Source organism: Delphinapterus leucas, chromosome 11 (assembly GCF_059928025.1).
Source record: "Delphinapterus leucas isolate spDelLeu-1000000601 "Yukka" chromosome 11, BTC_Dleu_Yukka2, whole genome shotgun sequence".
Taxonomy (NCBI): Eukaryota; Metazoa; Chordata; class Mammalia; order Artiodactyla; family Monodontidae; genus Delphinapterus; species Delphinapterus leucas.
Genome location: NC_143139.1, coordinates 102353897 through 102464379, shown reverse-complemented (window position 1 = coordinate 102464379; position 110483 = coordinate 102353897). Strand labels below are relative to the sequence as shown.

The 110483-nt window shown below is 52.0% G+C and overlaps 10 protein-coding genes and 1 non-coding gene across 22 annotated transcripts; 6 read left to right on the top strand and 5 right to left on the bottom strand.

Moving 5' to 3' along the window:
• Positions 1–10518: 10518 nt before the first annotated feature.
• CHKB (choline kinase beta) lies at positions 10519–13921 on the top strand. 3 transcript variants are annotated; one of them, XM_022596769.3, is made up of 11 exons: positions 10519–10777; positions 10973–11081; positions 11388–11501; positions 11696–11829; positions 12102–12197; positions 12386–12444; positions 12532–12613; positions 12743–12851; positions 12994–13097; positions 13392–13473; positions 13619–13921. In XM_022596769.3, the coding sequence occupies exons 1-11, from the start codon at positions 10554–10556 to the stop codon at positions 13691–13693; spliced, it is 1188 nt and encodes a 395-aa protein (XP_022452477.2). In that variant the 5' UTR covers positions 10519–10553; the 3' UTR covers positions 13694–13921. The 3 variants fall into 3 exon arrangements, with proteins under 3 accessions (XP_022452477.2, XP_022452476.2, XP_022452478.2); XM_022596768.3 differs by having other exon boundaries at positions 11388–11591; XM_022596770.3 differs by lacking the exon at positions 13392–13473 and having other exon boundaries at positions 11388–11591; positions 13619–13781.
• Positions 13922–14925: 1004 nt separating this feature from the next.
• CPT1B (carnitine palmitoyltransferase 1B) lies at positions 14926–22927 on the top strand. 4 transcript variants are annotated; one of them, XM_022596766.3, is made up of 18 exons: positions 14929–15164; positions 15517–15656; positions 15970–16147; positions 16361–16462; positions 16653–16790; positions 16867–16968; positions 17891–17998; positions 18074–18158; positions 18812–19007; positions 19288–19473; positions 19596–19701; positions 19799–19915; positions 20329–20493; positions 20572–20706; positions 20802–20954; positions 21509–21622; positions 22156–22248; positions 22387–22927. In XM_022596766.3, exons 1-18 carry the CDS (start codon positions 15024–15026, stop codon positions 22468–22470), a joined length of 2343 nt encoding a protein of 780 aa, XP_022452474.1. In that variant the 5' UTR covers positions 14929–15023; the 3' UTR covers positions 22471–22927. The 4 variants fall into 4 exon arrangements, with proteins under 4 accessions (XP_089777681.1, XP_022452474.1, XP_022452475.1 ...); XM_022596767.3 differs by having other exon boundaries at positions 14930–15164; positions 16891–16968; XM_089921554.1 differs by having other exon boundaries at positions 15051–15388.
• A 9933-nt stretch (positions 22928–32860) lies between these two features.
• SYCE3 (synaptonemal complex central element protein 3) lies at positions 32861–54692 on the top strand. Its single transcript, XM_089921556.1, has 2 exons — positions 32861–33515; positions 54401–54692. Exons 1-2 carry the CDS (start codon positions 33407–33409, stop codon positions 54598–54600), a joined length of 309 nt encoding a protein of 102 aa, XP_089777682.1. The 5' UTR covers positions 32861–33406; the 3' UTR covers positions 54601–54692.
• On the bottom strand, positions 38109–38215 carry LOC115802416 (U6 spliceosomal RNA). The gene has a single exon (XR_004022882.1). It is a non-coding gene; the product is annotated as a U6 spliceosomal RNA (small nuclear RNA).
• A 1268-nt stretch (positions 54693–55960) lies between the features above and the next one.
• On the bottom strand, positions 55961–60359 carry KLHDC7B (kelch domain containing 7B). Its single transcript, XM_089920060.1, has 2 exons — positions 58021–60359; positions 55961–57894 (listed from the first exon to the last, which is right to left on the bottom strand). Exons 1-2 carry the CDS (start codon positions 59744–59746, stop codon positions 55961–55963), a joined length of 3660 nt encoding a protein of 1219 aa, XP_089776186.1. The 5' UTR covers positions 59747–60359.
• An 11012-nt stretch (positions 60360–71371) lies between these two features.
• CIMAP1B (ciliary microtubule associated protein 1B) lies at positions 71372–72937 on the top strand. 3 transcript variants are annotated; one of them, XM_022596761.3, is made up of 6 exons: positions 71372–71562; positions 71650–71853; positions 72120–72224; positions 72310–72431; positions 72523–72663; positions 72806–72937. In XM_022596761.3, the coding sequence occupies exons 1-6, from the start codon at positions 71454–71456 to the stop codon at positions 72884–72886; spliced, it is 762 nt and encodes a 253-aa protein (XP_022452469.1). In that variant the 5' UTR covers positions 71372–71453; the 3' UTR covers positions 72887–72937. The 3 variants fall into 3 exon arrangements, with proteins under 3 accessions (XP_022452469.1, XP_089777678.1, XP_089777679.1); XM_089921552.1 differs by having other exon boundaries at positions 72523–72687; XM_089921553.1 differs by lacking the exon at positions 71650–71853.
• A 3423-nt stretch (positions 72938–76360) lies between these two features.
• On the top strand, positions 76361–78392 carry SCO2 (synthesis of cytochrome C oxidase 2). 2 transcript variants are annotated; one of them, XM_022596762.3, is made up of 2 exons: positions 76361–76743; positions 77553–78392. In XM_022596762.3, the coding sequence occupies exon 2, from the start codon at positions 77565–77567 to the stop codon at positions 78363–78365; it is 801 nt and encodes a 266-aa protein (XP_022452470.1). In that variant the 5' UTR covers positions 76361–76743; positions 77553–77564; the 3' UTR covers positions 78366–78392. The 2 variants fall into 2 exon arrangements, with proteins under 2 accessions (XP_022452470.1, XP_089777676.1); XM_089921550.1 differs by lacking the exon at positions 76361–76743 and adding an exon at positions 76775–77423.
• Positions 78393–78537: 145 nt separating this feature from the next.
• NCAPH2 (non-SMC condensin II complex subunit H2) lies at positions 78538–89025 on the bottom strand. Its single transcript, XM_022596759.3, is given in 21 exon segments — positions 78538–78672; positions 78675–78803; positions 78869–79018; positions 79113–79214; positions 79293–79348; positions 79446–79514; positions 79604–79697; positions 79778–79848; positions 79999–80052; positions 80144–80251; positions 80394–80460; positions 80662–80733; positions 81473–81603; positions 82065–82151; positions 82243–82376; positions 82458–82537; positions 82638–82706; positions 82782–82866; positions 82949–83004; positions 85359–85460; positions 88781–89025. Coding segments are annotated over 21 exon segments (1848 nt in total). The 5' UTR covers positions 88889–89025; the 3' UTR covers positions 78538–78648.
• Positions 89026–89185: 160 nt separating this feature from the next.
• LMF2 (lipase maturation factor 2) lies at positions 89186–94114 on the top strand. Of its 2 annotated transcripts, none has more exons than XM_022596926.2 (14): positions 89186–89338; positions 89894–90147; positions 90299–90327; positions 90470–90684; positions 90759–90937; positions 91419–91560; positions 91725–91850; positions 91979–92084; positions 92158–92254; positions 92337–92519; positions 92656–92824; positions 92984–93095; positions 93169–93265; positions 93346–94114. In XM_022596926.2, the coding sequence occupies exons 1-14, from the start codon at positions 89245–89247 to the stop codon at positions 93634–93636; spliced, it is 2094 nt and encodes a 697-aa protein (XP_022452634.1). In that variant the 5' UTR covers positions 89186–89244; the 3' UTR covers positions 93637–94114. The 2 variants fall into 2 exon arrangements, with proteins under 2 accessions (XP_022452634.1, XP_089777675.1); XM_089921549.1 differs by having other exon boundaries at positions 92653–92824.
• Positions 94115–102923: 8809 nt separating this feature from the next.
• Positions 102924–105660, bottom strand: MIOX (myo-inositol oxygenase). Its single transcript, XM_022596797.3, has 10 exons — positions 105595–105660; positions 104846–104926; positions 104557–104637; positions 104317–104479; positions 104096–104163; positions 103858–103967; positions 103713–103780; positions 103576–103625; positions 103279–103391; positions 102924–103197 (listed from the first exon to the last, which is right to left on the bottom strand). Exons 2-10 carry the CDS (start codon positions 104891–104893, stop codon positions 103089–103091), a joined length of 810 nt encoding a protein of 269 aa, XP_022452505.3. The 5' UTR covers positions 104894–104926; positions 105595–105660; the 3' UTR covers positions 102924–103088.
• A 94-nt stretch (positions 105661–105754) lies between these two features.
• On the bottom strand, positions 105755–109832 carry ADM2 (adrenomedullin 2). 3 transcript variants are annotated; one of them, XR_016395097.1, is made up of 3 exons: positions 109456–109808; positions 108277–108884; positions 105755–106799 (listed from the first exon to the last, which is right to left on the bottom strand). XR_016395097.1 is itself a non-coding variant. In XM_089921548.1 (3 exons), the coding sequence occupies exons 1-3, from the start codon at positions 109563–109565 to the stop codon at positions 106719–106721; spliced, it is 411 nt and encodes a 136-aa protein (XP_089777674.1). In that variant the 5' UTR covers positions 109566–109832; the 3' UTR covers positions 105755–106718. The 3 variants fall into 3 exon arrangements, 2 of the variants coding, with proteins under 2 accessions (XP_089777674.1, XP_022452726.1); XM_089921548.1 differs by having other exon boundaries at positions 108665–108884; positions 109456–109832; XM_022597018.3 differs by lacking the exon at positions 105755–106799 and having other exon boundaries at positions 107419–108884.
• Positions 109833–110483: the final 651 nt, after the last annotated feature.

The window sequence follows — 110483 nt, the reverse complement described above, 5'->3', positions numbered from 1 at the left end:
ACAGACATAGAGAGCAGGCATGTGGACACAGTGAGGGAAGGGGAGGGTGGGACGAACTGGGAGATTAGGATTGACATATATACACTACCGTGCATCCCTATACACTAACAATGAAAGATCAGAAAGAGAAATTAAGGAAATAATCCCATTTACCATTGCAACAAAAAGAATAAAATACCTAGGAATGAACCTACCTGAGCAGGCAAAAGACCTGTACTCAGAAAACTATAAAACACTGATGAAAGAAATCAAAGATGACACAGACAGATGGAGAGATATACCATGTTCTTGAATTGGAAGAATCAATATTATGAAAATGACTATACTACCTATAGATTTTGATATGTTGTATTCTTATTTTCATTTGTCTTCAGGTATTGTTTTATGTCTGCTTTGATTTTTTTCGTTGACCCAATGTTGTTCAGTAGCATGTTGGTCAGTCTCCACATATTTGTGATCTTCCCAGCTTTCTTCTTGTAGTTGATTTCTAGTTTCATACCGTTGGATTGGAAAATTGCTTGATATGATTCCCATCTTCTTAAATTTATTGACACTTGTTTTGTGTCTCAACATACGGTCTATTCTTGAGAAAGTTCCATGTGCACTTGAGAAGAATGTGTTTTCTGCTGCATTTGGATGGAATGTTCTGTACAAATCTATCAAATCCATCTGGTCCAGTGTTTCATTTAAGGCCACTGTGTCCTTGTTGACTTTCTGTATGGGTGAACTATCCGTTGATGTAAGTGGGTGTTAAAATCTCCTATCATCATTGTGTTACTGTCAATCTCTCCCTTTAGGTCTGCTAATGCTTGTTTTAAACATTTTGGTGCTCCCATATTAGGTGCATATATATTAATAATGTTATGTCTTCTTGATGAGTAGCCTTCTTCATCATCATATACTATCCATTTTTGTGTCTTGTTACCTTTTTTGGCTTGAAGTCTATTTTGTCTGATATGAATATGGCTGCACCCCCTTTCTTCTGGCTGCCATTTGTTTGGAGCATCACTTTTCATTCCTTCACTGTGAGCCTACGTGTGTCTTCAGAGCTGAGGTGAGCCTCCTGGAGGAAGCTTTAGTTGGGTCTTGTTTTTTAATCCACTCTGTGTATTTTGATTGGTGACATCAACCCATTTATATTTAGGGTGATTATTGATAGCTGAGAACTTAGTATTGCCATGTTATTTCTTGTTTTCTGGTTGCTCTACAACTCCATTTTTTCTTTTTTCTTGTGTTTCTGTCTGCCATTTTGGTTTGGTGGTTTTCTCTTATGTTTTTCTCAGTTTCCTCTTTTTTGTTTCATGTCTCTGCTCTAGATTTATGTTTTGTCGTTATCATGAGGTTTGTATAAAATGTTTCTGAGATAAAATGGTCTTTTTTCTGCTGATAGCATCTTATCTTCATTTACCTACATGGGTTCTGTCGTTTTCCTCTTCCCCTTTTGTGTTTTTGTTGTCTCAAATTATCTCTTTTTATGTTGTGAGTTTGTTACCAAATTGAAGTAGCCATAGTTTTTTTTCTTCTTTCCCCCCTTTTAGCATTTATGCTATAATAAAGTGTTTAAAAACCTATTCTGATAAAGAGTTGCAATTTTCTGATTATGTCTATTTATCACCTTACTTGAAGTTTTGTGTACTTTAGCCTTTTTGTTTCTGGTAAAAGAGCTCCTTTCAACATTTCTTGTAAGGCAGATCTAGTGGGTTGTTTGTTTGGGTTTTTTTTAATTGAAGTATAGTCGAATACAATGTTGTGTTAATTTCTGCTGTACAGCAAAGTGACTCAGTTATACATATATATCAGTACACTCTTTTTCATATTCTTTTCCACTATGGTTTATTACAGGATATTGAATATAGTTCCCTGAGCTATACAGTGGAAACTTGCTGCTTAACCATTAGGTCTAGTATTAATGAACTTCCTCAGCTCTTGTGCATCTCAGAAAGTCTTTATTTCCCTTCATACTGAATGATAACTTTGCTGGATAAAGTATTCTCGGGTGACAGTTTATATCTTTCAGTACTTTGAGAATATCATTCCACTCCCTCCTGGCCTGTAGAGTTTCTTCTGAGAAATCTGCTGATAAATTAATGGGGGTTCCTATGTAGGTTAACATCCTTTTTTCCCCAGCTACCTTCAAAATTCTTTGTTATTGACTTTTGACAATTTTAATATAATGTGTCTTGGAGAAGGTCTTTTTGCATTGAGGTAATTAGGTGTCCTCTTAACTTCATGGACTTGTATATCCATAACAGGGAAGAGCCAATTTTCACTCCATGTTGGATCTGTTTCTTTGACTTTAGCCTTTGCTTTTCATTGCTTTTGTTACTATAATCATACATAATGGCCTGCCTCAGGGAACCCTACCCACCTGTGAATGGCTGCAAGAAAGAAGAAATTAACCCGTCCAAGGCTGCCCATTCCAGATGTTTGCCCTTGTTACTTTACTTCCCTCTCTGATTCTATCAAAGAAACTGGTGTCCAGACCCCAATAAGATGGTTATTTTGAGACACTAGTCTGCCATCTTCTCAGTCTGCTGGCTTTCCGAATAAAGTTGTATTCCTTGCCTCAAAAAAAAGAATTTTATCATTTTAAAAATATTTTATTTCTCTTGCCTCTTATATTTGTATCATTTCTAGATTTCTGTTTTTGCTCTTTCTCTCTTCCATATGGTCTGCTCTATTTCCAATTCTTTCTAATGCATCCTTCATCTCATCTATTGAGTTCTTCAGCTCCAGAATTTCTGTTTGGTGTCTTTTTAGAGTTTCAATCTCTTTGGTAAAGTATTCCTTCGGTTCATTAATTTTCTTTCTGAGCCCATTTAACTACCTTTACGAGTTTTCTTGCAGCTCACTGATTTTCTTCATGACAGCTATTTTGAATTCTCTATCAGTTAGATCACAATATTCCATGATTTTAAGTTTGGTTTCTGGAGAACTGTCATTTCCTTTTTGTGGTACAGTGTTATCGTGGTTCTTCGTGGTGCTTGACAAGCTGTTACTCTGCCAGTGCATGTGAAGTAGCAAACAGCGTTCTGCTTGAGTCTGCGCTGCCTCTTGTTATATTTGAGAGTCAGCACTTTCCACCCTCCACTGCCTCTGCCAGGGGTGTCGCCCTGTGCCCTCATGATCACTTCTTGTACCTCTGGAGTCACTGGTATCTTGCTGCTGCCAGCGTGGCTATTACTGCTTCCTGGGGCACCAGGAGAGTGGGCTCTTCCATTTTGCCTGGGATCCCGTGGGCCGCAGGCTCTGCCACTGCCGGGGGAGGGTTTGGGTGGGGGGAGCCAATGTTGCACAGGTACCCCTGTCATGTCCACTGTAAGGTGCACAGCCTCTGTCACTGCAGGGTCGGGGGAGTCATGGGCCCCTCTGCAGCTGAAGGGATGGGATCCCAGGCCTCATGGCCAACACTGCCAGTTGCCTATGGCTGCCACGGTGGCTGGGGCGATGGAGTCACGTGCGTCACCTCCCCTGCTACTGCCAAGTTCTCTGGGGCTGCAGGCTCAGCTGCTGCAGGTGGGAATCCAGGACTGCAGGCACCACCCCACTGTTCCCCCAGTTCCACCCCCTCTATGGGCTCCAGTCCACCCACCTTCAGATGTACAGAAGTGTGGAATTCTCCAGCACCCTAGTGTATGGGGCAGAGGCACCCTTTTAGCATTGTGAATGTTTTACTGGTTGTAGATTGAAGGGGAGAGACAAAGGGAAGGTCTCAATTTGCCATGTTGCAGACATCCCTCCACGAAACACTATTTTTACTTGAAAGAAAATTGACAAACTATGGTTATTCTGACTTGGGTGTTTGGCAAACACTTTCTCAAAAATGAATAAAGTGAGTGTGTCACTTCATGGAAAACAACTGATAGTATTTGTTGCCAATGATAAAATTTGTGCTTTTAAGCAAAACTTAGATTTTTGGAAAACATGTGTCTATCATCATGAGCTTAAAGTTTCTCAATATTTAAATATTTTTCTGATGAGATTGGTGGTGACATTAACAAGTGTGATTTTTAAAATATTATATAATAAAATCTGTCAAAATTTGGAAGATCTGTATAACTCAAGGAACCAGTATTTTCCAAATGACAAATGAATGCATGATGTTTTAAAATTATGCATAAATAAAAGACCCATTCTGCATGCAAGACAGAGCAATAGATTTTGATGTAGCAGAAGATGAAAAATGGGACATCCCTGGTCGTGCAGTGGTTAAGAATCCACCTGCCAATGCAGGGGACACGGGTTCGAGCCCTGGTCCAGGAAGATCCCACATGCCACGGAGCAGGTAAGCCCGTGAGCCACAACTACTGAGCCTGCGCTCTAGAGCCCGTGCACCACAACTACGGAAGCCCGTGTGCCTAGAGCCCGTACTCCACAACAAGAGAAGCCACCGCAATGAGAAGCCCGTGCACTGCAACGAAGAGTAGCACCCACTTGCTGCAACTAGAGAAAGCCCGTGTGCAGCAATGAAGACCCAATGCAGCCAAAAATAAAAAGATAAATAAATAAATGTATTAAAAACTTTTTCTAAAAAAAAAAAGACAAAAAAGTTCATTGATATGGTTTCAAATTCCAAATTGCAACTAACCTCTAAGAAACTTACCTCTTGTCAACTCTTGGTGTAGTATCAACGAAGATCCACAATTATCTGAAAAAGTTATTGTCTGCTTCCAACTACAAATCTAAGTCAGGCTGGGTTTTCTTCACGTTTCAACCAAAACAACACATGGAAGAGACTGACTGCAGAAGCAGGTACAAGAACCAGCCATCTCCAGTTAAGCAGACACTAAAGAAACTTGCAAAAATGTAAAAAACAATGCCACTATTCTCATCAAAGTTTTGTTTTATAAAATAATTACTTTTGTAAGATATTATTTATGTTGACATGTTGAGGGCTTATTATCATTTTAAATGAATAAATAAATCATTCCCTCATGCACATACCATACTTCTTCAAGTGTTCAGTCAGAAAAATCAAATCCTGTCCAAGGGAGAAAAATTAGTCTGGACTCAGAAATTTTCATCTCCAATATTCAAGGTCTAGGACACAATGGAATGATGAGACAACAGCTGTGAGGGAAAGAAGTAGTGACTGTGGCAGGACAGGAAAGTGATCCCCCAAGAGAGAGTCACATTCTAATGCTTGGAACCTGTAAATGTTACCTTATTTGGAAAAAGGATCTTTGCAGATTTGATTTAATTAAGGATTTTGAGATGAGATTATCCTGGATTATCCAGGCTGGCCCTGAATATGATCACAGTGTGTTTATAAGAGAGCTAGAGGGAGGGTTTCCCTGGTGGCTCGGTGGTTAAGAATCCGCCTGCCGGTGCAGGGGACATGGGTTCGATCCCTCGTCTGGGAAGATCCCACATGCCGCAGAGTAACTAAATCCGTGTGCCACAACTACTGAGCCTGCACTCTAGAGCCCACGAGCCACAACTACTGAAGCCCGCGTGCCACAACTACTAAAGCCCGCGTGCCTAGAGCCCCTGCTCCACAACAAGAGAAGCCACCGCAATGAGAAACCCTCGCACCGCAACAAAGAGTAGCCCCCGCTCGTCGCAACTAGAGAAAGCCCGCACGCAGCAGCGAAGACCTAACGCAGCCATAAATAAATAAATTTATTTTTTTTTTAAAAAGAGAGAGAGCTAGAGGGAGATTACACAGACAGAAGAGGTGGGAGCAGTGTTGACCATGGAGCAGAGACTGGAGAGATGCAGCCACATGCTCAGGAATGCTTGCAGCCTCCAGAAAAGACAAGGAATGGATTCTCCCTTAGAACCTCTGAGGAAGTGCAGCCCTGGCGACACCATCATTTCAGCACAGTGACAGTGATTCCACACCCAAAGACTTGGGTATAAGTGGTTTGTTCAGGAAGTGATTCCATGAAACAGAGATGAAGGAGGAAAAGAGTGGGACAGGAAAGGAGGAATCGAAACATAGGCGCGTGCTCCTTAGGTTACTGCTCTGGGTAACAACACCTTCACTTCAGCAGGACCTCCTGAGAAGTATACAGAATACCTCTTAGGATTGTCCAACCATTCCTCCACTGACTCCTGTCTCCAGGCCCTGAGGTTGCCCCCCAGAGACCTAGGCTGTGCTGGTGAGTAGGCCAGGTAGGCTCCTGTGGTGTCAGAGAAGGCCTGGGGCAGGAAGTTCAAAGACACACAGCAGGTGCCAGAGATGCATCTCTGTAAGTCCACTGCAATTAAAGGTGTGCTGAGGGCATCATTCAAGACACCAGCTCTTGTATCCCACAGTCTACGCAGGTACCACGTTAAGTCCACGCTGCCGTGATTCTTTGAGGTGAAGTCTCGAAGGTCATGACTTTTACAAAAGCCTTAATATAAGAGTGTCAGTAGAACAAATACAGTCCCCACTGCCACACCTGCTCCTGAGGCTGTAGCTAATATTGGTCATGTCCCTTCTCCTCTGCCCATTCTAGGTTTCCCTCACTGTCAGCCAGCATTTCAGCTGGTCCACGTGGCTCTCCTGGTCAGGTTACGAGACCTCCATCCCCGAAGGCTCTGAGCCCTTGGCAGGCGGTGGCTGCTCTTATCACTTGGCATGGAAGCAACCAGACAGAACCAGGCGAGTCCTCCATGCTAGACCAACTCCTGATTGCCCCACTAAGTAGCAGCAACCCTATCTACCTCTAATAATCGGGATCTACTATCCCCTCCTTCTTTGCCTGCTGGTTCACCGGCACAAGGAGCTCAAAGTGACCTGGTGGAATTTGCAGATTCTGGTTCAGTGGAGGAGTCCTTCCCTGGAATCAGTGGAAGCTCCCTTGTGGAAGTGTTCCCTACCTGGGAACCAGGGGGTCTAATCCAGCAGAGCTCTAGGCTGCTCGTAGGTAATACAGGGTATCACAGAAGCGGTACAGCCCACAGCAATCTATACATTGCTGTACCTTTTTCACTGTAAAATGAGTTTCGTGGTCCAAGGTAATGTTATACATGATCCCGTGTTGGTAAATCGAGCATTCTCTAAGCTGCTAGATAGTAATGCTACTCTAAGACCTTGTGGATAGGGAAGGCAAACTCATATCCAGAGCAGGTATCAATTCCAGTAAAGATGAATCAATCTCTCTCCTGGGTGGAAAGGATCTGCTGTAACGAACCTGTCACCAAGTCATCTAGGGACAGTACCATATCAGGAGCTCAGCACTAAGACTGCTAACAGGTCAGAAATTCATAGGCAGTAATAATTAGATAAGCCTTGATAAGAAAGAGCCTGTGTTGGTGGGCATAGCTTGCCACCATGACAACTCCATTCATGGCCTCACCTTACAAGCACAAGTGTAGCCAAGGACAAAAGCTGACTGACATCTATCCATCCAATTTGTTACCCAGTGACCCCTGTGCAGTGGGTATGAACATGAGGCACAAAGATACACACACTTGTGGCCAGTGCTACAGGTCCATCTCCTTTCCCAGACCTCCTTGTCTCCAGTATCCCCTCTCGCTCTTGCCAGGTCCCTGACCAACGAGCAAGGCATCTGTCTCAACCCAGAAGTTTATGTGCTCACCTTCCTTAGGCCACTATTCTGTCCACTCCCTTCCCTCCCTACGAAGTGAGTATCCAAGCGTACTGCTCAAAGCTCTGGTCTCTGGAAGAATCCTCTTCATTACTCTCCTTCAGAGCCACCTGAAGTGGGATGGTAGCGCAGCAGTACTTCATTTTCAGCTCATACCAACACATCAAGCTGACCCATCTGTGAACCAGACCTAAATTTTTCTTCCTGTCTGCTAAGAAGCACTGGTACAACAAGGTGGGAGATGTGTGGGCCACAGCCACCTCTTCCTATAAATGACCAGTACTCTCTGGACAGACTGGGGTCCAAACCTTTTTCATTGGGCAGTGAATTGCTACTAAGCCTGGTGGATTTGCCAGTATCTAGTTTAGGACAGGCAGATTTGGTCACATGATCATTTGATGCCCCATAATCAGGCACCCAGTCTCTAATTGGGCCCCATAGTGTGTCAGAAGCTGCTTTCAATTGGTGAGTAGTTCTTCACTGTAGCTGGCATGGTCTTGCTTCAGAACCCTAGGGGTGAGCACTCCAAATCTCCTGTTGGAGCCTACCGAAGGTGCTGCACAGCGTCCCTATCTGCCACAGATAAGCCATAACCCGTTGGTTCTATTAAGAGACAGGGGAACCCATCCTCCAGTGTGGATCTTCACCAGAGCCCTCCTTTGCTCTGGGCCCCATTCAAAACCAGCAGTCTTCCAAGCCACCCGATAAATGGGTCAGAACAGTATTCCCAAGTGTGGCACATGCTGACTCCAAAATCCAGAGGTGCATGGAGTGGTAGGCCTCATTTTTCATGTTAGGGATGCAAGATGCAGTAACTTGCCCTTATCTCAGAGGTGACGGCCTGGTTTGCCCTACAACACTGCACCCCTGGAAACTTCACTGATGACAGGCCCCAGAACTTCTGAGGGTTTATCTCTCATCCTCTGACATGCACTGTCTTACCAGGGACAGAGCACTTGTCACTTCCTTCCTCACCGTGTCCAATTAGCATAATTTCAACAGTTTTATGGAGAATGTCCAGATGATCAAGGTCTCAACGATTACACTGTGACAGAAAGCACGACTTAAAACAGACTGGAAGTAAGACAATGTATACGTTTGGCTGTCCTTCCCATATAAAAGTGACCTGCTTTTGGAAACTTACTCTTTACTACTGGAAATTGAAAGGAATGTTCACCACATCGATTGCGTTATCAGGTGCCAGAGGTGCATTGATCAGTTCCAGTACAGGTACCTCACCTGACACAGCTGCTGTGATTAGGGACACTAACTGGCTACGCTTGTGGTAGTCCACCATCATTCACTTGAATCCATCTGGATTTTGCAGGGGCCACTCAGGTGAATTGAAGGTGATGTAGTAGGGATTTATGTCTTTGAGAGTAAGCAATCTCTGCAATCCCACATGGAATGCAGCACTGGAGAGGGTGGGGAGTTTCAGAGGCTTCCACTTCGCTCTTCCTACCATGACTCTTCTTATTCCACAGGTCAGGGATCAATGTACAGGCTCTCCCCACTGCTAGGTATAATTACCCCAAGTATGTACTGGGACCAGAGAAGTGACCTCAACACTTGGGTCAGGACTCTGTTTATCATCTGACTTCCACAGCCTCCACTCAAACCAGTGACTCATGACGCTTCATATACCCTGGCACACGTGTCACCTCAGATCTTGTATCCAACAGCCCTTGAAAGGTCTGGATAGTCCCTTTTCCAAAGTAAATGTGTTACTTTGTTAAGAGGCGCTGGGTCCCTTTGGGGAAAGATTAGAGGAATATTTTTTTATGTACTTATGGTGGCACTGTAGGATCCTTTCTATACGAGACCAAGCCTCCGTTTCAACCAGTGGACTCCAGGTCTCAGAACTGGCTCAGATTTAAATACAGAGTGAGGGATCATGATTTCCCATTGCAGTGACTGACATTTGCTTTCTGATCACCAATTCTTGATCTCTTTCTCGTTATTCAAATCAAACACCACTCAGGTCAGCTGTTCATCTACTTCACCCCAAAGAACACCATGGTCCAACAGCGCCACAGATCCCCGTGGATCAAGTCTTCCTGGTCGCCACTCCAGCATGGGGCAGAAGAAATGCAAGGAGGCATTTCAAACTGCTGCGGTGGGACAAGGAGACGTGATGCAGCCCCAGGTGCCTGCTCCAAGCTGTGAGCCTCTCCTCCTGGGCTTGATTTTAGGTCTGGAGGCAAGAGGGGTAGTGGAGCAGGACATGAAGACAGTGGTTTCAAGCAGGGTATCAATAGCCTCCTCCAGCGGCGGGCTTCAGCTGACAAGGGAGTCTCAGCGGTGAGGAGGGATTTAAGGTTACGCATCAACAAATGTTTATTCGGCACCTACCAGGTGCCCCACACTCCCCACCCCCTAGATGTGAGCCACACACACACACTCTCTCCCTTTCCCCCACACTCAGCACTCGCCACACTCATTCAACGGCCCTCTTCCTTGCCCAACTGCCCCGGGGGCCAAATCTGTACAGTGAGGGGCTGCCGCCGCCGCTGCCCGCGCTGCCCTGTCCGCTCCCAGATCCTGACGAAGGCCCACCTCGCCTCACGAGCACTTTCCCGGTGACACCGCCTTTATGCGCCGGACCGGCTTCTCAGCCCAGTACGCGCCACCCGCCCACGTGGTTCGCTCACGTGACACACCACTGCGCCGTGGGCCCGACCTCTCAGGACGCTTCTGATTGGCCCGAACCATTTCCTGCTTCCGGGTTAAGGTCCAAACAGCACTGTCTTTTCGAGCGGCCCCGCCAAGAGAGAGAGGCCATTGGCCTTCGCTCTGAGCAGGGGCGGGGCACAGCCATCGGGACTAGCACCCGGACGAGGGTCTCCGAGACAGCCGAGCGGCGCCGCAAAGAGCCGAACAGAGCCAAGGAGACCCGAGTACGACCCGAGCAGCGCAGGCTGGCCGGAAGCGGAGCCGAGCGCAGCCGGAAGGATCCGAGCGCGCCCGAAGGGTCTGTGCGCGGCGGGGCGTTGGCCGGGCCAAGCCCGAGCCATGGCGGCTGAGGGGACAGATGTGGCCAGAGGCGGGGCTGTTGGAGGCCGCCTGGCCAAGGACAGCTTGCGGCAGGCTATGTGCCCCGACGCGGCCCCGAGCCGGAGGCGCGGCTCGGCGCGGTCGCGAGACGCCGAGCGCCGAGCCTACCAGTGGTGCCGGGAGTACTTGGGCGGGGCCTGGCGCCGAGTACGGCCGGAGGAGCTGAGGGTTGACCCCGTGAGGTGGGAGGTCAGGGGTCAGCCCCTCTTGTGCGCGGGCCGGGGTCAGGCTTAGGCTCGGGACCTCGGGACACTCAGCGTTCCTGGGCCGGGGGCGGGGCAGGGCCGGGAGCTACGGGGGAGCGCGGGGCGCGGGGGCTGGACGCCGGGCCGGTGGAGCGGATGGCGGGCTGAGCGCGCCCTGCTGTGGGTCTGCAGCGGAGGCCTCAGTAACCTGCTCTTCCGCTGCTCGCTGCCTGACCACCTGCCCCGCGTTGGCGAGGAGCCCCGGGAGGTGCTGCTGCGGCTGTACGGGGCCATCCTGCAGGTGAGGAGGGAGTGAAGGCCGCAGTGGCCTCAGGTCCTCTCACCCAAGTGTGGCAGGTGGTATGGTCCCTACTAAGCAGTTGAGGACACTGAGCCTTAGGGGCTAAGTGTTTTGTCCATTGTGATACTAACGCCCGCGCTCTGGAGCCCCCGGGCAATAGAACAGGAAGTCCAGATAGAACCAACCAAATAGAACCAGATAGAACCAGATGTGGTGGGAGGAGCAAGAAGACCCTCGTGTTTGTCAGCGCCACTTTGCCTCTGGCCCCTTGTGACCGTGGTCCCTTCGCTGTCTGTTTTCCTTAAGGGAGTGGACTCCTTGGTCCTTGAAAGTGTAATGTTCGCCATCCTTGCAGAGCGGTCACTGGGGCCCCAGCTCTACGGAGTCTTTCCAGAGGGCCGGCTGGAACAGTACATCCCAGTACGAGCCCGGCCCCGACCTCCCCGAAGCATCTCCTTCCCCAGCCCCTATTCCCCTTCCCAATGTCTGCTTTCACATCCCTCACCCCAGGTAGGGAATTTTCCCCAAGCCCTGACTTCCCCCACCTCCATTGCCCCACCCTTCCCCCCTCCTGCCCCAGCCCCTTCACCACCCTGATAGGTTCCTGGGTGCAGAGCCGGCCACTGAAGACGCATGAGCTTCGAGAGCCTGTGTTGTCCGCAGCCATCGCCACGAAGATGGCCCAGTTCCATGGCATGGAAATGCCTTTCACTAAGGAGCCCCACTGGCTATTTGGGACCATGGAGCGGTGAGTCGGGGGCCTCCTCAGGGCTCCTGCACATAGGCCGAACCCTCATGTTGGCAGTTACTACGCTGGGCTGTGACTGAATGCATCTAGTGCTCTGTCCACCTCTCCAGCTGAGTGGATCAAGTGTCCCACTGTCTAGCATGGTTTCTCACGCAACAGGCTTCCAAATGATTGCCAGACAAGTTATTCGGTGATCGAACGGGTAGGACAGCCTGGCCTGGGGTAGAGGGGAGGGATAGCAGAGTGAGTATATCCTGTTCTTTGGGCTTCAGGTATTTAAAGCAGATCCAGGACCTACCCACCACTGGCCTCCCCCAGATGAACCTGCTGGAGATGTACAGCTTGCAGGACGAGATGGGCAGCCTCAGGTGAGGGCAGGCAGGATGGGGCAGCGGTGGGGGGGTGGGGACAGAAGAGCACAGGAGATGTGCCAGGCACCTAGTGGGGTCCTACCCAGGATTTGCTGAAGGCTGGGGTCAAGGCCTCGCCCATGCGGGTGCCTCTGACCCTCCTTTCGTCACTCCTGCTCAGGACCCATGCCCGTGTTCCCCTGCAGGAAGTTGCTAGACTCTACCCCATCACCAGTGGTCTTTTGCCACAATGACATCCAGGAAGGTAGGAGAAGGCATCTGAGTCTCCCAACCTCAGGTGAGGGGGGCCAGAGGACCCTGGAGTGACCAGAACCTCACCACATTTCTCCAGGGAACATCTTACTGCTCTCAGAGCCAGAAAACGTTGACGGCCTCATGCTGGTCGACTTCGAGTACAGCAGTTATAACTACAGGTGAGGGTAAGAGGACGGCCTCCCATGGGTCTGTTCCCACAGTGCCCTGGAAAAGCAGACCAGGCCTTCATCTCTGCATCCCAGCTGCCCAGCGTATTTGGGGACTGAGTGTCCACCTTATTCCCTCAGGGGCTTTGACATTGGGAACCATTTTTGTGAGTGGGTTTACGATTACACTCATGAGGAGTGGCCTTTCTACAAAGCGCAGCCTGCAAACTACCCCACCCGGGGACAGCAGGTATGTGGGCCAGAAGCTGGGAGCAGGACCTGGCTTAGAAGGGAGAAGGAGGTTGAAGTCTGGAAGGAATGGCGAGCAAGGGTGTTAACTGGGAAATGCTCCCCAGTCTCCCCATTTCCTGACTCTTGTCTTTTGATCTCAGCTCCATTTTATTCGCCACTACCTGGCGGAGGTAAAGAAAGGTGAGACCATCTCCCAAGAGGAGCAGAGGAAACTGGAAGCAGATTTGCTGGCAGAGGCTAATAGGTGAGGAAAGACGTGTGGGGCAGGGGTGGAGCAGGGTGCAGAGGCAAGGAGGGGAATGTGGCAGGTAGACTCACTGGGCTGCAGGTTAGGGGTCAGTGCAAAGTGGGGGCAGGAAGTGAGGATGAGGTCTGAGGCTGATGGGGAAGAACAGTTTGAGAGTGGGAAGAGTCAGGACAGGGTAGGGGTTAAGACAATAGGGGAGAAGTTAGAGCTTTGGGGCTTGACCAGCCTGGAGGAGGGGGTTCAGGCAGTGCCAAATGTGCTCTGAACCCCCATTTTCCTGCTCCCCCTCAGGTATGCTCTGGCATCTCATTTCTTCTGGGGTCTCTGGTCCATCCTCCAGGCATCCATGTCCACTATAGAATTTGGTTACTTGGTAAGTAACCAGGTTGGGTGAGTTAGGTGTGGGGACGGGGCGCAGCAGAGGCCTCGGACCCTCTAGGCCAGCTGTGGGCAGACTGAGGGGGGTGTGGGGTGCTAGTCCCACCCCTTCTCACCAGTGCGCGGGTGTCCTTCCTTAGGAGTACGCCCAGTCTCGGTTCCAGTTCTACTTCCAGCAGAAGGGAGAGCTGACCAGCTTCCACCCCTCATCCTGACTCTCCACATCCCAACTCCTTGGATTTCTCCTGGAGCCTCCAGGGCAGGACCTTGGAGGGAGGGACAGAGGGGAGGCCCTGGGGACTGGGCTGAGCCCGAGTGAGACTGGGGTTAAGGAGGCTGACCTTCCCCCTCACCCCCCGAGTTTGAGCAGGTCCCCACCGCAGGCAAGTGGGCAGAAGCCCTGGGATGTGTACCTTAAGACAATAAACTAGCTTCTTCCTTCACACCGTCCTAACCCTGCTTGGGTGCGGCGGAAGGTACCGACCAAGGACTGCACACAGATTGACAAAGGGGCCACGGCTAGGAGCCTCAGTTTCCCCTCCTGAAAAGCGTGGCTATTGGGTAATCTGGGCTTGAAAGTGGTTAGGGGTCCATTCTGCTGTCCCCCACCCCGGCTCCAGCTTAGAAGTCATACGTACTCAGAGGACTTGGGTCAGGCAGTGGGGAGTTACGGGGTACAAAGAGGGCCCCGGGGTGGGGCTGCCCAACCCTGAGCACTGGAGATCAGGGAACAGGAGGCACAGCTGACACACTGGTGACCTTTTCCCTACATTCGGCTATTTTTAGCTCTAATGCCACCATCCTCACGTGAGACCCGTTGGGCGCCCCAGGCTCTCAGACCTTTGAGCCATCTTCATCTTGCAGAAACCCGGCGCCCCCCCACTCCTGATTCTCGCCTCGGAGCCGGGGAGATTCTGGTTGCCAACCCCCAACTATTCTCTCAACCCAAATTTGGGAGTGGGTGTCAGGTTCCCGGTGAGGGCGGGACTTAGGTGGCCAGGCCTGAAGGACGTGGGGACACAGGCCACAGTGACTGTCCCCACAAGCGGACAGGAGCACACCCGAGCCGTGAGTGGAGTTGGGGGTGGCTCTGGGCTGCCGGCCTGGCCCAGGGCTCTGAGCCGGCAAGTGGGGCGGGGGAGGGGGGTTGAGGCTGGTGCCAGGGTCCCACGTGGCAGCGCTGGGGGTACGCAGACCCCACCTCACTCCAGACCAGACCGACTCCGCTTCCGGGGCCCCTCTAGCCCCCACCCCGAGGCCGCCCTACACTGTCCTCGGGATTCCTGACGTTTTCAAGGCCCTGACCCCCTTCCGACCCCCGCACCATCGCACGAAGGTTCTGCGGCGGTTGCCGAGGCTGGGGGGCCAGGGGTGGGGCCTCGGCGCTGCGGGTGGCCGACCCAGGGCGGAAGGGGAGGGAGGAGGGCTGGGGGTGCGGCCAGTGCCCGGGGGCGGGGCCTCGACGCGGGCGGCCGAGCTGCCCCGCACACCCTCCTGACACCTCCCAGGTGCCCAGCAACTCCCAGGTGCCCAGCAACCCACAGGATGGCGGAAGCGCACCAGGCTGTGGCCTTCCAGTTCACGGTGACGCCAGAGGGGGTCGACTTCCGGCTCAGTCGGGAGGCCCTAAAACACATCTACCTGTCCGGCATAAACTCCTGGAAGAAACGCCTGATTCGCATCAAGGTGGGCGCAGGTGGTTCTGGTCTCTTCCAGCAGGTGCAGAATCGAGCCTTCCAGGCAGGCAGAGGCTAGGTGTCAGCTGCTGCCCATTGTCAAGGTCCTCCACCCCCATCTCGGCTGACAGCTCTGTGGAGTGACAGGCTCCAGCAGTGCAGAAACCAGAGGGGTGCTCAAGGCGTGGAGAGGAGATGGGTGTGCATGAAGTGTCAGTGGGACACAGGAATCAGGTGCTGCAGGTGTGGGAGTGGGGGGGGGGTCCACCAGACGTGAAGGAGAAGTGAAAACAGGCAAAGACTTCATAGGTGCCTGCTTACCCCAGTCCTTGCTCTGTGAGCATTCCTGTTTTTGCCCACAGAATGGCATCCTCAGGGGTGTGTACCCTGGCAGCCCCACCAGCTGGCTGTTCGTCGTCATGACGACACTGGGTTCCTCCTACTGCAACGTGGACATCTCCATGGGGCTGGTCTGTTTTATCCAGAGATGGCTTCCTGAGGGGTAAGAAGTGGGGCCATGAGAAAGGGCTGGGTGGGCTCCAAGGCCAAGGTTCCTGAGCTGGGCAGTTACAGGACAACAGCCATTGGAGGTAATAGGGGCAGCTCTCCCTGGGGGCGACCACCATCTCAGTCCCTACTTCTGTAACTTCGAGTGTGACACACTCAGAGGCTCAGATGTGGGTGTGTCCAGGGAGTTTTTCCTCCCTTGGTGCCTCCCCCGAGATGGCTCACATACATCAGGACTGCAGAGTCAGAATCTCCCTGAGGTTGGTCTCAAGTGGACCCCCCTGCAGTCCTCTCCCCTTCTCTGATAGATGTGGCCCCTACCGGAGCCCACAGACGCGGACACTTCTCAGCATGGCCATCTTCTCCACGGGGGTCTGGATGACGGGCATCCTCTTCTTCCGCCAAACCCTGAAACTGCTGCTTTCCTACCACGGTTGGCTGTTTGAGATGCACGGCCAGACCAGCCACTTCACCAGAGTCTGGGCTGTGAGCAGAAGCTGGTGGAGGGGTCCAGGCATCGGGTTTGAGACCCCAGGGCCTCACTTTGGGTTCTGAGCTGGAGGGGACAGCCAGGCAGGGCACTGTTGCCTGGTGGGGTTTGTCCCGGTTCTGAGGGTCTGGGGTAGCCCCTCCAGTGTTTGCTAGTTTCCATTCTTTCCCCCGGCTTCCCCCTCGACATTCTCCACTCTGTACCCCCAGATGTGTGTCCGCCTTCTGTCCGGCCAGCGGCCCATGCTCTACAGCTTCCAGACATCTCTGCCCAAGTTGCCCGTGCCCAGCGTGTCAGCCACGATTCATCGGGTGAGGGCCTGGGTCAGACATCCCAGTGGGCAGGGCAGGCTGGACTCAGAGGACTTATCCAAACATAAGGGACTGTCCCCTACAAAGAGTCGGCTTGAGAGGGAGCAATGGGGCTGGGCTTGGAAGAAGGTCAGGACAGAGGCAGCTCTTGCTGACTGGCCCTCACGCGGGCAATAACTTGGCTGGACAGTACCTAGAATCCGTGCAACACTTATTGGATGACGAGGAATATTACCGAATGGAGACGCTGGCCAAGGAATTCCAGGAGAAGACTGCCCCCAGGCTGCAGAAGTACCTGGTACTCAAGTCATGGTGGGCAGCCAATTATGTGAGTTCTACCTCCCGGGCTTACCCTCTCCCACCCTGTGTCCTGGCTGCTCACAGCCCACCCTCCTCTGCCCCAGCTCCAACCTCCCACCCACCCGCAGGTGAGCGACTGGTGGGAAGAGTATGTCTACCTTCGAGGCAGGACTCCCCTCATGGTGAACAGCAACTATTATGTCATGGTAAGGGCTAGAGCCACACTGGCTCCTGTGTGCTCAGCTCTGTCCCCAGCTCTGGTCTCAGGGCAAGGAACCTGGAGGACAGTTCAGAGCCCTAGTGGTGGTTTCTGTAGGCAAGTGGGGGTTCTGAAGTGAGGCCTGAAGGAGAGGGAAGATGCGGGGGTGGGGGTGGTGGTCATATCCTGGAAGGATAGTCAGGAAGCAGCTCGCAGGCGACGGGGATACTGAGGGTCTGGAGAGCCCAGTAGACCCCACAGGCTGATACTGTCACTCCCAGAGTTCCTCAGGCTCACTGTTCTGCCCAGCTCAGGCGCTCTCACTTCCTTCCTTGTTCCCTCGCTGGCTTTCCAGCCACAACTTCCCAGCCGTCCTGACGCCATTACCAGGGAACTTCCTTAAGTGTGTCTTAAGCAGATCCAGAGCTGTTTCTTGTAGAGCTCAGGGGGTCACTGTCGGTCCCTATCCCACATGACTGACCCTTTTCCTGCTCCTAGTACAAGACTGTGCACAGCCAGCTGGGAGAGGCTGCCCAGCCACTGCCCTGTGCACCTCTTTGCTTTCCCACTTCCAAAGCACGTTTCAAGTAGCATGCTGCCATTTTCCTCCTCCACAAAGCTGTCTTTCCGGAAACCTATATGCAATTTGTCTAGACCAGAGGTTTTAAGCTGTTTTGTAGTGGCAGAACCCCTTCCTCAAAGAAAAATAAACAAAACATCAACAAATACAATGGGTTTGGAAAAGCAGCTCAGGTCAAAGCCACGGCAGGGGGTTATCTGATCAGTAGTTATGCATTTCACTTCTTGTACTTGGTTCTCAGAGGTTGTGCAGGTTGGACTGGGGAAAGGGGGCAAGACACCCCAGACAGAGAGATGCCACTGTGCACACCTGTCGCAGCCTCCTTGCAGGCTCTGCTCTCTCCCTGTAGGACTTAGTGCTCGTCAAGAACACAGACGTGCAGGCAGCCCGCCTGGGAAACATTGTCCACGCCATGATCATGTATCGCCGTAAACTTGACCGTGAAGAGATCAAGCCTGTGAGTTGGGTTGGGGGTGAGGGCGTGACCGGGAGAGGAGGCCTGCGTCTGAGCTGCGCTGGGCCGTCCTCCTAGGTGATGGCGCTGGGCATCGTGCCCATGTGCTCCTACCAGATGGAGAGGATGTTCAACACCACCCGGATCCCAGGGAAGGACACAGGTACTAGGCCGCGGCTGGGCGCCCGCGCTGGGGCCACAGGATGGAGGCCGCCCCCTCCCAGCTGTGGGCCCACCACGGCCAGATGCCCTACCGCCTGCTGGTCACCAAGCGTCCTCAGTGTCTCAGGGTCATGTAGCTGCGAAAAATAGTTTGTGGCCGATACTAGACACCTGCTGTTTACAGGCACGGTGCTAGTAGTGGGACCCTGGGAGACCCAGGTCAGAGCCCCTCCCCTGCAGGGGCTCACAGTTCCGGAGTCTCCCGCGCAAAGATCAACAGGAGGCCTAGTGGAGCTCCCCGCTCAAGGAGCCTGTAGAGGAGGAGGGGTGGGCTCGCCCAGGGCCCCCAGGGCCGCCAAGCAGCACCCGTATTTCTAATGCCAGGACAGTCTGTGGGATTTCCTAGAGCTTTGGTTTTCTCTTCTGTGAAATGCCTCATGGGACTGTGGTTGGCATTAAATGACAGACAGGGAAGCTCAGGGCACGGGGCCTGGCTTGGTGCCAGCAGATTCCACCCAGGGAAGGGGAAGGGAGGCCAGGCGAAGGGTCCATGCGGTCACCTGGTGTGAGGCTGGGGGGCCATCCTGAGTGGCATGGGGGGAGGGAGGAGCTCCCTACCTTCCCGCCTGAGCCCACTCATGGCCTCTGCCACAGACGTGCTGCAGCACCTCACAGACAGCAGGCACGTAGCCGTCTACCACAAGGGCCGTTTCTTCAAGTTGTGGCTCTATGAGGGCTCCCGCCTGCTCAAGCCTCGGGACCTGGAGATGCAATTCCAGAGGATCCTGGATGACCCCTCCCCACCCCAGCCTGGGGAGGAGAGACTGGCGGCCCTCACCGCAGGGGGAAGGTATTGGGGCCCAGGTTCAAGCGCCGTGAGGAGAGGAGTTGGGTCCTGTGTGCCACCCTGGAACTCGGCCAGAGCCCTCAGCAAGGGAGGAGCGTGGGCCCCAGCGTCCTCTGCGTAAACCAGGACCTGTGGTCGTGAGGGGCGCGGCAGGAGGGTAGCTGCTGTGACCTCTAACTGCTGGTGGCTAGGTGGGGGTGTGTGGAGAAGGGGGACACAGATCCTGGGAGGTGACCTCACGCCCACAGGGGCCCCCCCGCTCACTCTGCCCTCGCGCCCTCAGAGTGGAGTGGGCTCAGGTACGCCAGGCCTTCTTCGGCTCCGGCAAGAACAAGGCTGCCCTGGATGCCATCGAGCGCGCTGCTTTCTTTGTGGCTCTGGATGAGGAGTCTCACCGCTATGACCCCGAAGACGAGGCCAGCCTCAGCCTCTACGGCAAGGCCTTGCTGCACGGCAGCTGCTACAACAGGTACCGCACCCCCAGCTCCACTGCAGGGCCCGCCCCGCCCACCTCTGGCTCCTCCCCTGCCCCGCCCACCCCGGGCTCCTCCCCCTGCCCCCACACCGCCACCCCATCTCCGCCCGCTGCAGGTGGTTCGACAAGTCCTTCACTCTCATCGCTTTCAAGAACGGCCAGCTGGGCCTCAACACAGAACACGCGTGGGCAGACGCCCCTATCATAGGGCACCTCTGGGAGGTAGCAGGCCCTGGGAGAGGTCCTGCAGGGCAGGGGCGGGGCGGGGACGGGGGCAGCAGGGCAAGGACGGCCTCTCAGCCTGACCTTGCCCCTGCAGTTTGTCCTGGGCACCGACAGCTTCGACCTGGGCTACTCAGAGACTGGGCACTGTCTGGGCAAACCCAACCCTGTGCTGGCCCCCCCTCAGCGGCTGCAGTGGGACATTCCTGAGCAGGTGTGCGGGCCGAGAAGGGGCAGGGGTGGGTGTGCGAGAGTGACAAGTGTCTGAGATGCCCTGTGGCCCTCCCCTCTGTCCCAGCCCCACCCTCAGGGGAAGGGTCCAGAGTGTCTCATGGTCCAGACTGGCTACAGGGAGAATAGAGACCCCAGGACTATTTCGGGGCTGGAGAAAGACATGAGGTGTGAGCTCGTGTCCAGGGAGTACCTGTCAGTGCTTCCTCCCCGACAAAGCCCAGCCAGGCATCTGTGCTGATGCCCCTGGCTTGTCCTTTGCGTCTCCTTCTCCTGAGGATGTCGAGCACACTGAGGCCTGCCCAGCCTTGCCTACATCCTCAGGCCTCCTGGACGTGACCCTGGAGTCCTCCTGGAGAGCTCTGCCCCCAGCTGACCCCCTCGGTGTCTTGGCAGTGCCAGGCAGTCATCGAGAGCTCCTACCAGGTGGCCAAGGCACTGGCTGACGACGTGGAATTGTACTGCTTCCAGTTCTTGCCCTTTGGCAAAGGCCTCATCAAGAAGTGCCGGACCAGCCCTGACGCCTTCGTGCAGATCGCCCTGCAGCTGGCATACTTCCGGGTAGGAGCCCCAGGCCACCGAGCAGGCAGGGGTGGCACCAGGGCCCACCTGCAAGATTCATCCCTCTGTGTTCCGTAGGACAGAGGCAAGTTCTGCCTGACCTATGAAGCCTCGATGACCAGGATGTTCCGGGAGGGACGGACAGAGACCGTACGTTCCTGCACCTGCGAGTCCACGGCCTTTGTTCAGGCCATGGTGCAGGGGCGCCACCTGGTGAGCCCCCCATGGCCTCGCGCTGATGTGACCACTCGGCCTCCTGCCTGCTGTAGGGTCAGGGCTACTCTTCACTGCTCCGTTTCTGCCCCCAGAAAGCAGACCTCCAAGATCTGTTCCGGAAAGCAGCTGAGAAGCACCAGAATGCGTGCCGCCTGGCCATGACAGGGGCTGGCATTGACAGGCACCTCTTCTGCCTTTACGTGGTTTCCAAGTTCCTGGGGGTCAGCTCCCCTTTCCTGGCTGAGGTCAGTGTTGATGGGCGTGCCCTCTGTCCTCAGGCCCTCTCCTGGTGGGTCTCGGCCTGTTTTCTGTCCGGACAGCTGGGGCCAGTGTTCCCGGCCCACACGCCACCCAGGCCTGTGGACTGGCACCAAGCGGGAGCCTCCCCCTCGTGGAGTGGCTGTTGGCGTGAGGGGGGATGGAGAGACAAACATGATATGTCAGGTGGTGGCAGCGCTCATGAGAGAAGGTCAGAGGCTCAGGGGAACCGGGGCGTCCAGGTGGAGGGAACCTCCAGTGCCCGGACATTGACACTGAGGCAGGAGTGTGGGATGTGGGAGGGACAGCAGGAGGGGTGGGGGGCGGAGCCAGGGGCGGAGCCAGGGGACGGACAGGCAGGTCACCTGATGGTGGGTTTTGTGCAGAGGCTGTGATGGTGAGAACAGACTAGGGGACCATGGACAGCAATCAGGAAGGTCCTGCGTCCTGTCCCTTCTGCATCCTTAGCCAGGACAGTGCCAGGCTCACGCACCTGTCCGCAGGTGTGCGTGGCACCTGACTGCCGGCCTCCCTGTTGCAGGTGCTCTCAGAACCCTGGCGCCTCTCTACCAGCCAAACTGCTCAATTCCAGATCCGCATGTTTGACCCAAACAAGTACCCCAATCACCTGGGTGCTGGCGGTGGCTTTGGCCCTGTAAGTGCCCTTGAAGGTGGACAGGTGGGAAGGACCAGGGGCTGGGGTGTCAGCGGAGAGCGCAGGGCCTCGAGGAGGTCAGGCCAGAGGCAGGAGCACAGCCCTGGACCTGCCCTGCCTGGAAACAGGATAGGTACCTGTCGACCCCAGCAAGAAAGGTGGCTGGGACCCCACCCATGTTGACACCCACTGCTGGAGTGACCCTTCCCAGGGCTTCTGTACCCTTTGAAGTGGGCTTATGGAGACAGTCCAGATATCCCACTGAGACGCTCATGTGGGCTAGTTTGCCGGGGAGCTAGAGACCCCCTGCAAATGTGAGGGGGGCCTCCTGAGGGAACGTGCTCTTGAGCCTCCTGAGGGAACCTGAGGTCCTGGAACCCCCAGTGGGGTCTTCTCTTCTGTTTTCATACTGTTTCCTGGGGATGGGCCCTTCCTGTGAATCTTGTGGGCAGAGCAAGGATAACATCAGCTTGGCTTCCAGATACTCAAGGTTCAGTTCACCTCTTCTTCTTCACCCCTTGTGCTGCCCTCAGGTAGCTAATGATGGCTACGGGGTTTCCTACATGATCGCGGGTGAGAACACCATCTTCTTCCACGTCTCCAGCAAGTTCTCAAGCTCAGAGACAGTGAGTGTCTCCTGCTCCCACTCAGCCTGAGGAGGGGTCCCCCCCCAGGGCATGTCTGGCTGGGGAAGAATCCTTCCCTGTGGGGACAGAGGGGCGGGGGCTCACCTGGAGGTTGGTCTGAGCTCTTGACTCCCGCAGAATGCCCAGCGCTTTGGGAACCACATCCGCCAAGCTCTGCTGGACATCGCTGATCTTTTCCAAGTTCCCAAGGCTGACAGCTGAGGGCTGGAGAAATGCCAGCTGCCCTTCTGTCCCCACATTGTGGAGGAAGGGGCCTGTGGTCCACTTGCAGGCACAGCGGTGGCCGTGCACAGGTGCCCAGGCTCCAAGGACACCTCTGGAAGCAGGTGCTCCCTGGGCAGACGCTGCTCCCTGAGGGCTCAAGCGGTGGAGGTAGGGCTGGAGCAAGAAGGGAATCTTCTTTTTTTTTTTTTTCTTGCTAGATGTTAATAAAAATAAGGCTGTATAATTCTATTTTAGCCCTTAAGTACCTGTGTTTTTTGGTGGGGCAACTAGGAGTCCCTTCCCCTGCTCCGGCCTCAGGCCAGGGATGTGGCAAGGGAAGGTCTAGGGCTGGAGACTATTTGTGAGAGGTTCTGACCTGACCTGCTTTGAAAGGTGGGTCTCTGCTGTCTACACCCACATAGGCACTTGGAATAAATTCTTGCTTCAGAACGTCCACCTGTTCCCTGGGCCCATTTCTGTTTGTCTTCTGGAGAGTGGGGCCCTCTGTGCATGGACATGTCCTCTGCACCCCCTTGGGCTGGAGCACAGCTCTGTAGAGGCCCTCGGCATAGGGAGAAGCTACAGTCCCAGGCCTGAGGTCTGGGTGCCAAGTGGTCATGTCTGTGAGAGGGCGCACAAGATAATCTGGAGCAACAGATGCTCCTTCCCTTGGGTCGGCTTTTTTATTAAAATAATATTACGAGTAAACAAAAAATTATTATGGAAAGCCTAAGCAGGTACTCAATTACTATTGCTGCATGCCTAAACGAATGTACATCTCATTACTCTGGTAGGCGATGAGAACCGGACATGAATTAGATACACTCCCAGGCCTTCTCTTATTAACCAGTGTTTATTGAGCAACCACTGTCTACTTGGCTCTGTGCTGGGGATTCCCTGGTGAACAAGGCACCCCCTGCACACGGGGAATTCACTACTCAGTGAGGCAAGCATGGATCAGGGGATGGAGCCGGTGGCAGGGAATTCAGGCTCTTGAATAATCCATTTAGCAAATACTTACTAAGCGCTACAGTGTGCTAAGCTCTGGGATACAGCAGTGAACAAAACTGGCAAAAACAATCCTTCCCTGTGCGGCAGAGTCTAGTGAGGGAGACAGGCAATAACCAAGAAGAATGAGCAAATGACATAGTAAGTCAGAGGGCAGTTAAGTACTAAGGAGAGAAGTAAGGGGAGGGAGCAATGGAGGGGTAGATGGCAATTTCAGACAGGGTGGCAGAGGCAGGCCTTCCTGAGTGGGGCCATTTGACTCAGACCAGCAGGAGATGAGGGTGCAATCCATGTATGTACCTGAGGGCAGGGTATTCCTGGCCAAGGGGGCAGCAACAGCCAATGCTTCGGGGTGGGAGGAGCCTGCTGTGGTGGAGGAACAGTACCCGAGGGCCTGTGGCTGGCGTGGAGCCGGGAGCAGCAGGAGGGGACAGGTGGAGTGGCGCAGCAAGGGCCCTGTAGGCCAGGCTCTGGGTTCTCCAAATGATGGGGGAAGCCACCGGGGTTGGAGCAGAGGGTGACATAATCTGTTGTAAACTTTTAATGGGATCACTCTGGCTAACCAGAATATTAGAACAAAGTAGGGTGCAGTAAGGATAGAAGCAAGAAGGCCTAGCAGAGGGTACTGCTCATGGTGGTGGGCAGAGTTGGGAGAAATGATGGGACTAGGAGATTCAGGATGCTAGGGAGCCATCGAAGATAATTCACGTTTTCTATTTGGGTGACTGGGTGATTAAACAAGATTTTTAAATGTTGAGTTTAACATACCTGTAAGAAACATTTGTGAAAATGTCTCATAGACTCTTGAAAATATAAATTGAAAGAAAGGAGATTTAGGTTCCTGATAATAGCTTTGAAGGTTGTTTGAACACTGAGAACATGAGAAGATTCCCAGGACAGAGGCTTCTAACCTCTTCTGAGTCTCTGTGAGAAGCTTATAAAAATAAATCTATGCTCACAAAATAGGACATTTCCTGGGCTTCCAAAAGTATCTTCACAGACCTTTGCCTCTCCGGTGCCTGCGTGACCTACCCTGGGAAACTGGGACCTGGTCGGCTTCTGGGAGACATCAGCTCGCCCAGGCCTGGGAGAACAGTGAGCAGAGATTCCAACAAGCTGGCTTTTAATTAATGTTAAAATTCAGTCAAAATTCTTTTATCTGATTTGTTCTTGGTTGAAATAAGAGAAGAAAACACAGTGCTTAACCAGGGTATAAACTTCTGGTGACCATCCACCAAATGCAAATCTGCATTAGTACCCCTGAGGTGTGCAGATCTGCATTAGTTAAGGCTAGTAGCCATAACAGACAAAGCTTGAAATCTCAACGGCTTAACCCAACAGAAGGTTAATTCTTGTTCACTTGGCTGAGAGGAAGACTCTACTCCATACCATTATTCAAAGACTTGGCTGTTAGAAGTCCTACCTTCCTCAGGTAGCTCCCAATTTGCCTTGGACATCAACATCCCGCAAGTACACGGAGGAGAGAGAGGGCTCACTCATGGGAGGCTTACATGGACTCAGCCTAGTAGTGATACAGAGCATTTCTACCCACATCCCACCAGCCAGGACTCATACTGCAAGGGAGGCTGGGAAATGTAGTCTAGCTGTGTGCCCAGGACATAAAGGAAACATTTGATGAAGAGTTTGCCAGTTTCGGATGCACAAGGGGATGGGCAGACCAGACACATGTCTCTGGACTCCCTGAGGGCCCATCCTTCTTGGCCTGGGCTCTGCAGGGCGTTTCAGACACCCACCTCCACCTGCTGGGACCTCACATTCCAGACCAACTGATCTCTGAGTATCTTTCGCTCCTCCACAAGAACCCTGAGCTCCAGCTTCACTCTCAATTCCTAAAGGAGGCAGGCACCTCCACACCCTTGCCTTTGCCGAACCTCCTCCCTGGAATCCTGTGCCGTTGTTTCTCAGCCTGGTAAACTCCTACTCTTCCCTGAAGCTGCCTTCATTACCCCTCAGAATTATTCCTGATTCATGTTTTTCTGGGATGCTATAACAGAAATCAGCTCTAGAAGAGTCTAAGCAAATGGTGGAATGATTGGAAGTGTGCAGGTGGCTCAGAGGTAGGAAGCAACAGCTGGAGAACCAGATTCAGAAGGGGAAGGAGCCTGGCAGCTTGGGGAGGGGACGTGGCCCAGACAGCAGACTCCTCAAGAGAGAGACGAGTCCGCACTCTATGCCCAGAACTGTCTGGCTCAGCTCCAGCTGTGTTTCCTACTCTGCGATCAGTTTGCTAAGGATCGGAATCCCTGAGGGAAAATGCAGTGGGTCCCAGGTTTGTCAGGAATCTCAAAGAGTTCAAGATATTCAAAACCGAAGTTAACAACCTCCCAAACTGGCTTCTCTGCCACTCTTCCCCATCTCAGCCGGTGGTGTCACCCTCCAGCGACTCAGCCATTCCTTCTTTCTCCCTCCCTTCCCACATTACGAAGTTTTGTCAAGGCGACCTTCTAAATGGCTTCTGACTCCGTGTACTTCCCTCCGCCACGACCACTGCCTCCCTGTCCCCAGCTCCACCATCATTCACCCAAAAACCAGCAACAGCCCCATTTCTACTCTCCCTCCGGCAAGAGAGACTGCTTCGCCATGCCCCTCTTCTGCTTTCCAACCTTCTAAGGTGCCCATCGCCCTCCAAATAAAGACCGAGCTCCCTGGACTGACCTATAGAGACCAGAGTGATCTCTTTAGCCTCCTCTTGACCAGAGTTTTATGTGCAGCCTCTCTAAGGGCTGAGCAGCACGCTCACCTGGCCTTGCTTGGTGATCTGTGCTTTACTGCCTGGAGGCCAGAGCGCCTGGCAGACCTCGGCTGTAACCAAGGCCCGCACCTCGCAGGTGCATGGACCTGGGCCCCTGCCTCATCTCCTTGGGCCTCAGCGTCCTCTTCTGTGAGACAGCTGCAACAATGTCGGCCACCCACAGTAGCTGCGAGACAAAATACTTGGGCCTTCAGCTACTCACTCAACAATGGTTACTAGCACTTGCTGTCCAGCATACTGGAGACACAGTGGTCAAGCAGACGCCCCGCCGCCCCCACCCCCGCCGTGCACGGATTTACGCTCCAGGTGCAAGGGGGAGAACACTCCCATAAGGACGAGGGTGTCTCCCCTCATCTCAGCTCTACCATCCCTCAACCTCAGCCACTCTTCAATCCAGGTACTCGGCCCACCTGAGACGGAGAGACCCAAGTGCGGGACCACGTGGGACCAGCCGGGAGCAACCCCGCCCTTTCCGCTCCAGGCGACCAGCCAATGAGACCTCAAGGCCGGGACTTGGAACCAGCGTGAGGCGGGTGTAGTCAGGTGCTCGCAGCGCCGCCCCTTCCGCTCCAGGAGATCAGCCAATGAGGGCCAGAGGCAAGCTCCGGGGGCGGGTCTGGTAACGGAAAGGGGAGGGGCGTCATTCTGAGGAGCCGCCTCAAGCCTCAGGCTGCGGAGGAGGGTAGCCGAGCGGAACCCGAGCGCTGGGGAGCTGGAGGTGAGCGAGGCCAGCCCGCCTGGGGGTCCCGGACCCTCCCTTGGCGCCCCGACCCCCGAGAGTCACGGCGTCCCCAGGCGGTGCTCACCGCCTCACGCCAGACCGGTGGGGCGCCTACCGCTTCCTCACCCACCCGGCCCTCAACCCGGTCTCGTCACGCCGTTCTCCTCACGCCGCACCCCCGGCCCCTCACCCACACGTCCTCCAGACCCCTCACAACGCACATCCTGAACTCTGTACACCTGAACCTCTCAGCCTCGCGCCCCACCTGGACTCGCGTCACACACGTCGAATTCCCTCCCATCTGCACACCAGGCGTGGTCCGAGACTCACACCGCTCAACTGCAGGACCACCGCCGCAAGCATCACACACACGTTCTATTCGCATGCTGTTCACACCACGCACACGCGCACGCCTCGCAGACTCGCCGGTCCAGGTGCCCCTCGCATCCTCTCACATTTCTCACCCCAGGAAGGATCGCGGCCTCCGTGACAGCTCTTCGTACTGGGCGAGCGAGACCCTCAGACCACAGAGAGGGCCCAGGCCCTTGCATTTCTCATGCCTCTGAATTCCTCAGTCGCCAGCACCTCAGACCTTCACACCCTGAGGTGACCCTCTCACCCACAGTCAGCCATCACCCTCATTCCCTTGGCTCCGGCGCTGGCCCAGGCCTCCTCTCCATCCTAACCCTGCCTCGGCAGCCTCACCAGGAGAGAATGCCGTGGGCCTTGATGGCACGGCCTTCCCCCTTCACTCCAGCTCACACCCCTTCCCTGGATCTGCCTTCCAGGCCCACCCCTCCTCCGAGATCCCAGGGGACCTTGCCGCGGCCTCCGTCCTTCTAGGTGGCTCATGCTCCATCCCCAGCCTACCCGCCCCGCCCCTCAACTCCCTGCCCCTCTAGGCCTCCGCTTTGGATCCACCTCTCATCTTCCACACGCCTTCGTTGTGCCACCACCGCGTACACGCTTCAGTTCCCAGGCCAGTTACACTCCGTCCGTGGTCTCTGTGCCACCCCAGGGTCCTGAGAATACGTGCAGCCATGTGGCCTCAGCCACTACTACCACTGCTTCTCTGCTGCACCTCTCTGCCGACCGTCTGTTCTCAGGAAAAAACCTTTTCATTGCCGTTCGTAGGCAAGCTGGAGACCTCAAGCTTGAACAGGGACCTACCTGGACCTTTACCTACCTGACTCCACCCGTACCTCTTTACCTTCCCTTCCCTCCATAGGGTAAGGTGACCATTCTCCTGTCTGAGACCAGTCCCTGCGCCATCAGCAACCCTTTCTCCTGATTCTTCAGCCTATTCTGTACAGCTAATCCTTTCCACACAGCCCAAAGACAGGCAAGTCTCTGCCTTTGTTAATTTAAAAAACAAAAAACTTTTACTCTGTACCACCTTCTCACTATCGCCTCTTTTTTTCTACCCTCCTCGTCGAAGTTTGCATGCCCTATCTGTTTTGTCTAGTGATCCATCAGTTCTTCTTTTTTTTTAATATTTATTTATTTTATTCATTTGGTTGTGGCAGGTCTTAGCCGTGGCAGGTGGGCTTCTTAGTTGCAGCTCGCCGGCTCCTTAGTTGCGGCATGCATGTGGGATCTAGTTCCCTGACCAGGGATGGAACCTGGGCCCCCTATACTGGGAGTGTGGAGTCTTAACCACTTCGCCACCAGGGAAGTCCCTAAATAGTATTATCTTATTCTAAACTTTTAATCTTATTCTAGGTCTAGCATATTTTTAATAGTAACAATGTTTTTGTTCCATTTACAAACTTAAACTTTTAATAATAAACTTAATGTATTCTACTTCTTTAAGTACCTCAGTTGTCTTAATAACAAACCATCCTACCTTCTTACATAATTCTTTTTTTTTTAATTAAAAAAAAAGTTTTTTTGGCTGCGTTGGGTCTTCATTGCTGCTCGTGGACTTTCTCTAGTTGCGGCAAGTGGGGCCTTCTCTTGCGGAGCACGGGCTCTAGGTGCGCGGGCTTCAGTAGTTGCAGCAAGTGGGCTTCAGTAGTTGTGGCTAGCAGGCTCTAGAGCGCAGGCTCAGTAGTTGTGGCGCACGGGCTTAGTTGCTCCACGGCATGTGGGATCTTCCCGGGCCAGCGATTGAATGCGTGTCCCCTGCGTTGGCAGGCAAATTCTTAACCACTGCACTACCAGGGAAGTCCCCATGTAATTCTTATAAAAATCATAAGTAAAATTTACAAATATTGTAAACCTCAAGTTCTCTTAAATGTCCTAGAACTCCTATAAACTTACTAAGACTGTGACTTAAAATTACAACCCATAATCAATTTCACATTTTAAACTCCAATGACAAAGCTGAGCTGCTACTCTGGTAGACCCGATTCTCTTAAAAATTCAAATGCATATAATAACAGATAGTCAGGACTTCCCTGGTATCCCCTGCTTTGTGAAAGTTCACTTTACACCACTCCACTTTTATGAAAAACCTACATTAGTACCTGTTTCACTAACCAAAAGAAATATGAAGAGGATTTTGGCTTTTATAAAAAAAAAAAAAAGGTAAAAAATGAAAATAGCATCCTGCATTTGTTTTGCAGCGAGCCGTATAGAGGCAGTGTGCACCCCAGCACTGAGAGTAGCACCGCCAAGCTCATTCCCGGGGAAGTACACTCTGCATCTCAGCATCAGGCTGCCACAGCTTTGAACTTTGTCTGTGAGCATCTGTGCTTTATCTTGGTTTATTTTGTGCGTTCATTAGCAAGATGTGTCCTAAGGTAATTGTTTCTTTGCCTTATGCCATTTTGGCTTATGAAAGGTTTTATACAAACACTCTACTTTTGGATAGTGGGGAAACCTGTAATTCTAGTTTTTATGCTCTTAATATTTCCTATCTTAATTCCCTACCTTCCCAGAATTATAAGTTATTCACCCATATGATCTTTAGAGTTTCCTTCTCTTGTACTTTTTATTTTTACTTTATTTATTTTTAAATTGAGGTATAGTTGATTTACAATGTCGTGTTAGTTTCAGGTGTACAGCACAGTGATTCAGTTTTATGTATGTATATTTACATTCTTTTTCAGATTCTTTTCCTTATCGGTTATTACAAAATATTGAGTATAGTTCCCAGTGTCTTGTGCTTTTTAGAGTTGTCTTCTCAGCTTGCTGAGATTTCATAATGATCAGAGGACATTGGCTGGGGTTCAGTGACTCTGTAACAGTCTGCACTTGACTTCCGAAACATGACCCTCCTGGTTCTCCTTCTGCCTCTCTGGCCCCTCTTCCTCAGTCTCTTTGGCTGGTTCCTTTGCATCTCCCCAGTTTTGATGTTGGGCCTCTTCTCCATCTGTGTTTTCTCCCCTGATCTCTCCCATTCTCATGTCTTTAAATATCGCCTATATGCTGATGACTCCCAAATTTCTATCTCTAGCCTACCTTCTCCCCTGAATTCATTTATTCAGCTGCCTACTCACCATTCCCACTTGGATGCCTCATAAGCATCTTAATATGTTCAAAACTGAGTTATTTCTTTCCCATGCAAACTATCTTCTTCCAGTCTTCCTCCGTGTCAGTTAATTGTACCACCATTTCTGGTTGCCCAGTCAAATACCCTAGCGTTGTCCCTGACTTCACATTGACCCATCAGCAAATCTTGTCAGCCCTGCCCTCAAAATATACCCTGAACGGTCCTCCTTCACACTACTTGCATCAGTCCTATGCTGATCTGAGCTGTTATGTCTCACCTGCATTATTCCAGTGACCTCCTCCTAACTAGTCTCCCTGCCTCCACCCATGTCCATATAGCTATTCTCAATCTAGTGATTTATTAACATGTAAATCAGATTATCACCCTCCAGGCTCCCATCTGACTCAAGGAAAAAACCAAAGTCTTTTCAGTGGTCTCTAAGGCCCACCTCAATTTCACCCACCAAGTTTTGACCTTATTTTCTACTACTCTTCACTTCACTCTCTCTACACCAGCTATACCACCCTTATTGCTCTTCCTCCGGCTCATCCAGCAGGCTCCTAGCTCAGGGCCTTTGTTCTTACTATTTCCTCTGCCTGGGATGCACTTTCCCCAACATATCTGTATGGCTCACCATTCTCTCACTTCCTCCAGCTCTCTAGTCAAAATCACTTCAGCAAGGCCTTCCCTGCACACTTATCTGAAGTACAGCCACCACCCTGTACACACTCTCTCCCACCCTCCACCTCCAGTTAACTTTGTTTCTTTAGTACTTATCCCCTCCTTATATTTATTTCACTCATTAATCTTGTTCAAGGATTTTAATGTTTTGTTCACTGCTGTATCTTCAGATCTAAAATAGTACTCAATAAATGAGTGTTGAATGTATGGATAAAATAATATAAGTGGAACTTTACAACTTAATGAATTGAGCAAGCAGTCCACACGACTTAGATATGAAGTATGTAATTACCTACTTCTTTGCCTTCACGTAGATTTTTGTAACCACCCACGTGATAGAATTATTTTACTCCATTTTGTACTTCCTTAGCTCTTTTGTAAGAAAACTGTAGAGATTTTTAACTTTCCAGAGTTTTGTGTTATTTTCATGGATATCTTTTCATTACATCTCTTGTAAATAATAATCTCTATTTACAAGAGATTATTATTATATTTAATAATATCTCATTACATTTTGGATCTCTTAAGGCTTTCAGCTATTTTGTCACATCTTGGAACTAGATGAGAACAGGGGCAGTCGGGAGCTAGATTATGAAGGATCTTATATCTATAGTAAAGAGGTTGTATTTTATCCTGAAAGAAATAGGAGCTATTGAAGGATTTCAAACAGTGTGACATGGTTAGTTTTGTACGTTAGGAAAGGTCACTCTGGGAGTGAACTGGAAAATAGATTGGACAGGAGGAAGCTACAAGCAGGGAGACCAGTTAGGAGTCTATGACAATAGTCCAAGTGAAAGATGAAGAGAGCTTGTACCACTAGTTCCAAACTTTATATTTTTATCTTCAACCTGTCTCCTGAACTCCAGGCCCATGTATTCAACTGCCTATTTGTATCTCCAATTAGAGGCCTAATAGGCATCTCATAGTAGTAACATGTTCAAAATAGAGCACCTGGGAATTCCCTGGCGGTCCAGTGGTTAAGACTCCAAGCTTCCACTGCAGGGGCCACGGGTTTGAGCCCTAGTCCGGGAACTAAGATCCCACATGCCACACGGCACGGCCTAAAAAAAAAGAAAAGCACCTGGTTTACCTTCTAATCTGCTCCTCTCCTACTCTTCCCCATTTCAGTTAATAACACCACCATCCATTAAGTTGTTCTCACCAAAATTAGAAGTCATTTTACTTTCTCTCTTCCCATCACTTGTCCCTGCAAACCTTGACGCAAGTCCTGTACCCAATTCTGTTGGTTTATCTTCCAAAATATAACCAGAACACTTCACTTCTCACTATTCATATTATCACCGAAGTCCAAGCCACTGTCGTCTCTAGACCACTTTAGTGCTCTCCTGCCTAATTGGTCTTCCCACTCTTTCCTCCTCTCAGCCTTCTGCAGCAGTCCATTTTCCAAACAGCAGCTGAAGTCTGCTGTTACCTTAAAACATAATCACATAATCCCCTGCTCTCTCAACCTCCAGTGGCTTTTCCGCACTCTCAAAATGAAACCAAAGTTCTTGCCTACTTAGTTGATCTCATGTCCTACCACTCTTCTCCTCAACCCCATTGTCTATTCCTTAAAACACACCAGGGACACTCCCACTTTTTCTTGAGCCATTCCCTCTGTCTAGAACTCTTCCCCTAGATCTTCACATGACAACTCCTTTTTGTCATTCAAATGGCAGTTCAAATGTCACTTCATTAGAAAGGACTTCTTGGACTTTACAAGCCAAAGCATTTCTCCCCATGAAAAATCTTTATTACACCATCCTTTTTATTTTCTTTGTAGCAGTGACCACAAACTGAAGGTATCTTTATGAAACTGTTAACTTGGCTATTACCAGTCTCTCTCCCTGGAATGGAAGCTCCATGACAGCATCCAGTCTATTTGGATCCTCAGATACGCTGCAGTGTCCCCAGAGCCATAGTAGATGTCTGGCACATAGTAGATGCCCAGTAAATCTGTAATCAATGGTGGATAATGGAATGGACCTCAATTAAAGCAGCAACCTTGGAGAGAGGGAGGAAGGCAGTGACAGGAGAGACTTTAAAGAGCTGGGCCAGGCTATGATCTCCACAAGGGCAGGATTCAGTTTACTGGTGACTCTCAAGCACTGACCCTTCCTGACCCATAGATGATTTAATGTTTATTCCATAAACAAATAAAATTGGTGAGTTTCAGTGACCCCTTAGGTCAGGAAGATAAGAGGAGTTAAAGATGACCTAAGTTTTTCGGCTTGGGCTACCCAGCTGTGAGTAGTGGAGCTAGAATTGAAACACTGGTTTGTCTCACTGCATCTTCTTTCTGTGCACCGCCTAGATGGCTGATTCTGACCCTGGTGAAAGAAACTATGAAAACATGCTGAAAATGCTGTCAGACCTGAATAAAGACTTGGAAAAGCTATTGGAAGAGATGGAAAAAATCTCAGGTAAGATGTTTTCCCAGGCAGGGTACCTTCACCCTTCTTTCCAAGGGCTCAAATCCTCCCTACACTTCTAAGCTCAAATCAAGTGCCTTCTCAACCAGGTCTTCCCTGACTACTTTTCAACTTCTGCGCCATATAACTACTGTACCACAAGATTTTACACGAACCTCTGAATATTGCCTTGACTCGTTTTCTGATTATTTTATGTGCGTTTGCATCTTATTTCTGCAAATGGGCTGTTAGTTTTTGAGGGCAGAAATAGTGACTTCTTCTTTTGTAACTGGGCACACGGTACCATACCCAAGCTCAAGTACTCAGCAAATGACAAATTATGTTAATATAACACCTGTGAACAAAGTTGGAACATACTTTCTGTGAATCATTTAAATAAGAAGAGTTCAGAGAAATAGTGCTAAGACTGGCGAGGTGCTGAAATGGGAGGTACAGCCAGTGTAATGAAGCAGCAGTAGAGTTCAACAAATTTCTCCATTTTTGGAAAAAAATGTTTGTCTGTTATTTTATTCAACATGTTTCCACTAAGCGGTAACTAGCAGTGGTAGTGATACCATTATAAGTTTTTAATTTGTTCTTTACTAGTTCAGAATATGTGCAATTCTTATAATTGTGTGAGCCTAAGTTTTGCTAGAGAAAACCATAATGTAAAACAAATTTTAGAAAGCCTGCATACTCTACTCAAATGAAAACAAATTATTTTTAAGGACATTATTAGTTTTTAAATAATCTCCATTTATTACAACAGTCTTCAGAAAATTTCTGCTTAGAAATGTTTGCAATTTTGTGCCCATGTACTTGAAAGTCTTATATATACCTTGCTAAAATGTTCTATAATTCATTTTCCACTATAAGTTATTTAATTCCTTCAATCTAATTAAATAGTCTCTTATTTAACAGCATTTGCTAAGCACCTACTATGTGCTTTTCTAAGAATACAAAGTTGAATAGAGATGCTCCTTCATTAGAAGAAGTGGGCAGGGGCCAGAAACAGACATCAAGATGACTAATTATAATTTAAATATATAAATTAAAGCACATTTTAACTTTATGTTAAAATTATAACCTGGGAAATGCTAATAATGGTGTATACCAAGTACCAGGGAGGGAGCAGAGAAGAAGGAGAGGCTGACTGCCTGGGGAAGCAAGTGAGGCTTTGAACAGAGCAGAGCACTAGGGAAGCAGCAGGGATTGGACAGATGGGGTAGGGCCCGTGGGTAGGAGGAGATAGCCAAGGCTGTGTGCCCGTGTGGGAAAGACTGGCATAGTCAAGAAGTCATATTAGTGCATGAGATTCACAAGGAGGCAGGCCAAAGAAAGAAGAGGCTGAAAAGGTGAGAAGAAGGGTCTTCAGCGCCAAGCTAAAGAGGTTTACCTTTCTTGTTCAGGTGATAGGGAGGCATTTGGGATTTCAGGGAAGACACTTGCCTTTTGAAAAGATACCTCTGGTAGCAGTGTGAGAGATGGTTCGGAGAGGGAAGACTAGAGGCAGGAAGGCCAATTAGGAATGTTTTGCAGAACTAAAGGCTGAAAAGGGGCTAGCCTTACCTCAGGCTTGGCACTGAGAACAATAAGAGAATAACAGATTTCTGTGATAGCGTCTCTTATTGATTTGTAAGAGCTCTTTATGTATTAAGACTTGTTCAAAATTGTAGTAAATATTTTTCCCAGTTTGTTATTTTCCTTTAATTTTGTATACGAAGCTTTGGTAAACAGAAGTCATATGTAGTAAAAATGTATCAGTATTTTCCTTTCTGATTTATTCCCATTGCTGTGATGCCTAGAAAACCTTTCCCTAATCCAAGATCAGTGAAATAGTCATTTATATTTTCTTCTACTTTGTGTTTTCTCTTCTTTTTTTTTTTATAAATTTATTTATTTATTTTTGGCTGCATTGGGTCTTCTTTGCTGCACACAGGCTTTCTCTAGTTGTGGCGAGCGGGGGCTACTCTTTGTTGCAGTGCACAGGCTTCTCATTGCGGTGGCTTCTCTTGTTGCGGAGCACAGGCTCTAGGCACGTGGGCTTCAGTAGTTGTGGCACACAGACTCAGTAGTTACGGCTCACGGGCTCCAGAGCAGAGGCTCAGTAGTTGTGGTGCACATGCTTCATTGCTCCGCGACATGTGGGATCTTCCCGGACCAGGGCTCGAACCCGTGTCCCCTGCATTGGCAGGCGGATTCTTAACCACTGCACCACCAGGGAAGTCCTGTTTGTTTTTTTAAACATTTAATTCTAAACTATCTGGTGTGCCAAAGGAACCAGGCTGTGTACTGCATTTTTATTTAGATTCACTAGAGTCTCTCTTTTTGGCAAATAATTCCAACAGTAATTAAGGTAATAGTTAAGTAAGTTATTAAGTAATAATAAAAGTTAATATTGCTAAGATGATATTACTAAGGTAGTAGTGTTGTAAAAACAATACTCTCTCACCTTAGAGACAAGGTTGACAGGTGTTTATATGGAAACAAGTCACATAAAAGACTTAGCTTTACAATTTTAAAAATTTGCCTCTTAAGTTTTCTAAGTAAACCTGAAATTGTTTGATAGATTCAACTATTGTATTTAAGCATCTGCACACCCTGGAAGGCTTGTGCACGTCCTTTCTCACAGAAATGAAACACATGTAGCCTGCATGGACTTGGCATGAATGAGGCTTCTGCGGTGCATGATTCCACATCCCCTCCCCTTGGTGCTTTTCCACATCACATTCCTTGAGTTGATGGAAGGTCCATTATTTCCCCTTTAGCTTATTCTTTCCTTCGTTTTAGTTGCACATATTTTCCTCTTTTTATTATTCTATTTTTATATAAATGTTCTGCACAGTTGTCTAATTTGGGGGGCAATATACATCTTTCAAATTTTTTCTTTAGCAGTTTATCAGCTGGTGAAGATATGTTTTTATCAACATTTAAGCAACCACAGGTTAAATAGTATTAAAACGTTTTGTAAAGTTTACCTTTTGTAATTTCTTAAATAAACAGTACGTTCTTGGGTCCACGGACTCAAATCCAACGGTTGAGAACAATAAAATATTTTTCTACCTGAAGTGTAAGCAGCAGAACTATTTTGTCATAGTGTCTCTAGGTCAAGTTAGGATAAATATTGTTGACAGAAGTAGCATGTTTTGGGGCCATGATGAATCTCACACCCTTACCCTTTAGGTTAAACTTAAAGTGAACCCCAACACGTAAGTTCTTGGCCTCTGTTGCCCCTGGGAAGGCTCTTCCCCAATTTTTCCAGTGACCACACAGGGCAAGGAAAATCACCAAACAAGCAGTCATCAACTATCAAAAGCACCAACCAGCAAATAAATGTAAGTGTGCATATTTATATGTATTTATATAAATATATATGCTTATTTTAAACTATTAAGTATATATGCATAACTTAAGCAATATTAAAAAGCCAAATCATCTTGACTCCAAGGCTTAAAGTTTCTCTTTCTGTTCTCTTGAACTTAAGTAAACTCATGACCTAGGATACAGTACAAATTTAGCTGTAGAATGCCTTATGGGGGTGAGCCTTGAGAATGTACAATTTCTCAGGTAGAAGGAGAGATTCTAACTTGGTTTCCCTCATCCCCAAATCCATCCCATCCTATCCTGTTAGTTTAGAAGTAATTTCTTTATTACTCATGAAGTTTTTATATATAGTAGAGCAGAGATAGCTAACCTGTTACATAATATGTTAGGTTTTATGGCTTATCACACTGGTTTCATTATTATTAATCAGTGAGTTCCCCTTCATTATTCTTTTTTCTTTCCTTTTTTCTTTTTATACCTATTCTCACATGTTTATTCTCCAGATGAATAATAGATTCATTTAATATTTTATTTGGAATTGTGTTAAACCTATACGTTAATATAGAAAGAATGATATATATATATATATTTTTTAATATTTATTTATTTATTTTTGGCTGTGTTGGGTCTTTGTTTCTGTGCGAGGGCTTTCTCTAGTTGTGGCAAGCGGGGGCCACTCTTCATCGCGGTGCGCGGGCCTCTCACTATCGCGGACTCTCTTGTTGCGGAGCACAGGCTCCAGATGTGCAGGCTCAGTAGTTGTGGCTCACGGGCCTAGTTGCTCCGCGGCATGTGGGATCTTCCCAGACCAGGGCTCGAACCTGTGTCCCCTGCATTGGCAGGCAGATTCTCAACCACTGCGCCACCAGGGAAGCCCAAGAATGATATATTTTTAACATTAAGCATTCTCAGGTAGGAATGTGCTATTTCTCTCCAATTATTCCAGTGTTCTTTAACATGTCTTTAACATGTCTCAAAGGGTTTTGCAATATTTTTCTCCAGATTTTTTTTGCCTTCAATTTTATTTTATTTTTTCCAGTTTTATTGAGATATAATTGATACATAATATTGTATAAGTTTAGATTGTATAACATAATGACTTGATATATGTATATATTGCAAAATGATTACCATAATGCATTTAGTTAATATCCACCACCTCACGTGGTTACAAGTTATTTTTTCCCTTACGATGAAAACTTTAAAGATACTATTCCCTTAGTAACTTTCAAATATACAATGCAGTCTGGTTAACTATAGTCATCATGCTGTTCATTACATAAAAATGTGAAATACTTCACAAATTTGCATGTCATCCTTGCACAGCGGCCATGCCAATCTTTTCCGTATCATTCCAATTTTAGTATATATGCCATCAAAGGGGGCACTCTCCAGAGTTTTCAGTACATTTACTTCTGTGTTTCTGTTCCTATTATAAATGGGGTGTTTTTCTATTTTATTTACTAAATAATTAATACTAGTGTACAGGAAGGCTGTAGATTCTTGGATATTTTGTATTATTCTAATAATAATAATAGTAGTAATTTTATTATTCATAGCTTATGTTTATTGTTTACCATGTATTGGTCTCTTTACCATATGCTTTACACACATTATCTCACTTATTCTTCCTAACAAGTTTATGGGGGAGAGACACTATTATTATTTCCACTTTACATATGAAGAGGAAATTAGAGCTTACAGAGTTTACATAACTTTTTCAGGGAATTCCCTGGTGATCCCATGGTTAGGATTCAGCGGTTTCACTGCCAGGGACCGGGTTCAATCCCTGGTCAAGGAACTAAGATCCCACAGGCTGTGCAACACGGCCAGAATAAATAAATAAATAAATAACTTGCTCAAAGGCACTTGGTCAAACTGTAGTAATATCCAGCTCTACTCAGCCTCTAGAGTCTTCTGTCTTTTTCTGTATTCTGAAATTATACGTATAGTATTTGGAAACAACTCTTCATTGAACAGTTAATGGTGAAACTGCTAGAGATAACTTCTGATAACTTTTTCAATTTCTTGTTTGGTTAATGCTTTAAGATTGTGTCAGTTTGTGTATTTCATTTATCCTCCCACTTCATCCGTTTCATCAGTATTTTCTAATTTATTAGATTACTGCTATATATAGCATTATAGCATTTTAAAATAAACAACTATTATTAGATGATTGTAATGAATAATCATGTTTATTATTTAATAAATATTAATAATTCATAAGTTGATAATTATTAAATAAACAACGATTTTTAAAAGAAATGTTGCATGTACATTGTTTTTAAAATCCAAAGTAAATTCAATTAAAATAGAAAATTACAAGAAAAGTTTAAAATCAGCAAAATCCAGCCACTCAGAATTAACTACTGTTAACACTGGCAAACATGATTCCAAGTCTCTCTCTATGCAAAAACAGAATAATGGACCGATACGGGATGCATAGAGGAATCTTTTTTTGACAGATACACTTTAGTGAAAATGGAATCATACTATACAAGCTACTTTTAAAATAAAGAGTACTACCTTTAATTTTACTTAAGAATTTAAACTGAAGTGAAACTGAAGAAATTCTTTACTTAAAATAAATTTCTTCACCATAAAAACTATACTAAAATTAAGAAAGTTTGTGGGGAAACATTAAGGAAATTAGTGTTATTTCTTCAGTTGTATCTTTTTTTTTTTTAGTTGTATCTTTTATCTTTATTCAGGATCTAATAACACTAATCAGTAGTATTTATGCCTTATTAATTGCTATATCCTATACTAAGCACTATATGAATTTGTTCATTTAATCCTCACAACAATTTTTGAGATATAGGGATTGTTATTATCCCTATTTACAAGTAAAGAAACTGAGACACAACTGTCCTTCGTTATACTATTACCTGTATTTGTATATTATCAAGTACAAATAATGTTTACATTAACAATAACATTTACAACATTTACACTCTATTCTGTAATCATAATTCCTAAGGTTGTTGAGACTCACAGATTCTGTATTCAAATAATTCAAAGAGTTAAACCTAGTAACTATGGCTTTGGACATTGTATTCCTTGAATTCATAAATGCTTAAGAATATATCTATGTTTATAACTGGATGGTAACTTGGTTAGGTATATAATTATTTTCTTTATAACGTAAAATATGTTTTCAGCATTTAGTGGCACTGTGAAGATGTGTGAAACACTCTGCCTCTTAAAAGTGACTTTTTTGCCTGTAAGATTCTTTCTTTATTCTTGGAGTTCTATACTTCACCAGCATAAGATTGCTGTTAATACACTCTGACATATTTCCTAGGACATGTTAGATCTCTAGAGCTGCAGATTTGAGTATTTTTTATTTATTTATTTTATTTTATTTATTTTATTTATTTATTTATTTTTGGCTGCGTTGGGTCTTCGTTGCTGTGCGCGGGCTTTCTCTAGTTGCGGTGAGCGGGGTCTACTCTTTGTTGTGGTGCGCAGGTTTCTTATTGCGGTGGCTCCTCTTGTTGTGGAGCACGGGCTCTAGGCTCGCGGGCTCAGTAGTTGTGACTTGCAGGCTCTAGAGCGCAGGCTCAGTAGTTGTGGCGCACAGGCTTAGTTGCTCCGCTGCATGTGGGATCTTCCCGGACCAGGACTCGAACCAGTGTCCCCTGCATTGGCAGGTGGATTCTTAACCGCTGAGCCACCAGGGAAGCCCGATTTGAGTATTTTTATAAGATCTTATTCAGTTATCGTATCTTTGGATACTTTTAATTCTATTTATTTGGTTTATTTCTTCAGAAATTCCAGTTGTCCTTATTGTCTGTTTCTTTTTGTCTTATCTTCATCATCACCTCTGTAATCCATTTTATTTCTTTGTTATTTTCCATTTTACTTTGTGTCAGTGCCTCAAGACTGTCCCCCTGTTCCCTGATTATGCTGTTGTATAACAATTTTCTTGTCTCTTTATTTTCAACCTCAGATGTAGAGAATTGATTTTATCATACTCCTCAGTTTGTGATACATTATGATCATTGGTCCATGCAGGGCACTACTAGTTTAATTTTTTTATTTATCCCCTTCGGTCCCCATGCTCCATTCCCTTTCCTCTCTCCACCCGTAGGCAACAATTCTAATGTGTATTTTTTGTGTGTGTATGTTCTTGTGAAATGTATATTGCTATTTTATACATTTATTTGAAATTTCTATAAATGGTAAATTTATGTTAAATTTCTATAAATGATTATATATTTTTCGTACTTTTTTTTCATTCAGAATTATGTGTGTCAGCTGTTTCCAAGATGCTATGTATACATCCAATCTGTTACTTTTAAATGTTACAAAGTATGCAGTAGTGTACATCATTCATGAGTGGCTAGGCTAGGCCACATGGGTGATAATATGGAAGTTTAAGCTCAACGCATCTGTAGGACCTGTGGATGAAGACAGAGTCTCAGAGAAGGGCATATGGGCAGGGAAAGCATCTTAATATGCATTTGTTTTTCTACATTCTAAATTAATTGGATTTCTGGGCTTTCTTCATCCTGCCTTCCCTAAAATTTTATTATTGTTTTAGTAAAACTTTGAGTTAAATGCTTTATTCATTTATTTTTATTCCTTTTTAAGTTATGAAAACATTTGGAGCTGTGCATTTATCTCTAGATATGTCATTGCAACCCATAAGTACTGATAAATAGTGTTCTTGTTTTTTATTGCTTTTAAGTCACCTTTATTTAGGTATACATAAATAATAAAATAAATATTTTAAGTGTAATGTTCACTGAGTTTTGCAAAATGTATACACCAGTATAACTAACACTATTGTCAAAGTACAAATTATTTCTATCTCTCCAAAGTGTTTCCTTTTGCCCCTCCCCAGTCAATTCCCACTCTTCCTTCCCCAGCACCAGGCAACAACTGATATACTTGCCTAGAGTTTCATATAAATGGAATCACAGTGTATACACTTGTGTCTGGCTTCCTTTGCTCACCAGGTCCAGTCAGCATAATATCAATATAATGGAAGAGCTTGATGTCCTGTGGAAGGGAAAGGCAACTAAGGAGCTGGAGAGTCGATATACCTGAATTAGGATAATGAAAATGTATTGTTAGCCTTGTCAGTGGAAACCAAACTGCTTTAGGTGGTGTTTGCTAAGAGGTATAGAGAAAACAGCATTTTTCAGATCAATAGCTGCACACTAGGCACCAGGGGATGTGTTAATTTGTTCAAGCAACGAAACCACATCTGGAACAGCAGCTGCAATTGGAGTCACCACCTGATTGAGTTTACAATAATCCACTGTCATTCTCTCAGACTTGTCTTCTGTACAGGCCAAACAGGCAAGTTGAATGGGACTGTGGTGGAGTTACCCCCTGCATCTTTCAAGTCCTTAATGGTGGTAATAATCTTGGCAATCCCTCCAGGAATACAGTGTTGCTTTTAGTTTACTACTTTCATAGGTGGAGGCAGTTCTAGTGGTTTCCACTTGGTCTTTCCTACCAAATAGCCCTCACTCTGTGGATTAGGGAACAAATGTGGGGATTCTCCCAGTTGCTGAGTATATATATTTCAATTATGCATCCTGGAACTGAGAAAATTACCATAAAGTGGGTTCAGAAGCCCACTAAGCCCACTGTGAGACAGACCTCAGCTAGAACTCCATTGATAACCTTACCTCCATAAGCCCCTCTTCTGACTCGTAGATCACTACACTGGTAGCGATGTTTTGGGTCACCAGGAATTAATGTCAGTTCAGAGGCAGTGTCTAATAGTCCCCAAAAGGTCTGATAATTTCCCTTCCCGCGATGGGCAGCCCTCCAGCTGCACTGTTGTAGGGTGCCTCTTCCTGAAGCTGACGATCATGTGAAGAGGAAAAATAACTAAACAAGTAGTTACAACAGATTTCTATGAGTGTTAAGACTGAATAATCTACGTGGTGCTATGGGTAGCCAAAAGTGGAACCTAATTTGATATAAGGAGCCAAGGAAGGCCTCCTCGAGTAAATTACTTCTCAGCTAAGACTAAAATATGAACATGAGTTAGCTGAATGAAAGAGGAAAGGAGAAAAGTGAAGAGATGAGAGTTTCTGAATACAGAAAGAATAGCAGGTTTAGAAGGATGTGGGAAAGAGTGAGTTCACTTATGGATATGCTGAGTGGGAAGGGCCAGTTTTTTTTTTTGTTTTTTTTTTAAGAGATTGTCCAATTTTTTTTTTTAATATTGACATATGTCTTAAATTTATTTATTTATTTATTTTTGGCTGTGTTGTGTCTTCGTTTCTGTGCGAGGGCTTTCTCTAGTTGTGGCAAGCGGGGGCCACTCTTCATCGTGGTGCGCGGGCCTCTCACTATCGCGGCCTCTCTTGTTGCGCAGCACAGGCTCCAGACGCGCAGGCTCAGTAGTTGTGGCTCACGGGCCTAGTTGCCCCGCGGCATGTGGGATCTTCCCAGACCAGGGCTCGAACCCGTGTCCCCTGCATTGGCAGGCAGACTCTCAACCACTGCGCCACCAGGAAAGCCCAGGGCCAGTTTTATATATTGTCAAAAATATAATCACAGAGCCAATGCAAACGGTATAATGTACCAATATAAACTGGTGTAGCCGTTATGGAAAAGAGTATGGAGGTTTCTCAAAACATTAAAAATAGACCTACCTAGGGGCTTCCCTGGTGGCGCAGTGGTTGAAAGTCCGCCTGCTGATGCAGGGGACGCGGGTTCGTGCCCCGGTCCGGGAAGATCCCACATGCCGCGGAGCGGCTGGGCCTGTGAGCCATGGCCGCTGAGCCTGCGCGTCCGGAGCCTGTGCTCTGCAACGGGAGAGGCCACAACAGTGACAGGCCCACGTACCGCAAAAAAAAAAAAAATAGAACTACCACATGATCAGCAATTCCCCTTCTGGGTATATATCCAGGAAATTATGCAAGAAGAATGCATTCTGGAGATGTACAGCATCATGACTACAGCTAATATGATATTGTATACTTGAAATTTTCTACAAATGTAGATCTTAAGTGTTCTCTCCATACCAAAAAAAAAAAAAAAAACCCACATAACTGTGAGGTGATGGAAATGTTAATTAGCTTGATGCTGATAATCATTTCACAATGCATACAATACCAAAACATCACATCGGGGCTTCCCTGGTGGCGCAGTGGTTCAGAGTCCACCTGCCGATGCAGGGGACACGGGTTCGTGCCCCGGTCTGGGAAGATCCCACATGCCACGGAGCGGCTGGGCCCGTGAGCCATGACCGCTGGGCCTGCGCGTCCGGAGCCTGTGCTCCGCAACGGGAGAGGCCACAACAGTGAGAGGCCCCCGTGTACCGCAAAAAAAAAAAAAAAAAAATCACATCGTACACCTTAAATATATACAATTTTTATTTGTCAATTATACTTCAGTAAAGCCGGAAAAATATAATCCCAGAGCTCAAAGGCTGAGGGGTTAAAGCACTGTTCATTCATTCATTCATTCATTCAACAAACACTATTTTTAAAAATTATTTATTAATTTATTTATTTAGGCTGCGCCGGGTCTTAGTTGCAGCATGTGGATTCTTAGTTGCGGCATGCATGTGGGATCTAGTTTCCTGACCAGGGATCAAACCTGGGCCCCCTGCACTGGGAGCATGGAGTCTTACCCACTGGGCCACTAGGGAAGTCCCAACAAACACTTTCTAAATAACCACCTATGCAAAGCCCTAAGCTCAAGTTGCTTATAATCTAATGGAGAAATAAATGTACAGACACATAAATGCAATATACTACATTAATTGCTATAATAAAAGGATATTAAAATTTCAATGAGATTTTGGATGAGTGGCTGAAATCTGTGTAGTAAATTGTGGAATTTTTTAAGAGGAGGTATGGAGCATTTCTCTGAAGTATTGTGAGGAGTTCCCCAGATAGACAGGTGGCAGGGAAGGCTTTCAGACAAAAAGAACGGTTTGTGCCAAGGAACAAAAGAATAAGAAAGCTGGCTGGACTTAGGGTTCAATTACTGTTGAATACACTATAAGTGGAAGTGATAGAGAGTAAATCTAAATGAATCATCTGGGGTCAGATCATGAAAGATTTCGTGTGCCACACCAAGAAATCATCCTACAGGCAACGGGAATAACTGAGGAAAGTTAGGCAGTGGAATGACATGAAGAGATAAGTGTTTTAGAAAGATTCTGTAGCAGTGTAGAGGACACTGGGAGCTAGCTCAGCAATGACCTAACCAATAAATACATGAGATGATAAGCCACTGTTAGTGAAAGTCCACAGAAACAAGAGTCAACATATTTACATCTCCAAGGACTATAGATGATGTCGGATGCAGCCTCCTCACAATCCAAAATCCTATGAACAGTGAGTTTGAGGCACTTTAAACTTTCATTAATGCTCTCCTCAAAATCTTTACAGTTTTCTAGCTTCCAACAACTGTCCCATTCCAAAGCTACTCTTACATTTTAGGTTTTTGTTACAGCAGCACCATACTCTCAGTACCAAAATCTGTATTAGTTATCTATTTGCTGCATTACAAATTAACCCAAACTTAGCAGGTTAAAACAAGAAACATTTATTATCACAGTTGTTGAGGGTCAGGAATCTGAGAATGGCTTAGCTGCGTGGTTCTTGATGTGGTTTTCATGAGTTTGCAGTCAAGTTGTAGGTCATGGCTTCAATCTCTGGATACTTGACTGGATGCTGGAGAGTCTCCTTCCAAGCTCACGTAGCTGTTGGCAGGAGGCTTTCTATGCAGCCTCTCCACAGGGCTGGTCATGTAATAACTTCCCTCAGAGCAAGTGATCCAAGAAATATTTATATATATAACAGAGAGAGAACCCAAGACAGAAGATACAGTCTTTTATCATCTAATCTTGGAAGTGACATACCATCACTTCTGCCATAACCTGTTGGTCACATGGATCAACTCTGGCACAATGTGAGAGAACTACAGAAGGGTGTGGCTACCAGAAGGTAGGGACTACTGGGGCCAACGTGGAGCTAATTACCGAATTTATTATGTAGAACATAAAACACATCTTATTGGAAATAATAAAGCTTAGCAAGGTGACTGAATATAAAATCAATGTACAAAAGTTAATTGCATTTTTATATACCTGCAGCAAAGAATTAGAACATATTTTTTTAAGGCACCATTTATAATAGCAACAATAACAGTAACACAAACACGTACATCTATGAATTACCTTGGAAGAAGTTTAACAAGAAATATGCAAGGCCTATATGCAGAAAGTTACAAAGCTTGACTAACAGATATTACAGACCAAAATAAATGGAGCTATAGCTACCTTCATGAGTAGAAAGAAAATATAATAAATGTGTTCATTCTCCCCAAATTCCATCCAAGGCTTCAAAGTAGTTCTAATAAAAATCCTAATAGGGTTTTTCATGGAACTTGACAGGTTGGCTCTAAAACATTTATTGGAGACTTGGGCTTCCCTGGTATTGCAGTGGTTGGGAGTCCGCCTGCAGTGGTTTGAGCCCCGGTCCAGGGGGACCCCACGTGCAACGGAGCAACTAAGTCCGTGTGCCACAACTACTGAGCCTGTGCTCTGGAGCCCACGTGCCACAACTGCTGAGGCCCGCGCGCCTGGAGCCGGTGCTCCGCGACAAGAGAAGCCACCACAATGAGAAGCCCGCGCGCCGCAACGAAGAGTAGCCCCCACTTGCGGCAGCTGGAGAGAGCCCGCGCACAGCAACGAAGACACAACGCAGCCAAAAATTTAAAAATTAATTAATTAAAAAAAATAAAACATTTATTGGAGACTTAAGAGCCAAAAGTAGCTAAGATACTTCTGAGAAAGACAAGGACAGGGGATTCACCCTACAGTTAGCAAAGTTTATTATAAAACTGTATAATTGACAGTGTCATATTGGCTCAGGAATAGACAAGTTGAGCAATGGAGTACAACAGAGAGCCCAGAAACAGATACACACACACATAAAGTTTTATACGTAACACGGGTGACATGGAAGATCAGTGGAGGAAAGAAGGGACTATTTAACAAGTAAGCTGGAAAAATTGGTTATGAATAAGAATAAAAATTTTAAACGGATCCCTGCACGCACACAAACACACAGTAGCTTCAGAGTGATGAGAACTTAATTATCGAAAATAAATTTTAAAGTTTGGGAAGAAAATAGGGGAGAATATCTTTGCAACTTTGAAGGTTGGGTAGAATTTTCTAAACAAAAGGCAAAAAGTGCTAAATACAGAATAAAAGATTGAGAAATTGAACTACACTAATGTTAAGAACTTCTATTCATCAAAAGTTAATTTAAAGGTCGCTTCCTCAGTGAAGTCTTTCCCGAGCACCCTTCTTGAAATTGCAGATCCTTTTTTCCTAGCATCCTCAACCCTCCTTCACTGCTTTATTTTTCTCTTTAGCACCTGTTAACCTTCTAACACACTGTGTAAGTTTACTATAGGCACTATGTAAGTTTCTTGTTATTTAGTATATAATGGTCATGAGAGCAAAGACTTTTTGACATTTTTTCTCACTGCTCTGTCCCCAGAACTTAAACAGGTGCTGACCCATACTAGGTGCTTGATAGATATTTTTTCAATTGAATGATGTGTCTTAACTCCCTGACTTTTTATGCATTTTGAGAAAGCTTGTGTCTTAAGCCTCCTGGCATCTCCCTTGCCTAGTTCAGTGCTAACAGTGAAATCGTATTTGGAATGTGCTTGTTTCCCTTGGTACCCACTTGCCTGGCACAGTGAAGAGAATACAGTATGTTTTCTATATTTGTGATTGACTTTGTTCTCTTCCATGCCTGTCTGCCATAGTGTATCCCCACTTGTTATTTCCTAATGAGTCTGGTTTATTTGTTAGTTTGTTTCTCTTTATGGTTCTCTGGCAGAAAGTTTGACACCATACTTCTCAGTTCATAGCGTGTTAGCATCACTGGCCCATGTAACAATCCTCACTTATTTGTTTATTTATGCTCTTTTTTTTCATTCCTTTTTTTGGTATATCCCTTTTTATGTGTTTCTGTAAAATTCATACTTTTTGTTTTATATCTCCAGCTTGTATCTTACTTTTTAAACTCACAACTATGTTATGAAGACCAATTTGAGTAGCCATGTGTACATGTTATCTATTACTTTTAACTGCAATATAGTATTTATCCCATGGTGGGCCACTACTTCTTGCTTCTCCATTCTTCCCGGTGATGGACACCTAGATTGCCTACAACTCTTCATCACCAAAAACAATGCTACAATGAACATCTTCACACATCTATGCTCAAGGACCTGTGTAATCATTTTAGGGGTTACCAGATGACCTCACAGAACGGCTGAGTCAGACTCTGTTCCAACCAGCAGTGCCTGGGGTTCTTAGATCCCGCGAGCTCACAGACACTTGATATTATCCAGCTTTCTAATTTTGCCAGACTAATAGGTGTAAAGTGATATCTGATTGTTTTCATTTTTACTTCTCTAATGAATTCCAGATTCTCTTCAAATGCTTGTCAGTCTTTTGGTTTGGTTTCTCCTTAGGGAATGTAAGAAGCAGTGTACCATAAGCAGCTAAAAGCATGGACACAGGTGCTTGAGTACTTGAGTTAAATCCTGCCTGTGCTACTTATTAGCTGTATGACTTGGGCAAGCTGCTTAACCTCTCTGTCCGTTTCCACTTTTGAAAAATGAAGATAATTATAATATCTACATCTAATATTTAAATAAATTTTTATCAAAGTGAATTCACATAAAATTAACTATTTTAAAGTATACATTCAGTGGCATTTAATACATTCATAATTTTGTGCAGCCACCAACTCTGTCAAGTTCCGCGACATTTTCATCACGCAAAAAAGACACTTCGTACCCATCAAGCAGTCACTCCATACCTCTATTCCCAACCCCTGGCAACCACCAATCTGTTTCCATTCTCTATGGATTTACCTATTCTGCATATTTCATGTAAGAGAATCATATAATATGTGACATTTTGTTTCTGGCTTCTTTCGCCTAACATAGTATTTTCAAGTTTCACCCATATTGTAGCATATTATGAGTACTTTATTCCTTTATATAGCTAAAATATATTCCGTGTATTCATCCACTGATGGATATTTGGGTTGTGTCCCAATATTTAACTATTGTGAATAGTGCCACTATGAACATGTGTATACGAGTATTTGTTTGAGTGCCCATTCTTTATTGTTTGGGACACTATGTAGGAGTAGAATTGCTAGGTCATATGGTAATTCTATATTTAGCTTCCTGAAGAATGTCAAACTGTTTTACACAATAGTGCATCATTTTACAACCCCACCAGCAATGCACAAGCATTCCAGTTTCTCCACATCCTCACCAACACTTGTTATTTTCCAGGGTTTTGTTGTTGTTACTGAATTTCTTTTATTGATTTGAAGTAATTTCTTTTTTTTTTTTTTTCTTGCGGTACGTGGGCCTCTCACTGTCGCAGCCTCTCCTGTTGCGGAGCACAGGCTCCGGACGCCCAGGCTCAGTGGCCATGGCTCGCGGGCCCAGCCGCCCGGCGGCATGTGGGACCTTCCCGGACCGGGGCACGAACCCGCGTCCCCTGCATCGGCAGGCAGACTCTCAACCACTGTGCCACCAGGGAAGCCCTGAAGTAATTTCTTGTATATTCTAGATATTAACCCATTATCAGTTTTAAGATTGTAAATTTCTTCTATCATTTGTATGAAAATTTTGTCCATGTTGTCCTTAGTAGAAAAAAAATTTTTGATAAAAAGAAATTCACCAATATTTTGCCTTATGGTTTGTGGTTTTGTTTTTGTTTTGTTTTGTTTTTTGTCACAGCTTACCCTTCCCCCTCCCCATATCCTCAAGTCCATTCTCTAGTAGGTCTGTGTCTTTATTCCTGTCTTACCCCTAGGTTCTTCATGACATCTGGTTTGTGGTTTTTAAGAAGTCCCTAGATCACAGGTATTCTGCTAAATTTTGATCTATAAATGTTATTTTATCTTTCATATTTATGTCTTTAATCCATCTGGAGTATACTGTCCTTTTTTCAGGAGACGTATATTTCTGAAGGATTTTTTAGTGTTACTTTCATCATATACTAAATTCCATATACACTTAGGTCTATCTCCGAGCACGCTATTTTCTTTCATTGGTCTGTTTGTCTGTACCACACTATTTTTTTTAAAAAGGGCTTTAGGGAATTCCCTGGCGGTCTAGTGGTTAGGACTCCGCACTTTCACTGCTGAGGGCACAGGTTCAATCCCTGGTCAGGGAACTAAGATCCCACAAGCCACTCAGTGTGGCTAAATAAATAAAACAGGGCTTTATAGGATGTCTTGATATCTAATAGGGTATATTCCCCCTTTTAGCTGTTATTTTTTTAAGATTGACTTGACTATTGGACCTCTATTCTTTCATATACACTTTTATAATTTACAAATACTGTTAGTTTTATCTCTTACCTTATATCTCTTATTTCTTTTAAATGCTTAAATTCCATTTACCAACATCTTCAATACCCATTACATTATTAGAGGCATCCTTGTTTGATTCCCAAAGGAATTTATCCACAGTTTCTCCATTAAGTATAATGTTTGCTGTAAGTTTTTGGTGTATCACCTTTACTAGGTTAAAATGTCTCCTTCTATTCCTAATTTGTTAGTTTTGATTTTCTGAAATCACAAATAAGTATTAAACTTTATTAACTGCCTTTTTTTGCATTAACTGAGATATTACTATGATTTCCCCCCTTTTATTAATGTGGTTAATTATGCTGATTGATTTTCTGATACTCAACTATCCTTGAATTTCTTTTACAAGCTCTACTTGATCATAACATATTATTTTAACACATTGTTAGGTTTGGTTAGATCATATATTAGGATTTTACATCTATTTTCATGTGAGACAGACCTATAATTTTTTTTATATAATATTTGTCTTGTTTTAAAATAAACCAGCTTAGGGAAAATTATGTTTTTATTTTTGCTTATCTCTATTCTCAAATTTTCTACAGTGTAAATGGAATACTTCTATCAAATGCTTTTCTTAAAAATTTACACCAGGGGACTTTCTTAGCAGTTCAGTGGTTAAGACTCGGAGCTTCCAGTGCAGAGGGCACGGGTTCGACCCCTGGTCAGGAAACTAGGATCCCACATGCCACGTGGTGCAGCCAAAAAATTTTAAATAATAATAATAATAATAAAATAAAATTTAAAAAAAGTTAACACTAGTCCATACAGTCAGCTTATCAGTCTTCCCTCTTTTTCTAATTTCTGGAATCACTTACGTTAGATAAGAATTAACTGTTCTTCCACAGTTCAGTGGAACTCATCTGTAAAACCATTTGGGACCTGAGATTTGAGGAGGTAGACCTTCACCATTTACATTTTAAAATGTTGATTCTTCTATTTTGCCAGTGATGTGAATTAGCCTGTGGGCTGTAAACTCCAGGCTTATCTTCATCCCTTGATCGCCTGGCTCAACTAGCCTTGTCATTCCTGTTCTCTGCTTCTACCTCTTCTACTGTCAGAATAAATCTACTCACTGTATCCCTCGTTAGTCCTCCCTCTCCTACACAGATTTTTGGAACACTTTATCCTCATCCTTTACTGAACCCTGCATCTAGTGCACATCTTGACCAGTTTTTAAATTTCTGTGTGAGGACCTGGCCCTACCCAGCAGGTTATCAGAGTTTGTGAGGCGAGTCCTAACTAGCCTCTCAGAGTATCTGCTGTTCAGGCCCCTCGAGAGATTAGGACCTTGGCTTTGCTACTGCATAGGCCTTACCAAAAGCCCTCTGAGAAGGCCTGCCTTCACTACCTGGTCTAAAATAAGACTCTTCCTATCCCATTTCTCTGTCACAATACACGTTGCTTCGCAGCTCCTTTCACAATGTGTAATTGTCTTATATGTTTTATTATCTGTCTCCTCCCACTGCAACTAGTATAGAAGCTCACGAGGGCAGGGATGTGTCTGTCCTGTAGTAGACAGCTGTATCATCAGGGCTGCCTTAGCAAAACGCCGACACAGAGCAGGTGCGCAATAAACATTGAATGAATGAAAAACTCGGGCGACATATATTTCCAAAGGATTTTCAGATGATTGTGAGTCCTTCCTATTCTATATTTTCTTTTTTTTTTCCCTTGGATCAAATCATAAGAGGGCTATGCACTTGATATAGTGTTTTAGTGTCTCATTGAATTGCCTTTTCTGAAGTGTGCTTTGGTACTGTGCCACCAGCTTTCTTTTACCAGTGCCTACAACTGTAGACATAGAAGAATGTCTTTGTATTTAAAGTAGGGATGTTGTCAAGGACATTTTCCATTATGTTACACACCTCTCATGAAATATACCTATAAGGAAATTCTTTCTTGGGGTAAAAGTGTCTTAAACAATGGGTTTGTTTTTATTTTATGGTCACTGAATCTTATAACCGAACATGTTTCCGTCTCTGCTTTGAGCTCAGGAAACTCAGGACTAGAATTTCAGCTGCTATGTAGGACTATATGAGATTCATTTCTGTGGGCTGTTTTGTTTTGTTTTGTTTACCCACCCTAGTTCTTTGTCCTGAATACCTGAATTACTTATTTTATAGTAAGAGTTTCTCCTTTCTTGAGCACCTAATACGTTGGAGACAGGCTACATACATCATCGATTTAATCTTCACACCAAAGCCATGAGATCCGGACGTTTTCCGTCCTTTACATAAGAGGAGATGAGGTTAGTAAGTTTAAATCACTTACTCCAGGTCACACAGCCAGTGAGTGGAGAGCTGGGAAGCAGACTCTGCCCTGGCTTCAGGTCCATGCTCCACCTGCCGCCCAGGTGGCCTCACATGGTGGTCTACAGGCTTCCTGCACCAGAATTACCCAGGATGCTTGTCAGGATGCAGGTTCCTGGGCACCATTCCCAACTTGCTACACAAGAACCTTCTTTGAGTTCTGAGAGGGGCCAGTGGTCTACATTTTAACAGGTGTCCCAAGTGACTCTCATACTTCCAGAAGATCGAGAATCCCTGTGCTAGCTATATATCATAGGCCCTCTGTCTGTTGAGGTGTACTGCACGTATCTCTATCTGTTGAGGTGTGCCGCACGTATCTCTGTCTGTTGAGATGTACCGCACGTATCTCTGTCTGTTGAGGTGTACCGCACGTATCTCTGTCTGTTGAGGTGTACCGCACGTATCTCTGTCGGGTCGCACGTATCTCTGTTGTTGAGGTGTACCGCACGTATCTCTGTCTGTTGAGGTGTACCGCACGTATCTCTGTCTGTTGAGGTGTACCGCACGTATCTCTGTCTGTTGAGGTGTACCGCACGTATCTCTGTCTGTTGAGGTGTACCGCACGTATCTCTGTCTGTTGAGGTGTACCGCACGTATCTCTGTCTGTTGAGGTGTACCGCACGTACCTCTGTCTGTTGAGGTGTACCGCACGTATCTCTGTCTGTTGAGGTGTACCGCACGTATCTCTATGTGTTGAGGTGTACTGCACGTATCTCTTCTAACAGTTTTTCCCTAAACAAACAGATGCCACTTTCTATAAACTTCAAGTCTGCCACACTGCTGACCTCGGTTGTGTGTAGACATACATGTGCATTTGTTATTAATCATTCTGCCTATCTCTCTTTTTTTTTTTCATTTTGCTTGCAGGATCTTAGTTTCCTGACCAGGGATTTAACCCACGGCCTCAGCAGTGAAAGTGTGGAGTCCTAACCACTGGACTGCCAGGGAATTCCCTGCCTCTCTCTTCTTTGGTTAATTTCCTGAAGGATATAGTTTCCCAAAGTATCCAGCATTTTTTAACCCAGACAGGAGAAGTTCTAAGGAGATGTATTTACTGCAGAGAGAGACAACCCTGTTTTTCATAGTTCTAAAGGGGAGAACCACACCAGTGGGGGGCGGGTGCTGCAGAGGGAAGAGGTGGAGGTGGGGCTTCTGCACACACCATTGGATCTGTACAGGAAGCACATGTTCACCTATAGGCCCAGGGGATGCGGCCCTCAAGTTGCTCTCAAAGGGAAAGAGCAAGAAAGGTGGTCAGTGCAGTGGTGAGCACCAAAGGACACCTAACATGGAACTCGGCAAACCTTCCCAGAAGGAGGAGCCCCTGGACTGGCCTTATTGAAAGCAGAGAGGTGCCAAGGTGGAGGTGGGCAGGCATCCCAGGCCAATGAGCATGAGATAACCTGAGGCTCTAGCCTTGGGGGAGTGGGAGTGGTCAGCCCTACCTGAGTATGTGAGCTTGGGCAGGGTTATGACTTCTTGGGGGTCACCCGGCAACCACTAGCTGTGAACTGCAGATAGGTAAGGACCTGTGTTTACTCTCATTTTTCCTAACATTTCATGTCAGATTGGCCTCCAACCTTTTAGTGTTGTGGGCTGGTGTATCCAGAAGTTAAGGCTTGTGTGAGATTAGGGAAGGTTCATTACTGCTTTTCGTAGAGAGGAGTTTTAATAGGGCTGTCATGAGCCCTGTAACGCATGGCCGACCCGCTTTCTCTCCTTTGAGTAATTGGGTGACTCAGCACGTCCTGTCCCCAGGATGCTGCGCATGAGCGGAGGCTCCCAGCCCTCGCTGGGGGGTCCAGCGCTGCGGCAGCCCCCTGTGGCCTGACCAGGGCCTGTCTGGTTGTTCCAGTACAGGCCACGTGGATGGCCTACGACATGGTGGTGATGCGCACCAACCCCACACTGGCGGAGTCCATGCGGCGGCTGGAGGACGCCTTCCTCAACTGCAAGGAGGAGGTGGAGAAGAACTGGCAGGAGCTGCTCGATGAGACCAAGCGAGCGCAGGAGGCCCGCCCGCCCCACACGGCCCGAGCAGGCTTGGCAGAGTAGCAGCGGCCCCGGAGCAGGGCTGTGCGCAGAGCTTGTTTCTCAGTAAACTTCTTTCCAAGCACAACCTAAGGACCCTTTCTGTCCCACCCAGCTGCATATCAAACCTTGTGGACAGCACATGAGAAGGGCGAGATGCAGAGGCTCTCGATGAAGTAGACGTACTCAGTGCCAGTGGTGCCGAACTTAGAATACAAAAACTAAAAGGGAGCCAGACGGGGACAAACCAGGTCAGAGGGTGGGACAGGCAGCAGTATTCAGTCAGATTTATTTACCTTCCTACAGTGAGTTCCAAAGCGAATAAGGGGGAACATTAGTTATTCAGTTGTGTATTTGGGGCACCAGGCTGGGCACTCTCGAGTGTGTCCTTATGTTCTCACAGCCCCGTTTCAGACAAGAAAAGCAATGTTAGATGTCTCTTCCAATCCACACAGCTAATAAGGGGCAGAACGAGGGCGAAACCCAGGCCTCACCTAGGAAGGGGGCTGGCGGGAAGTGGGGCGGGCTTCTGGAGGGGCTGAGCCGGCAGGAGAGACCCCACCAGGCTGCAGAGGGGTATGAGCTGAGTGGTCCTGCACGGCCTGGGCTGGGGTCTGGGCAGGGGCTAGAGCCAGCAGGGCGCTTTCACAGACAAGGGTTCTAGGCCCTTGAGGTCAGTCAGACAAAAGAGGGCTTCAGAGCTGTTCCAGCGGAGAGCCAGCCAGGCTCCCAGAGGCCTCAGGACAGGTAGAAAGTCCCAGAGGCAAGGATGTTTTCCTGGGGACTTGTTTGCTCCCTGGTCCCCCTTCCCACCCCCTTGAGGGCTCCTTGCCTGGCCTGGAGCCCCAGGGACAGACCCTAGGAAGCAGAATGTGTTCCCAGCCATCTCCTTCCTCGGCTCAGGGGTTGCCAGGCTCCTCAGTGGGCCAAGTCCTGGTGCCCAGGGACACGTCAGGCTCTCGGAGCCCAGGGAGTCCCACAGGCAGGTAATTCCCAGGCAGTGGGGTGGTGCTGTGAGAGAGGATCTCTGTCTGGAGGAGGGTGGGTGAGCCAGCAGAGGCGCTGGGTAACCAGAGAGGGAATTAAGTCCTAGAGGAAGGAAGCAGCTTGGGTGTGGTGGGAGGTAGGATACCAGGCTAGGGACACCCAGCGACCAGCTCCCAGATGCGGGGAGCCTGGGCTCTGAGGGGAGAGGCTTAGGGGAGGGGAGCGGGTGGAAGGCGGAGTCAGGAGGCTTATTAGAACAGAAAAGGAAAGTTGTCCCGGGAACAAGGGCAGAAAGTTCTGGATCACAGCCTCCTCCCCGTGCCCCTCCTGCCCTCAGACTCTGCCCCAGGGTCTCCCCGGAGAGCAGTGCTGAAGTCCCTGGTGTTCCAGCAGCCACTCAGAGGGCAGTCTGCAGCGGGTCCACGGGGGGCAGCGTCAGGATGAATGGGCAGAGGACCCCTTTGGCCCCCGGGGGAAAAGGCTTTAGCTCCTTGGCCTGGAACTGGGCGGTTCCCTCGGAGACCGTGAAGGTGGCTGTGACCTGGTGGTTGAGGCAGTAAATGGTGTTGCCCAGCACGGCGCAGCGGAGCGGGGCGGGGTCGGGCAGGGGCAGGGAGGCGGCCCGGCTCCAGGAGCTTGTCACGGTGTTGTAGCGCATCACCGCGGCGCCCACGCCCCGCAGCAGGTCGAAGCGGTACAGGAAGCCCCCCAGAGCCACAATGTCGCTGGACCGCCGGTGGCTGGCACTGTAGGGGCACTCGTCCCACGCGTCCTTCGCGGGGCTGTACCTGAGCAGGCGGTAGAAGAGGTGGCCGCCGGTAACATAAATGTCCCCCCGGCAGGCCACAGCTTCGTGAGCCACGGGGAAGCTGCCTGCAGGGAGGGGCGCACAGGAGGTCCAGGCGTCCGTGCGCGGGTCGTAGCGCTCCATGCTGTACAGACACTCGCCCCCAATGGCGTAGAGCAGCCCGTCCAGCGCCACCAGTTTGAGCTGGGCACGCGCCTGCCGCATGGGCCGCACCTGGCTCCAGATGTCGGTCAGAGGGTTGTAGCAGAAGACCTCGTTGGAGCAGACGGCCTCGGCACCGGATCCACGGATGCCCCCCGCCAGGAACAGATAGTTGTGCAGGGTGCAGAGACCGCAGCCCCGGAGCGGGGCCTCCTGGGGCACCTGGGTCAGGGGCCGCCACGCGTTCTCCCGGGGGTGGAACACGTACAGGAACGTGCGGGGAGGCGGGGGCGCGGGCCGCACCGCGTGAGTTTCTTCCACCCCACGAGGGTCCCTTGTGAGCCCCGAGCGGCTCACCCGGTAGAGGCTGGGCAGCACGAGGACCCCCAGCACCGCCTGGCCCCGGCTGGTCCGAAGGCTCAGGATACGCTCCCGGTCAGCGCCACTCAGCTGCCGGTAGAGGCTCGGGTCTCCCAGCACGTGTAGCAGATTGTCACTCATCCAGGCATAGGTCTCCTGGGCCAGGCGGGGGTCCCCGTGCTGCTGGGCAAAGGCCAGTGCCTCCAGGCAGCTGCCCAGGTCCAGCCATCGCTGCAGAGCCGCTGCCGCCGAGGATCTGGGCTTCTGGGGCCCCTCCACCACCCCCCAGCCCCCCCGCCTCTGCAGAAACACCATGAGTTTTCGGGCTTCCTTCTGCTTCTCAGTGAGGACCTGCCCGCTGCCTGCAGGGCTGGGCCCCTCACCGGGCTCCTGTCCTCGGCGCTGCCCTGGGGCCGCTGGGCTGGCCTCACGCTCAGAGCTCTGGGATATTTCGCACAAGCTGCGTTTCCGTGGCCGGGGGACAGGCTGTGAGTCCTGCCTTGTAACTGGGGAGGGTGCAGAGCCAGGCTGGGTCTGCTCCGGTGGCCGTGAGGGGGCCCTGGGTTCTGCAGCACCAGATGGCAGCGAGTCTGGATGTTTCTCCTCAATTCTCTCCCCTCTTGGGCCTGAGGGAGGGCCTGCGGTGGGAGCCTCCTTGGTCTCGGTGCTGCTCTGCTGTGGCCGAGCTCCAGCCTCAGCCAGGCCCCCTGTGCCTGCCCCTGTGACCAGTACAGCCGAGCCATGCCTGTCCTCACGGCTGGGGACGGCCTCTTCAGGGGAAGAGCCAGACTCTTTGTTCTCAGAGGGTGTGGAAGTGCTGGGATCTCTGGGGCTCTCCAGAGCTGCCCTCGGGACTGTCCCTTGGGGCCTCTCTGGCCTGGGGAAGGGGTGACTCCTAAGAACCATCGAAATAAGGTTTCCCCAGCTAGTTGAGAACTGCCCCTCCTGACTGCCCTTGCAGAGAACCACACTGGGCTTCTGAGGTGCAAGCCTTGACCCATTAGCAGGCCCAGGGGCTGCAGCTGTGACAGGGGATGGGCCTGGGGCAGGGGATGGGCCTGGGGCAGGGGCTGCAGCTGTGACAGGGGATGGGCCTGGGGCAGGGGATGGGCCTGGGGCAGGGGCTGCAGCTGTGACAGGGGATGGGCCTGGGGCAGGGGATGGGCCTGGGGCAGGGGCTGCAGCTGTGACAGGGGATGGGCCTGGGGCAGGGGATGGGCCTGGGGCAGGGGCTGCAGCTGTGACAGGGGATGGGCCTGGGGCAGGGGATGGGCCTGGAGCAGGGGCTGCAGCTGTGACAGGGGATGGGCCTGGGGCAGGGGATGGCACTGCTTTGAGATTTTCATCCTCAGCAGGACCCTGGCCAACTCTGGGGGGCAAAGAGACTGACAGAGAGGAGTTCAGAAGAGTTGGGGCTACAGGTAAGAGACCTGGATGGGGATGTGCTGTGGGTGGGAGGGGTTTAGGGGTGTGTGAAGAGGACGTGAGGGAGGGGCTTGGGGAGGGCACGCAGCTGCGAACCTCTGCAGCTCGCTTCCCTCTGTCAGAGCCGCCAGCCACCTGGCCTTGCAGGGATCCTCTCCCTTCTCTAACACTGTGGCCCCCTTGCTCCTTTGTCCCTTCAGGCCCTGAACTGAAGAAAGGGTGGTCTCCAGAGCCGTTAGCCCCAGCCTCACCCGCAGTGCTGGCCTCTGTGGTCCCCTCCCCTTGGGACAAGAGTCGGTGTCCCCCCTGTGGCCCCTCTTGTGATAGGCCCATGGAGCCTGGGGCCTCGCTGAAGCTCCCGGTGACAAGGACCTCCCTCCTCGTCCGGGGCCAACCTTCCACGGAGGCTGGGGACCTCTGAGACTCCCTGGGGGCCAGGGTCCCAGCCTCCCTGCTCTCAGTAGCTTTGGCTCCTGAGTCCAGAGCTAGGACTGGGGCTGGTTGGGGGCTGCTCTTCCCAGGCCCCCTCTCTGAGACATCCATCGGGGGACTAGTCTTCAGGGTGTACGATGGGGGCAGCTCCTGGGGCAAAGGGAGCCCCTGGGAGCCCGCGGGGAGGCCGCTGGCTGCACCCACAGAATCCCACACACTCACCACAGCGCCCAGGGACAGGGGGTCCAGCCTTGGGGAGCGGCAGGTTCTCTCTCCTGAGCTGCGGTCCACCTGCCACCGGCGGCTGCCTGGGCCCCTCCCCAGTGAGCCAGGTGACGCCACACCTTGCTGCCAGGGGCTGGTGTCCCGTTGCACCATGTGGACGAGGGCCTGGTGAGCTGGTACCTTGGCTTGGACGCCTCCTGCTTCTACCTGCACCTCCACTTCTCCGCCAGGACTCCGGGGGGTGAAGTGTATCAGGAGGGGGGCAGACGTCCCCTCTGCTTTGCTCTGACCCAGGAGGGCAGCACCTGGCCTGCGAGGCTCCCTTCCTTTTCCTTGGGGGGCTTCTGGAGTGGCATTACCACGCTGCTGTCCCAAGGCCCCTCCGCTGGCCACCTCACCAGGTGTCTTGAGTGGAGGTGTAGCTGTAGCAGCCAGACCTTCACCTCGCGGGGGCTCCTGATCCTGGGCCCCTGCTGCAGCTGGACTCCCCTGGCCACGTCCTGGAGGGTGTGGCTTCTCCTGCCCTGGGCTGTGTCCCTCGACACCACCACTGACCTTGGATTTCGGGGGCAGGGCTGTCCCAGGTCCTCCCACCTGTGAAGGTCGAGGGGCTGTGGATGCTGGACCTGCCGCCTCCTGGTCCTGCCCAGAGCCAAACCAGTGCAAAGCTAGCGCCGTGGCGGCCACCACAGCCAGCGCCAGCAGGGTCAGCACGACGCCATCCCAGTCTTCGTCCCCATCCCCGTCCCAGCCCCAGCCGGGGCTGTCAGCCTCCAAGACGCCCTGGGTCATGGTCTGGGCGGAGACCCAGCGTGAGGAGCTGGGCAGCAGGCTGGGAGCTATGTGCTGCGCACACCAGGTCCTGCTTCAGGCCTGGGTGCCACCTGGTGTCGCGCAGATGGCATCCGTGACGTGCCCCGCCCAGAGGGCTGCCCAGTTAAGGTGGCCCTGTGCTGGGGCCAGTGCGCCGCCCAACCTGGGAGGGGTGGGTCTCTGTGTCTGCACCCGGGCTTGGGTGTTGTTAGGAGGGCCTGGCTGGAGGTATCAGGAGACAGCATAACCCACGGCAGCTCCAGGAGCTCAGGGGCGTCCCCAGGCCCCTGCCCAGCTCCTGCCCCTTCCCTTTTTCCATAGCTTCCAATGGCAAATGGCAGCGTTCCTCAGCGCTCTTCTGGCATCCCAGCCGACCCACTTCTGCCTAAGAGACCCTCACACCCCCAAACTCATCCCACACCCCCGCGCCCCTCCTCTGAGCTCAGGGCCAGCCTCAGGGGGCTCTGGCGGGGAAGAGTTACCCACAGGAAGATGTTATCTGTAGCTGCAGCAACACGATGAGGCCCTGATGAAATTACCAGAAACCGGAGAAGACTATTCCACTCTTGGCCAGGGTGGGGGGGTCTCCCTGAGGAGGGGGACCATGGGGGCGGGGGTCCTGACCCTAAACACTGCCCAGCACACAGATGGGCTGCCGGGAAGGCGCACAGGTGTGAAGCGGAGGCTGGCGCTTCTCCCCCCCAGATACGCAGGTGCTTGGGGGGGCCGAGGCCGACTCTCCCTTCCCCTCCTCCAGCAGCCTCTGGACTCTCCGTACCCTGAGTTCAGCAGAGATGGGATGGTTGTCAAAAGGAATTTTTAAGCTATCACTAATAAAGAGTGGACAAAGTAAAGAAAATCCAAAAGTTGTGTTTTCCTCTTTATTGGCCTGGTTTATCACAACCTTCTAGAGCCCTTGGGCCTCCCTCTGGGCCATCTTGACTGCCAAACGCCACTCTCACGCAGTGGAGAACCCTGAGCCCCCGCCAGCTCCATCTCCCATCACCACTCAGCCCTGGGAGACTTCACAAACCCTCCTCTGGCCCCGGGGCTCTATCAGTCTGACTTCTGGTGCCTCATCTCAGGCCTCAGCCTTCCCTCGTCCACCCCCTCCCTCCTCGCCAGGACTCAGGCCCCTCACAGGCCGGCGTGTAGGTGCCCTGCAGCACTTGGCTTCTCAGGGGACAAGCCTTGTCTCCTCCATCTGCTTCTCACTTAAGCCGAGGAGTAAGTGTCAGGACAGGTGCCATGTGGGACCCAGACATGAAAAAGAGCCTGGAGCTCCTGGGACAAAGGCAGGCCCCCACGACATGTACTTGTTCCTTCTTCAGGGACAGAGGACTCTCCCTGACTCAGGCAGTGAGGTGGCCAAGGCATGTCCCTGGCACCCAGCCTGGGTTCTGCTGAGCCTCAGGTATCTCACCCACCTGTCCCCTCCCAGCCTCCCCCCTCCCCGAGCGTATTAAGTGACAGTAAGAGGAAGGATGGAAGGGGGCCCTGCCTTAAGGTGGACCTCAAGCTGGTGGCAGGCTTTCTGGATGCCGCCCTTATTCTCTGTCCTGGTCCCAGGCTCTGCCTCTTGGTTAAGTTTGGGGTCCAACAACCTTGAGAGGATGGAGATGACACCATCGTCTGCACCTCTGTATTGGCCATGTGGTGTCCACCACACATCTCCACCCAGTACCTGAAGACCCCTGTTGTTGGTCTGAGCACCAGGCTGCGGCCAGAGAACACGTGTCCACTAGGGGTACCTTAGGACACCAACTTCACAAGGTGCTGAGGACCGTGACAGGTCCTAGAGACACACAGGTGACCAAGGAAGGGTCTAGTCCCCTCCTCTGTGGAAAGGAAACACCTGACTTTGGCAAAACCCTTGACTTTGTCAAGGGCAAACCCTGCCCTTCGTGGAGCAGCTCCCTACTGGGAAGGTGAATGGAGACATGTTACCGCCCAAAATAGTGGGAGTTTTGCCCTCTTTCCATAGAGAGTAAAAATGTGGCACTGCTGAAAAGGTGACAGAACTTCAGAAGCACACAGGATCACCCACAGAAATTGTGAAACATGAGTAATGGTTCTGGTTGTGCTATGATGGCATAAATATCACAGATTCCCATTGAGGTAAAAATAAAGATCAAAAATATGGGTCCCAGGAAAGTCTGACCTGTAGCAGCCTCCTCAGAGCTCCATTTCCAGTTGCCTGCTGAGGCAGGACCCCTGTCCCAGTCCCTCCAAGGAATAGAGGGATTTGGGCCTATGGACCCAGAGATCCTGTTTCCTCAGAGACAACACAAGCAAAACAGGAATGGAGGCAGTCACCTGCTTGCCAGCAACCATGACCAATGCAGCTGGGAGTCCGGGAGGTGGGGAAATCCATCCACATGAGCTGATCCACTGCAGCACTCACAGGAAGACCCTCACTAACTGGTCACCAAGCCCCAACTACGCTAGCTCCCATGGTGCCTTTCTGAAACATTTGGTGGAGGAAAAGCCTAGTGTGATGAAGACATGATTCCACATGGAGAGCTAAATACAAATGGACAGCTAATATAAATAAGATGGTAGAGGGGCTTCCCTGGTGGCGCAGTGGTTGAAAGTCCGCCTGCCGATGCAGGGGACGTGGGTTCGTGCCCCGGTCCTGGAGGATCCCATGTGCCGCGGAGCGGCTGGGCCCGTGAGCCATGGCCGCTGGGCCTGCACTTCTGGAGCCTGTGCTCCGCAACGGGAGAGGCCACAGCAGTGAGAGGCCCGCGTACCGCAAAAAAAAAAAAAAAAAAAAAAAAAAAAAAAAAGATGGTAGAGAGCTGCAAACTCCACTAAATGTAGGGTTTTTCTATTATTGGAATTTTTTAAAGGCAAGAAAGATTGCATAATCAGAAATGATATAAAACAAAGAATATAATATTATATAATCATGTTTATGTTAAAAGTATATATGTACTTTTATATATGTATAAATAAATCTAGGATACTGTTTAAGCCTTAGAAAATATAAATCTCAGGTTTAATAGTTATACAGTTATACCCAACAGGGGATACCTTTTAAGGAATCCATCTGAGGTGGGGAAAGGTTTATGCAGAAAAAAGTTATTTAAAAAAGACAAACAGGGCTTCCCTGGTGGCACAGTGGTTGAGAATCCGCCTGCCAATGCAGGGGACACGGGTTCGATCCCTGGTGCGGGAAGATCCCACATGCCGCAGAGCAACTAAGCCCGTGAGCCACAACTACTGAGCCTGCGCTCTAGAGCCCGCAAGCCACAACTGCTGAGCACGCGTGCCGCAACTACTGAAGCCCGTGCGCCTACAGCCTGTGCTCTGCAACAAGAGAAGCCACTGCAATGAGAAGCCCACACACTGCAACGAAGAGTAGCCCCCGCTCACCGCAGCTAGAGAAAGCCCGGGCTTAGCAACGGAGACCCAACGCAGCCAAAAATAAATAAATAAATGATTTTTTTTTTAAAAAGACAAACAATACAATGTGATTTAAAATGGAAAAAATTAAAACACATAAGCATTCAACAGTATGGGAATGATGAAGAGAACATGTGTTTCCACACAAATTTTAAATTTTTTTGTTCTAGTTTTGCAAAAAAAATGCCATTGGTAATTTGATAGGGATTGCATTGAATCTGTAGATTGCCTTGGGTAGTGTGGTCATTTTAACAATATTAATTCTTCCAATCCAAGAACACAGTATATCTTTCCGTCTGTTTCTGTCAACTTCAGTTTCTTTCATCAGTGTCTTATAGTTTTCAGAGTACAGTCTTTTGCCTCCTTAGGGAGGTTTATTCCTAGGTATTTTATGCTCTTTGATGCAATGGTAAATGGGACTGCTTCCTTAATTTCTCTTTCTGATAGTTCGTTGTTAGTGTATAGAAGTGCAACAGACATTGGTCAGGATGGCCATCATCAAAAAGTCTACAAGTAATAAATGCTGGAGAGGGTGTGGAGAAAAGGGAACCCTCTTGCACTGTTGGTGGGAATGTAACTTGGTGCAGCCTCTGTGGAAAACAGTACGGAAGTTCCTTAAAAAACTAAAAATAGAACTACCATATGATCCTGCAATCCCACTACTGGGCATATATCTGGAGAAAACTCTATTTCAAAAAGACACATGCACCCTAGTGTTCATAGCAGCAGTATTTACAATAGCCAAGACATGGAAGCTACCTAAATGTCCATCGACAGAGGAATGGGTAAAGAAGATGTCGTATATTTATACAATGGAATATTACCCAGCCATAAAAATGAATGAAATAACGCCACTTGCAGCAACATGGATGGACCTAGGGAATTCCCTGGTGGTCCAGTGGTTAAGAATCTGCCTTACAATGCATCGGGGAACTAAGATCTCACATGCCACAAGGCAACTAAGCCTGAGTGCCACAACTAGAGAGAAGCCCACGACAACAACGAAGAGCCCACGCACCGCAACAAAAGATCCTGCGTGCCGCAACTAATACCTGACGCAGCCAATAAATAACTATTTTTTAAATAAAAAAATAAAAATTAAAAAAGAAAAGAAAAATGAAAAAATGTGCAAAAGTACTGAATAAACATTTTTCCCAAAAAAAGACATACGATGGCCAACAGGCACCTGAAAAGACACTCAACATGATTAATCATCAGGGAAATGCAAATCAAAACCACACTATCCCCTCACACCTATCAGAATGACTATATCAAAAAGACAACAGTTATACAGCAGAAACTAACACACCATTGTAAAGCAATTATACTCCAATAAAGATGTTTAAAAAAAAGACAAGAAATAACGAGTGTTGGTGAGGATGTGGAGAAAATGGAACCCTCATGCACTATTGGTGGGAATGTAAACTGGCACAGCCAGTATGGAAAACAGTACGGAGGTTCCTCGAGAAATTAAAAATAGAATATATGATGCAGGAATTACACTTGGGGGTATCTTTCAGAGGGAAACAAAAGAATTTTATTTATTTAAAAAAATTAAATTGAAGTATAGTTGTATACTTTAGCATGTCTGTGTGCAGGCTGCACTTGTGTCTTCTCATCATTTTTAATTTGGGAGTTTAGCTGTTTTCCTCATGAGCAGTCCCATTTCATTAGCCTCAAGGAACTGGCCTTCCTCAGCTTCTCAAGAATATTAAACAGAGACCCAACAGGTTCCTGAAATGCGCTCTCAGCCTTCACAGTGCCCCTACCCTTTGTTATCCTTCTACCTCAGTGGTTGCTGGTTTTAAAAGAGAATTTGTTAGTTTCTAAGTATTTAACCCTTTTAAAAAAACATTTTAGAGATAGCCTCATCCACCAGAGGGCAGACAGCAGAAGCAAGAAGAACTACAATCCTGCAGCCTGTGGAACAGAAACCACATTCACAGAAAGACAGACAAGATGAAAAGGCAGAGGGCTATGTACCAGATGAAGGAACAAGATAAAACCCCAGAAAAACAACTAAATGAAGTGGAGATAGGCAACCTTCCAGAAAAAGAATTCAGAATAACGACAGTGAAGATGATCCAGGACCTCGGAAAAAGAATGGAGGCAAAGATCGAGAAGATGCAAGAAATGTTTAACAAAGACCCAGAAGAACTAAAGAACAAACAAAGAGAGATGAACAACACAATAACTGAAATGAAAACTACACTAGAAGGAATCAATAGCAGAATGACTGAGGCAGAAGAACGGATAAGTGACCTGGAAGACAGACCAGTGGAATTCACTGCTGCGGAACAGAATAAAGAAAAAAGAATGAAAAGAAATGAAGACAGCCTAAGAGACCTCTGGGACAACATTAAATGCAACAACATTCGCATTATAGGGTCCCAGAAAGAGAAGAGAGAGAGAAAGGACCCGAGAAAATATTTGAAGAGATTTTAGTTGAAAAATTCCCTAACATGGGAAAGGAAATAGCCACCCAAGTCCAGGAAGCACAGAGAGTCCCATACAGGATAAACCCAAGGAGAAACATGCCAAGACACATAGTAATCAAATTGGCAAAAATTATGGCAAAAATTAAAGAAAAATTATTGAAAGCAGCAAGGGAAATAGGACAAATAACATACAAGGGAACTCCCATAAGGTTAACAGCTGATTTCTCAGCAGAAACTCTACAAGCCAGAAGGGAGTGGCATGATATACTTAAAGTGATGAAAGGGAAGAACCTACAACCAAGATCTCTCTACCCGGCAAGGATCTCATTCAGATTCGATGGAGAAATCAAAAGCTTTACAGACAAGCAAAAACTAAGAGAATTCAGCACCACCAAACCAGCTCTACAACAAATGCTAAAGGAACTTCTCTAAGTGGGAAACACAAGAGAACAAAAGGACCTACAAAAACAAACACAAAACAACTAAGAAAATGGTAATAGGAACATACATATCGATAATTACCTTAAAGGTGAATGGATTAAATGCTCCAACCAAAAGACACAGGCTTCCTGAATGGATACAAAAACAAGACCCATATATATGCTGTCTACAAGAGACCCACTTCAGACCTAGAGACACATACAGACTGAAAGTGAGGGGACAGAAAAAGTTATTCCATGCAAATGGAAATCAAAAGAAAGCGGGAGTAGCAATACTCATATCAGATAAAATAGACTTTAAAATAAAAAATGTTACAAGAGACAAGGAAGGGCACTACATAGTGATCAAGGGATCAAACCAAGAAGATATAACAATTATAAATATATATGCACCCAACATAGGAGCACCTCAATACATAAGGCAACTGCTAACAGCTATAAAAGAGGAAATCAACAGTAACACAATAATAGTGGGGGACTTTAACACCTCACTTACACCAATGGACAGATCATCCAAGCAGAAAATTAATAAGGAAACACAAGCTTTAAATGACACAATAGACCAGATAGATTTCATTGATATTTATAGAACATTCCATCCAAAAACAACAGATCACACTTCCTTCTCAAGTGCGCACAGAACATTCCCCAGGATAGATCACATCTTGGGTCACAAATCAAGCCTCAGTAAATTTAAGAAAACTGAAATCATATCAAGCATCTTTTCTGACCACAGCGCTATGAGATTAGAAATGAATTACAGGGGAAAAAACGTAAAAAACACAAACACATTGAGGCTAAACAATACGTTACTAAATAACCAAGAGATCACTGGAGAAACCAAACAGGAAATAAAAAAATACCTAGAGACAAATGACAATGAAAACACGACGATCCAAAACCTATGGGATGCAGCAAAAGCAGTTCTAAGAGGGAAGTTTATAGCTATACAAGCTTACCTCAAGAAACAAGAAACATCTCAAATAAACAATCTAACCTTACACCTAAAGCAACTAGAGAAAGAAGAACATACAAAACCCAAAGTTAGCAGAAGGAAAGAAATCATAAAAATCAGAGCAGAAATAAATGAAATAGAAACAAAGAAAACAATAGCAAAGATCAATAAAACTAAAAGCTGGTTTTGTGAGAAGAGAAACAAAACTGATAAACCATTAGTCAGACTCATCAAGAAAAAGAGGGAGAGGACCCAAATCAATAAAATTAGAAATGAAAACGGAGAAGTTACAACAGACACTGCAGAAATACAAAGAACCCTAAGAGACTACTACAAGCAACTCTATGCCAACAAAATGGACAACGTGGAAGAAATGGACAAATTCTTAGAAAGGTACAACCTCCCAAGACTGAACCAGGAAGAAATAGAAAATATGAACAGACCAATCACAAGTAATGAAATTGAAACTGTGATTAAAAATCTTCCAACAGGGGGCTTCCCTGGTGGGACAGTGGCTGAGAGTCGCCTGCCGATGCAGGGGACATGGGTTCGTGCCCCGGTCCGGGAGGATCCCACGTGCTGCGGAGCAGCTAGGCCCATGAGCCTCCGCATCCGGAGCCTGTGCTCCGCAACGGGAGAGGCCACAACAGTGAGAGGGCCGCGTACTGCAAAAAAAAAAAAAAAAAAAAAATCTTCCAACAAACAGAAGTCCAGGACCAGATGGCTTCACAGGTGAATTCTATCAAACATTTAGAGAAGAGCTAACACCCATCCTTCTCAAACTCTTCCAAAAATTTTCAGAGGAAGGAACACTCCAAAACTCATTCTATGAGGCCACCATCACCCTGATACCAAAACCAGACAAAGACACTACAAAAAAAGAAAATTACAGACCAATATCACTGATGAATATAGATGCAAAACTCCTCAACAAAATACCAGCAAACAGAATCCAACAACACATTAAAAGGATCATACACCATGATCAAGTGGGATTTATCCCAGGGATGCAAGGATTCTTCGATATATGCACTCAATCAGCGTGATACACCATATTAACAAATTGAAGAATAAAAACCATATGATCATCTCAATAGATGCAGAAAAAGCTTTTGACAAAATTCAACACCCATTTATGATAAAAACTCTCCAGAAAGTAGGCAGAGAGGGAACCTACCCCAACATAATAAAGGCCATATACGACAAACCCACAGCAAACATCATTCTGAATGGTGAAAAACTGAAAGCATTTCCTCTAAGATCAGGAACAAGACAAGGATGTCCATTCTCACCACTGTTATTCAACATAGTCTTGGAAGTCCTAGCCACGGCAGTCAGAGAAGAAAAGGAAATAAAAGGAATACAAATTGGAAAAAAAGATATAAAACTGTCACTGTTTGCAGATGACATGATACTATACATAGAGAATCCTAAATATGCCACCAGAAAACTACTAGAGCTAATCAATGAATCTGGTAAAGTTGCAGGATACAAAATTAATGCACAGAAATCTCTTGCATTCCTATATACTAATGATGAAAAATCTGAAAGAGAAATTAAGGAAACACTTCCATTTACCATTGCAACAAAAAGAATAAAATACCTAGGAATAAACCTACCTAGGGAGACAAAAGACCTGTATGCAGAAAACTATAAGACACTGATGAAAGAAATCAAAGATGATACCAACAGATGGAGAGATATATCATGTTCTTGGATTGGAAGAATCAATATTGTGAAAATGACTATACTACACAAAGCAATCTACAGATTCAATGCAATCCCTATCAAATTACCAATGGTATTTTTTACAGAACTAGAACCAAAAATCTTAAAATTTGTATGGAGACACAAAAGACCCCAAACAGCCAAAGCAGTCTCGAGGGAAAAAAGCGGAGCTGGAAGAATGAGACTCCCTGACTTCAGACAATACTACAAAGCTACAGTAATCAAAACAGTATGGCACTGGCACAAAAACAGAAATATAGATCAATGAAACAAGATAGAAAGCCCAGCGATAAACCCACGCACTTATGGTCAACTAATCTATGACAAAGGAGGCAAAGATGTACAATGGAGAAAAGACAGTCTCTTCAATAAGTGGTGCTGGGAAAACTGGACAGCTATATGTAAAAGAATGAAATTGGAACACTCCCTAACACCATACACAAAATAAATTCAAAGTGGATTAGAGACCTAAATGTAAGACTGGACACTATAAAAATCTAAGAGGAAAATATAGGAAGAGCACCCTTTGAAATAAATCACAGCAAGATCTTTTTTGATACACCTCCCAGAGTAATGGAAATAAAAACAAAAATAAACAAATCGTACCTAATGAAACTTAAAAGCATTTGCACAGCAAAGGCAACCATAAACAAGACGAAAAGACAGCCCTCAGAATGGGAGAAAATATTTGCAAACGAATCAACGGACAAAGGATTAATCTCCAAAATATATGAACAGCTTGTGCAGCTCAATATTAAAAAAACAAACAACCCAATCCAAAAATGGGCAGAAGACCTAAATAGACATTTCTCCAAAGAAGCCATACAGATGGCCAAGAAGCACATGGAAAGCTGCTCAACATCACTAATTATTAGAGAAATGCAAATCAGAACTACAATGAGGTATCACCTCACACCAGTTAGAATGGGCATCATCAGAAAATCTACAAACTACAAATGCTGGAGAAGGTGTGGAGAAAAGGGAACCCTCTTGCACTGTTGGTGGGAATGTAAATTGATACAGCCACTATGGAGAACAGTATGGAGGTTCCTTAAAAAACTAAAAATAGAATTACCATATGATCCAGCAATCCCACTACTGGGCATATACCCTGAGAAAACCATAATTCAAAAAGACACATGCACCCCAATGTTCACTGCAGCACTATTTACAATAGCCAGGTCATGGGAGCAACCTAAATGCCCATCGACAGACGAATGGATAAAGATGTGGTACATATATACAATGGAATATTCCTCAGCCATAAAAAGGAACGAAATTGGGTCATTTGTAGAGACGTGGGTGAATCTAGAGACTGTCATACAGAGTGAAGTAAATCAGAAAGAGAAAATCAAATATCGTATATTAACACATATATGTGGAACCTAGAAAAATGGTACAGATGAACCGGTTTGCAGGGCAGAAATCGAGACACAGTTGTAGAGAACAAACGTATGGACACCAAGGGGGGAAGGCGGCGGTGGGGTGGGGTGGGGGTGTGATGAATCGGGAGATTGGGATTGACACGTATACACTGATGTGTATAAAATGGATGACTAATAAGGACCTGCTGCATTAAAAAAATAAATAAAATTCACAAAAACCCCACATTTTACTGTTTGCTAAGAATTATTTTGAATTGTGATCAATCACGTGTCCTATTATATCTCTTTATTCAACTCGTATGGGCTTCTTTTTAGAATTGAAGTAGAGTTGAGTTACAATGTTGTGTCAATCTCTGCTGTGCAGCAGTGACTTAGTTATACACACACAGACACTTTTTTTTCATATTCTTTTCCATTATGGTTTACCACAGGATATTGAATGTAGTTCCCTGTGCTATACAGTAGAACCTTGTTGTTTATCCATCCTATATATAATAGTTTACATCTGCTAATTGTATGGACGTTCTTGTGGCCCAGTACATGATTATTTTCTGCAAATATTCCATGGGTTTAAATAGATGCAAAGTTCTCTCCCCTACACATAACAACTAAATTAAGCTTGATTTCTTTGTTCTCGCACTTGTTTTTTGTCTGCATATCTGTCCATTTCTGGAATGGGTGTATTGAAGCCTGGGGAAGGGTGAGGACAGAGCTCTGGTCTGTGGCACAGCCTGCAGGACGCCTGCCATTGCCATGGACTCCAAGGAGGAGAGGCGGGGGGAGGGGAGGGGCGGAGCCAGGTGGCACGGTCAGTCTGGTTGCCTGGAGGCGCGACCTAGACACAATGGGGTCTGGGAGCTGGGCCGGGCAGGGGCAGAAATCCAGACACCCAACCCTACCTTCCCAGCCAGGAGACACAGGAGCAGGTCAGTGCATCAACTTCGGGGGCCCCCCTCCGGCACCAGGTCCCCCATGCCGCTCCCTCGCCCCGGTATCCTCCCCCAAATATCCCAGTTCTCCAGAACCCCGGGGAATTCCTCTCCCGCAGTGTTGAGTCCAAACTTGGAGCGCGCACATACAGCTCCACTGAACTCATTTTGGGGGTGGGGGACAAGAGACGGCCTCGAAGCTCTGTCCCTGACCCGCGCGCCTCTGGAGCTGGGAAAGCTACCGTTTGTTTCCCTGGTACTTGGGATAGGCGCGGGCCCCGCCCCGGAGTCCGGCCTGTCTGGAGGGGATAGGGAGTGCGGCCTCGCGAGTCAGGGTGGGGGGGGCCGGGGCCGCCACCTTGTGTCCGCAGGTGTTGCCGGCAGCAAGCGCTCCCACCGTACCATGGGCTCGGAAGTCTGGGTCGGCCCGTGGCGGCCGCACCGGCCCCGCGGCCCCATCGCAGCGCTCTACAGCGGCCCGGGGCCCAAGTACAAGCTGCCAGCCAGCACCGGTACCAGCGGCGGGCCGGGGGAGCGGGGCACACAGGGGCTAACCCTAACCCTAACCCTAACCCTGGTGATGCTGGGGCGCCCCGCAGGTTACATCCTGCACGACCCGTCGCGGCCCCGCGCCCCCGCCTTCACCTTCGGCGCACGCCTCCCCACGCAGCAGACTTCGTGCGGCCCAGGGCCAGGTCACCTGGTGCCCGCTCGCATGACCGTGCGCGGCCGCGACGGCGCTCCCGCCTACTCCATCTTCGGCCGCCCGCGCCACGCAGCGCCCTTCCTCACTCCCGGACCGGGTCAGGACCCTGGGACCCCGGCCTCCCCAACGCCGAGCCGCCTCCAGGGACGCCCACTCGGGAACCCCCCCCACTGAGCCCGAGTCCCCCTCGGGCACCCTAACACTCCAAATTCGGTCCCCCCATCTCCGGATCTCAAAAGAGCTCCAAGCCTCACCAGGCTTTGACAAATCGTGGTTCGAATTCCCCCTAATCCCTGGACTCCAGCCCGGGCACCCACCAGGCCCCCAGTGCAGTTCCGGCCCACACCCCGGTCTGCCCCGCAGGCAGGTACTTCCCGGAGCGAGCGGGGAACGCGGCGTACCCCAGCGCGCCTCGGCACACCATCGCTCCCCGAAACTGGGGCCTCCGCGCGGAGTCGCAGACCCCAGGTGAGCCCAGGAAGGCCCACCCTGCACTGGCTGCGGCGGGCAGACTGGCCGGTCCTCAAAGACCCACCCTCGCTGGCTCCCCCAGGCCCCGGGACCTACACTGTGCCCTCGCTCCTGGGCCCGCGCGTCGTCGGTAAAGTCTCGGCGCCGATTTACTCCATCTACGGCCGCAGCGCGGTGGGCAGCGTCTGCGAGGACCTCAGTAAGGTGGGGAAGGGGCTGCCCGCACCGCGCGGCGAGGGGTCAGCGGTCGACGGTCCTGGAAGCCGGACACTGCGCCCCTCCCGCCCTCCCGCAGACCCCCGGGCCCTGCGCCTACCATGTGGTGAGCCCTGGGATCTACAAGCCCCGGGCCCCCCAGTTCTCGATGCTGGCGCGGACTTCGCTCCCCCAAGGCAACAGCCTGAACCCCGGGCCTGCAGCCTACAACGTGGACCAGGTGCTCTGCAGTTCAGGGTCAAGGGTCAGAGGCGGGGTAAAGGGGTCCGGGTCTGGATCGAGGGTCTGAGGTGCGAGGTTGGGGCCCGGGAGCCCTGGGCCAGCTGGCAGCGCCAGGCCAGCGACGTCTCCTGGGTCCGCAGCACCGGAAGCCTCGCGGCTGGAGCTTCGGGATCCGGCACTCGGACTACCTGGCCCCGATGGTGATCGACGTGGATGACTGACCAGCCGGGCGGGCGCGGCCCCACGAATGTTTCTTAAAACCTCTGGAGCCAGCAGCCTGTCGGCCTCTCTGTGCTTGCGGCGAGGCAGGCGGGCAAAACGGACAGGTGGGCGGGCCCGCGAAGTCCCGGACTTCTCAAGCTCCCGCAGGCCCTCGTGATTGGCCAGGACAGAAGTGAGCCGGGTCGTCCTGCCCCTCCGAGGCGGCTATTGGCCTAAATCCCTGCCTGTCGGGAGGCCCCGCCCCTCCGCGGCTCCGGCCAGGCGCGCAGTCCCACTGTTCCCACCCTGTGGCCTCCCGCAAGACGGAACGGAAACCGGCTGGGATCCGAAGAGGACCGGCGAGCGCCGCTGTGCAGGACAGGTACGGCCCCGGATCAAGTTGTGAGACCGAGACGTGAGAGCCAGACACGGAGACATGCACACGGGCGACACAGACACGGGACTGAGGGGCGGACACGGGAGAGAAACGAGAATGGGGTCAGGACAAGGGCACTTGGCCTCAGTGACACGGACACAGGACGGCGACAGGTTCCAGGTGTGTGTCGCAGCCCGGAGTGGTGGCGGCCCCACCTACCCCTGTCGCACCTGCTGATCTCTCCCGGGGCGGGAACCAGAGCCCAAGCAGCTGCCGGGGCTGATCAGCCTGAAGCAAGGATACATCAGAGGCTTCGTGCGCGCTGTGCTGGACCGGACGCGCAGGGCGCACACATCCGTGCGTGGGGACGGCTGGCTGCCCCTGACCCCGACCCAGAGGTCAGGCCCAGAGACTGCCTGCCCCCAGGGACGCCACAGCGCCCCACCACTGTCACTGACACTGAGGATAACCCATTGCTGTGGGAACGCCCCCTTTGTGCTGTCTACACCACCTTACCCATGCCGAGGGGCCATGCTCTTGGCCATCTGGCGAAGCATGAATCTGGAGGAGACCGCGGCCCCGGCCAAGTCTGGGCAGCAGCTGGAGTGGCCGGAAGCCTGGTGCCAATACCTTGGGGACAAACATGCCCTGAGGCAGAGTCCTGGCACCTGCCCTGGCTGCCTGTGGCTGCAAGGTTAGAAGACACCTCCTCTCCGGACCAGAACCTCTGACCTCAAAAAGGCCAGCAGCCACAGGCAGCTCCTAACCTCACGCCTGACCCAGACAGAGCCCCCAAAAGCAGGACCCAGGCTTCTCAGCCCCAGGACAGAACTTGGATCTCCCTTCCCATCAGCCCCCAATAACAGGACCAAATCATCCAGCTGCCCCTTCCCCTTCAGTTCCCAAGGGAAGAGCTGCTCTCCCTCCATCCCCCAGACTTGTACCCCCAGCAATAGGTACCAGCCTCATCCCCCCACTGACACCCCCCATCCCAAACGAGGACAATTTATTTTCCATTCCCTCTCCAGCTGGACACCCACTACACTGCTCAGTAAATACTTAACTCCAGCTGAGTCCTAACCAAGGAAGGTGAGGAAAAATGTGGGCGTGGGGAGGTGACTGTGCAGGTGAACAGCATCCTTGCCTAGCATGTACCAATAGTCAGCAGACGTGGTCTGCGGCACGTGGGAGGGCACTTTGGGTAAACTGGAGTCTATTCATGGATTCACTGTCACCCAGAGCCCAGAGCATGTATAGGTGGGCCACTGATTGGTCACTGATCTGGGTTTGGTAGAAACATTGGCCAGAATCTCTGAAGGGTCACTAGGGAGGATACTGGTCAGTTATTCATGGGTCATTGGACTTTGGTCAAGATCATCAACGGAAATTTGATTGGAGTCATTAATAGGGACTTGGTCAAAATAACTGATGGGCCTCTGATCAATCATTAACGGGCCATAGGACATTGACCCATGTCTTTGACGGGTCATCAGTGAGGACTTAGCACAATTGTTCACGTCACTGGTCATTATTTTGGACATTTGTCAAGGTTGCTGATGAGTCCTTGGTCAGGGTCAGTGATGCGATCACTGATCAGAGGCCACTGAGGGTCACTGGGAGTCCTGATGCAGGGGAGGTTGGCCAGATGCAAGGGCTGCCAGGGCAAGGGGGCCGCTGTATTGTGGGTCGGAGCAGGAAGCTTGTTCCTGCAGACGGAATCCTGCATGAAGCAAGAGATGTGACAGCCACTGTCGACAGCCTGCCACTCATCACGTGTGACCTGACCCCAGACTCCGGGGTCCACCTCCTGCATGTTAAAGACCCCTGACCTATGAACACACACAACCACAGGTGATCTGACCCAAACCCAGGGTCAGTGTCCCACATCACAGGATGCCTGACCACCCACTCAAGAAGGTGACCTGACTGATGCACCTGTCATCCCATCACATAGGGAACTTGACCTTCCATGCTCAGGGTCCCTGACCTCTCATGACTGACCCGAGAGTCAGCATCCCCCGCATCTCACAGGAAGCTACAGGATCTCCATCACCTTAGCCTCCCCCACACAGCCTTCATCCTCAGTAAGAAGGCAGAGGACAGCCTGTCTGCTCTGATGGTAGGCAGGAAGTTCAGAGAGGCCGCAGTCCTCCCCAGCCAGGACAGGCCCCGGAGCGCCTGGAGCCTGTGTGGCCTCTCCATAGGGGTCCCCATGTGGCCGTGGCATGTCTGTTGGCGTGGATCTCCTTATGTGGCCCCAACCTCCCGTTCATAACTCCCGCAGCCTTGGTCCTCAAGTACCTCAGCAGCCCTGTCTCACCCTGCCTCTGCCGGGACCGGCCTCACCGCTGGCAGTTCCCCCCCCCGCCACTTCTTCAACTCCCACCCAGTGACCTTATCCAAGCAAGGCTGACCTGGCCTCGGGTCTGGGGAAACCCTCACGGCCCTCCCGCCCAGGCCGAATACAAGGACTTCCTGACCCCCACCGCTGAAGTCAGGCACACTGCCGCTTCACGTCTCCCCCGCCCCCTCACTCCAGGGGAACTGGCAACCAAGGGTGCATCAGGGGCTGGAGTTTGACTGCACGCGAGACGCGGGGTGGGTCCACGCTGAACCGTGTCTCCTCAGGTTGGCATGGGGCAGCCGCTCTGACCGCCAGGAACAACCCCGCCGTAGGCCACGCTTTGGAGTGGAGGAAGCGCTGCTGTGCTTGGACGGCCTGGGGCCACCGGGCCGGCGGACCCGGTCACCCATCACCAGGCTCGGTGAGGGGACAGGAAAAGGGTCACCCGCTCTGGCTCAGCCCTACGCCCAGAGACGTCCTCCCCTCCTGAGCCCGGCTCCTCACTCCCCGCCCCACCGCGCGCGCAGGCCGACACGCAGCAACGAAGCCCGAGAGGCGCGCAGCCGTGCAGGTGCCTGGTGCGCTGGGGCCGTAAGCGAGAGGACGAGTAGAGCCAGCGGCTAGCTACAGCGCCGAACAAGGAGCCGCCGCCGCGGGGCGCGGGGCGCAGGGAAGCTCCGCCTCCAGTACGTGACCTCTGGCCGACCCGCCACCTTCGGCGCACGCGCACGGCCCAGCGCCGGCCAGCTCCGTGTCAGTGTGCGCGAGCGCGGCGCCGTTGACGCATGCGCGCTGGCGTGGTGCGAGGCGGATGGTCTCCGCAGCTTGCCAGGTCGCGTTCCCAGACTCCTGGCACCGACCCCGGCGCGCCGGGGTCCTGGAAAAGCGGCCCGCGAGGCGCGTTCCGAGAGGGCGCCCTGAACGGGGCTCCTGGAGGAAAAGGGCTTCCCGGAGAAGGGCCCTGGAAACGTTCGCAGGCTGCCTCCGTTTGCAGGTCCATCTTGTGCACCGCTTAGAACACATTTTGTAAAGGAGGAAGCTGATGTCAACAGGCTGAGGGGCGTATCCAAGGTCTTCCAGCCCAGGAATCGTCGGACGGGGCGGAGGCCGGACGTTTAGGAGTCTTCCAGAGGGTCCTCCCAGCAGCAGCTGAACAGGTGAGGCGTGGTGGGGGGGGGGGGGGGCGGGGTCCTAAGACCTCCGCCTAGCAAACCTCCATAGGGCCCTGAGAAAGGCGCAGAGGTCACCGAAGCAACAGCAGGGCGTGGGCCACGAGCTCAGAGCTGCTGTCGGGTACCCGGCTGTGAAGAGAGTGGGCTCGAGGCAAGTGGAAACCTTGTTTCTCTTACAGGGTGACTGCCGGCCGGAAGGTTCTACGTGCGAGGGGCTCGTGGGGAGGGCGGGGGGAAGGCGCTGCAGGCTGCGGTGCGGGTGGCACAGGATTTCCGCGGGGCTGGAGGCCAAAGCACCACGGTTGAAGCGGCCTCAGAGGGGAGAGGCTGCAAAAGGGCCGGAGGAGTCAGTCTTGGGGGGCGGGGGTTGAAGCCAGAGACTCACCTACCTCCTTTCAAGAAATGGGAGTTTATTGCAAACAGATAAATATGCTCAGGAATCCGGGCGAGGCATGCGCTTGGAATGCTCTTGGTCAGCTCAGACGCTCAGGTGCAGGCGAGGGCTGGGCTGGTTAGAGCTGCAGGCACAGGACCGGGGGCAGGGTCCGGGTGGGATGCGATAGGCTGAGGCTCTCAGGCTAAAGGACAGGAGGGACAGGGATGGACGCCTGATGACACCTAAGCTGGAGTTTGAGGTTTCAGAGGCGAAGCAGTTCTGACGCCAGGTGAGCAGCTGCTGATAGCAGGGCCTGTGTAGGGCCGCTCCTTCAGATGGCGGCATGCATCTCCAGGATGGGGTATGACCCGGGAGGCCGAGGCACCTTCTGGCTCCTGACACCCTTGCTCTTTTCCAGGAGCGTTAGGCCATGCTGTTGCTGGCTCAGGCACCCAAGGCTTGGCACAGGCTCTTTCAGCTCAAGCCTCCAGCCCTCCCTAGGACCCCAGGAGGAGAGGCCCAGCATGTGAGGTACCGGCTCCTATCAAGGCAGGGCCCTGCAGAGACGGGAAGGCAGGACCAGCCCCAGGGCCCTGGGCTACGAACTAGGTTGCTGATCACAGCCTTGACTGGGGCTGGGCTGGGTGGGGTCTGGCTGGCCATGAGAGCCGAGAAGGAGCGGTGGCAGCAGCGACGAAGGACAGAGGCCCTGCGCCAAGCTGCCGTGGGCCAGGGTGACTTCAGCCTGCTGGATCACCGGGGCCAGGCTCGCTGCAAAGCTGACTTCCGGGGCCAGTGGGTGCTGATGTACTTTGGCTTCACTCACTGCCCTGACATCTGCCCCGAGGAACTGGAGAAGCTGGTGCAGGTGGTGCGGCAGCTGGAGGCGGAGCCTGGCCTGCCCCCCGTGCAGCCCATCTTCATTACCGTGGACCCCGAGCGGGATGACGTGGCGGCCATGGCCCACTATGTGCAGGACTTCCACCCCAGGCTGCTGGGCCTGACCGGCTCTGCTGAGCAGGTTGCCCAGGTGAGCCGCAGCTACCGCGTGTACTACAGCGCCGGCCCCAAGGACGACGACCAGGATTACATCGTGGACCATTCCATCGCCATCTACCTGCTCAGCCCTGACGGCCTCTTCACAGACTACTACGGCAGGGCCAGGTCGGCCGAGCAGGTCGCAGACAGTGTGCGGCGCCACATGGCTGCCTTCCGCAGCGTCCTGCACTGAGCTGGGTCATTAAAAGGATGTGGTGGAGCTGTGTGTGCCTGAGATCTATACCAGCAGCCCCTGGAGGCCACGGCAGGAAAGGGGCTGGAGACGTGGTAGCTTCCTGAGGTGCAGAGGATGGACAGCCCTTTCCTCCACACGGAACAGTTTTGTAAAGGTTTTTTAAAGGGACTGGCGGGGTGGCAACACTTTATTGGGCTGGGCGAGCCAGGAAGCAAAGTGGAGTGAGCAGATGCATGCCCAGCACCTGCTGGGGACAGGGCTCCAGGGCCCAACCCCAGTCTCAGTGCTCCCCACTCAGGGCTGGACCATGGAGGGGGCAGCGTAGGTCTGGAAGCGCTTGTGGGCCCGCTGGTACGTGAGCAGTCTCAGGGACATGGTATCCACCGCCGCCTCCAGCCCCGGCTGCTGGGTGATCTCCACTGTGTAGTCATTAGCCTGTAGAGACAGATCGTCAGCAGAGACCAGGGACCGCTTCCCTCCCAGGCTCCCAGGCCACTCACCAGCTGCAGGGAGGCCAGCATGGAACGACACACCTCAAAGGCAGGCTGGCCAGCCACCAACTCCGCAAAGGGACACCACTGGTTGAGCTGGCTGAACCTTGAGACTACCTGGTCCCCGTAAGTGTGGATGTCAAAGGGCACATGCTGCTCCTGCAAAGGGGAGGGGCAGGTCCTGGGGCTGGCCCAAGGCAGGCAGCAGGACGCTCCAGCTCTCCACCAGAGGCCCTGGCCCAGCCCACCTCACCTGCTCCTGGAGCAGGGGCTGGATGACGTCCTCCCAGTCCCTGATGCGCTGGCTCAGCTCTGTCTCCTGGACGAACTTCTGCGAGGTGGCGATGAAGAGCTCCTGGGGGAGGAGCAGGGGCTATCACCTCTGTGCAGGGCCCACCGCCCGGCTCCCCCACCCACTCTGACCTGGGCCTACCACGTTCCTTCGGACCAGCTCCTCGTAGCTTAGGGAGGCCGGCATGGCTTCTGCTTCTGGAAAAGGGCAGCCATGAGGTGCTGCAGCCGTGAGCCTCACCTTCTCCTTCCTCCCCTCAGGGTCCCCTGGCCAGCAGCCCACTCCCAGACCTACCCAGGTCTGCGTCTTCCCCAGGCTCGGCCCCCTCAGGCTCTGCGTACTCCTCGGGCTCTAGAAAGTCACCTGCTGGGAGGGGAGGACCCGAGCAGAAGGCAGGTTAGCCCACAGCCGGCGCTGAGCCCCGACCCAGCCTGCCCCCCGTAGGCACCTACCTGCCGCTCCCAGGTCCTCCAGGGAGTCCTCCAGCCGGTCCTCCTCCGCGGGCCACGGTTCCTCCTGAGCCCTCGGCAGCCACCGCTCAGCCGCCTGTGCAAAGAGAGCATCTGAGGGGCACTGCCGTCTCCCACCAAGGGCCAAGCGGGGTCCAGGCGGTGGCCGGTACTTGCCTCCCTCCTCTGCAGCTTCCGGAGGGTCTCCAGCTGCTCCCTCACGTGTCTCCAGTACAGGACCTCCATGTCTGCACACGAAAGCCTTGTGAGAAGGGCTCCCTCATCCTGCCCAGGTCCACCCGAATCCACCCCGGGCCCTAGGTGTCCCCAGGCTGAGGGGAGGCGGCAGAGCGTGGTGCCGTCATCCCTCAGAAGAGCCCACGAGGCCCCGGCCGCACCTGCAAAGGAAGGGCCCTTTCGCCGGGGCCTCCTGCTGTCGGCGTGGTCAGCATCTGCAAGAGGAGCGGGTCAGCAGGCGCCAGGCCCAGTCCCACAGCCACACCCGGGCCCTCCGGCCCTGGCCCAGCCCCCGGGCCCACGCACAGGCAGCCAGGTACCACTGGTGGAAGTCCTGCAGCTTAACGGCACCCTTCCTCTTACGCTTCTGTCCTGGAGCCTCCTCCACGCTGGGGGGCACAGAGTAGGGCCTACCTGGGGGCAAACAGACGGTCTCGGAGCACAACCGTGGCCCAGGGCAGATCACCGTGCCCACGGGCCCTGGAACCCCAGCCTCCACTCAAGCCAGGTGAGCCCAGCCCCGGATGCCCAGGGGCAGGGCCCCTCCCCCAGTTACCTTTCCTGAAGGGCTTAGAGTCCAGGGAGTCGAAGGGGTCCAGGCCCTGCCAGGGGTCTGGGGTCTCCTGAGCACAGAGCACAAGCAGACACAGGGGAGTGGAGGACGTGCACCCTCCCCCCAGTCGAGAGACATAGGGAGGGAGGTGCCCTGGGGCTGCAGGAGAGAGGTCCAATTCTGGGGAAGAAGATTGCTCGAAAGACAGCCACTGCAGAGGGGCCTCAAGCATACCCTCCCTGCCGGGGGTCCAGGCCCCACCAGCCCTCACCTTCAGCCGGGACGCAGGCTCCAGGGCCTCCCTTCGCTCCCGTAGTGCACACCTCCTGGGCTGGGCCGCACTCTGCAAAAAAAACGTTGAGGGTTCCCCTCTCCTCCTCCACCCAAGGCTCCAGGCACCCCAGCAGCCCTGCTCCGGGGCTAGACACCAAGAACCCTGCAGGGACCTTCTCTGGGGGCAGGAAGTTCAAATAGTTTAATGACTAAAAAGTAAAACAAAAGTTCTAGGAAAAACTTTAGGAGAACATACAAATCAGTAAACTCGTGGTCACGGGGTACTTTTTCTTCTTTAAAAAACAGAAAAAAGAATAGAACGATACGATATCCAAGTATCTACCAGCCGAAATTGACAAATGTTAGTATTTTTTCCTATATGTCAGGATTTTTTCTTACAAAAAAAGATTTCTTAGCTCTAGGCTGGAGCACAGAGCTGACCCTCGGGGGTGAGGGAGGCCGGCCTGTCCACTCCTGCCGGCCTGGCCTTGGGAGAGTCAGCTCTGGAGACCAGCTGCCATTCTGGGTAGTAACCCTGAGCACCGTGGGCCTTGGACTCTTGGACACCAGCCGCCCCGCCCTGAGAGCAGCAGCTGCTCTGCTCGGAGAGGGGAGAGACATGAAAGCTGCTGCCCAAACGGGCAGGGTGCAGGGCCAGGTCTAGGGCTGGCTGGGGGACGCACCCACTGCCCTGGTGTGCAAGGACCAGAGAGGGAGCAAAGACCAGGGGACTGCCTTCCCTGTGTAAGCGAGACTGTCCCCCCCAGGGCTGAGGGCTAGAGCTTTGCAGGCTGGACTGTGGGTCCCACCTGCTCTGGGCTCCTGGGCTCCTGCAGCTCCATCGGGACCTCAGGGGCTGAGGCCTCGGGGGGCTCTGCTGCCCACTCTGTATGCTCTTCTTCACCCCCACCTCCGGGCACTGGGCCTTCTGGAGTGGTGCCTGGGCAGGGAAGGAAGAAACCAGTCAGCCCCAAGGAGCCTGAAGACCAGACAGCAGAAGGGGGGCTGCCCCTCCGGGATGAGGGGCCGACCCCAAGGAGAACCTGAGAGGCCACTCCTCTCTCAGCTTCATTTGTTAGAACCAGAGAATGCAGCAGGGCGTTTTACACTCTCATCGTACTGCTGCTTTGGTTGGTTCATTTTATTTCTTAGTAATTTTTCTCTTTAAATGCTGCCACCTCTGTCTGCCCGGAGAGGAGGGGGTGGGCCCAAACCTCAGAGCCCCAGAATGGTCAGGGGGTGGTCACTGGACCAAGACAGCACGGCTGGCCAAGGTGGGCCCTGAGCACAGGGGCCTGCTCCCCATGCCTCACCCCTCCACAGGCTGCACAGCGGCGGAGGAGTGCAGGGCCCCGTCCCCCCACCCCACCCTGCAGCTCCGCGCGGCAGCTCTCTCCTCACCTGGCCCCTGGGAGGCGCTGAGTAGCGGGACTGGACTCCTGCACACAGAGACTTCCACTGGCTGCTCCTCAGCCCTCCCAGAGGCCTCTGGGAGAGACGGGGGATTGAACGGGGTCAGCCCCGCTTCCCCCGCAAAAGGCCCCTTCCTTCCCACCAACATCCGAGCCCGAGCCCTCACCCTTCTGGTTCCTCGGCAGCAGTGCCCCCGTGGGGGACATGCCCACCGGCTCCAACATGAAGGCTCCTCTGGGGTGGGGGGTGCACGTATTCATCCTAAAATCCTTCCGGCTGGCCAGGACCTCCCCCCGACAGCTGTGCTGGCACAAACACAGGTGCTACAGTGACCCTTCCCCAGCACACCCCACCCTCCACCCACCAGGCTAAGGCCCGCACCTGTACAGGGGGTTATTATACTTCTCCATCTCATCAGGGGCTACCAGGGCCATGGGCAGGAGGGGGACGATGAGGGTCTCCTGAACAGAGGCCAAGAGTGGGTGAAACCGTGAGAACCCACATGGCATGACACCGCCTTCCAACACTCCCATCAGCTAAACGCAGGAGAGGGGCACTCACACTAGGGGCCTGGTCACTCCTCAGATCCACGTTAGCACGGGAATCAGAGAGGTCATCCAACGACAGGAACTGCGGGGGAGTGGAGAGCTCAGGAGGGTGCCTGGCGAGCACAGGGGGCAATGCCAGGCACCCAGGAAACCTCACCTCATACTCCACTTCCTGGGGGGCCCTGGAGCCGGCATCCCCAATGGGCCCGTCTTCCTGCTCACAGGAGAGCTGCTTGGCCCGCCTGAGAGAGAATCAGTGCAAGGACGTCACAGGAGGCCACGGGGCCTCCCGAGCCGCATGCAGGCCCCACCTCCAGTACTCACTTCTTGCCAGAGATGAAATCAAGAGCCTGGTAGACCAGCGAGTAGAGATATTCCACCTGGCAACCAGAAGCGGGCAGTGAGGGTGCAGAAAGGAGGGGCCTCCCCAGAGCCTTTCCAACTAGTCGTCCAAGTACACAGAGAAGCCCAGATGTCCTGTCCAAAACCCCCAGCACAATTCCTGCCAACGTGGCTGCCAGAAATACTTGTCCAATCAAACCAGTATGTTTCCCCAGAATTACCTAACAGCCGCAGCTCCCACCCCGCTCTGCATCCTCACACCACACCGCGGCAGGTGTGGCCACCTCCGCACTGTGGCACCCCAGCCTGTGCCCCACGCAGCCCTGTATGCCTTCACTGCTGGCACACCAACCAGCCTGCCTGCAGCCCACGTCCCTGCTGCTCCAATCAGTGCCCAACCTGCAGGAGCACCTGGGGGTCTCTGCCGGCCCGTCACAGCTCCAGCCACAACCTGTGGGGCCCCACTGTTAGGGTGAGGGTTGGGATCTTCCAGATACCGCAAAGCACCCACCAGGAGGGTACATACACGCGCTGCCCCTGGGCCATTTCCTCTGGGGTGACAGCACCCGATAGAAGACAGTGGTGAGCAAAACAGGTGGTGGCCCCGATCGCATGGATCCCACTCGCCAGGAATAATAAACATTAACTTTCTTAAGTGTTTGGCACATACACAGGACTGTGCTTCATGCTTCATCTCATCTACTCTGTCTGAATTAGGTGCCATCACTATTCTCACTGTATACGAGATAAACTGAGACTCAGAGAATCAAAGTAACCTCAGTCAGTGGCGGGTCCAGGACTTGCGCCAGGGATATAGAAATCCAGTGCTGCGCCGTCTAACACGGCAGCCGTGAGCCGCAGCTGGCGCGATCAATTTAAATGTAAGTAAAAGTTAATACAACGCAAGATGCCTCAGTCACGCCTGCCACATTTCAAGGGCTCAGGAGCCGCACGTCTTGGACAGCACAGATCATAGAACATTCCCATCACCTCGGAAGGTCCGGCTGGACGGCGCTGACTACAGCCAACGCTCCCCTCACACCTTCCAGACTTCGTGCTAACATTCTGCTACACCTGCTTTATCACGTATCTACCCGTCCACGTATTTGTGTATCGGTTCACCTTAGGTTTTGTGCTTTCAAAGTCAGTTGCAGATATTCCTTCTTAGGACAAATGCAGGACAAAAGAATCCAATTTAATTGGATCATCTAGGACAAAAACCAATGAAATCTCAGACCGTCTTAATAACTTACAGCGCCCAGAGGTAGGTCCACTGTGCCCTGCGCCCATTAACCTGCATGTAGGTTACTCCCCCTCCTCTGTCTGGTTGGGACCCCATTACTGAGCTCCTCAACACACTTCTTCTGAATTCTTACCTCCTGTGCACTTTTTATTTTCCCCCCTCCCACTAAACCAACAATTTGGGATCAGTGCTGTGGTCCACTTTTCCACGCTCCTCCACTAGGGGACAGCTATTACCGCTGGAGAAGAATTTCCAGCATTTAATCTTCGTTAGACTACCAATGCTTTCAATTAATCTTTTATTTTGCATTCCCCTCAGCAAATATTTTGAACTTTCGCCAAACCTCACTCCAAATTTCCAATCCAGTAGCTGATTCTCAGTAGCTGACTTACATGCTCCACTGTGAAAACTGGGGCCTTAGGTGTGAACTCTGCAAACCGTTGGGCCCACCTTCTCTGCATCAGCGTTTCTCCCTGCAGTCTCCTGAGATGAGCTGTCTTTTCTTTTTTTCAAGGCAAGCCCGTCAGCCCATGTTTCTGACCCATTCCTTACCTATTTCTTCAGGTTCTCTGTTTCATCCATTTTCCTCCCCCAGCTCCCCTTTCCCCTCCCCCCACCCCGGCTGGCCACCCCAGCTCCGTGGTTTTCAATTCTGGTTGTCAGAGGGTAGTTCAGAAAATCCTGTGACCTGCCTGCCCCTCCACCCCACCACCTGGGGATCCTGATTTAATCAGTCTGGGTTAGGCCGAGGCACTGGTGATTAATTGGAGTGTAGCCTGGGTTGAGAGCCACCGATTTAGTATTTGACCAATCTCTTTCCTTCTCTTCACAATAAAATGTTTTTCTTTCTTTTTCTTCTTCTTCTTTTTTTTTTTTGGCCACATTGCACAGCATGTGGGATCTTAGTTCCCCAACCAGGAATCACACCCATGGCCCCTGGAAGCGCCGAGTCCTAACCACAGGACAGCCAGGGAAGTCCCAACCCTGCAACGATTAAATCCAAGTTTGTTCTTCGGTGTTAAAAGGTGGCGAGGAATTGGCGGAGGAGGTGGGAGGCGCTGGTGAGCCTGCCACCTGCCCCGGCAGGACAGCAGACCTCGGTCTCACGAGACACTACAACTCCAAGACCAGTAGTCAGGAGGGGCCCACCTTCTTACTGTAGACACAAGCAGAGCCCTGGATCAGCAGTGCTGCCTCAATGAAGTTCATTGTGGTTTTGCCTTCGTCAAAAGAAATGCAGATCTGGTCCAGCTGCAAGACACAACGCAGGGCAGTGGGAAGTCTATGCACCCTTCTCGCCGGCAGCCCACCCGCCACCCCACCTTCTCCCAGTGCCACTGGCCCAAAGTACCCATCACCACAAGCAGCCCCTCAGAATGACAGCTCTGACTCTGCTTAGGGCTCACCGGTTGTGCATTTTTTTAGAGGCAAAAGACAGGTCTTTGTGATTTTCCCTACTTCCTGTAACCTCTGAGACCTAGTGTTTTGGAAGAGGGAGGCCCCTAGAGTGTATCATCCACGAACGGCCAGAGCTACACACCACCTCCTCTCCGCAGGTGCTCACACCTCACCCATCCTAGTCGGGGCCAACTCAGCCAGACTCCAGCAGGAAGACGCCCACCCCGAGAGAAGGACTGAGGACCCTCAGGGGTGGGGGAGACAGAGACAAAATGCTGGGGTCTCAATCCTTTGAGCAGGAAAGTCAGGAAACACTTCCAAGTACATCCTCCTCCTTCCTCTGCAACCACCAACCCCACAGCCCCTCATGAGCCCCAATTCCTACCACCCCTTAAATCTGTGTCCACCAACCATATGCCAACAGTCCCCAAACCCATCTAGACCAGCTCTCTCTCCTAAGCTGCAGAACTGTGTTTATAGCTGCCCACTAGGTATGTCCACCAAGACATCCAAAGTCCCCAAACTCTATCTCCATACTTAACTCAGGATCTTCCCCACAACCCAGCGCCTCCCCTGCTCCTCTCAGGGAACAGTACTCTGAAGCCTCCACACGGTTTTCAAGCTCCTTGCCTTCGCTTTCCATCTGCCTGGAACGTCCAGCCCCAACGCGCTCAGACTGGCCTCTGCAGCAGTCTCCCTAGGACGTGCCTTGGGCCTCACCACCGCTAGGGTGGTCTTGTCACACCAAGGCTCTCCTCCCCCAGTAGACTGTGATCAACATTAGGGTGATTCCAGCCGTCAGCTCAGTGCCCGACACCGGTGCTCAGCAAATGCATGACGAGCAAGCTGGTGACAACGGAGCCACGCCTGAAGACAGATCGATGCTCCCAGACAGATGAAGGGAACGGCATTTTAGGAAAGCACAGGCACCCACACAGAGGCAGCTAGCAGACACAGGTTTCAACGACTCAGGGAGATGAGTACTGTGCAAACATGTCCAAAGCAGAGGGTGTGCTGGGGAATAAGGCAAGATATTAGGTACTATGGTGGCACAACAAAGGGGGAGAGTCTGAGAGGAGCCACCGTGGCACCACTTCTGCTAATTCCTGAAAAGACAGAGGAAGTTTGTGAAGAGGACAGCAACATAAAATGTGTTTAAAAAAAAGAAAGAAAGAAAGAATGTTCTGGTAGCTATGTGGAAAATGAAAGGAGAAAGACAAAACTAGAGGCAGAGAAATCAGAACTTCAGGGGGCAGAGAAGGTTTGGAAAAGCAGACACATGGAGCAGGAGGGGAGCTGACCGAGCAAGTAGGTTTCCCAGGCATCCACAAGCACCCTGCTCAGTGTGGAAGCCTGAATCCACAGCAGCCCCACCTAGCATAGTTCTCTGCATGTTCTCAGGAGACTCTATGTCCAAGCAGAGTCAATTGTCAGATCAAGTGTCCATTTCACAAACATTTATTCTGCACCTACTATGTGTCAGGCATTGTATTAAGCAAAGGGGAGAGAGCATGAACATAGTCCCTGCCCTCACAGAACTTACATTCTAGGGTGTAAACAGACCATAAACAAGTTAGAGACTAGCTTACGATGAACATTCTAAAACACAGAAGGTACTATGACAGAGAACTGTTTTAGACCTGGTGATCAGTTGATATTTCAACTGAGAGATACAGGATGAGAAAGAATTAGTCATAAAAAGAACTAGGCAAAGAATTTTTGCCATTGAGTGCTGAAAATATAAACTCTCAGTGAAGAATGAACGTGGGTGTTGTCGACTGACAGGTTCAAAAGAACAGGTGGACCCAAAAGAAAAAAAAAAAAAAAAAAAACAGGTGGAGAGCCTGCCACAGGCTAAGACAGTGGGCAGGACCTGGTTCAGAGAAGGAAATGTGGATTTTCTTCTGGGAGCAAGGGAAAGCCACTGAGGGGTTTCAGGCAGGGCAGTGCTGCAGCCTGATTTTAATCTTTAAGCATCACACTTGCTGCTGGGTGGAGCATGAATTGGATGGGGCCAAAAACAACAGTAGGGAGGCCAGGAAGGAAGGTTTTAGCATGAATGGGAGCCAGATTGTGGCCTGGATCAGAGAAAATGGAAAATAGATGAATGGAAGTGAAATTCTGGTGGCATGATAGAATCCACGGGTGAACTGGTGTGGAGTGTGGGGTTTCACTAGCTCCTAGCTTTCACCTTGGTTGAACAGTAGTGCCATATGCCAAGATCAGGAAGGCTGGGATTCGAGCAGGAAAACAAGGAGCTCCCCTTTATAATATATTAAACCTGAGCTGCTTGTGTGAAATCTAAGTGCGATGTCAAGAGGAGCAGCTGGATACACAAAACTGATTGAGAAAAAAGACCTGGAACGGAAATATAAATCGAGGGAGGGGGGAATAAATAAATAAACCTAGGGGTTGTTCTCATGCAAGTGATACTTAAAATCATGGAAATAAATGAAATGGTTTAGGGGAAATGTGTAAAAAGATGGCTCAGGCCACACCCTGAGGAGCTCAACACTGAGACTGGATAGGAGAGAAAAAGTAGGTAACGAAATCGGAAGAAAATCAGAACACCAAAACCTGTTTCAAAAAAGAGGATGTGCTCAACCCACCAAATGCTACTGAGTTGAATAAGATGACACTTCTGGTGACCCTTGGATTTGGTAAGAGGGATATCATTATTGATCAAGACAAGAGCAGTCCAAGCGGGCTGAGGAGTGAAAGTGAAGTGCAGAAATGGAGCGGACAGCTCCTTAAAGACGTCTAGACACAGCTGTCAAACACTGAAAAAAGGTTAAATGCTGACGAGATGGAACATGGCAGTCACTTGAAACTGGTTTGAAAATCTAACATAAGATACCCCTCTTACATCGTGATCCAGACCTCTCACACACCCACACATGCACACAAATCGTATTCTACTCTATCAGAGAAAAATGCTGGTCGCCACTCACTAAGTCGATTTCAAGGCTCACTAACGGGTAGTTTACAGGAGCTGTAAGGACAGCTCCAGGCTAATCTAATAAAGGATGATTTCGAGGGGCAGAGACGGGGCTGGGAAAAAAGAAACGAGCCTGAGGATGAGTGCGATCAGAGCGCCAGATGGATACACACCAGGAGGCGGCGGGGCCCCCGGCAGCCCCCGCCCCGCGCCACTCCCCGGGGGCCGCCCTCACCTCCTCAAGATATTCGCCCAGCTGGGCCGCCACATCCACCTCCCAGTTCTTGGTGAGGTCGCGGATGGGCTGCAGGAGGTGAGCGAAGCGCGCCTCCACGTCCTCCATGTCCGGGAGGGGCCGGGTCGGCCCGGGGACCGCAGGGCCAGCTTCGAATGACCCAGTGTGCTCAGCCCGCCACTAGTTCTGGCGCCATTTTACTGTTCCCGCCCAGGAAAATACGTAGCGCGCAGCGACGCGCGCACATCTCTGACGTGAGGCTGCCGAATCGCGCCGGAAGGGTCTCAGGACGCCCCGGAGGCGGGGCATGCGTGGGGACGGGGCCTGCGTCTGCGTGGGGCGGGGTGGGGCTTGCAGCTGCCGCCGGCGGGGCGGGGCGGGGCGGGGCGGGGCGGGGCGGGGCGGGGCGGGGCGGACTGGACCGGACCCTGGGATCCAGTCCATCCCGCAGCAGCGTAGCGGATATGGCTGGCTCCCGGCTCCCGCGGCAGCTCTTTCTCCAGGGCGTGGCCGCCGTCTTCATGTTCGCCTTCGCTTCCCTCTACATGCAGATCCCGGGTGAGGGCGCCGAAGGCGGACCCCCCCACCAACCCGCGCCCTGTGACCCCTCATCTCCCCACCAGACACTCCGCTGCCTGGGGGCGGGAGTGAGGTCCAGGCCTTGATGCACGGGGTAGGGGGCTGCGGTTTGTGTCCTGCGGGCTGCGGGGGTGTGGGCAGTGGGAAGGCGTGCAAGGGTTCATTTTCAGTAGGGTTCTGGGTTCTGACCTGGGTCGGGGGGGCAGAGCCCTGAGGGGGGTGGGCCCAGACCTGGTGGGCAGGTAAGAGAACAGGCTCTGGCGTGGAGGAAGGGGGAACAGGGCCCTGCCGGGTGGAAGATCCTGACCTGGGGGAGTCGGGTAGGCCTGGGGCCTGACCTGGGTGGGGGGGTCTGGAGGGTCAGCAGGCCTTGACCTGTGAGCGGGTAGAGTCAGCAGGTCCTGACCTAGATTTGGGGGGCGGGGGTCTGCAGGGCTTGACCTGGGGAGGCGGGCCTGAAGGCCCTGACTGGTGGGAGGAGTCAAGCCTTGGAGGGCAGTGTCCAGTGCCTGGCCCTGACGTGCCCTCTCACAGGCCTGTACGGCCCTGAGGGCATCCTGCCTGCACGGAGGACACTGCGGCCACAGGGAAAGGGACGCTGGCCGCAGCTGTGGGAGACCCCAACGCTGCTGTGGGAGACTCCGCTACTGGGGCTGGACACAGCACAGGGCCTGGAGCTGCTGAGCCTGCTGGGCACCCTGCTGGCCCTGGGAGCCCTGCTGCTGCACCAGCTGCGCCACCTCCTTGTCTACCTGCTGCTCTGGGCTGCCTACCTGTCTGCCTACCAGGCAAGTGAGGGCTGCCTGCTGCCCCCTGCACCACTGGGACCCTTATCTCCAGCTCGCTCCAGGCCCGTGCGCTCTCCACCCCACCCGTGCCTCTGCCTTGCCTGCCTTTGCAAACACACCCCCTGTTCCCTGACAGCCCTTCTCCCTGCAGGTGGGCCAGGTGTTTCTTTATTTCCAGTGGTGAGTGACTATTGGGTGTGGGGCTGCAGGAGGCTGGGTGGGTGGGATGGGGTGGGGTGTGTTTGTCTCTCCCGGGAGGACCCCCTTAGGGGGGCAGCCTTGATGGGGAGGAGGTCCTTTGTGCTATTTTTTCTCCCCACAGGGATTCCCTTCTGCTGGAGACTGGCTTCCTGGCCTTGTTGGTGGCCCCTCTGAGGCTGCCCCCGCGCCACAAGCAGGCCCAGGGCAGGCTGGCAGGGGTCTCGCCCCACGAAGACCTCCCCTTCTGGCTCGTGCGCTGGCTGCTGTTTCGCCTCATGTTTGCCTCGGGTGTGGTCAAGCTGACCAGCCGTTGCCCCGCGTGGTGGGGGCTCACCGGTGAGGTCCCTGTCTGGACGTGGGGCAGTCTTGGGGGCTCTGCCCAGCCCTGACCACCCGCCTGTCACCCGCAGCCCTCACCTACCACTTCGAGACTCAGTGCTTGCCCACGCCCGCCTCCTGGTTTGCCCACCATCTGCCCGTCTGGCTGCACAAGCTCGGCGTGGTGGCCACTTTCCTCATCGAGATTGCAGTGCCCCCTCTGTTCTTCGCTCCAGTTCGCCGCCTGCGCTTGGCTGCCTTCTACTCCCAGGTGGGTGGGGTCCTTAGCCATCAGGAAGCCAGGCAGGACGTGGCCTTCCTCTGCACTGCCCAGAGGGTCCCACTGGGGATGGGGTGTCTGCTGCCAGCAGTCAGAAAGGCCTCATGGGCAGAGGAGCGAGTCAGCCTGAGGTTGAAGGTATGCCTGTGGGGCAGGGCTGCAGCCTCGCTGGAGGATGTCCATCTTGGGTCAGCAGGGGCAGGTGGGGAAGGGCCGCCGCACGAGGCGTGCCGAGCTCGGGTTTTCTCCAGGTGGTGGTGGGGAGCCGTGGAAGTTGTGAGCCCAGGGGGAGGACAGGAGGAGTGGGAAAACAGAGGTCTGCATGCGGTGACGAGGAGGGCACAGAGGCCTGCAGGAGAGATCTAGGTGGGGCGGGGTGGGGGGGAGATGGTGCAGAGGGGCCTGGAAGTAGGCTCTGAAGGGCCCAGGAAGGGGGCGGCGCCTGCAAGCTCTGAGTCCAGCCCCTCCCCAGGTCTTGCTGCAAGTCTTGATTATCGTCACTGGCAATTATAACTTCTTCAACTTGCTCACCCTGGTGCTCACCACTGCCCTCCTGGATGATGTACACCTGGCCGCCGCGTCTGGCAACAGCCGCCGCAAGAAGACGCCCACCTGTGAGTGTCAGCCTGTCCCGGACAGACAGCCGTCCTCACCCCTGCTGCCTGCCAGAGTGTTGCCAGCACCCCGCAAGTGACCCTGCTCTAGCTCCGCCCCAGCCCCCTGGCCGTAGACCCTCCAGCCCTGTTCCCGACCGACCCATGACCTCCTTGCCCTGCAGCCTGGCCCAAGGCCCTGCTGGCCCTGCTGCTGGAGCTGGCCGTCTATGGGCTTTTGGCCTGCGGCGTGGTGCACTGCTTTGGCCTGGAGGTGGACTGGAAGCAGCGCACTGTTCACTCCAAGACCAGTGAGTGCCAGCTGGGGGCTCAGAGGGCAGAGGCTAGGCCATCCCTCCTCATGCCCCCTTCCTTCCTTCCACAGCCTTCGCCTTCCACCAGTTCTCCCATCCCTCCTCACGCCCCCTTCCTTCCACAGCCTTCACCTTCCACCAGTTCTCCCAGTGGCTGAAGATGGTGACCCTACCCACCATGTGGCTGGGTGCAGCCTCCCTTGCCTGGGAACTGCTGACCGCCCTCTGGAGGTACATGGTCTAAGTGGGTGGGGTAGGGCTGTGCAGAGCAGGCCTGACTGCGCTTCGGTCCCCTGCCCCCCAGGTGGACCCAAATGCGAGGGTGGCTGCAGAAGTTCTGTGCTGCAGTCCAGCTGTCCATCTTCGGCACTGCCACGGTGGCCCTGTTCATGATCAGCCTGGTGAGTAGTCCCTTGCGGCCGGGGTAGGGGGTCGGGAGAGGGCTGGAAGGTCATTGTTGAGCCTCTGCCTACCTGTGTCTAGGTGCCATACTCCTACATGGAGCCCTCGACCCATGGGCGCCTCTGGACTGGGGCCCACCGCCTGTTTGGCACTGTGGAGCACCTGCAGCTGGCCCACTCCTATGGCCTCTTCCGCCGGATGACTGGTCTGGGTGGACGGCCCGAGGTGGTGCTCGAGGGCAGCTATGACGGGCACCACTGGACGGTGAGAGCTCCCTGGGGCCCCTGTCTGGGGCACCTGGCGGGCTCCACGGGGCTGGGGAGCCCACTGGCGTGGGGTTGGGGGGAGGAGCCGGGAACCAGGTCCTGCTGATAATGCTAAACCTCACTCTGCCCAGCAGGAAATCGAGTTCATGTACAAGCCCGGTAACGTGAGCCGGGCGCCCCCCATTGTGGTGCCCCACCAGCCGCGCCTCGATTGGCAGATGTGGTTCGCGGCCCTGGGCCCGCACACGCACAGTCCCTGGTTCACAAGCCTGGTCCTCCGCCTGCTGCAGGGCAAAGAGCCAGGTGAGGCTGGGCCGTGGGGCGGAACCTATAGGGAGGTCTGGGGGGACCTGCGGGGGCAGGGCTGCTGGAGGTGTCGCCGGGAGGGGCGGGGCCTGGTGGGGGCTAGGGGGCGGGGCCGCGGGGAGGGCCCAGGCTGAGCAAGCTCCCCGCCCCTCGCAGTGATCCGCCTCATCCAGAACCACGCGCCCAGGTACCCCTTCCACAAGCAGCCGCCCACTTACGTGCGAGCCCAGCGCTACAAGTACTGGTTCTCGAAGCCCGGGGAGCAGGGGTAAGGCCGGGCGCCAGGCGGGGTGCGCGGGGCCTGCGCGCTGGCGCCGCCTGAGTGCCCCGTGCTGTTGCAGCCAGTGGTGGCGACGCCAGTGGGTGGAGGAATTTTTCCCGTCCGTGTCCTTGGGGGACCCGACGCTGGACATGCTGCTCCGCCAGTTTGGCCTTCAGGTGGGAAGGCGTCAACCAGCCTGGGGTGGGCGGCAGGGGTGGGCCCAGGCCTTACTCCACCCCCCACCCCCACCCCCCAGGACAAGAGCCCGCCCCGGGCCCGCAGCTCCAGCAGCACCCTGGCTCAGGCGCTCCGCTGGATGCGGAAACAGCTGTCTGCCCTGGAGGCCCCTGCCCTGCTCTGGGGGCTCCTCGGAACCGTGGGGGCCATTAGGGTCATGCAGGCCCTACTGGGCCCCCAGTCCTCCCCTCGGGCCAAAGAGGAGAAGCACAGGCCAGCCCCTCCGGAGGACTCGGTGGCCGCCAGCAAACAGGCTTCCCCAGACCCCGACGTAAGCAGCGGTTCCCAGACCCCTCGGCGGAAAAAGTAGCCCCATTCTGTCAGCCACACGTCCGGAGAGGGTCAGGGTCCCGGCTCATCTCTGGCCTTCTGCAGCAGGGTGTGGCCCAGCCACCGTGCCTTAGCCAGCTGCCACGCAGACGCAGGTTGGGGTGCTGCCCTGTGGGGCAGGCGCTGGCTGCCCTTTTGCTTCGAGGGCCCTTTCGTCCACCCACGCTAACCACGTGCCATCCCAGGGCATTCTCTGGCCTGATGGATGGCCCAGGAGGCCCGTGTGTGACTTGGCCCAGGGTCCTTCCCAGGACACTGTAATCAGGGCTGTGGGAGGTCCTCCCCTTTTGCTCCCACCGTAGGGGTCCGAGCCTGATGCCCCTGATGCGAGCTCCTGCATAGGAAGGGATGCGGCTGCCCTGCTGCGGGAGAGGAGGAAGGACGACCCTGCGGTCATCTCCACAGCAGCCTGTCCTGTCATCTGGATCCGTGAATGAATAAATGCAGTTCGTGCTCGATCCTGCGCCTGCCATTTCCTTCCCACTGGGGAGCCTGAGGGCAGTGGGCCGTCCCTGCCTTTGACGGTGCACACAGCCCAGATACTGTCCGGCTGATCGCTGACCAGTCTTCCTGGGTGCCTTTGCTTGTGCAGTCCTCAACATTCTCGTTTATAAAATGGACGCAAGTGTGTGAGCTGGTGCTGCCTGAGGCCCTGAGCCTCAGTGCCGCACAGCCTGGCCGGCCTGTCAGCTCTACATGTCAAGGCCGTGAGGTTGGTGCTGGAATGTGGGGGCCTGAAACCATCTTGAGGACTGGAGGATTCACCAGAACGCAGCCCCTTCCCACTCTCCTGCTCCTGCTTCCTCATCTCAGGGCAGAGCTGAAGGGTCAGCACACTGGCCCTTGCCTAGGCAGGGGTGGAGGAGACATGGGGGAGGGAACTCGTCAGGCCCGTGACAGCGGAATGGGGCGTGGGTTGGGAGAGCAAGGAGGAACAGAGGCCCTGGACCGGGGGCGGAAGAGGGAGGATGCGTATGACCACCTGTGTTCTGACCACTTCCTGGGAGCAGCAGATGAAGGCACTGTCCAGGTTTTGGTTTGGAGATCGGTTGTCAATCAGGAAGTCACTGCCTCCCCTGTGTCTGGCTCTGCCCTCAGCCCCTACCCCTCATGCTCTCACCTCACAGACCCCTGGAGAGCCCCCCAGTGTGCCCAACCCCTCCCCCCCAAGTCACTGAGCCCCCCCGACTGACCCAGGTAGACAGTGCTCCACGCTCAGCCCGTGCCCACTGTCACACATGGCTCAAGGGGACCTGTGACCTGAGCCTTCGGATGCTCCTAGACACAATTAAATGATCTGTAAGTTGACCTTTGGCTTAAGACAGTACATAACAGCCCGCGGACTTCCCTGGTGGTCAGATAGTTGAGAATCCGCCTTCCAACGCAGGGGGTTCGGGTTCAACCCCTGGTCCAGACACTAAGATCCCACATGCCACGGGGCAACTAAGCCCGCGCACCGCAACTAGAGAGCCTGCACGCCACAGCAAAAGATCCCGCATGCCGCAACTAAGACCCGACAGAGCCATAAATGAATATTTTTTAAAACGAGCAAAAATCAACGGAATAGAAAGCAATAAAGAAAACAAAACAAAGACAGTACAGTTGACCCTCTGTATCCTCAACTTCTGCATCCACGGACTCAACCACCCTCGGGTTGAAAATAATCGAAAAAAATTCCGGAAAGTTCCAGAACACAAAACTTGAATTGGCTGCACAATCAACAACTGTTTACATAGCATTTCCCTTGTATTAGGTATTATAAGTAATCTAGAGACTATTTAGAGTGTATGGAGGATGTGTGTAGGTTTACGCAAACACTACACCATTTTGTGTAAGGGAACTTGAGCATCCGTGGATTTTGGTATCTGGGGGGATTCCTGGAACCAATCCCCCTTGGATGCGGAGGGACAGCTGTAATATAACAGTTTCAACTATATATATATTTAAACTGTAATATATTTAAAATTTTAAAATCTGTCCTTTAGGCTTTTAAGCTCAGTGTATGAATGTCTTTTGGAGTGGGGTGGGGAAGGTGTTTGTTTTCCATAACAGCTTTGAGATGTAATTCACGTGCCATACAACTCACCCACTTAAAGGACACAGTTCAGTGGCTTCCAGTAGATTCAGAGTTGTGCAGCAATCACCATAGTCAATTTTAAAACCTTTTTATCATCTCAGGAAGGAACCCTGTTCTGCCTAGCTGGCGTCTTCCAACCCCTCCTTCCCATGACCTCAGCAACCACTGATCTACTTTTTGTCTTCGTGGAGTTAGCTATTCTGGACACCATGTAAATAGAATCATACAATTTGTGCCCTTATATGTCTGGCTTCTTTCACTTAGCATAATATTTTCAAGGTATATCTGTGCAGTAGCCTGTGTCAGAACTTCATTCCTTTTTATGACTGAATAATATTCCATTGTATGTTTATGCCACATTTTGTCCATTGATCCATCACTAGACATTTGGGTTATTCTCACATTTTGGCTGTTGTGAATAATGTTGCTGTGAACGTGGGTGCACAAGTATCTGTTTGAGTCCCTGCTTTCAGTTCTTTTGGGTGTATACCTAGAAGTAGAATTGCAGGATCACGTGGCAATTTTATGGTTAACTTTTTGAGGAGCCACCAACCTTTATCACAGCGGCTGCTGCGTCTTTTAAATTTTACATTCCCTCCGGCAGTGTACCAAGGTTCCCGTTTCTTCACATCCTCACTAACACTTGTTATTTTCCCGTTTTTGATAAAAGCCGTCCTCATGGGTAAGAAATAGTATCTCAAAGTGATTTGTTTTGTCTTCTTTCTTTATTTTTGGCTGCGTTGGGTCTTCGTTGCTGCGTGCGGGCTTTCTCTAGTTGCGGCGAGCGGGGGCTACTCTTCGTTGTGGTGCACGGGCTTCTCGTTGCAGTGGCCTCTCTTGTTGCCGAGTGTGGGCTGTAGGTGCGCGGGCTTCAGTAGTTGTGGCACATGGGCTCAGTAGTTGTGGCTCACGGGCTGTATAACGCAGGCTCAGTAGTTGTGGTGCACGGGCTTAGTTGCTCCGCGGCATGTGGGATCTTCCTGGACCAGGGCTCGAACCCGTGTCCCCTGCATTGGCAGGTGGATTCTTAACCACTGCACCACCAGGGAAGCCCTCAAAGTGGTTTTGATTTGCATTTGCCCAATGGCTAATGATGCTGAGCATCTTTTCATGTGCTTATTGGCCATTTGTATATCTCCTTTGGAGAACTGTCTATCCAAGTCCTTTGGCCCCCACCCCTTTTCTTTTTTGGCCTCACCATGTGGTGCGCTGGATCATTATTCCCAGATCAGGGATCAAACCCACTCCCCCTGCAGTGGAATTGTGGAGTTTTAACCACTGGACTGCCAGGGAAGTCCCTCACACTGTTTTGATTACTGTAGGTTTATAGTGAGTTTTGAAATTGGGAAGTGTGAGTCCTTCAGCTTTATTGTTTTTCAAGATTTTTTTGCTATTTGGGATCCCTTGAAATTTTAGAATGGATGTTTTTATTTCTGCAAAAAAAAAAAGCGCCATTGGAATTTTGATAGAGATTGCACGGAATCTGTAGAGCGCTTTGATAGTAGTTTGACCCTTAAACAGCGCTGAGGTTAGGAACACGAACACTAACCAATCGAAAATCCGAGGATAACCTCACAGTTTGCCATCCATATCCGAGGTTCCAAATCCACAGGTTCAACCTACCGAGGGTCATGTGGTGCTGTAATATGTATTTAGTGAAAAAAAATCCACATACCAGTGGACCGTGCAGCTCAAGCCGGAGTTGTTCGAGGGTTAACTGTATTGTCTTCTTAACAGTAGTGAGTCTCCCAATCCATGTACTTTCATTTTCTCTCTTCTATTTAACTCTAGCAGGTTTTAGCAATAACTCTGAAGGGTTCCATTTATAAATTTTAAATGCCTAAAATATTCTAAGTGCTTTATAAATTTAATTTATTTTCTAACTGTTCAGTCATCTGACGCAACACAACCTTCCCAAGCTTCAAAAAAAACCCCATAAATGAATAAACCTACAAATGCAATGAGCCAGTAATTCACGTGAACTTCCCTTTACCAAGAGTAAACTTACTAAGATTGACCAGAGGCAAAACCTTACCATAGCCTGGCCTGGTGAGGACACACAGTGCCGGGACCCAGGGCTGACTCCGGAGTCCAGTGGGGCTGGGATGTGGGCCCCATGGCTCCTGGGCTAGCACCAAGTTTCTTGGCTTCCAAAAGGAAAGGTGGGAGAGGAAGTGCAGCCCAGCCTCCCACCCAGACTCGTGGAAAGGCAGAGCCTCCGTCCACAGGAAGAGTTCCGACACCCACCCCCTTGGGTACCCAGGCCCCTGATGAGGCCATCTTTCTGATTCACACTCCCTCCCCAGACCCACACAACGTTCCACTAACGCAAGGCAGCCACTCTACATCTCACTCAAAACCCCTCGCTCATGCCAGGTGGGGAGGCACCCACATCACTTCCAGGCTCCAGCTGGACACCCACCCATGAGCTCAGTACAGTCGCATCTCGCAATTCTACATCTCACATCTCATTGAACGGTGAAGTTAGCCTCCAGAAGATGTTTGAAGGACAGCAAGGAAAAAATACAGCTTGTGCTTGGTCCTGCAACAATCACGAGGCAGGGCTGGTCGGGCCTCCACGCCCACAGTCTTGAGGCAGCTGAGCCCTCGGGCCCGTCTGCAGAGGGCGCTGCCGTCTTCCACTAAGCTGGCTGCTGGAGTCAGCACTGCACATCTATGGGTCTCCAGGAGCTTGTTCCCAGTCCTCCTGGCCTCTCAGCCCTGCACCAGCAGCCCTCTCCCAGTGGAGGTCAGCCCTGGTCACGCCCCTCAGCTGCCTGCTCATTCAGCTGCCAAGGTGCTCAGAAGGGCCACGTGGCTGGCCTTGCCCAGCTCAGAGGGCTGTCTGTGGGAGGAAGCACTGCTTCCTTGAGAAGTGCATTCCACATGCAGCGTCACCCGGTCACTGGGGCAGGCAGCAACAGCTTCTCCAGGGGTCGCGGGTGCAGGAGTGAGAGCCACGTGCACCAGATGGCTCCCAGACACAGGGCATTTTCCACAGCCCGACTCCCAGAGGCGCCGTCTCCAAGCTGGCACCACGGCTAGGGCTTCGACTGGTGGCTGCACCATTCCATCAGATCACTGATTTGGGGTCGTGGGGTGCGAGTGGTAGTTTCTTGGGGGGTTACTGCAATTTGGAATCTGAAACCTTACCAGTGAGCTTTCTGTCCTCTCCCACGTGAAAATCCATGTGTGCATCTTGCACTCTGAATGGATATTTTTACTCAGGTGTGATTTTGGTGGGTCACATATTGGTCATTTGGAAAATCTTGGCTCAGTGAGTTATGCAAATCTTCCAGATGTTGACACATTCCATCGTACAGTCTAAAAAAATCACACTCATTAATTTCACCATCCACCTTATCAGACAAACCTTTAAGTATGAGGAAGCTGTCAAGTTCACGGTGGTGGACACAAGTTTTCCCAAATCCCAATTTTTTCTTGAAAGCTAAATGTTATCATTGGCAATAAATGCTGTCATCGTTTTCCTTTGTCCATTTTTTTAAACAATAAATTTATTTATTTATTTTTGGCTGTGTTGGGTCTTCATTGTTGCACGGGGGCTTTCTCTAGTTGCAGCAAGCAGGGGCTACTCTTCAATGCGGCACGCGGGCTTCAGTAGTTGTGGCTCACGGGCTTAGTTGCTCCACAGCATGCGGGATCTTCCCGGACCAGGGCTCGAACCCATGTTCCCCGCGTTGGCAGGTGGATTCTTAACCACTGCGCCACCAGGGAAGCCCTCAGTTTGTCCATTTTTGAGGAAATGATCACCAAATCCCCAAGGCTGAGTGACTCGGGTGTGTTTGTCAGTTGTTCTCCCGAGTAAGACTGACCCGCTGAGCTGGCAGCTGGGGCCACACCCGCTCTCCCTAGGCAGCCGTCCTGCTGTTGCCCGCACAGAACTTCCTGTCCCCCCCAGCTTCAAAAAGAGCTGCACTCAAGGAGGAGACTTAACAGTATCAATAGCTTTTACTACTTCATCAAAGACATTCTTGGGAATTCCCTGGCCGTCCAGTGGTTAGGACTCAGCATTTTCACTGCCGAGGGCCTGGGTTCAATCCCTGGTTGGGGAACTAAGATCCCGCAAGCCACATGGTGCCACCCAAAAGATAAAAAAAGATATTCTTAAGTAAAACTTACCTTTTTTTAAACTGCAAGAGTGAGGACTAGACGGCCACGGCCACAACCGTTGCCCCCATTGTGACATTCTGTCACCATGGGAATGGGGGCTCAGTGAAAAGGCAATGACGTCTCTGGGTGAAAATAGCAGTGACCTCACAGGCCCCTGACAGCCTAGAGTTTCGGGGGCCGCCAGGCAGCTGCCTACCAAGCCCTAAGGGCTGCGGTCTGGGTATAGCCACAGACTGTTTCTCTTTCAGTTCAGGCTTGAGCCTGAAATGTAGGGGTTTGAGCTTATTGTTGTATTTTCTTAGGCCATCAGTGCCCTTGGAAGCAGCCACCTTCCTCTGTGGTCACAGTCCCCTCGGCCTGGCCAGAGTAACAAGGCCATAATCAGCCACTACGCTCCTGCAGGCCACAAACCCACCAGATTTTCATTACCGGCAGGCGTTGCCAACTTTCAGCCCCAAAGGGGCCTGATAACAAATTCTACATTCCTCTAAGACTCTGTGGCTCGCTACCACTCTCTTAGAAGAAACTGGTTCCTTGACAGAGAAACGTGGCTAGTTAGAAGGGTGCTGGAAGGCCTGACCCGGGCCGTGGGAGTCGGCGGGCTGCAGGAGGGGCGGGTGCAGTGAGGCAGCGGTCCGGTGACGGAAAGCAGAGCAGGCTGGAGGGAGGGCCAAGCCCCTCCTCCTCTCTGCGGGCTCCTCAGCTGCCCAAGTGCCCTGAGGCTCCCAGCGGGGCCCTGGTAGACAGAAATACGGGAGCCCTGGCCCCTGCTGCCCTTCCCCCACGCTGGGGCCTTTTTGCAGATGGCCAGGTTAGGGTCTGCAGGGCCACAGAGAGGCCTGGGGACCCAGGAGCAGGGGCAAAGGTGGCCACTCCTGCTCTGCACTGGGGAGGCTGCCCCGGGGGGTTTCAGGGCACAGAGGGGCGTCTGTCCAACACCCCCCTGCCCAGCTCTGGGGCTCATGCTTCTCTTCCCCACCCCAGCCTCTTCCCTGCTCCCAGGAAGGCTGAGAGGCCCCGTTGCCCACACCCAGTCCAGGCTCAGAGCCCCCTGCACCCCACAAGCAACTCTAGGGAGGGACCCCCTTGGCACCCTGCACCTGCCCTGCCTGAGCTCAAAGGCTGAGAGGGGGCCGCGGCTGGGAAGGCTGCCCAGGGACGGTGCGAGGGAGCCCAGGGCAGGCAGGAATTCTCCAGAAGGAAGCACAGCGAGTGGAGAAGAGCTTGGGCAAAGCCTCTTGACACACTCGAGCCCGTCCTCTCCTGACACCAGCGCACAGAGGGGCTGGGGTACACAGCGAGGGCCGGGGTGGGGTTTGAGCGGAACAGGAGGGTCTGACCGTGCAGCAGCCTGGACAAGGCAGGGGGGGCAGCGGGCAGTGCCACCTTTCGTGGCTACAACCAGTGGACATTCAAGAAGTGACTGGGTCTTCAGCCCCAGCATGTGGATTTGTAATACCACCTCCCACTCAGCAAAATCAAGGCTCCTTGGAGAAAGGGCCAATTCTACGTCTAGGGCAGCCTCTGTGGTAAACTGGAAAATGGCCCCCAAAGATGTCCACATCCGATCCCTGGAACTTGTGAGTGTAACCTTACTTGGAAAAAGCATCTTGCAGATATAATTATGGACGTTGAGATGAGGAGGTCATCCTGGATAGTCTGGGTGGGCACTAAATACCATCACAGGTGTCTCTATAAGAGGGGCAGAGGGAGACAGACACAGAAAAGGAGCTGCGTGAAGACAGAGAAGAGACAGCCATCCACCAGCCAGGGTGCGCTGGTGTCACCTGAGGCTGGATCTTCCCGGAGCCTCCGGCGGGGGCACTGCTGACACATTGATCTCAGGCTTCTGGCTTCCTTCCAGCACTTGAGAGAATAAACTTCTGTTGTTTTAAGTCACCAAGCTTGTGATAATTTGTTACAGCAGACTCAGGAAACAGTCGGGCGTCTTGTTACACCAGACACGGCAAGACATCCCAGAGACCCTTGCGATGGTCAGAAGAAGCCGGGGCCCACAGGAAAGACCCTCCCCAAACCTGTCTGAGCACCAGTAAGAATAACTCACTGAGGCGCAAATATGCTGAAATCTATGCGTTCTTGATTCAAAAACAGACAACTTGATCATGTTTGAAGGATGCTAGGGAACCAGCTCTTGCAAAACAGTAAATTAAGAGAGAAACAGGAGCATTTACTTCCCTTTCCTCCATAAACAGGGACCAAACAGCACCAGGGGAGCTGCTCTTCACTGCGGGGCTCTACCAGGTGAGTGAAGGTGGAACTGGAGCCTGGCCGTTCTCACTGTATCCGGTGGAGGGTGTTCTCAGACCTGAGACTGCCGCGCAGCAGCTTCTGACAACGCGGGAAACAGCGGGGCTTCCGGATAAAGCACAGCCCCCGCCTCTAGGGCACCCCTGCCCTCAACAAGTCAAACCTGAATCTGACTAAGCCTCTAAATTTAGTTACCAGTTAGCAAGAAAGACCGAGGAAAGTATGCTGATAGATACCATGGGGACGCAACCAGCAAATCCCAACAGGAAGTCCCTAGACACAGGAGCCACTTTCTTCAAAGGAATAAACCGCTAGTAGAGGGAAGGCTGACGCTGAACTGCAGCATGAGGGGTGCACACTTGGGGGACGAAACCACAAGGAAAAGAAGGTGATTGTCGGCCAAGGTGAGGGCTGCACCCTGGGGCCCACGGAGGGTTTCTTGGCGTGTTTTCGTGGATCGTGTTCATGGCAGTTAACCTGAGGGAGCATTTACCATGATGTTTCCTGTAGTGCGTTCTTCTAGCTATCAGGTATTTTGTATTGTTTTCTTTAAGGGGACTGAGCCCAGAGGACTCAGTGGCTGTTTTCAGAATGTGGAGGTGGGCAGGGTGACCCCAGGTTCTGACGCCAGAGCTGGGAGGACGAGCAAGATGCTTATGGCAGCAGAAATGGCCGGGCACGCGTGTCCACGAGATCGCGGACTTGCCTGTCCCGCCCCCCGCCCCCCCAAGTTACTGCCCTGCCACGACACGCCTCGGTCTCAATGAGGGTTTGAGGGTCAGACTCACGACCTGCTTCAAAGTCTTTATTGCAACCGGGGAGAGGGGCCAACGGGGCAGGGAATGCAGGTGGGTATGTGGGGTCCCCTAGAAAGGCCAGGGTGGGTCGTCACTGTGCCTGACAGTGGCTGTCACCCCAGGGCACCCAGCTGGGTGTGGGCAGGGTGGGCAGGCCGGTCACCAGTGGAGGACACCGGGGCAGTACTTGTCAATGAGCCCCTGGTAGTAGGGCCGCAGCTTGTCCACATCTGGCAGGTCAGAGCTCTTGGTGTAGAGATCGAACTTGCTGCAACGCGGAGGGACAGTGCCTCATGAAGCCCCGGGTCCCCTCCCCTCCCCCGCCTCCCCCCCACGGGCACGACCATACTTGAACTCCTGCACCCAGGGCAGCATGGCCAAGTCCTGCTCGTCGCACAGCTGCTGGTAGTCGCCGCCCGTGTGCCACGGGTAGAAGGAGTGGAACCGGATGATGTAGAAGGCCTGGGGCAGGAGGAACCACACCCCACGCTCCAGGCTGGGATGGACTGGGCTGCACTGGGCTGCACTGGGATGAACTGGACTAGGCTGGGCCAGGCTGGGCTGGACTGGGATGAACTGGGATGAACTGGGATGGACTGGGCTAGGCTGGGCGGGGTTCTTGGTTTGGTTCCTCCCCCACACCTACCTCCGGTGGGAGGGAGAATTTGTTGAACTTCATCATCTGGTACATGTACTCTGGGGGAGAGAGGGTGTCACCACCAGGCACCCAGAGGCGTGGCCCCCACCGCAGTCCCCACTGTTGCTGTCTCTAACTGGCCTCACCGTCATGGCCCCAGGACATGAGGACGTTCTCGAGCCCACAGTGGGGCTGGTACATGCCAAGCTCTGTGCTGCAGGGAGAGACAGAGGGTGAGGGGGGCTCAGAAACACCCTGCAGAGGGGAGGGCCAATGGCGAGGGAAGCATACCTGTACAGAGGGTCCTGGAGGTCAGGGTTGTCCTGGAAGGTAGAGTCCCAGAAAAGCACAGAGCTTTGGGGACGGCAGCCAACTGGGAAGGTGTCTCCAACGACTGCCCACTGGGGACGGACAGGCAACGGTGGGTGGGCCTGACTGGCCTGCCCACCAAGTGGGTGTCCAGAGCAGAGCCCAGAGCCGAGGCTGCCCTGGGCCCCGCCCTGCCCACCCCCTCCACCCCTCTCCTCACCTGGGGCTCCCCTGCCAGAGCCAGGACCTTCCCCAGGTCGTGCAGGAGCCCGGCGAGGTGGAACCAGTCTGGGGGAGAGAGAGGGGCAGGGCAGGCTAGAGGGGGTGCAGGGGCCAGGGCAGAGGGACAGCCTTGGGGCTGGGGTGGGGGGCAGGGCCTGCTGGGAGAGGGCCGGACCTCCACCCTCCCCCACCACCAGCCGGGGCGGGTGGGGAGCACACCCTTGTCGGGATGGGCCTTCCGGATGCCCTCGGCCGTCTGGAAGGCGTGGAAGGAGTTGGGGAAGTCCACGTCGGGGTCCGACTCGTCCACCAGCGCATCCAGCATGTCCACAGCCTCCATGACAGTCATTCTCTTATAGGAGAAGCTCCCAAACTGGGCATGCTGGGCCAGTAAGGGAGAGGTCAGCGTAGCCCCAGGGTCGGCCCTCGGGGGGTTCGGGTTGGGAGTCTTCCAGCTACCTTCCTCCTGACGAAGTCCACGGTCTGCCACGTGTGCATAAGCTTGTAGGTGGTGAAGACACGGTCCAGGAGAGGGCCGGACTGCAAGGCAGAGGGTCAGCCAGGCAGCTCGCCAACCCCTGCCCTTCACACCCAGGGGGCCACTGCCTCCCAATCCCAGGCCTGGCCCCGCGAGACGCGAATGGGGTATCCCCAGGGTGGCCCCTGGAGCTGTGCAAGGGGACAGGTGCTGCCCTTCCCAGGGGTGGGAGAGGCAGGGGCGCAGTGAGGGGCGGCCGCAGGTGCTCACCGTGTAGTTTCGGAAGCTGCCCTTGTCTTTGGCCGCCTCTGGCTCCATATCAGGCCGGTAGACCAGGGAAGGGTCTGGGTCCTGGTTGGGTGGGGGAGTGAACCCATTTCACCACAATGCCAGCTCCGTGAGGGAGTGAGGACATCCCCAAGGGGGTACGAGACTGTCAGATGCAGTGGGAGCCCCAGGGCACAGCCCCTCCCAGCACAGGCGCGGGCGCTCCAGGCTCCTGGTGTCCTTATCTGCAGGGTGGATGCCGAGGATGCCTGCTTCCCCAGTGATGCACGGCTCTGGCAGCACCCCTACCCGGCATCTCCTTCTCAAGACCTGGGTCCGCAGGGAGCCCAGGGGTTGGGCCGACGACCCTTGCCCCAGCTAGACCACGACAGGAAGGAGGGAGACCTTTGACCCAGATGAGCGGGCGGCAGAAACCCGCTGGGAGAGGGCGTGGTGCTGCTGCCTTTTCCCCGGGGGAGCAGCCCGTGCGGGGTCTGGGGTACTCACCACAGCCACCTTCATCCTGAGAGGGGGCAGAGCTCCACAGGCCCGGGTGCCCGTATATATGCCCACAGGTTACATAAGTGACCGGACACCACCCAGCCCCTTGGCCTTGGCCCTCGGTAATGAGTGACCATCCACCCTCCTCCTGGCCTCTGAGAGTTAATGTGTCAGCATAGAAGCAGCCCCAGCGGCCCGGCCCCCCCCCCCCTCCACCGCCAGCCAACCTCAGAGTCCCTGGAGCAACTGACCTGCCTGGGAGGTCGAGGCTGCTCTGTAGCCAGACTCCCACTCCTGCTTCCCAAGCTTTAAACACCTCCATGCCCCAGGCGGTAGGCCCCTCCCAACACCCTATCATCCCCAGGCACCTGGGATTTGGGGCGGGGCGGGGCGGGGCTTATTTCAGAAAGTCATTTTGACACTTGTTAAAATGGGATAGAAGACTTTATTCACGTTTTCCTAGAAGGGAGAGGTCGGGCTCCACTCTGAACACAGAGTAAAATCCCCAGCACAGTCAGCTGGAGATTTACAGGCACCAGGCAGGGAGGGGGCCTGGGGTGGGCTGGGTGGGCAGGGGTCAGGAGGGAAGATAGCCAGAGGAGAGACATCAAGGGTGGGGGCACTCTTGCTAAACCCCAGGATTCTGTCAAGGGTGTGATTCTTGCTAATACTGGGCGAGGATGGAGCCTTGGGCTCACATTTGGTCCAGGGGGTCTTTGTCAGGCTCTTGGAGCGAGGGGCTCCATCTCGAGTCAGGGCAGAGATGAATTCACAGCGCTGGTCATGTGCGGGCTGAGTTAGGTAGTGAGGGCACAGCAGGGAGCGCACCGCCTGGAGCTGACGGTCCCGTCACTGGAAAGAGGCCGGCACTCTGGCGAAGGACGGGCACCGAGCGCCGTCAGGGTGAGTGGGACTGGAGAGGGCAGTGGGCGAGGTGCGAGGTGCTGGGCACTCCACGAGGCGCCTCGTGCCCACGCTGAGAATCAACCAGGCCCCACTTGAAACGGCAAAGTGCTTTCGGCCCATGTGAGCCCATAGCGCCTCCAGCTTCCCAGGTGCATGTGCACATGTGCATCCCTCACGCACTTTTGAGGTTGGTTTCCTCTGCCTCCTCCCACTGGAATCTCAGTCCCTGGGGGTGGGGGCAGGGTTTATTCTCTGTTTCCACATGTGCTCAGAAAATATTGGCTGCAAGGATGGAGAGGGGCCTGGGGAGGTGGGACGGGGGCTGGAACCATGACCCCAAAGCAGGTGGTGGCTTGGACCAAGAGAAGGGACAAAGGGCCGGCCGGTGGATCCAGATGAGGCGGGAGAGGGGCAGCGGGTGGGGGAGCTGGGGGGCGGGGGGGCTGCCACCAGGCCTCCAAGTGGGGTGTCAGATAGGCAGCCAGGACACGGTCTGGAGCTCAGGGGCCATGTGGACCACAGTGCGATGCTGTGACCATGGCGGGCGACCCTAAGGAAAAACAGTCCAAGGCTCAGGCAGCACCTCGGCAAGGGCACCAGGTGGTGCAATCCTGGGGGCTTCCTGGCAGTCTGCGTTGCCACAAGGAGGGTGCAGTGTGGGGTGGTGTTCTGGCAGGGGGAGCATCCCCCGTGGAGAACCAGACCGCAAGGGACTTTACCCCAGGGCCGGGGCCAGGGAGGATCTGGGCCGAGCTGAGCTCCTGACTCTCCCTGACTCGGCCCTCCTGGAGCCCTCCTCTTCCTTACCCCCCAGTCCCCCTGGCCCTGTGCCATAGCCCACCCTCCCTGCCTGCTTTACACCCCTCGGTGGCCACAGGCTCCCAGCTCTGAGGCCCAGCCTGCCGCCCATCCAGCCCCCACTCACACACCTGTTCCAGCCTCCCCCCAACATCCACGCCTCCCCTGGGCGCTCTCGGCTCCTCCCCCGGGGCCCCTGCTGTCCTCAGTTCATCTCCCCAGCGGGGCGGGGACCAGCCTGAACTATTCCCACGGGGCCTGGTGGAAGGAAGGTGAGCCCTGAGCTGGAAGAGCAAGCGCAAGGGTGGGAGGCCAGATGGCGCTTCCAGGAGCCTCCCGCCCTTAGGGGGCCCCCGGGGGTCTGAGGGGCAGGCCTGCCAGCGACCCAGGGTATGGGCTCTGTGGGTGGGCACTGCAGGGACCGCAGGCACCTCCCTGATCTCTGGCTGCAGAGCTGGGATAAAGGCATGCTCTCTTCACAGGGTGGCTGAGAGGGTGACATGGCAAACATCGACAAATTAAGTGCTGTATGAACATTTGTTAAATAACGGAAACCGTATTTCTGAACCCGTGAGGCATAGGGCACCAGTACTACAGGACTAGCAAAAGGCTCTGGTGTCACAGCACTTAAAGCCCCTCCCCCTCCCCCATGGCGGGTGGGGGGTGGGGGCAGACACACACACCAAGAACTCCGCCCCCTGGCTGTGGACTTGTTCTTCAGATAATTTGAGGCCAGTCCCCTCCCCCAGGCTCCTGGCAAGCCTGCTCCAGCCTCCTGTTGTCCCCACGCCGGGCAGGATGGGGCTCAGGGAGCCCCTGTGGCCCGCGGGGCCCCAACCCCTGTTCGGCCATCCCTACCCACCTTGAGGTGGTGGTGCTTCCGCCTTAACTGAGAGATTTGGGCTGGGAGATTTGCCCCGCCCCACTCCCACCCTGCCCTAGGGAGTGGGAAGGGTGTTCTGCCCTGCTCTGCCCCAGAACCCCTGCACCCTTTCCCCAGCTGCCCTCAGGGCACCCAGGCAGGGAGTCTCCATCGTGACCTTGGGCCCAGCTGGAACAGGGCAGTCCAGCCTTAATCCTACCAGGTCAGGACCAGCAGGGAAGAGGCCATGCTGGGCCAACTCCGGGCCCCTCCTCTCTCCTGCTTGCCCAGAGGTGGCCCAGGGTGTTCAGGTCCCTGGCATCTGCCCTATGTCCTTGGGCAGACCCTGTCCTCTAATGCTACCAACCGCCTCCAAGTGTTACACTCCCCAGGGGCAGAGCCCCTGGGTGTTCAGGATCTGCTGGGTCCACACACGTGCACTGGCTTCTGTGTCCACAGTCATTCGAGGTTGGCTGCTGCAGAACCTGGTGGGGGTAGGGTGGGGCGGGGGTGTCCTCAGGGGCCTGCACTGCTGTTCCAGTGACTGCTCTTTGCAGGAGCTTCGGGGCTAGTTCTGGGCTGGGGGCTCAGCTGCAGCTCTGGGATTAGGGTGCGGCATCCCAGCTGGGACAGGCAGGGGTATGGCCTGCCGCGCCTCAGCCGTAGCTGTGCGGGCTGCTGGGGTCCACAGGGGCTGAGTCGTGTGGGCCGGCTGAGCCGATAAGCTGCCACAGGCGGTGGCTGAGGTTCTGCACCTGGCAGGTGCCCAGCACACAGCCCACACGCAGGAGCTGGGCTCGGGGCCTGCGGGGACCCAAGTGTCGGCGGGGGCCATTCCGGAGAGGCTGACCCATAGCAGGGGCCAGGCTGGCACTCCTCTGGGGCTGGAGGGCCTGGTGCAGCTTCCAGACCACAGGCCAGGCTGCAGGGTGCCGGGACTGCAAGCCACTGGAAGGAGTCCGGGCTGGGGGCTCCCTGCAGAGGGAGATGGAGGAAGTAAGCCCGGTGGGCCAGCCTTTCAGGGACCCATAAACCCACCCACTTTCCCTTCCACACAGGCCTGGGGTCACTGGCAGGGGAAGCCCACTGAGCTCAGGGCTCAGGGCCTGGCCCTCAGCCACTCAGTAGCCCATTTACCTGCTCCTCCCTGGGCAAGAGGCAGCCCTGGCCTCTGTGGGCCACTAAGCTCAGGACTCAGGTGACTCCCTCTCAGCCCTTCCCTTGGGGTGGGGGGAGGTGGGCGGGCCTGAGGCCCCTCCAGCCTCCCCTCCCACAGCCGACCTTTCCTTTTGAGGGGTCTGCTCTGCCAGTGTCGAGGAGTGGGCATGCCTTCGGAGGACAGGCAGAGAAAGAGGAACCTCTTGCCCTGCTGGGGGGTTGCTTAGGGCCTGGGGCTGGCCCTTGATCTAGGGGGTGGGCCCCAGCAGCAGGTGAGGGGTTTCCCCAACCAGGGGCTAGAGGAACTGGGGAGGGGTCGGGGTCGAGGCCTCCCCCGAGCACTCTGGTTTCCTGCCCCGGCAGCCAGGGTGGTCTGAGACCTGCTCACCTGGGTCGCGCGGGCGGCCGGCTCCGGGCCAGGCCGAGGGACAGCGCGCCTGGGAGCTGCAGGTAGAGGAAGCTGATGCAACCGAGGGTGACCGTCAAGAGCCGGACCATGAGGGCGGGGCCGGAGGGGGCAGTGAGCCGGGCAGGTGTTGGGGGCGGCCCTCGGCTGAGCCACCGCTTCCGCCCGCACCTCGGGGCGCGCGGGCTGGCGCCGGTAGGTCAGCGAGGGTCTCCAACACAAAGCGACACGAAGTGGTGCGTGAACCTCCTCGGCCAGCTGGCGGTCGGGGCCCTGCTGGGGCCTGAGCCTCAGCGCCTCGGGGCTAAATAGTCTTCCAGGGGGGCGGAGCCGGACGCGCCGGCGGGACGGGGCGGGGCGGGGCGGGGCGGGGTGCTCCCGAGAGAGGGCGGCGGCCGTAGGGAGCGCGGGCGGCTGGCCAGAGACCCCGGGAGGCCAGCCTCACCTCCGCCACCTTCTGGTGGGGGACACTGTCCCTGAGGCTGGAGGGGTAAAGAACTGGGTGCTGCGGCGTGCAATCGGCGGGGCTGCGTCCCGCCCACCACCTCTAGGTCCCTGGGCCTCACCTCCCAAATGTCCGCGCCAATGAGTGGCAGGGGCCTGGACAGAGGCGATTTTGAGACCCCTCCTTAAGAGATCCTAGCAGCTCTATTCCTAAAAACTCTACCCTCCCCCCACCCCGCACCATTACTGAAGTATTAACTGGTTTTTGTAAGAAATTTAAATAAGTAGAAAGTGAGAACCTCTCACTGCCATCCAGTGGGTTCCTCTCCCAGGTCCGGATGGGCGCCCCGTTCTTGACTTTCTCTTGTGTGCGTTTTGTTGAGGGGGGGTTGCATCCTGTGTGTGTGCACTATATACAGACACCTATGCATACATAGGTAAAAATATATGTAAATATAGAGACTGCCATCCTTTCTTATGGTTGGTCCTACACCAAAATGTAGGTGTTCTGTGACTTAATTGCTCCTTTATTGGGAAGCAGTTAGGTGATTTCCAAGCTTTCCAAG

What these genes read in the sequence shown, in the direction of transcription:
- CIMAP1B (XM_089921552.1), top strand. Translation starts at nt 71,454, where the DNA reads ATGGGCTCGGAAGTCTGGGTCGGCCCGTGGCGGCCGCACCGGCCCCGC. An exon ending in CAAGCTGCCAGCCAGCACCG is followed by an intron (nt 71,563 to 71,649) that starts GTACCAGCGGCG and finishes GGCGCCCCGCAG; the next exon opens with GTTACATCCTGCACGACCCG. An exon ending in TCTGCGAGGACCTCAGTAAG is followed by an intron (nt 72,432 to 72,522) that starts GTGGGGAAGGGG and finishes GCCCTCCCGCAG; the next exon opens with ACCCCCGGGCCCTGCGCCTA.
- MIOX (XM_022596797.3), bottom strand. Translation starts at nt 104,893, where the DNA reads ATGGAGCCAGAGGCGGCCAAAGACAAGGGCAGCTTCCGAAACTACACG. An exon ending in CTCCAGGACCCTCTGTACAG is followed by an intron (nt 103,781 to 103,857) that starts GTATGCTTCCCT and finishes CTCTCCCTGCAG; the next exon opens with CACAGAGCTTGGCATGTACC. An exon ending in CATGTCCTGGGGCCATGACG is followed by an intron (nt 103,626 to 103,712) that starts GTGAGGCCAGTT and finishes TCTCTCCCCCAG; the next exon opens with AGTACATGTACCAGATGATG.
- CHKB (XM_022596768.3), top strand. Translation starts at nt 10,554, where the DNA reads ATGGCGGCTGAGGGGACAGATGTGGCCAGAGGCGGGGCTGTTGGAGGC. An exon ending in TACAGCAGTTATAACTACAG is followed by an intron (nt 12,614 to 12,742) that starts GTGAGGGTAAGA and finishes TTATTCCCTCAG; the next exon opens with GGGCTTTGACATTGGGAACC. An exon ending in CTATAGAATTTGGTTACTTG is followed by an intron (nt 13,474 to 13,618) that starts GTAAGTAACCAG and finishes GTCCTTCCTTAG; the next exon opens with GAGTACGCCCAGTCTCGGTT.
- ADM2 (XM_022597018.3), bottom strand. Translation starts at nt 109,565, where the DNA reads ATGGTCCGGCTCTTGACGGTCACCCTCGGTTGCATCAGCTTCCTCTAC. An exon ending in CGGCCGCCCGCGCGACCCAG is followed by an intron (nt 108,885 to 109,455) that starts GTGAGCAGGTCT and finishes CTCCCTCTGCAG; the next exon opens with GGAGCCCCCAGCCCGGACTC.
- KLHDC7B (XM_089920060.1), bottom strand. Translation starts at nt 59,746, where the DNA reads ATGACCCAGGGCGTCTTGGAGGCTGACAGCCCCGGCTGGGGCTGGGAC. An exon ending in AGGCCCATCCCCTGCCCCAG is followed by an intron (nt 57,895 to 58,020) that starts GCCCATCCCCTG and finishes CCCCTGTCACAG; the next exon opens with CTGCAGCCCCTGGGCCTGCT.
- SCO2 (XM_022596762.3), top strand. Translation starts at nt 77,565, where the DNA reads ATGCTGTTGCTGGCTCAGGCACCCAAGGCTTGGCACAGGCTCTTTCAG.
- CPT1B (XM_022596766.3), top strand. Translation starts at nt 15,024, where the DNA reads ATGGCGGAAGCGCACCAGGCTGTGGCCTTCCAGTTCACGGTGACGCCA. An exon ending in ACAGCAACTATTATGTCATG is followed by an intron (nt 16,969 to 17,890) that starts GTAAGGGCTAGA and finishes CTCTCCCTGTAG; the next exon opens with GACTTAGTGCTCGTCAAGAA. An exon ending in AGTTCTCAAGCTCAGAGACA is followed by an intron (nt 22,249 to 22,386) that starts GTGAGTGTCTCC and finishes TGACTCCCGCAG; the next exon opens with AATGCCCAGCGCTTTGGGAA.
- SYCE3 (XM_089921556.1), top strand. Translation starts at nt 33,407, where the DNA reads ATGGCTGATTCTGACCCTGGTGAAAGAAACTATGAAAACATGCTGAAA. An exon ending in AGAGATGGAAAAAATCTCAG is followed by an intron (nt 33,516 to 54,400) that starts GTAAGATGTTTT and finishes TGGTTGTTCCAG; the next exon opens with TACAGGCCACGTGGATGGCC.
- LMF2 (XM_089921549.1), top strand. Translation starts at nt 89,245, where the DNA reads ATGGCTGGCTCCCGGCTCCCGCGGCAGCTCTTTCTCCAGGGCGTGGCC. An exon ending in TCGAAGCCCGGGGAGCAGGG is followed by an intron (nt 93,096 to 93,168) that starts GTAAGGCCGGGC and finishes GTGCTGTTGCAG; the next exon opens with CCAGTGGTGGCGACGCCAGT. An exon ending in TCCGCCAGTTTGGCCTTCAG is followed by an intron (nt 93,266 to 93,345) that starts GTGGGAAGGCGT and finishes CCCACCCCCCAG; the next exon opens with GACAAGAGCCCGCCCCGGGC.